The following is a 143,028-nucleotide window of genomic DNA, read 5'->3' on the forward strand; positions in this document are numbered from 1 at the left end:
ACATAAAAGCTTCAGACATATAAACTTTTATATTTTAACAGATTAACAACATCTATCAAAACAGATTAAAAGAAAATTAAGAAAAATCAAGAAAAATAAAAAATCTATCTATCTATCTATCTATCTATCTATCTATCTATCTATCTATCTATCTATCTATCTATCTATCTATCTATCTAGCTATCTATCATTCTATACTATTTATATGTATATGCATTGATGTCAGTGGGTCAGTATGTGATAATACAAAAAAGCAAAGCCTTCTGCAGCCTACTGTACCGTATGTGCTTTGGGGATTTAGTTAAGATTTTGATGCCACCTGGTTGCTCATGTTTAATCAGTCAAGCTGGGTTAGGCTGGATTGACACACATTTAAAAATGCCCAACCCGATTCTTTTGTTTTGTTTTTCTAAATTGACGACCTGTACATAATATATTTAATTTATTAGTATTGATTCTTAATTTAAAATATTTGAAAATGTTGCAAAAATATCTGCAAGCTTTTACACCTGCTGTTGCGACAGCAAAGCCCAATCTATTTAAGGTTTATTCTGTTGTTTTCAGATGAAATTCAATGGACAGTGTGTTTTGCATGCTTTTAGGTCTCTGCACAGTCTCACCTCACCCAGGGGATCACAATTTTGCTGATTTGACATTTTGACCCACGAACTCGGTTGACTGGTAGTTCGTAAAATAAACATATTGTAGCCCTGAAGGACCCAAAAACCCTCTTACAAAAAGAGACCTATAAAAAATCAAAAACACATTGCTGTGGCTTCAGAGTAGGTGGGGTGAGGAGGGTTAGAAAGAAAGATAACTCTGACTTTTAAGTTAAAAGCCATTTTCCAGTTATATTACCAATACATCTAATTAATTATTAGATTTCATATTTAAACATGACAAACAAAACAAAAAATATAGTGACCTGGATCAATTGGGTTTTCAAGCCACAGTTAGCTCTCACAACTCCAGCAGAGACCTGCAAAGCTTTAGAGAAGGTACTGACATGTAAACATTTCCATGCAGTAATTGGTATTGCAATTTAACACCTGAACATGTTGGTGTAACAGAAGTTACTCTTTACAAATCTCCTGTAGCCACTAAATATATTCTCTAAACCAGTGGCGGCTGGTGACTTTTTTCATTGGTAAGGCACTTGGAACAGAGTGAGCATGCGTACAAAATGCGCGGGCATGAGTGCGCATTTTTGTGCATTTGTTATGCAAGCAAATATGTTTAGATGGAGAGAGCATTTTTCATTCAAAATTCACACTCATATTTCATTCAAAATATGAGGATATGAAAAAACATCTGTATCAGCAGATTATCCTTCCAAATGACAGCACGCAATGATATTTCTTGATAGATTTTGTTTATTTGGCGGGCTCTGCCTAATTCTCAGTCACAAACAGACTAGTGTAGACATAGCCTAAGGCTATAACGGCTCAAACAAACTGAAGAAATAACTTAGTAATAACTAGTAATAATAACTGCTAGACAGCTGGCAGCAGCCCTGATTAACTCTGTTTAACTAGCTAAGCCAGCTAGTCACCTAACAAAATGAACTGAAGACTGCACACATAATAGTGAATTAGTTAAAATGTATTAGCTACTCAATGAACAAAATACAAACAACAAAACACATGCACAAACAGAACACTTCCGACCTCTGCTCTGCTCGTTCCTAAACTAGCCAGCTTCTTCGTAAGGCACCTCTCTGTCTGTGCCTTACCAAGCCAAGAGTTGTCATGGAAACCGTCCCATTGGAGCCCATTATAGCTGCTTGCGTGGGTAAGGCCGCCCTCTCCCAGTGAATATTAATTCAGAGCAGTTTCATCGTATTTGTTTAGGAAAAAAAAAATAACTGGACAAATTAATGTTAAGGCCGTGCCTAACCTGCCTATAGTGACAAGCCACCATTGCTCTAAGCATCTAGAGCCACTGTATTTACATTGTGTAGGTTATACAATGTCAGATAATGAATTCTTCCAAGGGGGGCAGGGTCTGGTAGAACCCTAGTGTTTGCTCTTCTGCTTGCCTCTGCAATACCTTTTAGATTGTAATTGCAAGCAGGAGATCTTCTTCACAATGCTGTCTGAAAGTAAACGACACACCCGGGACAGCTCCACAGTACAGTATAATGGTTTTTTCCAGATAGCATCCAGCCAATAGTGCAGGAATGTTAAGGCTACTGTGATAAGCGTGGATATTGCACATTTGACCACATAGTCGAAAAATAAATTGACCCTGTCATATCAAGATTCATATGTAGATTGACGGTTATACATTAGGAATTAGTTAAAATCATTATTTTATGCCTGTTGCATTACAATGAAATTCGACCTTTAATCATTACTTCATTCAAAAAATAAAACATACCCATGTTCATATTTGCCCAACACTGCAGGCTGAGCCCTAATGTGTGAACAGATACGTATAAGAGGAGCCATCTCCCTTTGCTCCTCTGCTGGATCACTGTTCCATGCAGATGGCTTGATCCTGGGATTGACTGAATCACTGGTTTCAGATACTGTGAAGGGAACACACATTCTTTTCAAGCCATTTTCATCTTCTTCTAAAACGGATCCTCCTCATCTCACATTCACCACTTAAGCCCTCAGTAAGTGAAAGCAATGTAATCAAATATGACCTGATAACATGCTGGAGAAATAAAGTAATCTGCTTGGTTGTGTGGTACAGTAACTTTATATTGAATGCAAATGACTATTATTGTAAATAATAATAATAATAATAATAATAATAATAATAATAATAATAATAATAATAATAATAATAATAATAATAATGTTTTAAAAATGTAAAATTATACATTGCCTGAAAACAAGTATTTGGCAATATACAGTAGAGTTAATGTTTTGGTTTGCCTTATATAAAGAAAATGCCTAATCGCTCCCTTTGTAATAGCCAGTCAGTCCTTCTCACTTACTAAAGTGTACAGCAGGTCAAGTAAAAAGCCTTTATGAGATTGTTCTCTTTCATTTATATACCGTGTAAAGAGAGAAAGAGAAATATTTAGCATTTATAAAGAAAATAATTTTAAAAAAAATCCAACGAAATTCCTCCAGGTATGCAGAAATAAAAAGAGCCAAGCTTGCTGTGTATGCAGCCAGTCCCATTCTGCCATTGTACTGGGTTTCCATTGTGTGGGTAAGTTAGCTTGGACACAGCCAGCATTCCATTCTCTGTCACTGGTCATGGTCCACTGCTGGTGTTGACAGAGCAGAGCTGTGCTTGTGTTCACATGGCGCCTCATCGGCTGGAGCATCAAATAACAACAGCTCTTTACTTCATTGCACCTAATGTACCTCTGAATGGATTCTCAAAGGCTTGATTCAATGCTGTGGTTGCACATGACAAACAAGCCTGCACTATATAATAAAGAGTCTATAAACTATATAACAAATGTGAGCACACACACACACACACACACACACACACACACACACACACACACACACACACACACACACACACACACACACACACACACACACACTCTCAGACAAAAGACACAAAACACAAGTTTGTTATTACTCGCTCAATAGTGTGGGGACTATAGCATTGTGTAACATACAGTAGAGCAGTGTACTTTGCTTTCAATTGCACGAATCAAGTCTGTGGTTTCACAATGAGAGCTGCATTAGCCTTTTCCCGGCAACAAATATTGATTGAAACTTCTATTATTCTCTAAACGTCAATACGTCTACCCTACATAATCTAACAGCCGACTACAAATGAACCAAGTACTGTGCTGTGTATTTAGACAAAGCATGGGAAAAAAATTAGTGCTGATATGTGAAAATATGCATATTCCTAATTGATCTGCTGGATCCTGTGCCAATGTGCAAGTGTTCTCACAGGGATAAATATTGATTTACATTTCAGTCATTGTCTCAACATCATAAAGCCTATAGTACAGGACAGTGGGAATGATTTGGCTGGTTTACCATCAACCTGCTACTGATATCAAATAATGAAACAGCAGTCTAAATGGATCGATTGACTTTTGTTGATTCAACAAACTCTACAGCCACAAACTAACCTTAATTGAATATCTGTGACACTGTACAACGAGGGCATGCTTGTGGGATTGTGGTTGTCTATATCAATAGGCTAAACCAGTGTTCCCTGAAATAGAAAGTATACCAAGTTGTTGTTCTGCACTGGGAATTCCACATGGAGCGTTGCAATGGCAGTGACGTCCCCACGAGTTAGGTAACAAAAGCATCCAGAACTGTTTCTCCACACCACGCCACAGTGGACCATACTGGCCAGCCGCCCAGTGAGCTCATGCAGATACTTGTAGGGCTGGCTTTTGTCCTCGAGAGAACAGTAGCCACTGCAGAGCTACTGGGTGTAAAGAGGCAATTCACTCGAAGGTCCCCCAAGGACCTTCATTTGTCTTGAGTCATTATGGAAAGTTTCAGCGGTGAAGGAATATAATTGTACATTCTTAAACTGGATAGAGAAACAGTAGTAAAATAATTTGCATTGGGGTCCCAAAAGAGATGCAGGTTAGAGAGGCAGTGTAGGATTTAATAAAAGTTTTAGGAAAAGTACAGCTGTAACCCTTAATGTTAGACAGCCTGCCATTTATGGCAATTATGATTTTTTAAAAAACATTACAAAGTCATTTTGTATTTGTCCATTAACTACAGTTATTCCTGGGAAACAGGAAATTACAAATTGCCTCATTAATGGCCATATAATTCCAGCTAAGTGTTTGCAGGTTCATATAAAGCATGACAAAAACCAACCTTAGAGTCAAACCCAAGTCTCCAAAACAGTTTTAGATTGACGCAGTCTGCGAGTGTGAATACAGTTTTAGATTGACGCAGTCAGCGGTGTGAATACAGTTTTAGATTGACGCAGTCAGTGGTGTGAATACAGTTTTAGATTGGCGCAGTCAACGAGTGTGAATACAGTTTTAGATTGACGCAGTCTGCGAGTGTGAATACAGTTTTAGATTGACGCAGTCAGCGAGTGTGAATACAGTTTTAGATTGACGCTGTCAGCGGTGTGAATACAGTTTTAGATTGGCGCAGTCAACGAGTGTGAATACAGTTTTAGATTGACGCAGTCAGCGGTGTGAATACAGTTTTAGATTGACGCAGTCAGCGGTGTGAATACAGTTTTAGATTGGCGCTGTCAGCGGTGTGAATACAGTTTTAGATTGACGCAGTCTGCGAGTGTGAATACAGTTTTAGATTGACGCAGTCAGCGAGTGTGAATACAGTTTTAGATTGACGCTGTCAGCGGTGTGAATACAGTTTTAGATTGACGCAGTCAGCGAGTGTGAATACAGGTTTAGATTGACTCAGTCAGCGAGTGTGACTACTACTTCAAGTTAGTACACCATGCAGAGAAATGCAACAGCACATTCTTCATTGATCCACTGAATGTTGTGGTTGCTTATGAAAATCAGGCTAATGCTATCAAAGCTATCAACTAAAACAACAATTATGTTTGGCATGTTGTGTACACAGTGCATCTCACCAAGCCCAGAGCTGTTTTTTATCCATTCAAAAACTATGACTCTATGAGTGCTGTGAACAATAATAGAACATTTGGTAATGCTTTATATTGCACAGCATAAATGAATATTAAATTAATGTTAAATTAATATTTAATAGATATGCAATTGATATTAAATTAGACAACAAATTATGAGCTATAGAGTTTGAATAGTTCAGTTCCTGATTTTGTGGTTGAATACCGTTTTACCAAGCCCATACCAAATATGACGTTTTCGAATTCAACACATATGACTCACGAGTTTTTAGAGTCATAACAGCTGGATGTGTGGGAAAATACACGACGTGATTGACGGCGCAGGTCGTCATGCGAGTTTGGTGCAATACAGGGTTTCCTTTCGATTAACGCTAGTGAGCGAGTGTTGATCAGGCTATCTGTTTTGGTTGAAATTCCGATCCATTAATACTATTTCAAGCATTTATTTATTATTTTTAATTATCTGGGTTACAAATTGCATGGTTTAAATCAGAATGAGTTATTAATGTTAAATTAATATTTAATAGATATGCAATTGATATTAAACTTACAAGCAATTATTCCTTCTTACTTTCCATTAACATTTAAGTCAGATTAACTGTATTTTCAAATAAAAACATGTAAACAATGGGAAATTATTATATATTTTCAAGGGTAAAAAAACATAATACAAATGAACATGATATGCACATTTTTCAATTGACATTTGGTTAACATTTAGCAAGAAACCAGCTATTGCATATCTATTTAATATTAATTTATGCCACACAATATAAAACGTTGCCGAAAATTCTATTGTTGTCATGCCATCGGCATGTAAACATTCATTAAACTAATAGATTATGTCAATTTTGTCTTCGTGCTTGACAGAAAGGTCCATAGATTGCAAGAGACAGTTTCTATGACTGTTTTATTTTTTTAACAAGCTGTAAAAGAGCTGTGGTCCAGTAAACGTTTGTTGATACTACCCTCTACTTGCCTAATTAACAAGTTCACAATCACTTTCACTGTGTGGAAAAAGTTATACTGTACCTACCTCTCTCACAAATATTTTAAATGATACCAATTGAAGAATTCATTCTGTTGGTGATCTGTAATTCTAAACAGCGTGGAGGAATTTTCACAGTCTGAAAGTGGAATACTGTAGAGTGGGTAAAACACCCCTTCCTTTCTCACTAGAGACCCAGGAGGTAGCTGAATTCTAACCTGGCAGCTTATTTCACTTTCAATAGACAAACAGTTGGCATGCAAACACAGGGGCTAAACCACACTTTAATGGCATATTGTTTTAAAAACCACTGCAGGCTCTGCACTTTAAAATCATCCACGCCAGTGCACACAATCTCAGATTAAAAAAAAAAAAAGGAAGGAAATCTGGTTTGTTGTTGTTGTTGTTGTTGTTTTTTTATTTTGTTTAAGAAAACAAAGTAGCATTCACATGCTTAACGATTTCAGAGAATATCAATAATTTTCCCATTTTAATGCCTCGTGCATCCTATGAGCCCTTTAGGAGAAAGTCACAGACAGACTCAATAGGAATCTGTGCTTATTTTATTAAACAATCGCAAGAGCGTGCTTTAAAGGGACACTAACTGTGTGATTTAGAGTTACCATGAGAACTGCTCCTGATTCCAACCGCACCTGCTGTCAGGGATTGCAAAACTAAAGAAGTGATACAGGCACCAAACAGCTTTACCAATCTACCAGACGGGCACACACAGGTGTTGCAGAATCGAAATGAATTACTCTGTAACAAGGGCATTCCAAGAGGATTGGATGCTGATTGTGTTTTGAGTTCAGGTGGCACCAGAACCTGTTAACAGCTATAGAAGTGGACTGTGTCCCCCATCGTTAGGCTTGTGTTAAGAGCACTGGAATAATGCTTTTCAAAATACACATTAGATGAGATCGTTCTTCAATTATAAATTGCATGCTGGAGAGAACTGGGTGGCATTTATCAAATTATTACTTTAATGCAGGATTTTTCAAAAGAATTTTGGTCAGAAAGCTCTTCACTTTGAATTCTAAGTGGGGAGAATCGTGGCTGTGCAAATCCTTTTAGTAAAAATATATTAATGCTAAAGTTTAAGATACTTTACCATTAATATTTCAAGAAAGATTTGAAATGAGTTGACAGAACTCTATGGCTATGTTGAGTGCAAATGTTACTATTTAATGAGTCACTCTGCTGTCCTGCCATGTAAAGCAATATGCTGTCATGAAATCTGCATAATCACAGAGAGCACGAACAAAGCAAATAAAGCTAGTTCAAGTCTGACTAAATGCCAATACAATTTGTCATTATATTGTTCTACACTATTATACATGTGAGGATTGGCATAATCTATTAACAGAGGGTTACAACATGGTAATGCAAAAGCTAGTTCAGTAAAGCTAGAAATACTCTTATGTTGTTAAAGATATATTCTATACAGAGGCTGGGAAGAAGTAAAATGGTAGGGAATCTAATAACCATGATAAACAGGGGGATCATGAAGGCAGTTTCATGCCACAGCGCTATGGAGATAAATACTGATATGTATGAGCTAGGACTGGAGCACCTAGATCCCATGGTTCAATAACCACGGTTCATTATTATAAATGGCTCCATTGTGTTTCATGTGGGATGTTACAGTTCCAGCAGAGCTGGTTCTAATTGCATGTGCTGCCAACATATTTCCTGGCAGAAACACTCTGCCACCAAGCACATTAAAAAGACTTGCAATGAGGCTACCACCCTCATGTTAAATCTAATTTACCTACATATACGTCAATATAAACTGCCAAGTTAGCGTTCTTAGAACCAAACAACGGTTGTGGACCCAAAAGATGCTTATTCCCTGAGGTTTCAGTAATTTTGGTTTGCTCAAAGTCTGTTCAACAGTTATTAATTTAAGGTGCTGGGACTTCTTATTCTGGCCTAGGGAGATGTTGATGGAGCTAACTCATCTGCTCCTCTCCCACTGCCACTGTTTTGTTCTCATGACAAATAGAAAACAATTGGTTTGTGACAGATATGAAAGGCTTCCCTCCCTCTGCGTTGTCAAATGTGCCCATGCTTGGTGAAAGGAGATGGACTATGAATGTTCTTTCAGGTCCTCGGTTCCTGGAGCTGATGATAACTAATGCAGAAACTGGACATGATTCTGTAATGTGATTACAGCGTGTTTGTCTGGTAGCCTTTCAACACATACGCGCTGAAGCTTTTAGGTTCATATTTTATTGGTGTGGTGAATCTATGGCAGATCTCTGGTTGTTAAGATTGATAGGGTAGCTTGTTTTTTTTTCATAGCATTTTCTAAAAGTCAATATTGGCATTTTCTAACACTTATAATATTAATTGGAATTATTCATCACTTTTACTTTGAACATATATCTTGCCCACTGCCAGTTAGATTTTTTTGCTTGACAAGAAGCAGATTTTCAGTGTGTATATTGTATTGTGGCATGGTGAGGTTCCCCTCTCAGTTGCTGTTTAGTTTGGCAGGGATAGGGTTAAAATTGATCCCTGGATCCCTCCAGTCCAGCCCTGTGAGAATGTGACCGGAATGGAGGAAAGTGTGGCGTCTGATTGGAAATACAATTAATCAATTAAAGTGAAGTTGTATCAATCCATCTGTAAAAGGCTGGTGATTATAAGAGCTGTAACCAGCTTAGCAGTTTGTTCAGGGAGTGAGAGCATAATATAGATGCTAGTATGATCTAAGACTTTGTTATTAAAGATGATGGTATTTGTAGTATGAAAAGGAATATGAACTTGTTAGTAGGGCAGTTCACTGATAAGTGAATAACATGATATTTTTATTCTGACCAGTAATACTCCACAGATGTAAATTATACCAGCAGTGCCATTGTTCCTTCAGTCCCTCATGCTCTGAAGTATGAAGGCATTGTGCATCCTTATTCTATAATTCACTAAGGACAATGAAGTCAAGGTCATTACACAAGACTACAATAAATAAATACAACTACTATGCAACGATAGTTACCGTGCAACAGTAATGTAAATAGCTTGTAATAAAAGACAATTTTTGTTGTTTTATGCATCCTTATAATAATAAAAAAAGTAATGAATGGCAAGCTATTTTCAGTTCATTGCACCTCATTGCCAGCTCCTCTGTTTCATCACACAGCTTCGGTTTTCATGGATGCCTTCAGTGAACGCTCCGTCCGAAGTATTATCATTTGGCACTGACAGAAGACAAGAAATTTGAGGACCGTGCATATATGTAGACCGTGCAGCTATTTATTAAAACAGGTACACCAGAGTCAGGGATTCTGCAAGCTAGTTTAATCATGGCCCCATCTGTGCCAAGCTAAGCTGCCTGAAAGCGTAGGTTTGAGAAGTGGCATTCTGCCCACATGGAGCTGACACTGGAAATCCTGGGCTTCTATCTTCACATGTCACTGGCCAAGCATGACAGGCCTGGGAACACTTAACTATTTTTTTATTTTGATTTGGTTAGTAGCGTTAAATCTTTACTGATAGAAGCTGCCTTCTAGCCACGGAAGGTTATCTTTCCCCTAAAACAACAAACCAAATGGAATTTCCTTCAGAGATTTCCTTACAAATTTCCACAGAGGAAAACTAAAAGAAAAATTGCACAGCAACTACAGTGGCCACGTTATTTCCCTGTATTATTAATCAAACTTTCCTGAAGCTTCTCAAATCTTCACATAAGGTGTTGATGTGTTTGTTGACATTTTTTAGGGGAGTTTTGATTGAATAGCACACAGAGACATAATGTAGGTCTTAAAAGGGATGTTGCTCGTTTTGATTGACATGAAAAGACAGCTGTACCGTATGTAATCTGTGAAGTTTAGTTTATATTTAGCCTCCCTCTATTACATTTTATAAAGAACCTTAACATAACAAACACTGATGCCCATTTTACTTAAAGGATTACTGTACGGTATCTGGACCCCAAAGCCCTCCTCTGTCAACTCAGCTACATGAATGCACGCACTACTGTGACTCTACATAGCTGAACCATCCCAAAGAATGGAGGTGAAAGGTGCACTGACATTGCCATAGGCTATGTTACTGGACTCAGGGAATGTCATTGAATGCAATATGCACCTAATTACTGTATGCACAATTCCTCATGCCAAGTGATCAGAGAAAGCCATTGGAAAATGACATGTGTATACTTAAAAAAACAAATGTCCAATATGTCTTTAATTTGTTTAACACCATACTGTTCTCACTGTGCCAGATTCCAAGGACTTGCAATGGCAGATGATAATGTTTATTTAGTTTCTTACATTTTTTGTCATCAGCTTCTTTTTCTTTTTTTCTTTTTTCTTTACATTGACATTTTATTCAGTATGGTCATCACAGTCAGTAGTAGTGTGTGAAGAGCAAAGTGACTATCACACATGAAGAGTCTACATGACTTGGAACTGTTAATCCAATCATACTATACTGAGCATATACGTTTTAGGAAAACTGTGCTCATGTGGCTTTTGGCATTGCTGTAACTTGTGTGTGCAGCTCTGCAGAAATGCAGAACATTATAGTTTGTTTATCAAATAAGGCGGATGAGAGTTTCATTGCATCTGGAATGACATAATAAATAAAAGCAGTATACACTGTACATCTGGAAGCACTTCTGTGTGAGAGGAGAAACAAGTTCAAATGTGAATCTGCTGTATCTAGTACATTTCCCTGTGTAGATATAAAGCAATCTGTGTTAGTGGGATCAGTACAGCATATAAATACTGGGGTTTCATTGTGTAATGCACTTTCAGATCCCTTTTATTGCTTCACAGTTGGTTTATGCTTCCAATATAATTTTATTGGGTGATTAAGCATCATTGCATGCAATATGGTATTTTAGCTCAAAGTATGGGGTTATGAGGTTGCATTGCAAGCAGCTGTTACTCCTGTAGAGGATATCTTTCCCGTTTAAGCTGAAGAAGCACCCGGAGAGGAAAGGGTGACCCATAGCTCCTCACAACGAGGCACTGAATCACTCGACTGGGATGCAGTACAGAGAAACACTTGTGTGGTTGTCTGTATTTCTTTTGTTCTCTGACACATTAATATGTGCAGGCAATGTGCCCATTGGAGAATGATGAAACACATGAATAAAATGCAAAACCTCTTTGCAAACAGTAGAGAACTCTTATCAATGTTTTCTGCTGTATGCATACATATATGGAGTTGACCCTTATAAATATTTAACACAGTATTTTTGCATGGTAGTTTTGATCTATGTTTGACCTATGTTTGAAAACTTGATTGCTGTCTTAGCAAGCAAAGTGAAAGCCAAGACTAGAATGGCAAATTGCAAATGAGTACGGCAAAGCATGGTACATGTACAAGTAAAATCACGGAGAAAGCAGTTTATCCATGTTCTTGATTCAATTCAGACAACTGACAACAGAATCAGTTCTGAAAGGTAGCAGTTGCTGAACATGTGTACAGTATGTGATTTATAAAAATATATAATTACAGGATTTACAGCAAAATCCCCACAGGCCAATTTCACACCTGAATCATCAATATCCCTCAACAATACATCAGGAAGATAAGACTTAGTGTGCTTGACTGAGCACCCCAAATGGTTTTCAGGGCGTTTCCGCTCCACAAGACCAGCTAGTGAATCAATTGGTGAAATTATTTGCAAGCTTTGCTTTGCTTTGTATGTGTTGCTGGTGGCATTGCCTGGCAGGTATTCAGAGGAAAGAACCTTTTTTTGTTTTAAGTTCATGTCAGTTGTGCAAGGCTATTCTCCCTGAGCAGTAGCTTTGCTATTTAAAAATAGTTTTTCATCTTTTACATACTGTGTTCTTTTTCGTGTTCTTTTTTTAACACTTTATATCTTTCGTGTTTATAGCTAATGTAACACTTACTCATTTTTTAAATGTTTATAAACTATAAACCAAAGGACATTTTTGTGTGTAAGTATTGTATTCTATTTTAAATTCCACGATAGTAAAGCTATTTATTTGTATATGTTTGGTATTATTTGGAACTGTGTTACTTGCCTTTAGTTAGCAAACTAAACATGTACATACACCGTTCCCGCATTATTTCACAAATTTGTTTAATTCACATTTAGGCCATGTTGACTATAAATAATACCCATACTATAAATTACAGTCGGGGGCCTGTCACTAATTAAAGTCTAAGTCAAATAAGTCAGATTTACATAGAATAGCGCTTTCTCATGCTCTAAAGTGTCTCAGATGTGTTTTAATGTGTGCAGCTTCTGTGTTGTGGGTTATTACAGCTCAAAGCAGTGTAATTATTATAAGGAGTTACAGAAATAAGAATTTTAAATGGTCTCACAACAGAGTCGACTAGCATAATAGTGTCAGGTTCCCTTGATTTGTCCTATTAGTTGTGTAGATCCTAAGAAGAAAAGCCACAGCACAGTGGGGTTTACTGCAAGAATGCAGGCACAGCAGTACATCTCCGCCACCTTGGCCTGACTTCCATTACACCAGTGTTATTGAGAAACAGATCCTTTCTGTTCCTCAGCCACTCTCCTCAAACCGGGCTAACATACTCTGACATGTGTCTTGCACTTCATTACTTCATATTTAGTGAAATAGCATATCAAATATATATTATATATAGATATATATATATATAATATATATATATATATATATATATATATATATATATATATATATAGAGAGAGAGAGAGAGAGAGAGAGAGAGAGAGAGAGAGAGAGAGAGAGAGAGAGAGAAAGAGAGAGCGATACTATGTATTGTATATAAAAGGTACGTCTTCATATCGCAACACTTATTCATATTCGTATTTTGTAGCCTCTCCTATTCTTTTCTTAAAGGTAATGTTTAAAGAATATTTTAGTTATCTAACTCCTGTCTACAGTACATGTCAGCATGTTTCACTAAGGCTTGTGTGCACGCTGCCAATAATGGCATTCACTGAAGAGAATATACCCGAGTTACTGTCAGTAAGTTAAAGCTGTGGGGTTTGATTGTCACAGATGTTGTGAAGCAGCACTAAGGTAATTACTACACAGTGGTTGATCTTGGTATTCTTGTCCTGCTACTTCAAAACTTCAATTATAACCCAGACTCAGCCATTTACCACTGTCACTCAATGCATTGTTGATAGTGCACCATTCATTCTCTGTGTCCCCTTTTTAATTTTGTCAGCAGCTCAATTAAAATGTGACACCTATATTATATTAAATTATTTTCATCCAAACTGAAGACAGCCAGGGCATTTTTTTTTCTAAATGGCAAGTTAATTAGCAAAGTCGATTGGTGGAGTTGTTGTATATTGATTTGATTGAGGATGAGCACTGGGCTAGCTTTAATAATGGCTAGGGAATGGCGAGATTTCCTCTCAACTATATCCATTCATAGTGTTTTCGACAAATAATCAGGCAGGGCTGTGAAGGTCAGATTATGAGCACGACTGAGGGTTCAGGGCGTCTGGAGACACAGGGCTGTTGTTTTTCCAGTGATAATAACTCAAGTCTGACCTTTTCTAATTCACATCTTGGTGAATAAGCAGATGTGAGCATCCCTGTGTGACAGCGAGAGTTGTCAGCTTTGGGCTGAACTTCAACCACAGTGTTAATCCATTTGCATTATGGAACATACCTGGTACTGTTCACTGCACTAGCCAATTATTTACATTTACATACACACATACACACTGCAATTACCCATGAGGCCTGATTTTCCAATGTTAGTAAAGGTGTTTACTCATAAGTAAAGGGTTGTTTTGAGTAAATGTACAATTTTTTACAATGTTCCAAGGTAAGTAAAGTTATAGTAAAAGTTTTTGAGTAAATTCATGTTTTACTAAATTTACAAAATGATTGTCAAGCTTGTTAAGGCCAATTGTCACATAATTTCAATGTGTACATTTATTCAATTGAAGTTAATGATGTAAATGTATGCGTATTATATAAACCCTGCTGAAACTTGGATTTCTGATCCGAGAAAGGCAAGAGGGCTTCGTTGCTTTTGTTGCAGAGGAGAAGAGACAACAGAGGACCAGAGTATACCCTGCTCAAGGAATTTTTTGTTCCAGGGTCAGCTTTATGGATGCCACCAATGAACAAGTTTTGAGGCATTTTTGGTTTGATAGGAAACCCTTTATGATCTTTTTTAATTACTAAGGCATATTTGGAAGCTTCCACCAAGAGAACACTCCCAATTCCAGTTTTGACCAAAGTTACTTTGACCCTCCATTGTTATGTCAATGAAAGAGCACTGATGTCTAATGCTGTAAGAGTAGGAGTACCCTAGTCTTCAGTGTGTAAGATCAGTAATGAAGCACTTGCACAATAAAACACACCCAAACAGCCCAGATCTCATTTATTGGTCATTTTCTATAAATTACAATACATCCAGGTTTTGCCAATGAACCAGCATTGGTGTCTTAGAAAAAAAAAACATTTCTCAAATGAATTCAATTGAAATTCCCAAAAATTTATTTTCTAGTTATGTAGGTTTTTCAGCTGGTTATGATGGGTCAAAAAAAAGATATGGTCCATTGTAATGTAAAGCTCTTCTATAGCTAATTGATAATGTCTGTCTGCGGGGAAATGTACTGTCAAATGAATCCAGTAGTGTTTATTCCAAACAATAAACGAGAGAAAAAAAAATATGTTCCAATTCCTAGCTATTACTGGTCACCAGGTGCTAGCATTTCCAGCAGGGATTCAATTTAACATAGGTCTTTAATCATTCTCTTTCTTAGATATTGCTCCAACAGACCTCCATTCCAAACACACAAATAACAGCTGTTTAGAGCAAAAAATAAATTGTCTGGATTCCGGATGATGTGTAACAGGCTTTCAAAGTCATCTGATTGTAGGCTTCTTTGAAGCTTGTCAGATCTCATCAGTTTGGTAACCACTGGATAAGCAACATCCAAAGGTGCAAAACAGACAAAAGAGGTTTCTAAGGATTGAGTTTCTATTGAAGCCAAAATGATTTGTCCTGTGTTTTGTGTCCAAGGATCTTAAGGCAGTTGTACTGTGTTATATATGAAGAATAGTAATTTCAGTTTGACAAATTGACAATTTGAGTAGATTTACATAACAAATCATAAAGAGCAGCCCTGTTATTTATAAAAGTGATTGGCCTTTCTTGGGTTGTTTTTAACTGTCTTAAAACGATGCCCTCTGCAGTATTATTATTTTTTTTTTTTTTTAGATGAAAGACAGCCAGAGGAGACCAAGAGCACAATATTCCAGAGACAGTAATGAGAATCTCTGTTCCTGGCCGTTGTCTAAGTTGTGGTATTTTGTTTAGCAAGCAGTACCTATGAAATGCTTTCATCTGCTCCACTCTGGAGCGTTTTCTGCAGTTCAACACATGCTTTAAAGTTATTTTAATCTTTTAGTTAGTCTGAGCTTTCAGATGGTTGTGACCCACTGTAGCCACATCACACTGAACCTGTCTTGCTGAACTAATAAAGCAAAAATATAGAATCGTGTTACAGGCTATTTAAACTTTCGGAACTGGCACTGAATGGAATTCATGCACAGAGAGACTTTTACACTGAAGCTTGCCTAACATATTAGTTAAGAATGTGACGCTTAATACTTACTGTAAATGATATAATTAGTGGTGATATTTGGGGGGGGGGGGGGGGGGGGGGGGGGGGTTATGAAGGTTTGTTACATTACTTGTTTAATATACAGTTTGTCTTGTTGGACATTCAATGAGCATTTGAAATACTGTGGTTGGCATTTCAGTCACTTTATTAATTATAACATGCCAGACAATTTAGCTGTAGTGAATTTCTGTGCATGTAAGCTGATGAAGAGATGGTCTTTAATGAGGAGCCAAGAAAATTGTGAGCATTCTTTCAAGCATCCAAGCACATGAAGATGATAAGAATGTTACAAGCACAGTCATTTCCATACCATGTATGTCGTTCCTTTTAAACAGCCAAACTATAAAGAACTGGCAGGAGCAACAGCGTGTCTAAATGCAGCATGATTAAGGAAGCTACAAACTGTGACTCACGGATACAAACAGCCTGGAAGGCCTGTCTTCAAATGTACGATATTATTTGCCTGTGCAAGGTTGGAAATGTGTGGACAGATGAAGGGGTTCATTCTATTCTATTCTATACTTTATCCTTACAATATCTGACAGCTTTTGAGAAATCATCACTCCAGTCACACATTGTGTTAAAAAAAAAAAAATAGAACAGAAACAGGCAATAGAAACAAAAAACAAAAACCTGAAGGTTAATCCTAGTGTTGAAAAGATCTTCATTTATAAAAGAAATTAAATTAAAAAAAAAAAAAAAAGCACTTTGAAAACAAAACACTGTGAAATGTCGGTCCAGCTATTGAAAACGCGAAATGTGTTTATTCAGGCTGTCAGTGCGGCCCATATGCCTCTCTTCAGGACACATCCTGTTTGGATTCTGTTCATACCTCGCTGTGCGCTCTACATGGGAGCGAGACTCGGCCCCACAAAGTGGAGGCTACAAGGCCTATGGGCCCCAGCTGGCTCTGGCAGCAGAAGGACCGGCGGTTTTGGTGGGAGGATGACCCTTTCAATAGAGCTACATGATCAACCTGTGTTTGTTTGAACAGCTTGGCTTGTTAAGGGCTTGCATCTTGGCCAAGTCCGGGTCTAAATTACATCCTGTCAGTTCAGACCTGTCGACGGTAACCATGGTGATCGTCCTTGCCAAGGTAAAGGCCTTAACAGATGATCAAGCAATGCATGAGCTCCAGTTAGTCAGTTAGTGGAGCATAAGAAATGTTCGGGAATTGAACCCAGTTAAGATTTACTGATCTGGTGTGTGGTTTCTATCCTAAACAATACTTTCAAAAACTGTTTTTTGCTGCTCTTCCTGCTACCTCAGCTTAAATAGTTATTTTATTATTGTAGATCTACATTTAATTTGTGCAATTCATATTGTGTCATACAGGCACCATTAAAGTGAAAATGATTGTTATCTCTCTTTTTTTGTGTGTGTGGCATCAAGTGTGTCATTTTTTATTTATTGATTTTAATTTTTTTTAAAGCTTATACAAATGGTTAAAAAATTCCTAAGGGAATTCCAATGCAACATCATCGGTATTCCAGAAATTCTAACAGAATGCAGATAATTTGGGTCAATTATTATAAAGTGTTTATGTAAACTTTAACGAGAGCAGGGGCGATGCTATTTATTGCTGGGGATGTCTAGGCAGGCAGAATTAAAGTTTACTATGGAGCAACCACCTGTCCAAAAGGCAGGTTAATCCTTCATGGTTAAAAAAAAATCTCCACTGGGGCTAACGTTAGCTGCTACAGAGTTTAACGCAACTACACTGCCAGAGGTTTATCTGTATTTGTTCCGAGGCATGTACTGTACAGCACAGCTTCCGAACTTGCAGAGTGCAACAAGATCTTACAAAGGATGGTTTATCATTATTAGCGAGAAAAATGTATGGCAGACAGATACATCTGGATTGGCACCAAAAAATAAACACAGTTTTGCACATCAATGGTAACTCTGTGAAAAAATGTAAAGTGACCCTTTACAGGGAGCATCTCTGACATCACAGTAATTACACTGTACTAACACAGGTGTTACACATATAGTTGCATAGTTACTATGTAACAGCATCTTACAAAATGTAAAGGAAACAGACAGTTCTGGAATTACACAGTATTTACACATACGGTATATATAGTATATACATATATATATATATATATATATTACTATAGTATTACATGTGTGTATATATAATATATGTGTGTGTGTGTGTGTGTGTGTTGTGTGTGTGTGTGGGTGTGTGTGTGTGTGTGTGTGTGTGTGTGCGTATGTGTGTGTGTATGTGTGTGTGTGTGTGTGTGTATATGTGTGTGTGTGTGTGTGTGTGTGTGTGTGTGTGTGTGTGTGTGTGTGTGTGTGTGTGTGTGTGTGTGTGTGTGTGTGTGTGTGTGTGTGTGTGTGTGTGTGTGTGTGTGTATATATATATATATATATATATATATATATATATATATACACACGATGGAATTACCATGTAATCAACCACTTAATGTGCAGTGTCAGCGTTGATTTTATTCTGTGTGTAAATCCTTCTCATTCTTCAGATCAAGGACATTCTCTGGAACAAACCTGAAACAGGACTGACAGGCAGGTTGATCTTCCATTGCTCTTAATGACAACCACATCCTCTCCTTCATCAAACTATCATTCCAGGGGCTCAGGCCATCCTTCAAAGAAATTTAAACTGCCCTGACAGCCGTGCCACCATACAAATTGCCCTGGTTTCACTGAGCTTCGTTATACTACCGACGCGACATCTCGCCTCCCTAATCTGAGTGTTCATAATGAATCATTTGCATTGAATCCACTGCATACTTAATGGTCATTATTCCAGCATGCCTCTGGCTGCCGATTGTAATTGAAAACCTGAACTTCCATCTAGTTACTAGTAAATTCTAAAAGCTCATCTTTCTTCAGAATACAGAAAGGCAGCATCAGCCCTGAATGTTTCTAATTTGGTGTCAGGTCCAGTATATATATACATCAGTTTGAAGCATGCTGTTAATGCTGTATTTCTTCAATGAGTCTGGATTTCTAATGCAACCATGTGCTATGTATATTAAAACATAAACACAAAGAGTTCTGTTTGAAAATGCTGTTGTTGTCCACTGTGCCACAGCAAAAAGTTGTCAATGTCAGTGTTGTATTTTAAGTGCTGGCAGCACATTGAGGGATGAGTAATTGATTGGTTATTATTGCTACCCATTGGCGTCATTAGGTGCTAATATAAAGAAGAAATATTACCTATAGTTTAATGATTTCCCTAACCCCTAGTGTTTTCTGAGAGCTGATTTGATCTGAGAAAGCGATGCCACTCCACGGTGGAGAGATTACCTCATTATCTGCTCCTTAGTTTTTATCACAGGAATGTGATAAAACTTGTTTTCTGTCTTCTGCAAGTTAAGAATAAAAAGTTCCTTCCTTGCTTTGTTTTTGCTTCACATAGAATGTTACAAAACACTTTGGTGGTGCAACTAAATGGTTTGGGAAGCTTTTAAATGTGCTAGTATCATGCAGCAACGCTAATCTCCTCTGATTTTCAAATAGGCACTGAGGATTCAAGGTGAGAAGATGCATGTGAGATTGTCCTGGGTTTTTTTAAGGGAGGTGTCAAGTTTTTTTCAGTGAGGACCATTACACACTAGGTGGTCTACCAAACCCCCGACCTACTCTCAACTATTCAAACCTCTATATAACATTTGAATAGGGTCTGGAGCCGTTCTACAAGCATACTGTCTCGTTAAGGATAAAATACTGTACAGTGCTTGGGTACTGTAATCTGTGGTCTTTAAATAGCTATCAGCATTGGTTTGGAAAAGCTCCTACTGTAGCTTTGTCCCATTTTGACACAAAACTTGCTATACATGCTGTTCATTTGCTGAATTTATGTTTGTGCAACACCACAACGCTAACAAAACCCATTCTTCAATGACAATGTATAGTACAATTTCTGAAGCATAACCAGATTTATTTCCATTTCCACAACATGATGCGCTGTGATTTGTGATTCATAATTCAGCAGATGTCTACAGTGGCCAGCATTTAATAATGTTTAACATTTGGTAAAAATCATCACATGTCATGTTTTATACAGTACTGACAACAGGTAACAGTACTTCTGCCAACAGACATGATGCATGCACACACATAAGCTCATCTCAAGTTTTTCAAGTTTCATGATAGCACTCCCAAATAAAAATAAAATGCACATTGGTAGACATGCCATTGTCCTAATTAGTAACAGCACAGTGCACTACCTAACTAACTGTTACTAACATTCATTAAGCTCACTTTAACGCACAGCCTGTGACCAGAGGATTGTGCTGAAGGCTAGTTAAGTGGACATGTCCGTATACATCAGATGTGATTAGGAAGGGATGCTGTTTCTGATGCACTGTTGCTCACACTTGAACTGCAGTGTGTGCCACATTTCACACTTTCTTTTTTCCCTTATTGCCTGTGTTGGAGGACCGGGGGGGGTGTTAACAGGAGAAGGTGCAGACAGCCTGGCACGAGAGGGGAAGGCTGACTGCAGGACCTGTCTCCACATCATCGTTGACGGGCACTCTCCACCACCCTGTCCCTTCCTGTATAAATTCAAACTTCCTTTAACAAATACATCGCAGAACTAAACATCCTTTTTATAGGCCTAAACGACGGCACATACACTGCCCCACAAAGATTAAAGAAAAAGAAAAAAAAAAGCAAATGATTTTGTTTGATACATGTTCCTGAGTTATTATTATTTTCCATATTGGTGTGTGGCTTTGGAGCAACAGGGAAAAATGTACAGAGAACCTCAACATCTTTCATTCTAATCGAGCAATATTATCTGCCACTGTGACAGGATAAGTATCTTTGTTATGCTGTGATTTTTTTTTTTTTGCAGAGCAGAAAAATGTTTTCAAACTAAACTGCAAGTCACATGAAGTTTATGTAACAGTAAGTAATTTTAAGATTTTAAGATTACAAAAGAAAACTAAAAAAAAAAGCACACTTACATTCTGTATCGCTTCAATGTCTAGTATTGTTTGAGCTCATCAAAAGAATATATCTCCCTTCTATCGTATATGCTTTCTGTAAGCCTAATGAAAGGGGAGCCTAACGAAACATATTCAGTTTTGACTTTTCTATTACCTCATTTCATCTCTTGCAGTGCAATAATGCGTGCAAGCAAGAGCCCACAGCACTCTCAACTGAATTGCAGTATTTTGTTTTTTGTGTTTGAAATTTTAATGTTAACCTACTTCATGTGACCAGCTCAACGAACTCTTCATTTCGCAGCGATATCTTATTGAAGTTGTTACTTTGTACAGACTCCATATAGGGCTAATGGGTGCACAGTATATGCACTATGCGTGACAGGGAAGCACGAACCCTGTTTTAATCAAGATTTCAGTAAATTATGTATCATGTGAAAAAAGCTTTAAGAGGAGATTGGAATCCAACTCTGCTGAGAGAAAAAAAGGCAGCCTCTTTAAATAGAAAAGAAAAAAATAATGTGTTCATGCTACCCAAGAAAGTTTTAAAGCAAAACTGCCTTTTAATGTCTAAAATAATAAGAAAAGAAAAAAAAAATAGGCTATATTTCTGTTCGTTTCCAAACATGATTTTTTATATATACCTTTTTAATTGACCTTTTGTAAATCAGTCCCTATTGACCAAAGGAAAAATCCTTAACACAGTGCTTAAAGTTTTGTGAATAGGGCCCATTCCTACCGAGAATAAAGCCCCCACCCCCACTGCTTTTGATAGACTGCAACGATCTCTATTGAAAGAGCCTGAGCTAATAAAAGCCCTTTGTGAGGTAGGGAAACCAGACTGTGATAGTCAAAGGTGGATTTTGACAGAGGAAACAGCAATAGAAACTACGAAGGCATCAATTGGGAGTAGGAAGAAAAGAAAAAGAAGGGTTACGCTATCTTGAATCTGGAGATGAGAGGTACCTGTCAAAGACAGGCAGCGCTGCTTTGGAGGTGCTGTACTATTAACAAGTTTCACATGGGATTCACGTTATTATGCACTAAAAGTATTGCCATGGAACTGTATACCTTTATACTGTCAGCGGCTCCAATCATTCCATAGAAAGAGGAGGATGTGTATGAAACGTGTACTAAAGTCTGTTTACCTGATGCACTGTTTACCTGGTTATATGCACTGTTTTTATTATTATTATTATTGCATTTACAGAGAGCAGAGGGCAGCTAGTCCTAATTTAATGCAATTGTGGTGGGAGTTTGTGCTCAATGGTGAGTCCCATTCCAAGTGCTGGAGAGAAACGCCCTAACCAAACATTACAGAGCTGACAACGAAGGAGGCTATGGACTCAGGAACAGCCATTATATCACCTGCTCTGCCCAGCCCATCATTATTTAAAGCTTAGAGCAGAAACTCTGGGTTTCCAGGCTCCCAAACCCCCACACTTTCTTACAATAATCAGTTTTGTCTACCTTTACTGTATTTTAGCAGTGAAAACTGAAGATAATCATACAGATTTGTCTTTTAACTGTCAGATTTAACTAGATACTCCCACTGGTCTTGCTGAAATATCCTCAACGAGTCATTGCATTGAAAGCGTAGTGTCTCATCAACACTGTTTGAGCCGGGTTACAAAACATATTTAAAATGTATTTTAATTAGTAAAAACTATATGGTAATGGCCATTGGCCAGGTCTAGAAAACAAAAGCCAGATAACCCACTGGTTCCTTTTACAGTTTCATTATATTAACTAGAAATCTGCTTTGGCGTTTAATATCCAATCTTCCTATCCAAAGGTCAGATGCAAATGGCAGTATCTCCTCTCAAAAAAGCTACATTTTTCATTAGATACAGCTCTTGACTGGCCCCATACCATTGACAGGCACTTGGTTCAGGAAAATGGTGGGGATCGATACAGAATATAGATATGTACAAGAAGATATGGGGCCAACAGTGTCACAGTCTTTGAATGCCTGAGTTGTTTATTTCTGGTTTTCTTTACAGGGCGTGTTATTATTATTACCATTGTATCCTTTTGCAAAAGATCTTGGAATCTCATGTCACTGTATCCTCCCGTGCCCCCGTCCCATCCGTCCCGTCCCGTCTCCTAGCAGCTGCAGTATCACTCATGTTCACAACTGCCTTTCTCCAGTTCCAAGGTTGTACATTTTTAGTGCCCGACATCTGCAGTTGGATTAAGAGATAATACAGGTGATAATTACTGCAGCTCTTATGGACGGCTCCACTCATTGAATTGTACATTACTATTGAAAGCAGATTTTTAATAGGTTATGCAGACAATGCTCCAATCCTTCAATGCCTTTGATGACCTGTACCTGTAAATCAAAAGCAGGTCGTTTTTTACCACTCGCAAACTCGCATTGACTCCACTGTAAGTAAAAGGGTTTTGTCATACCAAAACCTGATGAGTCAGGGAAACCTGGTTACTTCAAGACAGGCACATGTCCCCTACACTTTCCACCTAAGTAATTATGTATATTCTAATAAGTGAATGTTTTTAAATCTTACCTAAACAAGCCTCAAAGGAAAGGCAAATATAATAAAATATATTTATTAATTTTAAAAAATGGGTAGATGTCAATAGCGCAAACTGAAATATTACCACTCCACTGCAGTGACACAATTCATAGTTTACATGCTCTGATCCCACAGGACGGCCTGAAAGTCACATGTAAGTTACACTTCCATTACACGTAATTATCCTGAGGTCGAGGTCACAGTTTCTGTGTCAAGCAACATCTACACAAGGACATTATATCACACAGAGAAACATGCCACCGCCAGGTAAATCAGGTCACAGTTCACTGGCCTCACTGAATGAGTGCTGTGTTTTTAAAAATGACAGTGCTTTTATTCAAAGGAATCATGTGTGTTCAATTATCTGCTACCCAGGCTGGTACTCCAGTTGGAACACAATGTAGAGAGGAAGCGTCATTGATCGTGAGTGCCTGAGTGAGTCAAAAGGTCACGGTGACCATTTGGATCCCAGACCAGATAATAATCTAAACTCTTCATTGAGTCAAGGTGTGTGCACTTCATTGAGCACTGCATACTTACCCTACAGCTGGAAAACCATTTGTCCCAACATTTTGAATTCCTCCCAGAAAGCTGGATATGATATAGAAAACAGAAACAGGGGCACCTACAGTAAAGCAGTAGGTTCTTGTCTATCTACATAATGTGCTCTGACAACTGTATATCACTGGATAGGTGCTTAATAAGGGCACCCTGCAGTTCAAGTTATTTTAACGTTTTGCAATGTGCTTTGCTTTGCAGTTGATATTGTACAATACAAAAACAGCAGTAGTATAAAAGGTCAGTCTATTGTCTGTTTGGTATATTTGTATTCACTTGTAGATATTTTTACAGGGTGAATCCACTGAGAGGCAACCTATATTTTTCCAGCATGTCCTATTCCACATGGAATACACGTAAGGGAATTGAAAGACCTTTGAAATAAATGAGCCAGGACAGGGGGGCAGAGGAACGTGTCCTGGACTCAGAGGTCAACACTGCAGCTCTTCCTTCAAACAGTGCCATGGAATCTAAGCAGACAGCACCTCAGACTGTGTTAGCATAAAAGTAAGCTTTCACACAATAACACATTCTGTTACTGTGGAAACACTGGGCTGGTCAAACTAACCTCAATAATATGCCTTAGAGGGTGTCAGTTGACCAAGGGACATTCACAAATCCCCTAAAAAAAAAAATTAAAAAAAAGATTTACAACCGTCTCTTCATCAACATTAAAATCTTTTGAAAATTTCTAAATTGATATTATATCGGAAGTGACTGTAATTGGTGCCTTTAGGAAAGCGCTATGACATCATGCCGCTGCTGTCATACCAGTTCAGACAAACAATTCAGAACACATGTGAGACTCAGCGCTTGTGGGAAAAGCTAGACGACCCCCACATTCCTGGAGCCGAAGGGGGATTCCTCCAATTCCAAACTGGTGCTCCCGGGTGCGTGGGAGAGAACACAGAACACCTGCCCCCAACTGAGAGATCGGGAGAGTCACTCGGGAGGCCACCAGAACAAGCACTGGAGAGGCAGCTTCCCTTCCTCCACGGAGCCTCCCTTTGACCAGAAGGAAAGACCCCTTCACTTTATTACAGTACTCATTTGAACTTCACAGAAAAAGAAAGAAAAACTACTGCACTGGGCATTCGTTCTCTTTTAATTTAATTAGAAAACAGGATGTGGACATAGGACAGTGTTCACTTTATATGCAGAAATCTAACACCGCAATATAATTAAATGATTCTAATATAAGTTACTGCATTTTAAGTGGTCATGATACATTTTAACTGTAACAAGAGACCACTTTAATACATTGATGCAACAATTTGAATGTATCATAAGTGACATAAAAATTTGAAATCCATTTCAAGAGAGACACTGAGTAGCCTAAAAATAAAAAAAATAATAAAACATCAAACAGAAACATCAGAAGAGTGTCTGACCCAACTCAGCCCAAAGCTTCAAGCAGCCACACAGATCCCTTCTTCCAACAGTCCTGTCTAAACCCCTCTCCAGGAGGTACCTGTTTCTATCACGAGAGCTGCAGACTCAGGTACCATGCAGATAAATCCTATGTGCTTCCCAAAAGGGTCCCGGCAAACAAACCTCTCACAAGCTTTATGACTCCTTCCTGTTGCAGAACATCACTAAACAATTAAACAAGGCATGGACACTGCAATCCATTCCTGACCCATGGTTTATGAGGCACATCACTGGGCATATCCCATTACATTCTCCTCTGTAGAGCCATAAACTCAGTCACAGTTCAGGGAACTCAAGAATAAACAGCAAAACGGACCCAATAAAAGGTTTCTGTTCCCTTTGCGAGAATAGGATGACAGCCAGGAAGGAAAGGAGAAGGTGTGGCATTTCACTGTAAGTAACAACAAGGTGTTTAGGTAAACAGGTCTTTATTATCACTGGCCCCCTAATTACCTTCCTCTGTCGGAAATGTCAGCTCAACCTCCAGAGAGAGCTGTTTCAAAACTCAATGTAGATTTCAGTGAGTTGTGATCCACAGCATTGCCTTTTCACTGAATCTCCAAGCAACAGAAACTGGTACATCAACACGGGGAAGTCACCCTGTATTGAGTGCCAAAGCACAAAAAAACAAAATACTTTTTTAAGGACCATTTTGTTAAAGACTCTTTTGAGCCAATTTGAATAAAACTAAGTTTGCCGTTCATGTAGCTTTTTTCAAATGTTATTAGCTTAATCTCATTTCTCAAAGCATTGTTTAACCTTAAAGAATATTATAGACATTATTAAATTCTAAATACATTAAACAATTTAAACAGTCCTTAAAGATAAGAAACATAATCTAAGAAAAGGTTTGGTAGTAATATTACTTAAACATCATGATACCTATTCATAAACCTTGTAAGGTAAACATGTGAATGGGGTGGGGAGAGCAGTTAAGAAAGCTATAATACTATACCTGCAATGACTACTCAGATCTATAGCATCAGACAATGCTTATGTAAACACTATCAGTGGACCCACCCAAGGTTTATTATTTTTGTTTTAATTAGGTGGCATTTTGGTCAAACTGTTGTGTACCGTTGCACTGTGGTATGTGGCTGTGAGGGTGTGAGTGATCCAAAACCCCCTCCTTTCTCTAAACCTTTTACCCAACTCACCCAGGCATTAATGAGCAGCACCTGGCTAAAAAAAGGCTCACTTAGCTGTCATTGCCACTGGTATACAGCACTGTACCCTTTACCTTGCTTTTTCCAAATGAAAGAAGCAGGTTTTCAGCTCAGACAATTTGGCAACAGTGAGATGGACAGATGGCAGACTGTAGAAACTGAGGTGTTCCAAACTGGATAGAGAGTCCTGTGTTCAGCTGTGACCAGCTTGATCTGTGAGGGGGAGAGGAGGGGGATACAGCAGGAGTGATGACAAATAAACTAACGGAGCTATGAAGAATGTTATTGCAGTGGCACACTCAGTCTGCAGAGTTGAATTAGTATCTAAACACTGCATGACATGTGAAAGCTAGCAACTAATAATGCATAGAGGCATACTGGAAAGCATATAAGCATGCTTTACTCACTGCAAACTTTTCAATGGATATATAAATGTAATTATTTAGTCACAAAAATAATTGAAGAAAACACCAGCTATACCCTTAAGCATATGAAAATAAACCCTGACAGATAAGCTTTCCCCATTTCTTCTTGGGCAGTCCATCCTCACTGGACTACCAAATGCACATCCATGCCCAAAGTAAACGTTTGACATCCTAGCATTATTGAAAATGCATTTGTGAACAATTACAGTCTTGAGTATACTTAATATTGTGCAGCAGGTCTCATCGCTTTGAATCCAGCTGTTTCTGGACAGGACACCAGCAAAGCCAAGCCAAGAGTTAGAAGAACAAAGCCAAAATCCCTCTGTTCACTGTACTGCCTCTGTCCCTGCACAGCTTTAAAGACAAGGAGGTAAACATGTGTTATAAAGAAATGATTGTATTAACTCTGACATACTGTGGGAATCCTTTTAATTTGCCAGTTTTCCCAGAACAAGACCAAGTGCACTTACTATAAACTATTCATACACCGAACGAAGCACCTCATCAGTTAACGTAACACTAAACCTGAAAAAACCTGCGATGAGAATCAAAGGTATGACAGTGTTTATATTCATGATTCTCCACCTGTACAGCTTAGGTTAATGACATAACACAAGCACAGTGTATTAGGAACCTTGTCAACTTCTATGACTGAGACCAGCAGTGTCACATACACAGCTGTAATCAAGCACATATCTGTGTATATTTCATTTCAGTATTCGCTGTGCTAGCATTTCTGCCAGACTGAGACCTCCATAACCCAATTCCCTTTCACTTGTCTGGATCAGAAAAAGCTCTTGCGTCACCTCTGATCGTTATCTCATGTCCAAGGTGTAAAATAATGTACTGTGTTGTGCGCTAAACCCGTTCTAGGAAGAGATAAGACCTCAGAGTCAAGGACTATCAATCTGTCAAAACTGAGCTGACAGATCGGTTTCTCTCACCAGGTTGACCCCAGTTTATTTATTTATTTATTTATTTATTTATTTATTTTTGTGCTAGCTCGTTTTATATCAAGTCACTCCCAGTAGCTTTAGAATGAGTCATTTGGGATTCATTGAACCTGAATTTAGGGCCACTCAGCTTGGATTGATTAAAGGGTAGTGTTTTTTTATTGTAATTTTTTTTCTTTTCCATTACCTTTTCATGTAAATAGTTTACATGTTTCTCTGATATCCCATTTTAAAGAAGTCCCTAGTATTAGTATGAATCAGGTTGAGACAGGACAGTAGACAGTTTCCATGGTTTAGTTAAAGACACGCAACCAAGTCGGATTCATTAGGCTCAGGTAATGCCAGTTGAATCCGAAGACATAGAAAAACTGCTTAAATGTAATACTAAGCAATGTAACTGATTTTAAACATCTCATAACCCTTTAAACTTTATTGCGGTATTTTTGCAGTTTTACCATGCTTTTCCCATGGTTATACTATGCATTTACTGTAGTTTACTCTGGTTTGCTATATTTTTTAATAAGCTTTACCACACCTCTCCGGACTTTACAATGCTTTACCATGCTTTCACTGCACTTTATTACACTTTGCTACGGTTTTACTAAAGGGAACTTTTATAAGGAAAAGTAAGGGAAAAGTAAATTCTGGCAATGTGAGCAGACACATTGTGAGACATTTTACACTATATAAACATAAACGAATGGTAAACCCCTATAATACAGTAACCGCACTCTGCTCAGACAAAGAAATACAGACCCTAAGGGCTAGTCCCTGATCAAATTCCTCCTTTCACTGTCTCTTTTAGTTCCTGAAGTTTAGAATCAATGTTGGTGGCATTAGTCTTAGTACCTACAGACACGAAGTAGATCTGTCTGCGGCCTAATTCCTTTTAGTTCTACCTGATCTCTTCTACAACGCCCAGCCTTTTAATCTGGTCCACCCTACAATCTCAGAGCCCTTGTTTGTAGCAGCCGCTGTAAGCACAATTATTTTAATGGCCGGGCCATTACAGAACAATACAACAACTGATGAATTGTATAATGTACTTAATCTTAACCCCATCCCCACTGCACATAACATATAACCACATGCCCAAAACCATGTTGTGAAGTTCTTATACTGGAAAGCTAAAAACAGGCATGCCAAGAAATGACTTCTGACCCTTGAGAGTAAGCGGATTTAGGAAAGCTATGGAACGCACAACCAGTGATTTCATTGTGGGCAAGCCTGACATCCAAGCTGGATTGCCAATTGATCTTTCCTAGTACATTGCGTGTGTTCCAACATGACCTCAGTTCATCCTGGGTGAAAAATGTAATTGCTTGTTTCTCTATCCAATCTACCAGGAGGTACCCCTAGTAGACAAAGTTATTGCACTCCTGCACCCAGGGGCCCCTTCCCCACCAAAACAAAATATGTGAGCCCTTTCCCTATGCATGATTCCAGTTTCAGGCAAGTCGCCACTGGAGAACCCTCACCTCATTTATAGAGAGACGTACAATTAAACTTCCACATTCTCTGCCTTTGGTGCCTCTGGGGCTGACCTGCTGAAATAATTGCTTCACCAGACCACTACAGGACCATTTAATAATACCTCCAAGGCATGACTGTGGACTAAGCGGTTTCTTAGTAAAAAAAGGAGTAGTACATCAGCTAAACTGGGACATGTTTTCAGCTGTGTATCTTCTGGCAGGATTCTCTGGCAGGAGTGTGGCTGATCTGTTCAGGAAATGTACAACTATTTCAATATGTTTTCATCTATTCACTATTCTTGTAACTGTTAATGCTGTGGTAATTTTTGTATTTTATCCAGAACTATAAAAGCATGCAGTAGTGAAATACTTTGACACTGAGAAGGGCTTTTGTCTTGATTTTTTGCAAAATGTATTTTAGTACTTCTATATCTTTGTAACTGGCGTTTGTTTGCTTGCAGTCCTGTAATAAGCAGGAATCAAAGCTGGTTGGGAGGTCTAACAAAATTCACTCCAGCCTCTCCTCTTGGAAACGTTTTTGCAGCACCTACAGGGTTTTGGAAGCATAGAGCAATATTCACAAAGCTTTAGGAGCTGTTTTATGGAAATGTTTGTTGAGGAATGTTTTTTGTTTCTTTCATTTAGAATAATTAAATTGAGCTTGCAGTTCATGAAACCCCTTTAAAGTATTTCAATGTTGATTTATTAGCTTAATCTCATTTAACAAGGCATTGTTTAACCTACAATAATGCTTAAAAACGCTTTAAAAAGTTTCTAGTTTCTATCTATCTATCTAGTTTCCCCTATTATGAATTTAAAGATAATCTGGAGAATGCACACACACACACACACACACACACACACACACACACACATATATATATATATATATATATATATATATATATATATATATATATATATATATATATATATATAAAAGAAATGAAAAAAAAAAAACATTTTTGTAATCATGGATATACACAAAGGTTTTAAATTAATAAGAGACTCCTCAACATTGCCTAAGATGGAGTTTTTGATTATGTTATTTTTTTTTTCTGTTGGCAGTCACATACAGTATATGTAACACATATATTTGAATATATTTATATATAAACAGTTTGCTTTCAGCTATGATTCATGCACTATCAGGGTTATCAGCCGCACACAGCTACCGTTTAAAGTAATTCTCTCACCAGCTGAAATATGTCTCCCCTCATCTTCTTGTTTCTTCTCTTAGTTGTTTTCATCATACCTGTATAAGTATTTGTTTGCATATATAATTTCTGTAGCACTAAAATAATGTCTATTACATGAAAGCACTTTAACTTAATCAGGCCTCCATCTACAACATATTCTGCTTATTGTATTGTAGTTTTCAGAGACCAGATGATTGGCAAAGCAACTAAACAATATATTTGCCAAATAGACAGCCAAAGAGCCTGGTTATTAAACACAAATCTGTTGCTACAGCAGTCTTACAATCCCATAAAATATGAAAAGGAGGACTCCTGAAGTCACTGGCATATACAGTAAAATGCCGAAGTAGCAGTTACTTAGGGCATGCTGTCTGCTTCTGATGTACATATTATATGCATAATGATGTCTTACTGAAGGGAATGCTGCACACATTCACTACGAGCCAACACAACAAACCAACAGCAAAGCATGTCTATAGTTGTATTCAAGTTAACAGCTGGGTGATGGGTACCTGGCAAGGTCAATGATCATTGTTAAGGGCGAGCAGGGTCTAGTATATGGTTACAATAACATTGCTAATTGGACCTTCGTTGTTTGGTCTGTAGAATCATAACCACTCCCATCTTTTTCACACTTGTGTCCTGGGTTCATTAAAGGGCAAACAATGGAATGTCTCTTTGCTTGTTTGCAGTGTTGACAGATAGGTATGTGTCACTAAAATGGCAATACAAGGGCAATAGAAACTGCAATGTTATGAGTCATTGGTGGAACTGCATCACAGTTATGACATGCCAGAGGTTTCATTATTGTGTCAATCAATACTCACTGGTAATCTATTCCAGAAAGTACCCTTGTGTTATATATAGTATAGGATTTATACCCTAGCCATTACTATGGTTATGGATAGGGTTTCGGTAGGGTAATGTGCTGTTATTATAATGGTATCCCAATGTTATTCTATTTGGGATAACCAAAAAGACTGGATTTCTGAAACTGTAAAAACATGAAGAAAAAAATAACAATAAAGCACCACCCTCATTCCTTGTAAAAATCACAATCAGTGTTTAAAAAAATAGAGATGTACATTCTTAATCCTAAACTAGCCCAACCCTTCAGCCATTCACACACACACACACACACACACACACACACACACACACACACACACACACACACACACACACACACACGCACACACACACACACACACGCACACACACACACACACACACACACACACACACACACACACACACACACACACACACACACACACCACACACACACACACACACACACACACGCACACACACACACACACACACACACACACACACACACACACACACACACACACACACACACACACACACACACACACACACACACACACACAGTCGCAGTAATGAATTTCAATTTCTAATGCCTTGGTCTCTAAAAGCTAATTCTCTTCTCTTTGATCAGGCATTTAAAATCAAGTGTACAGAGCAAGAGGAGATATCTTACTTAGTGCAAGTAAGACTCGAGAAATGATAATAGACTGGAAAAATAAAGTGCCAACTGACGTGCAGTGCACACACCAAAAATCACAGTGAACACCTGCAGTTTTTAATGATCGCTTTCCCTTGGGGTCTCATTAGAAGCTTACCAAACAGGGTGTTGATTTTGCTCTTATGACACGGCTAAAGAGGTCTAGGTTTCACTAGAAAAATCACCACCGGAGCACTAGATCTATAGAGTTCAAAACAAATTTCATTATAGCAGACCTCAAGTGAAGCAACTGAGAAAACCTTGGCTTTAATAATTTCCACAGACTTGTATTATTTTAACAAATACAGTGCTTTATGTTCTTATCTAATATCAAAAGGCTAAATACAAGAGTTGTTTTACATTGAAAGCTAAGTTTTGGAATTTGCAAGCATAACATTTGAAAGTGTTTAAAAGGATCAAAAGTGTTAATTTTGGCACCATGAAGACACCTTCCTAAAGTCTCGCTGCTCCTGGCTGTTATGAGATGCAGCTATGGAAATTCCAGACAAATCAATCAATCTTTCTCAAGGTCTGTGATACAGCCCAGGCCTGACACTGCTGCGTTTCAAAGGATTTAGCAAAACATTCTGATAATGCATCTGACAAACTAAATTTACGAAAGGGCAGCGAGCAGCTACTACAGTTCAACTGCAATTTCACTCTCCAGTCACAATGATGCAGCACACGTAGACGTGTCAAGCTGCAAATGAAAACACTGTTTTGTATACTGATTGAAAAATGGTCTGTTTCGAATTTTGAAGAACTATGTATGTTGGACAAAGCATGCTGCATGACTCATTGTGTGTGACTATTGTCATCTTACTCAACTGGGTGTGGTCTTCCAATCAAATCAAACAGCTCATTGGCTTACTGATGGTTTTTGCAACTCTTCTGGACCAAAGTTTGTATGGTTTTGGGGCTCTGATCCTCATGGTTTAAGAAAAGTGCAATTAGTCTCAAAAAAGTATTTAAAACAGGGATTTTAAGATTGTACTTAAATGACCACGGCAGCTATAGAGCACACATCTTATTTTATTAGCCACTGGAATGTACTGAAACAACATATATTACAGATGCATTCCTGCCATTATATATGATAGGAAAGGCTTTGCCGGGCTTTAAGCTAGCCATAATTACACCCCATTTACATTCTCTAAACCTGGTTCTCAAAACATTGTGGATTTTACTCTGCAGTTTGAACAATGGCACATTGAAAATAATTGTAAACCTAAAGGACACGTTTTAGACTAAAAACGAAGTCAAAGTCTACGAGAAGTTACTGTTCTTGTTTCTGTGGCATTTTAAAACAATGTAGAATCATTATGGACCATTATTATTCTATGACCATTCATTAGAAATATATCAAATATCATCATATAGAAGGTATTGTTAGAAGGGTTCTCTCTAGCACCAGATTGAAAGTGAAAACTTTAAGAACACATTTTTCACGTACTGTCCTGCTTGAAGAGGTCAAGGAGGCCGCGTGGATGGAGTAATAGTTCAGTATATCAGGCCAACAGTGACCAAGAACACTGTGCTAATTTTTCTGAAGGAATTAAGTTTTCATAAGTTTTTCTGCCACTCACTTAGGCCACCATAGAGCATTTCCATCAGCAGGATCAGCTTAATCATAAATCCTGCATAAGTGGTTACTGTAGAGCCGTAGTGACATTTTAAGAGATAACCGTGCTTTATGAGATGTGAGGTATTAAAATTCCTGTTCGCAATGGAGTCGGCTCCTCTCCCAATGCAATGACAATATGTCATAATCCATCCCTTGTCGACTACTTTTTTGGGGGGGTGTCAAAAGTTGCAGTTGAGGATTCTGGGCTGCTACTTTGTCAAAAGTAAACAAATGCTTAAGCAGAATGCCTTATCATATCGAGACATTTCTCTAGACATTTAACAGAAAAGGAGTCAACAACACCTCTTCAGGCAACATCACTGAAACTCAACACTTCCCTTCTGGACAATATAGCACTGTGCCTTTAATGCAGTTTAACTTGCACTTATCTGCTCCCTATTTTACTGTATTTAATCCTGCACTGAACCCAATCTGTAGTATCTTGTATTTCATTTGCACTCGTGTCTAACCCTGGTGTAACTATCAACACTGTTACCTGCTCTTGAACTGCCCCGATATCAAATAGTACTGTGTTTTGTATTTGCTCTTATGAGGACTGAAGTCATTGTATTTTGTCTCTTGCTCTTAATTGTACTGCCTATTTCTAATATGTGTTTATTTTGTATACAACTGTAAGTTGCCCTGGGTGAGGGTGTCTGCTAAGAAATAAACAACAACAACAACAACAACAACAACTACAACAACAAATTGCACTTCTATAACGTTTACAAAGCCTGTCATCTCATAAAACTATCAGGTCTCAAGAAGAGTTGTGGCATTGTGTTAATGTCTTTGGGTGGGCATGGGAAATTGAAAGGAAGTGAATTAGTAGTATGAAAGTATACCAGCAGATATGCTCCATACCGTGTTCTCCAATCTTTTTGAACCAGCCTTTTAAATTGACTCAGCGCAGTCTGTGCAGAGCAAACCATCTTCATTTGATGTGGCCATTAAAGGCAAATCTTGAATTGGGTATATTTTACATATTGCACATGTCCTCTGCGGTTCCTTTCAGACAGGACAGTAGTAAACAGATGGGTCTAATGTGGGGTGGAAGTGGTCTAGTACTATATTACTGTTAGCAATTTGAACCTTTCCCTTTAAATCCAGCTCTTTGCCATCCAGTTGGGGATGCTGCAGTCGCTGTGGCTTGATCTGTGGTTCCTGTCATTCCTTGCTGTTCTTGGCAGAGTCTGCACCCACCAGGACTGTTTATGACTCCTACAGGACCCTCTGAATGAAGCCTGGTATTACCAGCCCCAGCCCACCCACCCCCCCAGTTGCATGCTGGTTTCTAAACACCACACCATAAAGCTGTTTGCTTTTGTAACATAGGACTACCACCAAACGCACAGAGTTGCTTGGTTGCAAGCCATGTTTGCACAACACAATTGGCTCTGTTGAAGGTTTTACCAAGTTTACCAACTTTCTTGGAAGGCTACTTGAATACTCGCTACAGCTGTATACAAATGGAAATAGATATAGACTGTGAAAACAGAACATATGGGGATGTTTAGAGACTGGTGTTCTCAGGCCCCACCTAAAACCACTTGTCTTGTTGTGGTCTTTGAAAACTATGTTCCACAAGGCTTGGATATAAAAACAAAAACACTGGTATCTTTGTAGAACTTGGGCCCAGTCCGGGAAGATGCAGTACGCTGAGACCTGCAATTACTGGTAATTTTAGTGCTGCCAGCCTCTTCTTAAAACAGTCTGGCCTCTGGGATGAGATTTTAAATCAGCTGCCATGTCGGGTGGTGCAGTAAAGACTTGACCGCTGTGGTGTTGGAGTGAGATTATACTCTTCTGTCATTCTGTTTTGCTAATAAGGAGTTGCTCACAGAGTACAATGTAATGTTGCTAAAGCAAACGAAAAGAAAAAGATTATAATTGCTTCTTCATCTGCTTACTGCATGATATTCCATCTGGCACGTCTGTAAAGAGTGGAGCATGTAAGGAAATTCACAAATGCTTCAAATTCCAAGAATCAGCAGAGAGGGGGAGTGTGTTATAGGTGTGGATAGCGCATGATAAGCCTGAAAGCAACAGATAAGCATCTCATTGCTGTTTGCTTACTCTTGGGTAACCATTAACTACAGTTATTCAGTTCAGGAGGGCATAGATGTGAAGAGCCGGTTGTAGTCTGGCAACACTTAATCTTAACCATAATAATTTCAATTTCTTTCAATGGCTCTGTGTTTATTTAAGTAACTCTTTCCACTCAACTAAAGCACTGTACTCAAGAGAAGAGTGGGTCCAGGTTTTGCAGTTTCCTTTGTATTGTGTATTGGCTTTGTTTGTGCCAAATCTTTTGCACATTAGAACTACCTTAGACAACTTGAACTAATTTAAAAAGTACAGTATTTTTATCTTACATCAGTACTGTTATTCCACTGCGTGCTAATCTTTAATGTAACTGTTGTTCTTTTATTAAATGAAGCAGGAAGACCGCATTGTTTTTAGGTCAGAAAAATGATTTCCCCAGCAGTGATACATTCTTCATGTGTCCGCATGTTTGTTTGTTTTTTCTTTTCTCTTAGTTAATACCCGTTTTGGTGGTTAGTATGCAAGCAAAACTGCTGTAAACAAAATCAACCCTAAGGGGAGCATGAAAAAAATATTACCAAGAAGAAAAAAAAAAAAAAACACGCAAGCACGTAAAGACCATCTGCCTCCAGTACCGCATCCCAGAAAGGACACCTATTCCAGTTTTTAAGGAAACTGAATCCTAAATTCAAGATGTATTTGTTCACGGTATATGGAGTTTGAGGTATCCTCAGATGCAATCTGATCTTTACCAAGATGGCCATGTACTACACATGTATGGATGTATGGGGAACTTTGAAACGCATAGCTGACGCTACTTCACTTTAAGAAGTTTGATAGAACTGTATAAGATTGCCTATGTAATATTGAAATTAATATCTAGATGGAAACTTATTTTTTCAAAACTTTACACGAAACCCATTTTCATTGTGTGCACTTGGACTACCCAGCAGGGTATGAATCCGTGTTTAGTGAGTAAAATGGCAGGAGACAGACAGGCTTATATATTGCCAACCAGATGTCTGCATTTACCTTTAAAGGCTAAAGCATGGCGTTATAAGGGCATGTTCAAAACAGCAGGTGACCTTTGATATATGCATTTCCATTAAAATACTGATAAAAGAAATACAAGGTTCTGTTTCAAGTGAATGTCAAAGAATATTTAATGGAGTTCAGATGGTAATATGGCAATATTTATTAACAACAGTTCTTATATTCTTTGGTATTTTCATACTATTGTGTTAACCAAAAACACATGGTGCACCAAAGAATTTATAAGAACATAAGAACATAAGAAAGTTTAAAGGAGAGGAGGCCATTCAGTCCATCTTGCTTGTTTGGTTGTTAGTAGCTTATTGATCCCAGAATCTCATCAAGCAGCTTCTTAAAGGATCCCAAGGTGTCAGCTTCAACATTACTGGGGAGTTGATTCCAGACCCTCATGATTCTCTGTGTAAAAAAGTGCCTCCTATTTTCTTTTCTGAATGCCCCTTTGTCTAATCTCCATTTGTGACCCCTGGTTCTTGTTTCTTTTTTCAGGTCGAAAAAGTCCCTTGGGTCGACATTGTCAATACCTTTTAGAATTTTGAATGCCTGAATTAGGTCGTCGAGTAGTCTTCTTTGTTCAACACTGAACAGATTCAATTATTTTAGCCTGTCTGCATATGACATGCCTTTTAAACCCGGAATAATTTTAGTCGCTCTTCTTTGCACTATTTCTAGAGCAAGGTGACTAGAACTGAACACAATATTCAAGATGAGGTCTTACTAATGCATTGTAAAGTTTTAACATTACTTCCCTTGATTTAAATTCAACCCTTTTCACAATGTATCCGAGCATCTTGTTGGCCTTTTTTATAGCTTCCCCACATTGTCTAGAAGAAGACATTTCTGAGTCAACAAAAATTCCTTTTTCATCCATTCCTTCACCAATTTCACGATCTCCCATATGATAATTATAATGCACATTTTTATTTCCTGTGTGCAATACCTTACACTTTTCTCTATTAAATGTCATTTGTCATGTGTCTGCCCAGTTCTGAATCTTGTCTAGATCATTTTGAATGACCTTTGCTGCTGCAACAGTGTTTGCCACTCTTCCTATTTTTGTGTTTAACAAGTTTGCTTACTATACCAGAATCTAAATCATTAATGTAGATTAGGACTAACAGAGGACCTAATACTGATCCCTGTGGTACTCCACTGGTTACCACACTCCATTCTGAGGTTTCTCCTCTAATCAGTACTTTCTGTTTTCAACATGTTAACCACTCCCTAATCCATGTACATGTGTTTCCTTGAATCCCAACTGCGTTCAGTTTGAGAATTAATCTTTTATGCGAGACTTTGTCAAAAGCTTTCTGGAAATCTAGATAAACCATGTCATATGCTTTTCAATTATCCATTATTGATGTTGCAACCTCATAAAAATCAAGCAGGTTAGTTAGACACGATCTCCCTTTCCTGTAAAGTTTTATATGAAGGGCATCAGCTTCACGGAGGGCAGGGATTATTCTTATTATTCTGGTTTAGCAGTCAGGGACAAAAAAAGGGTCTCTTTTTTATTTTCTTCTTTTAACTTTTCTGTCCAACCCTAAACATGGATTTATACATTCTTAAGTGCTGAATTCAATTATGTCGCCTAGTGCCAGTAGAAAATCCTCAGCAGCAGTACTTATAATTGTTACCACTATCAATAGAGATTTGACAGTGTGCTATTTCAAAAACTTTAAAACCACTTTTTGGCGTATTATTATAACAGCTGTTAAATTCAAAGACTTTCAGAAGGTATCAAGAAATGACATCACACAGCTTGCCATCATTCCTCAGGACGACTGTACTCTTTTTCAAGCAAGGCAAAAATTCAACCCAAAAGAAATAAAGAGGTCTGCGTGATTGGAAACTCCACCATGAATTAAGATATTTTTGGGTCTGATTTTCTAGTTATATTCAGCCCTGGTCACTTGAGCTGTATTACAACTTAGGGCTCTGACAGTGGAAAGCTGTATAGGCATTTTTAGCCTGTTGTACCACCTACAGCAGCCTCAGGTAATGGCAGTGTGTGTGTGTTTCCAAATTAAGATGATTAAAACCAGAAAGCCATTCTTTCTCTAACGTTGTCTACTAATAATGTATATGTATAGGATATCTATTTTCACAGTGAGACTGTTTTAGTTGTATATCAAAAAGAGCAAATAAAAATGCTTAATTACCTTGTAAAATAAAATCTGGCAATGATGGCAATAAAAGTGTGTGTGTGTGTGTGTGTGTGTGTGTGTGTGTGTGTGTGTGTGTGTGTGTGTGTGTGTGTGTGTGTGAACTACTTGCTGAACCTTTTGGGTTGAAAGCTTTTGCCCTGAAAATAACAAATGTTACTCTGTTTACACAAGAGCACCTGATCTGTCACTCGCCGAAGGCCAGGGAATAATAAAGACTAATTATGCTGTGTCAATTTATGAGTAAATGCGGTCCAGGTTTGTCTAATTAATGCTCCGTAAACCTACACCCTTGACACAGGATTAATTCCTTATTGACACAGGCCTGGCGCTGGGCAGTATATTGCTAACATGAGTGCCGTCTTACTGGCTATGAAGACAGCAGCTGCTTTGTTGCGGTACACATCAGCTAGTGATTTAGGGTCTGATATTTGTAGGTGAAATTAGGCTATAAATGGCTACCATTAGTGAAATTAGTATTATTTATGAGGGTGCCAGAATATAACAATAACAACAATTAAAAGCTCAGAGCGTGCGTATACCCACTGTGACATTTTTAGTGCTGCTAAAAATGTGTTATTTTTTTTGTTTTGTTTTGCTTTACCATTTCAAGATTTATGACCTCCAAAAAATACTGTTTCCGATTGGCAAATTACAACTGGATCAAGGAGTAGGTAATATACCTGTCTCTGTATAGGCAGGACTGGCATTCACTGTATGTATAAGAGTTATGCACCAGGATTTACAAGGACGCTAATGTAATAGAACTAAAAGAGTGGACGTTTAGAAGCAAAGAGTAATTTAGATAAGGTAGCTTACTATCCAGCAGTACTGTTTGTTTTTTTCCCCAGAATCACTCAGCAACAATTTTGTCCCATTTGTCTTTCATTAATTAGATTTGAACCATGTTATATAGTCATAATGCTTTCAAGATTACAGGCAGGGATTCAGCCGGTAATATCAAAAGTAGATTTAGCTGGATTGTGGTCCAACGAACAAAACTTTCACTTCATTTCCAATTGGCTTGAATGACTGCCGCCCAGACTCTATACTTCACATTGAGTAGCCCATCACAAACGGAGGTATGAAAATGTGTGTTTTATATATATATATATATATATATATATATATATATATATATATATATATATATATGGCAGAGAGGGAGCAGCGCTAGATGTGAAATGATGAATTGAGATCACTGCAATAACATGCCAGGGGACATATTGTAGCTGTGAACCAGCGATGATCACTCAAAGTCCCTCTGGTAACTCGTTGTGACTGTTAATAAAAAAAAGACCCATCCAGCCACCATGATGAATCATAATGCCCTACAGCTCTGTAAGAAACTGCAAATTGTACAAGGCTGCTGTGACACGAAGGGCTGCGAGAGTAACCCATTTTTGAATGATTCCTAATTCACAGCACCGATCGAACGCTCACCGAAGGCTCCCTCATCCCCTGTCTCACAGCTCACTGATGGCTGTATTTCACTGTATTGTTATTTGCACCTGTCTGCCTGCTTCTTCACAAGCGCTGTGACAGGCATTTCTGTTATTTGTCCTGAGCTGAGGCTATTTGGCTTCTGTCAAGTGTAAGAGTAATGAAAACTGACATCCCAGAACCTCTGTCTGCTGTACTCCCTTGCAGACAGCCGAATGCATACAGAAAGGATGCCTCATGACTTCCAGTGATTCTACAGAAAGGAAGAGAAACACCCGCCCACTACAAAACACAGGCAATGCATTGCAGCCATAATTCAAAAGCTGTAGTACTTAATTTCCTAGCAGATTGGTATACACAGTAAAGACCTACTGATAAGACATTCTTTACTAATTCATATTCAACTAAATCAAAATGAATGAATCATTAATCATAAACAGAAACATATCCTAGTATGGGTAGAGAAATAGAGCTTTTAAAACTATTTCAAAATAAAAATACAAAGGAAAACAACTTCAAAAATGTGTTTCATAGGCATTACATCATATCTGCAGAGCTTACAGATTGTATACAAGGTCCAAGTGTCTTTCCCAAACAGCCTGGTGTTTACCAGGCCTGATATAGTTATAAAATGTTGCTATTTTCTGTCTACTAAAGTTACTTTAATTGGAGGCTTACAGGAGAAATGAGGAGAGGAATGAGGATTTACTGTCCCATATAGTGATTGCTGGTGCTGGCTCTCGAACACACACATTAATTGCTGCCCCCATTCCTGCTGAAATGAAGAGACATGCTGTGGCTCTTACTTTTCTGTCTGGTTTTGTGACTGTCAGGCAGCCCAATCACAGAAATCACAGGATACCCATCATCACCCAAAATAAAATCAGATACTGAATGCTGCATTTCAGATTCCTGAATATGTGTGCAGCTATTAATGTTTACATACAATATAATTACTCAATATGTGTGCAGGTATTAGTGTCTATATACTATAGAATTCTCAATTTCTTCAAATGCCATTACCAGGATTAGCATACATTAAAAAAAAAAAAAAAAAAAAAAAGATATAAAAAATCTATACCTCTTTTTGACAACCAAAGCCCTTCTTGTACCTTTTGTGTTTTCTTGCAGGTAGAATGGTGTATAATCTAGTCTCTACATAGACCTGCACCAGTTGCCATGGTGACCTACTTAACCTTTCATTATGACAGCTTTACTTGAGCCAGCTCAGCAGATCCCCAAGGGCAGCAGTTAGATCAAGTCAGGTTGAGTGGGCTGGAAGCCAGGATCCAGAGTCGTGCCCCCATGCAGCATGCTGTTCAAAAAGAAACTCTTCATTCTCATTCTACTTCACAGCCTTTGAGGCCCAAAGCTGCTTACTGTCTGCAGCAGCAATCAGACAAGCCTTTACTCATTAATACCGGCACCGAGAAGCTCCCAGTGCTCCATGAAGGGTCAGATAAGTATAGATTAATCACATATAGGGCCGTTCTTTTAGGAAGTGAAGCCAAGCACAACAACAAAATCATGAACAGAAAGTTTCAAGGCTGGCTGTTTCTTTTGTATAGCTACAGTTCGAAAAGGTACCTCTTTACATGAAGTGTCTCTAATTACTGTGTATTTACACAGTAGTTACTCAGTAATGTAATGTACTATTAATGTAAACAAATCTTTTGGCACCATAGAACCCTAATCCTTTTCTGATACAACTGTGTACTTACATGTGTGGTTCGAAAAGATTTACAAATTAAGTACATTGTAATTATGCATAATACCATTGTAATGATGTGGAAGTACCAATGTACAGTGTTCCCTTGCTATAATGGGGGTCTTGGGGGATCATAATATGACCATTATAACCAAAGAGCCTTATTAACAGGGTAGGGGTGGGGGGCACCACGGGACACATAACAACACACATCTGACAAAATTACCAAATAAAATAACTCCCTCTCTATAATGCACATGTAGTGAAGCAAAAATATAACTTTCGGTGAGTTAACCATGCATAAAGCACCACGTATTCAATGCTAGATTAAAAAAAAAAAAAAAAAAGGTAACATTCTATCATTTTAATTAGCAGTTTTTAAACGATAAATAACCTGGCTAAACAGCGGTTGGGAGTTCAGTTTGCAGCGACAGACAAGCAAACCAAGTGCGAGAAGGACAGTGGGTCGGGAGAGGGGAAAAGAGAACGGGCTGGCCGGAGCGGGGCTGAAGTGAAGCTGAAGCGTCTCATCTCCCGAAGAAAGTTGCAGTCCTCTTGCAGCAAAAAAAGTAAATACATCAGAAAAGATAACCACATAATAGGTCTAATATTTACTTAGTTATAAAACAAATGCTGAATAAGATGTCTATGTTATCAAGAGCCATCGCAGCTTTTAATCAGTTCAGATACTGTATCAAAAGGGAGGGACAGAAACGGAAGTTAGACTGAGGTGTAGTTTACAGTTTGAACAACACCGGTACTGTGTTTACTGTAGAAACATTGCATGAATCACGTCTGTTATTACACAGCAGTTACCATGTACTAATATTCACTACAGGCGCACAGAATTCTGTGTTTGTGAGGATGAATCTTTACACATCTGATCGTATGACTTTGTTGCACTCACATTAAATAATGTAACAGAAGTGTAACTGCAGAGTAGCTACATTGTAGTCAATGAACCAATATTTTGGGGTGCACACACATTCCTTGGATTTAAACAAACAGGACCTCTGAACTCCAGCCAATTTGGCACAGTTGTCTGTCCATAAGCATAAAAAGCAACAATCACATTTCGTTAGTCTGTGAGTCCTCTTGATTCTATCACAGCATGCAGCAGTTGACGAGCATTAGTTTCGGTGGTTTAAGGAGCCCAGTATGTGCATCAGGAACAGACGGAGCCTGGAACCAGGGAACAGGGTGGTTTTCAAAGCAGATGTGTGTCATGACAGAGGCTAAAAAAAAGCATTGAAGGTATATTTTATACCATGTTTGGAATATTTAATATCAGTTACATTGCTGTAGTTAATGTTATCCGCTGTTCTCTATTGTTGGTTATGCTTTGAACGTTATTTACCACGTTCACAGGATGTTCCTGAAAAAGAAAACATCACCTTTTTCAACCTTTTGTATTTCTGAGGTGAGTGAGGAAGCAGTTTTAGAAACTAAAAGTGGCAACTGCCAGGAGGCAAATGGAAAATCTTCCTAGGAAATTATTTTCCTGGAATAGTTCAATAATTATCTAAGCAGAAACCAAACAACAGAGAATAATGGAAAGCACACATCATGGGATAATAAACATGTACTGAATGTAATATTAGGAAAATGTATATCAGGCAAACCATCCCTTAAATTTATCAAGGACCACACATCATAGTCTGTCAAAAAGATAACACTTTAAAAATAATTCCAATGGATATCCGTTAACGTCTATTGCTGTGGTGGTCCAGTTATTTTAAATGATCTTAAGGGCTAGGGAAATCATTACAGAATAACAATAAAACACTTGTTATTCCGATGATACACCAATGCAATCCTATGAATGATTATTTTAAAAAGTAGGGACTACACAATACATCCCGCATCAATTTTATTTAATGTGTTTACAGTGCTTGCCATTGATTTAGAGGGAACATTTTACTTGTCATGGTTAATAGTTTTTAAGCACTGCCTCACTCAGTCATGACAAATGTGCACAGGCACAGTGACCACACAACTGACAATGTTCAATTAGTAAAGCAGCAGTAACAAAATCTGGGGCACACTCCACATAAATATATTATGAATGGTAGCTCTTTGCATCTGCATGTGGGAAGGAATTTCATAAAGGTGGAAAAAAAACACAAAAAAAAAAACGGTTTTCGTCTCATCGAGGATGTGATTCCTCAACAAAGACACACAAAAGATTAATTAACTAAAATTAATAATTAATGAATTCATTAAAAATTAACTGCAACTCATTAAAGAAGCACACAGCCACATACCTCAGACCCCGGCTACAAACACAGTCTGTGTGTCAAAACGAAAATGCAATGTATAGTATAAAACATATACAAACTACTCACTGTGTGTCTCCAGAATATCTCTTATCTTGTAAAGCACTTTGTGATGGTGGTCCACTATGAAAGGCGCTATATAAAAATAAAGATTATTATTTATTATTATATCACTTGTGTTTAAATTGAAAGGATAATGTATACATCATATATAATGTATCAGTAAAACGTTTAGGCAGAAAACAAACTTGTTGCCATCACCTCTGCACTGGAATTGCTAGCTCATAATAACTGTGCTTCTGAGTGCCCTTTATCAATGAAGATGTGAACGGGTTGTGTTAGGAGAATTCCTGTCTGCTGTGTGATTATGTAGCATGGCATGCAGACAACTGGTTTACCCAAGTTACACATGCCAGGTAACCCAGCATACCTTTCTGTGCTCATCATAAACAGACAATAAAAAAAAAAAAAGCCAATCCGTAGCTGGTAAAAATGAGTGTCCAGCATGAGTTGGAACCATGTGATTGCCATTCACAGTCACATTTTCAACACTTGATGGTAGACCATTATTTATGTGGTGGCATCTTGTCCTCCAGTTTTGCTACGCTCATCCTCCATGTTAATTACAAACAGGCTGAGTGGTTCTCTTAAATTGCATAATGCTTTTAATTGCATTTCATGGAATTGATTTAGGCTAGAGAGGACATTGGGTCCCAACACATGTGGAAAACGCACTTGTTTCTCTAACCTGGGGTATACCACACTCTCCTTTGTTTATCCAGGGCCGCAAGTGATGGCTGACACCGGAGCATGGATTTAAACCTGAGAATATAGAGAACTAATAAACCAGAGGCCTCAACATGAAAGATTTACTTTTCAAAGTGATGGTTGGGCAGGAATGCCAACTCTATTTCTGTGAGAATTAAAATCCAACCCAGCAGCCCTTTGGAGTCCAAATGACTTACATTACACATGACACTCACAGCAGAATATGACTATTCTCAAGATTTTTTTTTTTTCTCCAGACATGTCGGATTGATCTTGTTTCTGGACATGCTGACTGCTGAATCTATCCGTCTTTAGACGCCTTGTTTCATTTGGATGAATCACATTGGAGAGTCTTTTACAATCCCCAAATGAAACCGTCTGTTTCCATCACCATCACTTGGACACATGCAAAGTATGGCCCCGAAATTTGCTCTTCTGAATAGCTGCACATTGTGCCATTGGTGGATGCAATTAATCTGGGTCACTGTGCTGAGTTCAAGCTGTAATCAGAGCAATACATGCATTGACTGGTCTGCAGTACAAGGTGAGAGAAAGGCATCTGTAGGTTCAAGTATGGCAATACACTAGTGCAGGGATGTGTTGACTGTTGCACTCCATTACATTTCAAGACTTTGCTTCAGACAGGGTCTTAATTATTGGATTAATCTTTAGCAGGACCAATATTATAATGAAAGCTATTGAAACAAAGCCCTGCAATGGAATTCATTGGAAGAGCTATGGTAGCCAACTCCTGAAGTAGTGGCTAGTGCAGTGAGCTTCTCACTAGACCAAACCTTCAGATTACTGTTTGATGTGTCCCATGCAGTGTGCATGGAATCATTACCTGTACCAGTCTGAAATGATATTAGAGCTGAAAATGTAAAGACTCCTGGCCACCATACCACTGAAACAATGTGATTTGAATTAGCACCGCAGTTTCATGTTAGAATAATTGGATGACTCGACAGGATTTTTTTTTTTTTTTTTACAACAGCGTATTAGAGAGGCAGTGAAGCCAACTTGAATGTGACACACTTGCAAGTTCATCCCAGGATCCCACATCAAATGAATACACTACTTAGACTAGACGCTGGTACCGCTGCGTATTAAAATGATTATGCATGAATCACGAAATAATTGCAACAGCATAGTTTACTTATCTTTTTGTGTGTGGATTACTAAAAATATATCTTGAACTTTTATACATTTATGCTAATGTTACAAATATGCAAATCCTGAGTTAAGAGCAACTGACTGAAAGAGAACTCAATGAAATTTCAACCTCTGTTACTTTAGACATGATTTAGACATGGCTAAATGGGAAAGATATCAATGTGTTAGCTTGAGCTGGCTCCTACCACTGACAGCACAGTATTAATGTAACCCTTAAAGAGACATGCTTCCTGCAAATATGCTCCACTATTTTAAACCTACTTGGTATGGTACATGAGTTTTGATATATAATTGATGCTGTATGGTCTGATCTGTGATTAGAATTTCACTGGGTCATATTCTAATGCCATGTTTATGAAAAATGAATAGTTCTTATTTTAACTGCAATTAAGTGTGATGTTATGAAACCAGGTATAGTACTTGTCTAAATGCATTGCAATGCTGCACTTGTCAGGGATGCTATTTGCAGCACAATTAATCAGTCCTGTGAAAGTCATTCATGCAGAAGTACATTTTGCACAACCAAGTTGTCAAAGGCCTACAAGATCTAAGGCCCCTGTATAAAAACAAAAAAAAAACAATGCTGGCCATCTGCCTAAAAGACAAGACAAGTCTGTTTTGCAGATAACTTTAAATTCTAAATTCTAATTCACAAGTCACAAAAGAGCTCATCTTGTTTCACCTTGTCTGTTGGTTGATTCCCAGTATGATCTGTCATTACTGACGTGCTGCAGTCAAGTTTTCGTCAGTTTCATAAATTTCAAAGCTTTACAACTTACGCTTTACACTCGTTCTTCTAATCAAGACCTGATGGGCTCAGTTGACACCTGTTAAATGCATATAGTTAAAAATATTTTAGGTACAGTGTGCAGTTTCAATAAAACAGCTGATATAATAACATTCCAAAACACCTGGGTAAGAAGAAATATATTACCAGTATGTTTTAAACTTTTAATGGTTACATATTATCAGTTTCCCATACTTAAAAACAAATATATAGAAATGTACAGGTTTGCCAAGTTATGCAATGATAACCACAGCTTGCAATGGTCTGCTTTGAATCAATGCTGGTTTACGATGTGATATCATGTTCTGGTGATAGTGATTTTTTCATACTGAGGACCCTTGATGCTCTTAGAGATGGCTTGAGGGTCCATCGATATGTAACTGTGATTTTCAATACAGCAGGAAGGCAGAGCATCAGAGGATTTTAGTGAGGACCAGCATGGCAGAGAGGCGTACTTAATAGACATAAATCTTCAACTGCTCATCAATAATAGGGGCTGTGAAAGGGGCACTGAAGATAGCTACTAAAGATTAAGACTACAGATTTCAAGACCTTTACTGCTTTTTTAGATGTTTGTAAAGTTCCACACAGCATCATCCATGAAATGTCCATGCTCCCCTAACCTGAATGGGAGCATTGGTTACAGGTCACGACTGACTCCCTGAAGATGAAAGGAAAGCTCTTGTATTGTTTAAGTAGACACTTTCAACACCATCACTTTGACTGCTCAGATATTGCGGTCTGGTGTTAATGGTGCTGACAAGTGTAGATAGGCGAGGTTTACACTATAATTCTGCATTTTAGCACGGTTTTGAGAGCAACCACAACTTGGTTTTAATTAGCCACTTAATTTAAACAAAGCAACAATTATAGTAAAAGAGTAAGCATTTTGGACATCATTATAAAATATCATAGACTATTAACTTATGAAGCAACAGAAACCTAGACATCTGGCCCAGATCCAATTTGCCCACATCTTGGAAAGTTATTTTACCATGTGCCAAGGACTCATTGGAGCTAGGGGTATAAAGTTGATGATGTCTGAACCTTCAGGATAAGTTCAGGATATTAAAATCATTAAGCAAAAACAAACAAAAAAATAATATAATTCTCTGTCTGGAGCTTTAGCTTGGGGCAATGGAGAAAGTCCTATACAGAATTCTTAAGCAAGCAAACCAGTCTGGAAAAACTGATCTTTGTCAGTCTAGGCTATTGTGCTTTCCAGCCTGCTTCAAAGATCGACACAACCCACATTGATAGCTGTAGGAAAAACTTTGATTGAGGCAGAGGTCCATTTATATTATTAGAGCACTTCATATTGAATCAACAGCCTCTTTCCTTATAAACGTTTGCACTTGTTGTTCTTGCAAATTCACCAGAAGGCACAGTTCTGGCCCTTACGAGATAATGCATTGTTTCTTTAGTTCTGACAACAAATTGATGGTTCCAGGTATTCACATTCATTTAATTAAGTGAGCAAGAAGATATTTTTAGATTTCAAGCCACACATCCTGGGGCATGCTTATTAAGTTGAAACAAAGTTTGCACCAGTAATTGCTCTTATTGATGGCAAAATAAAGCCAACCGCCCAATATTAAAGCCGCCCCCCCCCCCCCCCCCCGAAGAGTCTTGTTAAATCAGTTTCTGTAAAAGTCTTCAGCACTGGTAGTCTGGCAATGTTACTGCAACAAAATAAAACTATATTGAGACAGGCTCACTGAGTCAAAAAAGAACATCATTCCAATATGTTTTCTATAACCTGAGGTCAAAAGCAGTATTGCTTAGACAAAGACATCATTTACTAGGTTGGCTGCCAACTGTGGCCCAACAATTAAAAAAAAAAAAAAAATTCAACGTGCACATCCAGAGGGGGCAGTGAGCATTCGAAATGGAAACATCTGGGCAAGGGATTCATTGAGAGACAAACAAATGATGACCAATGGACAGATGGCTACATACAAAGACAGACAGGTGGAACAGTAGATTCTAAATCAATTTAATTACATATTTAAAAAAAAAGATATGCCCTATTACTGGCAAATACATACAAACACAAACACACACTGTATTGCTCGTCCCTAGATTTCATATCTTATTATCAGTCCACTGATTAAGAGCCAGGTAGGCCGACATACGCATGGGTTATACAATATAGACAAGCTATAGACAGGCTTTTCAGGTGTCTCAACATCTCAGATAAAATGTATAACCTGTTAGTAGATGTATTTCTGTGTGAAGTTTGTTATAAATGAGTAACTGCTATCGTCTTCCCTGAACAACCTTGGATATTTGCTATTAGCAGATATCTGCTATTAGCTGCTGCTACTGTTTCATGTATTGTGTTACTATCATGTATTATGCACTTTCCGCTGTATTTAATGTACTATTTCATGTATTATGCAGTTTCCACTGTATTTAATGTATTATTTCATGTATTATGCTGCTATCATGTATTCTGCACTTTCCACTGTATTTAATGCACTATTTCATGTATTATGCTGCTATCATGTATTCTGCACTTTCCACTGTATTTAATGCACTATGCACTGTTTTTTACTGTACATCATGTATGACGCATTTCTCTGTATTTGAAGTATTATGGATTTTCTTGTTTTTACTGCATCTTGTAAAGTGCTTTATGATGGTGGTTCACTATGAAAGGTACTATAAAATAAAGATTGATTGATTGATTGACAGAGACTACTCTAAAGTGACCTTCCTTATAACAGTCGAGCTAAAAGTAGAAAACCTGTCTCGCTGTTGTTACTGCTTCAGTCTAGTATACAGCTAGAAGATGGCAAGGAGAATAAATCTGCTTCTCTCACTGTCTGGCTGTCCCAAGTTATTTATTTATCATTTAGATCGAATCTCAACAATTCATGATGACATCTCTATTCTGGAGCGATCATCAAACTGTAAAGTGTAATAACCCTAATTTCATTTTGAATTGGTTACCCTTTTGAATGCTAAGAAGGATCCGAGGACACTCGTCCTGCAGCCAGTCGACCCTGGGCCAGGATGACAGAGACCTAACCAGAGCAAGCACAGATACAATGATAGAGAGACAGACCTAACCAGAGCAGCACAGATACAATGATAGAGACAGACCTAACCAGAGCAGCACAGATACAATGATAGAGACAGACCTAACCAGAGCAAGCACAGATACAATGATAGACAGACCTAACCAGAGCAAGCACAGATACAATGATAGACAGACCTAACCAGAGCAAGCACAGATACAATGATAGAGAGACAGACCTAACCAAAGCAGCACAGATACAATGATAGAGAGATAGACCTAACGAGAGCAGCACAGATAAAATGCAGCCGATCACTTGTATGAATTATTTTATTTAGAGAGGATGGTCATTCTACTGCACACCACATTTAGGCAATTGTAGATAGGGGGGTTAATAAGGTGGTTTCAAATTCAATTTGTGTTATTTCTTAATAGTCACTAGATGTCAGATCTTGCAAGTATGGGGGGCAAGGAAGCACTGAAGCCTATGTGGGTCCCTGAATCCAAGCCCAAAGCAGTCAGTAAAGGCTGACGAGTTTGTGTTTTTGTTTTGTTTTGTTTTGTTTTGTCTGTCCACCATGTTTTCAGAAACCCCGAGAGTGCCTGCTAGTGGAAAACACATTGACACCACTATAAGAGAACTGTCCTTCAATTAGTACTGTACTGGAAACCAACTTACTCAAGACTCGTCTCCCACATGCAACAGGCTGTTGTGTACAGCAGTGGTATAATAAGTGGCAAGCAAAGAAGTGTGTTTAAACATACTTCCAGCACTCAATGGTGATACAGTACTACAGTCTAAGCTTCACATACAATTGCAGAAGGACAGGCCCCAACTAAGTCTTAAAAATCTGATTCCAATTTGATACCCGGAAAGATCTATTGATCATTAGTTGCACGTAATGTAATAAATCACATTAACAGACTTTTGTTGGAGGCTGTACTTTCAAACTCCTAAAAGAAACAATGCATACCTAGACCGCTAAAATGTGGAACACATGTCTAAAACATGGAGCTCTCAGCCTTTACTGAAAGCAGCTTCGTTGTGGTTTCTATAGATTCTCTCCATATGGAATAGTCTTAAGTATTTGTTTTATTATATACAACATACAGTATGTGCACAGCAGCTCTGTGTGACATAGGGGAAAATATTTAAACTTACTATTCCAATGTGAGAATCTGCAACTTAAAAACATAAAAAATAAATAAACAAACAAACAAACTCACTAGTTTACCTATGTTGTTTCTTACTGTTTTTGTAATATTAAATGCAGGTTATTGATCATTTCTACATGTACCATGAAAAAAATGTAACTGACCTCTACAGGTGGTATATAAACTTCTTTGCACAAAATGCTTTCTCTGTTTAAAAATTTCAAAGCTGCAGAGTCTGTGCCAAAAAAAAAGAGCTTTGCAGTTGAAAGAACAGCTGCAGACTGCCTGTTTCAGCACTGTGTGTGAACAATGCAATTACATAGACCCTGGCCTTTACTTTCACCACTGATGCAGGTTAGCCAATTGCCTCTCATGTTAAAGCCTACAGTTAAGAGTTCCCATGCCCTAATTTAGCTCAAATACAATTAACCCTTTCATGCACAAAATATTGAAAACAGCAAAAAAATATATTTTTCATAGACATTTTTAAGCTTTTTCCCCATTGCTTTATATTGGGAATAATAGCATTGTCATATGAAGTCATCATGCATTTGTGTCTTCATTATGTCCCCATATAAAGACTAGAAGTTTTTTTTTTTTTTTTTTTTTTTTTTTTAATCCGTGGCCATGCATGAAAGGTTTAATGATAATGCCTTTATTGTTACAGCCCGCTACTTGTTTGACAACAGCAGTTTTAAAGAAAAATAAATAAATAAAAAGATCCAGACGCAGATTTCCACAGGAAAAAATTTATTTATCAATATGCAATATCAGGTTTTCAAACTTGGTTCATGGAACGCAGATTCCATTGTTACTGGTTATGTTGTACTGGGTAAAAGCTGCATTGTGAAATGCAAAAAATGATCAGACATTTATGGAGCAAATACAAAGAAACACAAATCCACTGGGTCTGTACACATGTACATTGAACATAATAATACTGTGTATTCAGTACGAACAGAAATCAAATACCATAATATGGAGCGTGGCTTAGCCCAGGAGAAGTGAACAACCAGCCCAGCCCAGTATGAGAGTTGATTGCATTACTCTGTGTATCAAAGAAACCATGTTTTTAAAAAAAAGTGTTTGCTTTGCAGTCATGAAGATACAGCCGGCGACAGGAATACAGTGCTTGGAATTTCTATGGTGGAGTACAAAGTGCGTTCCTCTACCCTAACCATCTTAACAAGGAGTGCCTGCCATTGTTCCAAACCGTCTCCATTCGATATCTATTCCATTTGCCACCACAGGTCACGGGGATAGGGGCAGAGCTAAATGCTCCGTGACTTTGAGGTCAGAGTCACTCATCCATTGAAGGGAACTTGTAATAACATTGTGGTAATCCAAAGGGTCAGGAGACCAGCTGAAACACGCCATTACAGGCATTGTAGGGTGGGTGTATACACTACAAGACAGAGCTCAGTGATTTCATAAATAAAGAAGGGTCTTTCTCATGTCTTTAAGAGTCCTTCTGATAGCAGTGGCCTAACAACCCAATTCTCTGGTCCATTTACATAGCTCAGTGGACAGTGAAATAACCCTTTCCCTGCTGCAACAAATACTTTAGGGCTACAGCTCAGTGAAGAGACAAGTTACTGTCTGTCAAAGGCATGTTATTGAATGGTTCTAAAGCAGTGCTATACCTGTTGTTCTGCATGGTGACATGTGACACCGCAAGGCGGTGTACACCTATGGGTGAATCTGAATCTCGGAATGGTTAGGTCACTTTCATGGTATGAATTCAGTTCTTTATCCCTAACAGTCAGCTTGCGACACAAGGCCACTGGGATTCTGTGCTGGTCGGTCACTTCACACGTAAAGATTCACTACATTCTCTTCTCAGTGAGGTCAAGATGATTTACAGGACGCATTTCTTTTTCATAAAATACAAGATGTTGAAAAACATGGAATACGATTATCTGAATTGATTTGTTTTCCCCCCGCTATAAAACGCTACTGTGCTGAATGTGTCCTGGAACTGAAATGTCAAACCGTTCTCTTGTAGTGAACACCACTGTCAGTTTTTTTTTTTTTTTTTTTTTTCACTTACATTACTGTATCTGGCACTTCAGATGGATATAGTTGAACACCCGTTCTAAGAGGTCTTTTTCGTAGGTTTTTTTTCTAACAAAAAGCAAACAAGAAAATAATTCAAAAGTTTATACAAAATGTCTTTTCAAAAAGACAAATATTTACAAAGAAAATCTGCAATGAAAAACAAAAGGAACAAACATCTATTTTTTTTATATTTTCATAAATGGGATGCTAATAAATTTAACTTTTAAATTTCTTTTTTTTCACATATGTACATTGATTATTTTTTTTTGACTGTTTGTAAATCAAGTCATTTACAATATAGGCCAAAAAAAACAAAAAAAAAAACAATACAAATTATTAAAGAAAAAAATTTAAAAAAAAGAAAATTAAAACACAAAATGTAATTTACTTAATAATATACTTTATTTTTTCATTTAATTTGTTCCTATTTGAATTTGTCTATGGAACCATGATTTTTACGATGTCATGTTTTGATTTTGCAATATCTGCCTCGTTTGTTCGGTTAGTTGATTTATTTCCGGTCTCCACAATTAAAGTACACTCCCCCAGGCTTGGCTAGTGCTTACGCCAGTCCCATGGCACTCCCTAAATACATCTTTATTGTAGAATTACATGAAGTTTGTCAGGTTTAATAAAGTTCAGACTTCATAAAAGAGGCACTGCTTCCTTTGAATGTGGCTCTCCTATGTTTGCCTATCCTATATGGCTTTGTAATTCTTAGCCATTTCAAAGGGTTCCACTGATGTGTTTAGGGTTTAATCATTACTGTAGGTTTAGCATTGAAGTCAGCCCCTCTGCAGCCTTATTAGCCCATAAACAAACACGTTTATATAGTAAAGTCAAACACTGCTTAACCAGAAAAAAAGTATGCACTGCTGTCCTAGTCTTTATCTCTGTAAGAAATATGTGCTTCCCCTGACTACAGCCTATGTCTGTTACCGGAACAACAGGCATTTAGGTATACTCCGCCTCTATTATCTCCGGACACTGATCCTATGATCCATCACCAAAATATTGTTAATCAAAATACATCTTTTAAAAACACTGCTGCTTGTTTGCAGCTAGGTTAAAAACAAACTGACAGAGATTCTGGAGGTGGGAGGCCATTTTTCTTTCAGATGTTCCCAGCTGATCCTAGTAAGAGCAAAATAAAAAATAGCAGGTGTCTACACAAAGCAGTTCATTACAGCGCCACATTTTAAGAGCAGATTGTGTTGTAAAACACAACCTGATAGTACGGAATTTCTTGCCAGAGCATTAAATTTGCATTTTAGACCTGCCTTAACTCAAGGTAAAAAAATATACACTTTCATGTCAAAAATGAGGTTGTCATGTCATGGCTGATCAAATGCATGTTTCCACTTTACTTTACTTTTTTTTTTAATGGTTTAATAACCTGTTTACAGTCAAGGAATTATAGGTGTTAATGCTTGAACAACCATCAGTTTATTCATGGAGGCAACCGAGTACAAAACAGCTTCCATATCTGGCTACCTATGTGATAAAACGGAGTAATTAACATACAGAACTGCTCAACATATAACTCACGTGAGATACACAATACAGTTCCCCTGCTGTCTTATTCTCATTTCATTGTAACTTTTTATTTTGCCTTAAATAGTACAACATAGCTCAAAAGCACTGTGTGTTTTGTCCACCTTTGCTAGAAACTTAGCTTTATTCTTTCATAAACTACATGGCCACAAAGCTTCCATTTCAAAAAAGAACCACCAAAAAAACATTGCAGATTTTTCTTTTTTTGAAAATCGTGATATTGTCTGAGATTCTCCTAACACATGTTTCAGAATTCCCGTGACATTTCACAGCTGTCTACATACAGGATAAGGCCAGGCCTTTGGAAATAAGGCCAGATCCACAGTCACTATATGTCCTATATTGCAGCTGGCTGACTGGTGTTTTTTTTTCTGTGAAAAAATAACTTTATATATTTTATACCAGAGCTGAAACAAAACTAAAAAGAAAGCCTGATCAGCTTTAAATGAGAATCAGGTGGCAAAAAAATAATAATGATGATTATAAACAAGGTAAACATCATGATGTGAAACAAAAATGTTATGTGTTGTACTGTTTGTCATCCAGTCACCTGAGCGCTCTGAGAAGGCTTCAAGTCAGCTATGAAGTTCTTGCACGACAGACAAACCATCGTTTTAAGTTTTTCAGGTATCTTGTTCTCTCTCATATCTTTAGGAGCAAGAATAAAGGCATCTCAGTATCAGGGCCTAGCCTCAGTATCCAGCCTTTTTCATTTCCGAGGGTAAAACAGCTGAATAAAGAGGAAATGTGGCTCTATACTGTATATCCAAAGGGACAGTGAGAAACAAGAGGAAGAGAAGATGAGAAAAGGCCCACATAACCTGCCTTTGGCCTAGAGAGGAAATTATCTTGTCTACAGTCTCCATTAAGACCTTCTCCGTCATCCCTCGTTCTTTTGTTCTTGTTTTGTTTCCTTGTGTCACTGTTTTAAACACAATATTAAAAAAAGTCTCTATACCGACAACAGAAGGTCTAGGTAGTAAAATGTAGGCACGAATTCTCTAAAGCAAAATGTCCTAAATCCTTTTTCTTCGGTTCTTTCGTCTTACTGTTTCCCAGGTCTTCACACTTTGTAGTAGATGTTGGCGGGGCTCTGCGGTGGCATCTCCTGGACTATATAGACCGGGTGGCCATAGTCTCCGCTGACCTTCTCATAATGCGGGCAGTAGTTATTTTCTGTAGTCCGTAAGGGGATGATAATGTCACTGGGCTCAGAGCCAGCGTTGCCTGTGATCTTGGGGCTGGCCAGTGTGCTGAGGGACAGAGCTGCTGACCGCTGCTGGGTGTGCTTCCTGTGCCGTTTCTTGATCTTTATCAGGAGGATGACCAGGAAGATGATGATCAGGAGGAAGATGACACAGCCCGCTCCGATGGCAGTGAAAAGAGCTGGCCTGGAGCCAAAGATCCCATCCCCAGGAGGGGTCTTGTTTTCCCCATACTGGTTGTTTGTACCTGTGAAGAGGAAATGGATCAGCAGTTAGCACAGTACTGAGCCAGCTTTGACATGCCAGTGATTGTTGCATTATATATCTAATGCAAATCTTGCAAGAATGGATTTGGACAGAATACTACGATAATTATATCACCTGTATGGATTAGATTCTAAAAGCTGTTCAATCACTCATTAACATCAGGAATGCATTTATTTTTTTTCCAAAAGGAAAAATGCACGTAACAAAGTTACCAAATCTAAACAAATCCGTCATTTAACTGTGGGACTTGCAAACAGAAGTTGTTTTTGTTAGTTTGTCCCTGTGTGTTGAAACTTTCCTCAATACTCTTATGAGCATGGAATACACGGTATATACATGTCCTTATGTATATGTATATGATGCAGAGCTATGTATAGATCATGGAATGAAACTGGCTTTAAATTATATTGTTTGCTGTAAAAAGCTACTCTCTCATTAGATGTACAGGCTGAAGACTGATTCCAATTAGGTTGAGAGGCCCACTTCCTTCGTGGTTCACTTTCAATTCCAGCTTTCCTTACTATTTCTATTTCACTTTATCACCTCTCACTGTGAATGTAATGACACTGCTTCCTGACCAATGCAATCCTGAAATAAGGGCTGCAAGGTCTCTGATTAATGACAAAACGATGAGCTATAAAGCACTCCTCTGGGGGAGCAAACAGAGGAAATCAACACTGGAATTAAACAGAGAACGTCTGTATAAGTTCAAAGAATAGAGAAGTAAATATATATCGTTATATATTTGTTTCTCAACAGATTTTTTTTTTTATTGATCTCTGTAGTGTAAATTGTAATTCTTGTTGAATGCACTGAAGCCTGCCAACTCTCTGTAGAAATCTTTATTTATTTTTTACTTGTAGGAACAAGCAAGCCAATTTAAAAAATGCTTTTGGAATTGCTTTGGGAAAGTGTGTTCAGGCTTAACCACACCATTGCTGGGGTGCTTTTTAATCTCCCTGTTCCTGCTGCCTTTGAAGTGCAGGGTTTGCTTTTTGGTGACTTTTACGTTAAGCTCTGAAGATGTGTCACGTGATGAGTTTTAAATAAACTCTGGAGCTGTGACATACAGTAGTGGTTTTGCTTGCAAAGAAAAGGTTACATTGCACATGGAGGTGAGTTCCATGATGACATGACTTAGCAACCTGCTACTGGACCTTACAGGTGCTTAAAGCACAGCACTGCAAAGGGATAAAGCATAAAGCAGTTTTTCTTTTTCTATTTTTAAGGAAAAGACACCATGGGAGTCTTGGCATGGCCTCGGCCGAGGACAGAATTCACTTCTTGCACATCTGATTTTATTTTCTTCCTCAGCAGGCGACGGACTCGGAGGGAAAAAAAAAAGACTTTTAAAATCTTTATAAACTCTGACACTTTTCTGTTTTGCTTGACAAAAAAAAAAAAAGTTCTCTGGTGGCTGAAACCCGAGCAAAATAAATACAAATGAATACACCCAGTATGGTAATGCCTGAAATCCCTCTCTTCCTTGCAGCCCCACTGAGTGGTTTTAATAGGCTCTGACAAATGTATTCACTGCGCTATCACTGTATCTCAGTTACGATTTACATTTTTCATTACCACACTTGAGCACCACATCTATCTGCATTAGCATTCCGAATAATTAAAACCTTGACTGACACTTAGTACTTTTACCGCAACAAGTCTATATATATATATATATATATATATATATATATATATAGATATATATATAGATATATCTTTATCACAACTCAATTCTGGTCATGTACAATTCTGCAATGTAACAATAAACATTCCATCGGTGTAAGAATGCTTTATTTAATTCAATTTCAAAATTCAATTGAAAAATGAAACTGTACAGCTGCTTCCAGTCTACAGAGCGACGCCCAAATGAATGAGCCAAGAACAACAAGTGCTTCAGATACTCTTTGGCCTGTGTCCTGATAGGTTTCTTACCTTCACTGCCTTGATCTTCATCCGGCCTGTTTTTCCTGGCTGGGCTTGTGGTGATAGCCTTTATCGAGTTGTCCATCTCTTTAATTGGTTTTACTGTTACTGGCGGTTCTGGTACCACTGTGTTTGGATCTGGAAAGTTAAAACAAAACAAAAAATGTTAATTATCATCAGAAAATGTTAAACGAAATGTCAGTTTCAAGGAGTCACATCGCCTTGTAGGTCTAGCAACCACGGTTCTAGAGCAAAACCTGATGGCAACACTTGCCTTTTAATAGTGATTTAAGGTTTTAAAGGGATCAACCGAATCTCAAGAAGAATGTGTGAAATGGGTGTTTAAATACTATAATCTTGTGTGATGAGTTTTAACCACATGCTATATTGTACATTAAGTCACTTCATTCATACATAACCCTCTGGAGGTACACTTTACTTAATACAGTTGATATAAGAACAGCTTTAGCAAGTATAGGCATATTACAAGTTCAATAGATGTTTGCATTGCGATCTTAAATGCTTTGTTCACACAATGGCATAAAAAAATGTAATACAATACAGACAATAATACATGCAAGGTGGAGAATTGCCCTTCACCTCGCTTTGTTCCTACCTGTCACATTATTCAAATTTTTTATGATAAGGCACACTGAGGTTTTGTAGTCAGGTTATGAAGGAGCCATTTAATAAATGCAATAAAATCATGCATAGTTAACGTAGGCATATTTTACTGTTATATTTCTCTGGAGGACCTTCTAAGCCAATGTTCAGGGCTTTATTGGGTTTGTGTGCCATAAAAAGGAAGCACATACTCCAGAATATTCTTTAATTGAATCTCTTGATGTCTAACTAACATCAACAATTTTGCCACACCAAGTGACTTTCAATTCAAAGAACTACAGTAGCAATGCATTCAAACACATGAAGGACTGTGTGCTAGGGACACCAACAAATACTGCACCTATGCGCTCCAATATGGCTGGTTTCTCTTTACTGATTTCTGGACCCTGTAATAATTTATATTATTGCTTTGGTCAAGAAGCATCTCGTGTGGAAAAACGTGCCTGAAATAAAGTTTGCTCCTGAAAAAACAACGTAATTTTTCTTTTTGATTTTTAATGTCAAAAACGCTACATATTGAGTTGGAAACATTAAAAGCATTTATATAAGTGCTGTGCCGTAACTTGACAAGTAACAATATCACTGGAATATTTAGTATTTAACTTGGCTGAACGAGTGGTGCCACAAACATATCTTCTCCTGCACAAATCCACAAAGCAAAGTGCTCCTTGTGCAAGGCACAGCATGTACTGTCTGCAATGGGAATAGGCCTGAACGTCTAAAGAAACTTAAGTGTAAAACTATACAAACTGATAAGCTTTTCACAGAGCAATAATTACAGCCAAGTCTCAACCAGGTGCTGATAATGGTGTGTAATTACAGAAAATACAACAGCTATATATATCGCAATGGGAGAACACACGGCATATTGCAATACAATATACACATTTTCCATGCAGGTTTGTCTTCTAAGAGAAAGGTTATTTTAAAAGTCCAATACGAAGAGGCTAACACAGCAATGATCAGTTTTGTATTTCCAATGTTAGTTTACACACGAGACCTCACAGGCTGGCTGTCAGTTGATTGAAAGACACAATTCTTTAGTCCAGTGTCCCTGAACATCTGCAGGGCTACAGGTCTCAATGTTATTTTGAAAGCTTTGGAACAAAAAACTTCTAAAAGCTAACCAAGCAACTGTTTGTTAGTAAATGTGGTGCTTTTGTTAATAAAACAGTTGTGTTGCTTGACATACTGAAGTAATCAGCCTTTTGCAATGTTTTTATTTATTTTTTAAATGACCTAATTGTACTACTGGTTCAATCTGCTTGTTTTAATTTTGAGGGTAATTTTTTTTTGCGGGATGGTTGCTAAACAAGAAATGCGACTGATGTGGTAACCAATATGAAAACAAAACTTTTCTGTTGGTTTAATAAAGATCAATCTGCAGCCCGTGCCACCAAGTGCAGCATCCGGAACATAACATATGAAGGTTTTCCATATCTACAGATTTGCTGTTTGTCATTCATCTACTTCCATAAAACTGGCAACCCCACTTGGCCTTTAAAGGATTGAGGTCACCATTGTTTTTGACCTGGTTGGAGATCAAAAGGAGGTATGGAACCTTTATCAGTTTGCCAGGACACTGCTTGCATGTTACATCATACTCCCAGCACAAAATACAAAGAAATACTTATTTTTAAAACAAACATTTGTCACTCACTTGTATTTACACTTGTTGGAGTGGGACAGACAACCCGAGATAATAATTACCCGGCTCTCATATCTGAATAAATGAAGAGGTCCGGGGTTATCAGCCCCTTTCAGATAACCGATACTGTTATCTGCTATTCTGCTCTACAGTCAGACTAGGTGTGCGATTTAAAGCTTTGTGGTTTCTATTTCAGCCATCTTTGAGAATGAGTGTGCACAGCTAGATTGTGAAGGCAGGATTCTAGCATGACCCTGATCTACTGACTCCTCTCCAGGGTCAGGGAGGGGCATCTGTTGGGATGATTCCCAGCACTTCTGGTGAGTGAGCCCAGGCTGTCGAGGGAATCATTATAATCGCACACACAGTGCGATATCGCACCCCTTCAATATCTCATCCACGCAACATACAAAAATGTCTGGCTCTGTTCTGAACATTTCTGAATAGATAGACGTTTCACAACTGAAGCTTTTGCTTCTTTGCGATCAGAGACAGCACATTATATCAGCCTCTGGAGGGCCGTTTCCGTATCATTTATTTCCTGCCCGGTGACAAGGACGAGGGATATTAGACAAGGATTAGCACACAAACACCCCCTCCTCTGTCTGCCCTGCACATTTCTATTGACCTCAATAGCTGCTCTCGGTAATGTCCTCTGCTTCCAAGCACCACTACAGCATTGCTTGGCAGTCAGAGATGAGAGAATGCTGAATGAGGGGTTGTGTAGTTTAAAGTGAAGCCTGGGCCTGCTCTGCAACACTCCAGCATGAAGAGAGTGTGTGTGTGTGTGTGTGTGTGTGTGTGTGTGTGTGTGTGAGAGCGTGTGTGAGTGTGTCCGTGTCCGTGTCCGTGTATGTGTGTGTCCGTGTCCGTGTATGTGTGTGTCCGTGTGTGTGTGTGTGTGTGTGTGTGTGTGTGTGTGTGAGGTAATGGCACTGGGGGGGTCTGCTCTGTTAACAGAAGTGCTGTCTATTTCTGTTTCATTTTTTTTTGTAATATGAAATAGATGGGTCCCACAAGTCTGGTGAATCATAAAAAAAACAAAAAACAAAACAGAAACTTAAAAAAAAATGTTGGATCCCTACCTTTACCTTGAAAGACACTTCCCTACTCATGAATATAATAATAAAAAAAAAAAAGTCCAAAGCTTTTACTGTGGGCGCTTATAAATAGAATACAAAGTAATGTCTGAAATATTTTATGAGCTATGATGTCACCCGGTGGGCCATTTTCCATATCCTACTATTAGCTGCCGAATATCCACTATAAATCCCATGGCCAGGAGCGTTTCAGATTATGAGCAATAGGTTCAAGTGAAGCCATGGCTGTCCCATTATCTGCAACGCTTCCAGCCCAGTCAGCAGCTTTTAAATATCGCAAGCCCTGCAGTAACAGAAAGCTTTTACCATGTAGCTGTATATGTCTGTTCACAGGTACTACTTTATGAGAAAGATATAAGGCTACCATAAAATAGGAATTTTGAAATGTTTTTACTATATAAGCAACACAAACAATCCAACCCAAGAGGTTTGTCTATTATTACTATCGTAATAGAGTGGCTTACCTTGCCCAACTTTCATGATAATCTTCATGGAGCGAGTGTTGCAGACTCCGCCTTCTCTGTTCTCCAGTCCTTCTGCTGTCCCATTGGATGTAGCTGTAATGAAACAGTGTTCCCGTGTTAGTAAACTGTTCCCAGGAAATATCAAGAGCACAGATCGATACTGTGAGTTATGGCTTGCATTACAGAAAAAAAAAAAACATTGCATTACATTAAGGTCTCTAAAAGAGTTTCTTGTGCTCCAACGCTCATTAAAAACGGGTTCAAATCCACCAGATGCTTCATGAAGCATGTATTTATTATGCTGAACATGCTCTTTTCATCAAAAGGTACACATATTCAGGATCTTATTCACTCACAAATTCCTTGAAAGCACTCTATTTGGCCCTATTATTACCCACTTACTATCAGGATGGCGCTCGGTGGAAAAGCACACAGCTGCTCAGATTAAGTGGCACTCCCATTCCCCCATTATTAATAATCACCTGCTCCTATCAGGGCATCGTCCATTCTCTTTTCCCTCATGGATAACCAGGGGAATACACATTGATAATGTTTTTTTAATGAGGATGGCCTTCGCACGTTCCAGGACCTGCAATCACAGCATGATTTACCAGGCTCCTCTTTTTTTTCTTTTACCTCGGACTCCGCTCCGCAATGTGGGCTCATGGGGTGCCATGAGGGACAAGCCTGCCAGGGCACGCTCCACACGATGTGCCACGATGTGCTTGACAATGACTGGAGGACTGTGTATGACTTGTCTTTGATGACTTAATAGTTTAAATGAAAGAATGTTCACAATAAAAATGTACATATATTATGTTTGCCGTCAAACACTAACAATTGAAAGTGGGATATTTCAAATTGTATAACGAACAGCAATGTAGAAAGACAGGCACACCCATATATACACGAACGATGCAAACACAAGAGGCCTCTCGATTTACAAAGAAATTGCTTCAGATTGTAATCTTATCCTGAGAGAATGCATCAGCTTTCATGCAATGAGAAACTAGGCTTTTTGGACCGAGATCCATGAGCTGTGTGACTCCTACTTTTCTGTTTGGTCATTGCTGTTTTGTATTTTCACTCAGCACTTAGACTAGAGGTTTTGTTTGTAGAATATGTCTTCTCCTTGCACAAACTATGTCGGCAGTGCATTCGGCAAGTCAAGTTAGGAGCGTAACCATTACAGCATGTTACACATGTCCTGAGATGGTCACACAGGGACAGTGTGGCACAGTGGTCTAAAACCTTCTCTGGGGGACTGGTCTCAAATCATATACAGGAAGTAAACAAGGCTTTCGTCGCCCCCCCCCCCCCCCTCCCCTCAACCCCCACTGCTTTCCCAGTCTGTATCGCTACCATGCACACTGTCTTACTACCTTATCCAGCCCCTTCCCCCCATTAAGATGTTGCAGCTGAGTTCTCATTTAGGAAAGTGGTCACCTAATTAGATCGTACTCCATGAGAATCAAAGCTCTCTCTTTAAACCGAGCCACTGCACAAAGGCTGGGAGCCATGAGAAGAAAACTCTCCGCACACATCCAGGGATAATGCAAGTGCCTTGAGTAGAATTGTTTGCTTGCTAACCCAACTTTACTGTTTCTATGCAACCACCGCCCCCAAGTATAAATTTGACTTGTTCATTTATCGCCATTTTCAAGGGCATTATCACTGAAACTGGTCTTTGAAGAAAACAAGCATGTCATACAAAAAACAAGAAGAGACATGGGAATTTCAATCCACACGCAATTATTCTTGAACAAAGCAAAACAAAAAAAAAACACTTCAAGCATATCCCTGAAACTCTTGCCTTTTTCCTTGACATGTCTAATTATGGAACACTGCACTGTGGCATGCTATTTCATCAAACAACAATGTTCTGTATCCTGTTTATAGCACTCCAGGAAGATCAGAGCCAGCATAACACCGACACTTAATGCTATTCACTATCTGCAAACCATGGCTACCCCAGATAGGCATCCTTATCCACCCTCCCATCACAAAGAGCAGAAAGTTTAACAAAGCTCCACCTGAAGATGATTAAGTGAAGCAGATCTGTACTGTATACGGATGAAAATTTGTCAAACAGCAGACACTATGTCTGCTACATGCACTGCTAACCAAAACATTTTTTCTGGTGTGGTTTATATTCAAATGAATTACTCTGGATTCGGATCAAACCGTAGTTTCCCCGCTCGCTCGCACTGCATCGTGAAAGATGTCTGCTGTGTTTTGGAAACAGGAAGCTCCTGGAACACTTCCTCTGCTTACATCAGGGAGTAAAATAAACATCAGGGATGAGGAGGAATGTTGGTATGCTCCTTGGAAAAGCATGTTGTTAGTCACCCAACACAGTATGATAATGAAAATGTCCGACTGTAATACCAAGAACCCAGCAGCCAGAGCTGAGAAAGGTGTACCAGGTGCAAAACAGATGGTGTAGGGTGCAACACATCAGCACTAAACAAACACCTTGCAAACAGCTCATCCTTCATAGCAGCACTGACCTGGAAGGACAGGTTCTGTGGGTTTCCCCATTCACATGCTTAATGGACCTGTAAAGTGGCATGCATGGTTAAGAATGGAGCCATTGTAATCCACACATTTCACCATGCAATCACCACAAGTCACTTGTTGGACTATTTTAGGATTACCATTCCTTGCACAGAACAAGGTGGTTGCTTTTTGTCCCCAAGTTATTTAATTCCGAGAAACAACAATGCAGAGTGAAAGTAAAAGAAACAAATTTGCCTTCATTTATATATATATATAGCATTTATTTTTTATTTCTTTATAATTTTAAACCCTGTGTACTGTATTATTGCCAATTCTTCTTCTTGCAAATCTACCTGGTGGAAGAAACATGAATAAAAGCAAATCGTTTTTAATCTCTATGGCGGCAGCTGCAGAAGGAAAAAGTAAAAATCAATAGCCAAGAGCAACTACCCGATGAACAAATCATGTTTTAGTTTGTCGAATGGACCCTTAACGGTCTATTAGCAGGGAGGCTGGTGTTGAGTGGGTGTGGGTCTGCTGTCCGAGTGATGTCACCACTATTAAGATGCATCGTTCTGGGAAATGTGCCAATCTTCGGCCAAGCTGCCATGCAAACAGTGAATGTGGCACGGGACTAGAAAGCAGCAGGATAGTTCAAGATGACTCTATTGAATCAGACCTCTGTGGGCACGAAGGAGACTGAGGAGCCTTGTGCTGCATTGCTTTCATTTATTATACATCATTGACTCTGCCAATGCAGTCAGTTAATAAGAAATACAAAATACATTCACAAATCTATCACGTCGTGCCTCCCAGAATAGCCACGTTACAAATCGGCCTCGTTTCACATCTCTCATTTGGAAGTGTGCTTTTCAGGCCTTTGGGATCCCACTTGATAATAAAAACAGTAATGGCGGCTTGCCAACCCCCCCCCCCCCCCCCCCCCCCCCCCCAGCCCCATTCTACCTTTTCAGTTTGTTATTGGTATTGGACATACTTCAAACGGCAATCCTTTCTTTATTTTTAAAAAGTCAACCTGTCAAATTGGTCATCATCTGCACAGTTCTGTCAAGTGGAGAATTCTTGTCCCATCCACCACCCTCACCATGCCCCTAAAGGCTAAGACATTCCTGTGAAGACCCACAAAGGCCAGCTTTGAACCAGCTGCCATCTTTGACACAGGATGTGAAAAAAGTCCAAGGGAGAAGTCAGCAGCGTCCCATCTCTCCACACCTGCCGTGCACAAAATATAAAGAAGATCCTGTGTCAAAAACAACAAGGGCAGAGGCTCCGAGATACCCGGTGTGCGGTTAGCCTGAGCAACACTGAGCTCCTTCTTTCACCTGGAAAAACAGCAGGACTCCGGGATCCCTCGTCACAAGGGCAGGCTGCTAAGGGTCATGATGCTGCTCTTGTGACAAGGGGGTCTCCACTGCTAGTGCATATGAATACCAACTGCCTAAATACAAAAATCATTTATTTCTGAACTCGTTAATTTAATTTAACACCTTGCAAGTATTCTTAACATCGTACGACAATTCTTTGTCTTCCAATTGCACATATCTGTATGTTATAAAATGCACATACGACTTGAGCAGAGTGTGATTCCAGCAGCTTTTCGCTTATCCCCTGGGGTGCGTAAAACATCTTCTTTGTTGTTTGATAAAGAATACTTCCAAGGGGATTGTTTTATGTCCTAGCATTTCATCCCCATCTGCTGTTGGTTGGCCTGTTAATTCTACCCTTTGACCCAAACCACTGCACCGTGGCCCCAGGGCCCAGAACACTGTGGAAGGGCTGTTTCTACAACTCAGGCGGCATTATCAGGTGTCAAAAAATCAAACACGCTTTTAACTCTTTTCTGTTAATGACAGCTTTTGGCACGGCTAAGTACAGTAGCATCACTTAAGGCAAACTACCCCTTTGTCACTCTCTCTAACTACCTATAACACAGCCCACAATGGAAGGCATCTGGAAGGTTAGTATTCTTGTTTCCATTTCGATCTGGTGGACCCTCAAGCTCTTTTCCACCGTGGCCCGCTTCACTCCACCACTTTAAACCCTCTCACGTTACCCCTGGCACGCTGCTGCATTCTGCAATGAAGGAAATGTGCAGCTCTTGTAAATGTTCAGACACTCACTTAACAGCTTGTTAGGCCTCAAACTACTGAAAACGACGCCCTGCAAAAGCCTTTGCCAAGCTCAGCAAGCAAGTATAGCTACCCAATATAATGCAGAGCTCAGTCTGTAAATGCACATACACTAGCACGTTTCAACCCTTGCGCTCTTATAAATGCATGCATATCCAGGCAGCTTGTTGTTATTACCATGTCTTGAATTACAAATTGTCCCCTTTCGCATAATGCATGAATTTTTTTAATATATGAAAGTTAAGTCAAACTATTCATTTCCCCCAAATGCTTTAAATATGAGAATTTGTAGAGCAGTTAATTGCTCCCCTCTCTGAATCTGCAATGAAGTACAAAACAGATTGACTCCAGGCCGTGGGTTTGTTTTCCACTCAATGGAACCACCCTGTTTGATCATCAAGCTCCAGATAAAACATGCAAGCTTATTAGCTGAAACTGCAGCCTGCATTCTTAGTCCAGAGCACACACTTAGGTAATGACACCAGGATATTGTCTTCTTGGCTATTGAAAAACAAATTAAAATAAACATAAAACTATCTGCTGACATAATTTCCTGCGGTTTCTTCTAATTTGCACGCTTAATTGAAATGTGAATCTCTCAAATACCCAAATTAATGTATTAATTTCACATCTAGCAAGCAGAGAAAAATAAAAGGCATCTCTGTGAATATGATATGAATTATGGACAGGGTTTTTTTTTTTTCTACTCTACGTAAGACACACAGTTTTTATCTTTGAAACAGAAGTGTCTCAAGATAGGTATGTATTTTTTTATTGCAGTTTTTTTCTGTGACATTTAGAGACAAATCCTTAAAATGTCAAAGTCAACATTGAAAGGAAAGAGTTTCCTGCAAGGTGAATTCTGTTCTCTCGCTCTCTTAAAATGATTAATATCTGGATTACTGTAACGCTCTGCACTTCAAACCTAGGACATCGCTAACCCTCCTCAGGTGATCAGCAGTGAATTCTATACTATGACTGCTGGGGAACACACGGAAAGCAGGTGAAAAATGCAAAGAACTGTAGCTTTCATCACTTGCACTGCTGAATATGAGCTTCACGTTGAGCATCCGCAGATATTAATTTAAATTCCACACTCAAAGCAGTAATCGACAGACACGATTACATTGCTTTTCACAGCTTTGCTGATTATGTTTATTTTTCCCCTATCACCGTAACTCCTGTTTTCATCGATTTGGCCTGCAAAAGTCAATAATGCAGTTTTAAAGTTTATTACCCTATTAACAACCCAATAAAACAAACGTGAGAGTAATGGGAAGATGCTGAAATTACATTGAGTGTGTGAGAAACAAGAAACAGTGTCTAGTGTACTTTAAGAATTCAGTTGATACCTGTTAAGCCTTTCGTGTACGTATCTCAATCACAACTGAGAAACGTGCCAATAATAAACTTGATTTCATTTACATGATTTTTCTATGAAACAACAAAATAGGCTTTTAAATCGTAACTCACTTTTTCATTTAATTTCTTTATTACGCAGAACGATTGTCATAAAGTATGTCCTATAAAAACAATATTTTGTTTTTCATTATAGCCTTAATAAAGATAAGTCGCTCATTAACATATTGCGATCTCATTTTTACGTTCTGCCTGTAAATCAAAAATTAACTAAGGCGTGGCCAATTTAAAAGCTAATTTAGTCGTTTCACAGAAAAAGAAAAAAAAGCAAGTGTAAATTAAATCAATTTTACTATTAGCATGTTTCTCAGTTGTGATTGAGATACACAAATGGATTAACAGGTATCAGTTGAATTATTAAAGGACAATAGAAAAGTCAAGGTAAAACACTGAAAATCAGAAGCCCCACTTATACAGTGTATCGTATCCATGTGGATTTTTGCATGTAGCTTTCTGTTCTACAGGAGGTATCAAAATAGTTTGAAATATTAAAAAGATTCTTGGTTGAAATGTAGTCTAACATAAAGAGTAGCTCCACTGCTCTAAGAAACACAGCATAATAGGGGGATTCTGACAGTCTGAAAACTATTCCAAACTGTTTGCCTCATCCTGTGTGTTACATGCAAAGGCTGAAATACTCACCTGCTTTGCATCTCCCTATTTAATTCAGTTGCATCCATTGTTGACCATCCATTTATGTTACATAAAGATCATTAGTATCAAGGGCTTGGCCAACTCCTGTGAACAAGTTGCATAGGCACACAACAGCGAGCTAGCTATCAAATCCTTTTAAAATATCAATTTATCTGATAATAAACACAGTCTCAAAGACAACGTGCACTTTTACAGAATTCCTGACTTTAAAGTTTTGCATTTATCCTCAGCCACTGAAGTCGGACATCAAAAAAATGTAACCCAATGTCTAAGCTAACGCTTCTCAAACCCAACACTGATGTGTTTTTGATAGTACGCCTTTGAATTTCCAGAATACACCCCCCTCCCCCCCCAAGAGGGCTTTGATCTGAAGAAAAAAAAAAAAAAAAGTAATCCATAGAGCGCTGCAGTACGGCTGGGCCACCTCTGTCAAAGAACATTCGTTGTCAAACTGTCTGAACATAAACATAGCATTCCAGTTTAGTAGCAACAAGTCCTTTTGTGACCTACCCCCCTGAACAACCAGGCAAAAAGTTTTGACAGCTACAAAGCAAACACCATTAAACAAAACGCTGTGCGAAGTACCTGAGGTGCTGAGAGACAAGGCTATGCTGACTGAGTGGGAGTTCTATCCTCTGGGCTAAACTTTCAGACAAGCCCCGAGAGCAGGTGCAGGCCAAACGCTGCTGGCTTTTTCTTTATTTTTTTATTTTTTCAACAATTACACAATTGCACTGCGTATTTTCAAATTGTTTGCATTCATTAATCTGTATTCATGTAACAATGATCGTTATTCTACTAATTTGTTGTTCGTATTTGTGTCTCTCTGAATCGCGTGTTCTCCATTCAATCCTGATGTTGTTTCTGTGCCACTTGCAAAAACCAGACAATTTAACTAAATATAGCGACTAACACCCACTAGGGTCACTGTGTGTGAAAAGTGCATAAAGCACCCATAAAAAGGTACCGTGTTGGTCCAAACAAAGCCTTTGAACCCATTCTTTATGTCTAGACGGGACTCAAGCTGTAAACCCATCCCACAGGAATACTTGCAACTTGCAACAACAAAAAAGAAGATCACTTGCTGAAATCAAAATGAAAATAAATACATAAATAAATAAATGAAATGAAAAAAAGATGTGGAATGCAAAGACACAGAGGATCAAATTAACAAGCTTTTCAGCTGCATATATAAAAGTCCTGCCAAATGCTTTTTTTTTTTTTCCCCTGGACACATTAAAACCTTGGCAATCAAAATACTCCATAAACACTCGGATGAAAATCATTACAGTAGGGGAATAATCTAATGTATAATGTACCGTACAGAGCAGCTTATGATGATAGATTCTATTTTTATTTTTTTTGATCAGTGCCCATGAGCAGCAGTTATAACTGATCTGTCACAATAAAGACCTACAGCACACACAGAGCTCTCCAAACCCTATCCATCTGCAAACACTGTTTCCCTGCCTTGCTTGCAGGAAGAATATGTTACTCTGACTGAGCCGTGGCTTGCAGATGTGAGGTTAGGGAGGGGATTTTCCATTCCGTGGCTGCCCCATCAGATCAGAAACAGTTGTCCAATCTGCTGCCACATTAAGCTGAGGGGTTAGTGCAGGGACTTCAGAGCTGCAGGAGATTAGGGTCGACTTCAGTTCCAACAATGATATTAAGGGCGACCTTTAAATCCTGAGAGCCAGCTGCACCATGGGAGCTGAGAGACTTAAACCGATGGGAGGGCGTATTAAAGTCCAATTCCATCCCCAATACGAAAGCAGAAAAAAGCCTTTATACAGTTATTACAGTGCCCTTTGACAAAGGTGTTATCAGTATACTGTAGAAACTAGATACAGTAACAGGCATATGGTAAAAAGAAGTATTGAAATAGATTTTAGTTCTTTAAAAAAAAAAAAAAATCCAATATTAAATAAAACCTTTTGTTATTAACCATTCTGTTGGAACAAAACTCTGTCCCAGAAAGAGCCTTAGAGGGGTGCCGGTGTCCACTCCCAGGCACTAAAGAGAACTGACACCAAATTCCATTCCAGCCAGGAGTGACAGTGGAGACACCGCTCCTTCCAAATGAACCTCCGCTGGCATCTCCATGACAACAGGGAGTATTTGATTTCCTTTTGCGGCACAGCGAGAGTGTAAAGAAAGAACCCAGTGGGGCTGCTGGGACTGTTGACAGACTGCATTCTGGGAACAGATATTTGTTACAGCCCCATTCTTGTTCTTAATCATTTGTTTCCCAAGGTCACAGGTTCCAGTTTTGATAAGTAAAGCCAGAGGCGTTGGCAAAAAAGCTCAAACTTCTAAAGCTAAAAGTATTTTTTATATTACCAAACTTTTTTTAAAGCTTTTCCTGGTCCAGTGTCCACTACACCAGAGGGAACGATCATTCAAGATAAATGCCTGTTATTGAGTTTGTGATAAATCATTTAAATAACACACACACACCTGTTTCTGGCACCAGCTATATTAGTCTGTCTACTTAGTGTGTCGGACAGATGCTTGCACATGTATGTAATTGTTAAAGTAGTTTGCTGATCCAATTCAATAACTAAAGTAAAATCATTACTAGAGAGATAATCAATCACAGAAATGTACACCTAGATCAAATCCAGTAAGAGTTAATACAGCTCAACCATTAAAACGTGTTGTTTTGAAGTCTACCAGGGAAACCCATATGTGATTTTAGAACAGATAACCTTTCCAGAATCCAGCAAGATAACCTTGTACATTTAAGTACACATAAACAACAAACCAAAACAAACAGAAAACACCAGAATCATCAATCATCACAACAAAAAACAGTGCAACAGTCACACACAGATCCTAAATACTGTATTTCCTTGGCTCCTGTCAAAGAAATGGCTTTCTAAAGTATTGCTGGTAAAAAGATTACCATACAAAAGATTAACAATCTTAACCCCTGGGACAGTACATCTGGCAATGTGTAAAATATGACATTAAATTGAGGCCTTTCAGGATATGGTGGTTCCAATGAGGTTTACATTGCTTTTCTGTCTCTTAGCAGAATAATGTTTTTTGGATTTTTTTCCTCAAACGGTATGAACAGCATTATTATGTTTTGCAAAAAGATTGCACACAAAAGGTCTGTTTTACACAAAACACATTATTCACTTTGGAGTGTACATGACATTCCCTTTAGTCAAGAGTAATTTGGTTTCTCATTCCCCAACTAAAAATCCTGTTTTCAAAATCTTAAAGCATGCCTCCCATTAAACCTTAGATAAAACAAAGATTTAAAAGTAACACTGGTTTACATATGTGATGCCATCCTTTGTATAATATGTTGCCCGGAATGCTTATAAGTTGCTAAGGTTACCTATGAACAGGGGTAGTAAATCATTAGTTATGACATTTGCTTATCTAAACAATGCCTCCAAGAGTTTGCTTGTGCACATATTGTATACTGCCTAATCAGCTTTTACACTTTAAACGTTCATGAATGTATTTGAAATTGCTGAAATTAACTTGCGGTTCCAGAAGGTTAATGGCGTTTGCACCCCTGCGAGCAAATCTAAATTCACTTTCTTTTTTTTTTTTTTTGGCTCTGTTTGTACTTTGCAATTTCTTTCCCCTGCATTCTCAACAGCATGCTGCTCACAACAAAGGAGACAGACGGGTGGTCAGGCAAACACGCACACACACACACACACACGCGCGCACGCACACAAACACGCACGCACACACACACGAGAAAACAAACACACACACAAACACAAACACACGCACACGCACGCACACACACACACACACACACACACACACACACACACAGACGCTCACTTGCTCCACCTGGAAAAGCTGCCATTGCCCCATTATTGATCTCCTGCTTTCCTGCTCCAGTTTAAACTTCCTTTAGATTAAATTAAAAGCTGCAGAATTCCATAACCACAGTCATTTCATCCACCTTGAGTAACTCTGAGGCACCTTATATCGAAACACAAACACGTACCTGTTTTACTCTATACGCAGGTGACTTTCTATACCGTTTGAAAGATTTCTCTGTGTGATTAAACACTGTTATGCTGTTCTTGTTGATACTTGGTAGGCATGACTGTTTTCATGTCCACAGCTTATATGTTTGGCTTCTATAGAGCAAGAGCTCTTCTGGGACTCTTCTGAGAATCCCAGGTTTGCTCAGCATCCATTACATTTTATAAACGTCTTGCTGAATATCTTTGTGTTTGTTTCTGTGCATGCTTTCCAATGTATCAATGCACCAGTTTTTTTTTTCCCCAACAGAGCAAATGAGATGTTGTGCTCAGCTGTTGTTTCAAGTGTTGCACGAAGACATCCGTTTGCATAAAACAGGATCATGGAATTCAGCAAGCCGCATCACCGCGATGCTCAAAAAGACAAAATGACAACTTGCCGTGTGCAATCGGTGCTAAAGTCGAGATAATCAATCCCCCAGTCCACATCACTCTGATTCTCTGAACCCTTACAGCAAGTACATACAAAAGTTACCAGGACAAGAGTCAGTGCCAGATAGGAGACATTTCATCAACAAATGCTATTGCTGTCCATGACTGCATGTGAACCATTAAAAAGCACATTAGTATATCTTAGGTGAACCTGTTTCCTGCTTAGTTATTGAATTATGGACTATGTTTGTTAAAAGTGTATTTTAAGTGCCTTTTTTATTATGTCACTAAAAGTGAATGCAAGCCCTTTTGACTCCTTTTCACATAAGCAATGTTTATATTACATTTTAAACCATACAAAACATACACATCGTTGCCTGTTTAAGATCTCTGGTACTGTGCTAACGATGTGGGATTTGACATTTAAATTGGGATAAAGTGGTTTTGATGGCTAACACAATTAATGCCTTGATCCCAGAGGGGAGCTCATTGAATAAATGAACTTTGTTAATTTCCAAAGGCAAATCGCAGGCACTTGACTATAACACTTATATTTTATTTATGAAAAAGTGATGGATGCCAAACTGTGAATAACTGTTTTAACTCGCGCTGTGTTAAAGTGACACCATCAATGTTGCATGAGAGTGACAGCAAACTGGGCCAAACAAAAGAAATCCAATAGATGCCACTGGAATTTACAGATGGGCTCTGGCAGCTGAATTCTACAAAACAGCTACTGTCACCTGCTGATGGCATCTCCTCTGAGAATAAAGAAAGAAAGAAAGAAAGAAAGAAAGAAAGAAAGAAAGAAAGAAAGAAAGAAAAAGAAAACAAACAAATCATGAGTCAGTTTGATAAACGCATAGCATTATAGCACAATCTGAGATTTGTTTCCACGTCTAAAAGAGATTACCGTACAGCATATAACACAATATTAGATGTGTCCTCATTTCACATTTTCAGTTAAATTCACGCTCTGTATAACACTGTTAAAACTGATGCAGTCTATGTAAATTTTAAGTAAACTGTGCCATGAACCGGATGAGACAGATAGCTCAGGTACTCAGAAGCTTCAAGATCACACGATTTAACAGACTATAATCCTTACTGGCAGGTAAACTAGAGAGTCAGCAACCCCAAGCATTAGAACGTTACATTTAGGTTAACGTTGTTTATTTTCTATTTTTAAAAACGCCTCTATTTATTTATTTATTTTTTAAGATGGGTTGTCATGTAACATGATTAAAAGTATTACATGATTATGCCTTGCATGGCCAAAAGATTTCTTATTCATGCAAACTATAATCAGTCCAAGTAATTAATCATACCTGTTACACTCAAATAACCTTTTTTATAAAAAAAAAAAAAAAAAAAAAAAACTTAATTCCCCCCATTTTCTGCCATCTGTAACAGGAGCCGACATGTTTAGCTCATATTTTGGTAAAAACAACCAGGGTGTGGAATTTTATGGACTTTTATAATGCTAAACAATAAATCCACCAAGAATTTGACAGGCATTTATTCAGAATGCCCCCCTTAAAGCAGATACACGAGCCAAGAAACAGATACAAAAACCCAATGTTTTTATAAAATAGCTGAGTTATCAGATGGTTGCAGTTTGCAGCCTGCCTAAAGGAACCCACTGAAACTGTTTATTGCATTCAGTACATTTGTAGAGGATTGTAAGCACAGCACTCACTGGCCTAAGTAAGGCTGGAGTCCCGCTGCTGTTTGATCAAACACTTAGTATGCTGTTTCGTGACCCCCTCAGAGTACCTTCTGAAAATGCATACGTACATAAATGACACCTTTTGAATAACTCTTGATAAACGTCAGCTTTCCCATTGAGGGAAGTGTTACTGCACACCAGTGCGATTCAGAAGCTGGAATAGCGAATACGATCCCCAATAAACCTCGCTAACTTAGCCTCCTAAGACCTGTGAAGTCCCATTCTACATAAAGCGTGTGACAGCTCGGCAGTAATTTAAACCATTCCCTGTCATTTTAATGTAAGATATAACCTGAAAGGTCGGTCTTTGCATGAAAGCTCAGTAGAAGAAGTAGCGTAATAAAGCTTAAATGAATCATGATCTCCCACTTATTCCCGTCCTTGCGATTTTGACATTTATTTAAACACTCTTCCTCTGCAAGTGTGGTTTCCAGCTCTAGAGGGAAATGACATCATGCTCCAGGTTACCATACAGGAAGTCCTCATGTTGGACCAGAGTAACGCAGCATGTGGACTAATTAACGCTCTGGTTTCTTCTCGTGCTGCTTGAGCAGACACCGATGCAGTGCCATCCCCTTCGTCACTGAGAGCTCCAGCACTGTGTTTTACTGCAGACCCTTCAGTATTAAAAACCCATCAAGGCTTTTTTTTTTTTTTTTTTAATTCCATTACCACCTCTGGTTTCAAATATTGAAATGATTTTATCGCCTAAAAGCCCTGTTAATCCCATTAATACAGCAAACTCCAGGGTGAAATAAAATAGTGAAAAGCGCTCCAGGCCAGAGCGTGTGCGCAGAAGGTCCAAGACTCTTTCCATCCCATCCTATACCTAAAATGCTTCAGTTTTTATTTTCCCCACAAGTAAGGCAACACTGTACAGACAGGGGTCTGCTGAAACACTCAAAATTCCACTGGGAAAACTGCTGTTTGCAAGAAGACAAGATGTGATTGGGGTTTTAAAATAATTATTACGACACAAAGCGCTTCCCCATCAACACCCTATAGGGTGGAGAACTGCTAGCATCCGCAGTGACCTTTTGATGCAAGCCTCCTGTTTTTAGCTCTGTTGATTCAAGTAGGTTTTAAGTTAACAAGCCTAGTCTGCTGGTGAGTTATGAAAGCTGCTGCCATTAAATACGTTTTCATCACAAAAGCCTCTTTGTGCTGAAAGACGTGCACAAAAAGAATCATTTTAAATGTGGTGCTGCTAGTTCTCGGTGTGATTGTACCTGCCTAGTGATTTGTTAAGCAGTGTTTATAGCAGTGTAAAGCTCTCTGGAGCACAGCTGTGTGAAACGCCATTGTAGTGTATTGGATCCCACTTTAGTGCTTACTGATTCATTTGTTTTCTTCCCTAAACTGCAAGCATCCGGTTGAACTAATGTACTTGGTCATTTTAAATGCTTCAGTCACCCAGATACAGTACTGTGCCACTGTGCCAAATCACAGCTTGGTCTTGAATGTCCTCTGGGGATAGAATGTGTTCGCAGGACCGGAGGCAGTCTGCTATAATTGGGACTCAATTAGACCCGTTTGTACCAGCACTCTGGAAAGAGACTAGATCAAAGACCAGGCTCATTACTCTGAATCTAAGAAAATGATCATTACATTTGAACACGCTTCACAGGACGTGCTGCAGCCCTTTTCCCAGGGGAGAGGGACATTCTCAGTAGGATTTCAAAGAGGAGGTGTCCCCTTTTAAATTACGGCTCTGTACTAATATAGTTATAATAAGTACAGTCTTTTTTAGGGTTTTTTTTTTTCTCTCTCATTTTTTAGCATTCATTTAAAAGTAACACAAAAACATATATTAACCCCTACCCACCCACCCCTTTTCCATCAGGAGATCATCTGCTTCCAACTGCATCAACAAGAAAAATGCAAAATGAAGACGATGATGAAGAAGATCTACTAATGTGTTGCATTCCCGACAAAAATGCTAGAGTTTAAATCAGGGCCAGCTCTGAGGACAGTGACGAACCAAGGTTTAGTGCCGTGGAGTATTAAGCTGCCACAGTCATGCTTGCACTCTCGCTGCATGAAGACCATCCTTGGGGAGATGCCTTCAAACTCGTATACATGCTCGAGGTACAGAAGAGGCTGACTGATACTCTTACGGGAGCCCTGTCGAGACACAGCAGTAAACAAAAACTCAAAGGTGCCATATGGGAAAGCCTCAGAGGATTACAGAAGAGAGTTACAAACTGAGGGTTCAGTCATCGTAAGCCTTTATAATAAAAAAAAAAAAAACAAGTCAACAAACTATAAAAAAGTGACAGTCGTATTTGTTTTCTTTGGCGTCACAAAGGATTAAATCTTTAGAAGCAAAATAACTGAAACGTAGTTATCAAGGAAAGCCGTCTCAATAGCAGGGTAATTCAACTGCTGCATGAAAGCTGAATGGATTAGCAGACCTGGCCTGGCTGCCGCTGTCACATTTTACACAGCTTACACAAATGAACCCGGGTGAGCTCTGCGTTACTCTCTTATCTTCTGAAGGAACGTCCACACTTTAATAAATGGAGAAAGCAGGTTTTGCAGGATTTCTACCCTTCATTCAATTCCACCGTGCCCCCGCTGTGCTCCCTGCGATCTGAATGGATGAACGTTGAGGGTTTTTCTCCCTGCTGGAGGGAAGGGGACAGGAGAGGGAGGCAAAGTCTCAACTTCTCCTTATCCTGTCTTTTATCTCCCTTAAGAGCTGCATTGCAAGCGTGAAATGCCAAAACATTTTTGCTGACTGGGCCCTTGCTAAGACCCCTCAGCTATGAAAGAGGTCAGTGTTAGACACAGATAAAAGGATCTGAGGCAGGGTGAACAATGGCAGTGGAAAACCTTTTTTTTTCTTGCAAATATCTCTGGCACAAATGGTTTATGAAATGGATGTATACAATTAAAAGTAAAAATCAAAAGTGTATGTTAAGATTGTGCTCATCAGTCTCAATATGCCCAAATTAAAACTGCTGTTTCAAAAACATACAGTAAAAAATGCTTCTTAATATACCCAAAACAGAGCCGTTCCAGAATAAAGTATACTGCATTGGGAGAGAAGAATGAAAGAGGAAATACTTTGAACTTGTGGCTACAAGTGCATCTTGAAGCCCCCAGATTTCCTAATTGTTACACTTCACTTTATAAACATCCATCTCTCATCAAGCTGCCTCCTGTAACTAGTTGAATCACTACTAACGGGAATATAGACTGACCTCAGAGTGTTGCACTGGAACAATTTTTAAAGTGGGGGTGCTGACAGACATTGAATATAACTAATTATATGATAGAAGCCATGCATAGCCAAGGGGGTGCTACCGCACCCCCAGCACCCCTAGTTCCAGCGCCCTTGGTTGCTGGTGAACCATGAAATACTATAGTTCATATTCATAAACACAGATTTACTAATATTTCACTGTGTCTGGGTTTGCAGACACTCTAACAGCACCGGACAGAACCATAACTTGTGGCGCAACCACAGTCTGCCATCTGGTATGAACGCTAATAAAACTGGCTTTGAAATGTGCTGAAATGTGTGTGGGAAATGTGCTGAAATGTATGTGGGAAATGTGCTGAAATGCTTTTACAAATGCACCAGCCTATCCCACAGCAATGCAACTAGAATCAAAGCCTACTGTCCTGGTCTGCATTATAAAACAGCAAACCCTGTGACCCTTCCCTCCCTTTGACTGTTTCAGCAGTCTTTCCTGACATTGTTTGTCCCTAATGTGTTGTTTTTTGTTTTTTTGTATTTTTTTCCCGTGGAAGACCACAGTGAATCTTTTGCTTCTGAACAAGTGACACTGAAGGCAATAAAAAGTATAGGTTGATGTATATATTCAATTACACTGTAAAAATGTAGGAATTTCTCTGCCTCAAGGAATATGTGTCTAGACTTCCCAGTACTGTATCATATCTTAAGAACTATATTCACATTTCTATGCAAGTTTTTCAGCAGAACCCACAAATTAGCATGCATCATCACATTCCCACCCCCGCCTGTTTGTTTAACTGCGTTAAGCATGCAAGAGGAATATTAATTCAGCTTCTGAAAAGTCAAATTGCCTGTTTTACAGAATCACAAAAATAAAACTTGTGCGGATGCAAAGACATGTGCAGAAACACATAGGAGCACAATGTCACCATGCATACTTCACTGCACATTGTAACAATCTTATACAAGCTGTGGCAGCTACTGCACTTAGTTTTTTTTGGCTTAGCAACGTAGTGCTATACTGGAAGTCTCATTTTATTATGTGGTCAAATCCATATAATCTGCCACAAAAACAGTATGGGTAGGTTGTTTTTTTTATCAAACTGGGATGGGATGATACCAAGGTTTTTTTGGTTTTTTTTTTTTTCCTTAGCTGTCATTTAGGGTAGCAATGTGGGCGGCACTATCTAACATGCCAAGCCTCAAGATACACTCCCAATGAAATCATGTATTCATTTCAATGGATTTTAAACCCTTGCATCTGGGCTCTCTGCTGAATCACTGCCACATCATTATTCTTATGTGAAAGCTGTCTCCAAGTGTCTCCATGTGGCTGAACTCAATTACTTCCAGTACATTCTATACTTTATGTAGGGGTGCATTCGAATCTCTTTATAGTAGAAGTGCCTATGCGATACTTAGGTACGCATGACGCACTATAGTCCTCTTCCCTTTCTTCTATTTTCATTTATTTTTTGCTACAAAAGCTATACTGTCCCTTTAACTTGGCCGCTGTTTTTAATTTACTGTAAACATGCATATTCCCATAAATACGGCACAGCCTTTTTCACGACACAACATCCTCTTCTGAGAAAATCTGGCAACTACAAGCTCCTTTAACAGTGACTCCATTCATGAAACTGTCACTTCGGGATCAGCATTTACAAGACAGACGAGACGAACGCTGTAATCTTCTAGGCCCATTGCAAACAGCAGTGTCGCATCAACTTTTCATTTCTGATCAGTAATCAATTCTTAAACGGGCAGAATGACAATATGCCTTTATCCATGGGGCACACTTACATATGTTGCAGTGATTATACATATACACAAGTGCTACTGCAGAACTACACTTCATCATTACAGAATATCTGCAATCGGAGGAGCATCCCAGTTAACAGCAGCACCCCCTTCCCATTCTCACGAATCACAGGGAGAAAATGGATCAATTTACCATTTCAAGTGGCTGCATTTGGGTCAACGTCTCCATCCATTCATTTTATAGGGATTCAGAGCAATATAACATGTTGTGCTTGCCAGACAAAATGGTAAACATATTGCTAGCTAGCTGCATGCAACCTTTTGGAAAATATTTTATTAAGGATACAAAAAATGAAAGTAGGTCAGATATGTTCATGGAGATTGCTGTTATTGGTCTAGTTGAAAGTACATAGACCATTAAAAACTCAAGCTGATGCCACGGAATCTGATTCCACAGTCAACAGAAGAATATCTAGACTCGTATTTGTGTGTGGAAAAACCACAATTGTTTCCATCTTTGGCTCATGATTCATGAAGCCTCATTTTTAATTTATTGATTTGTTGTTTTTTTTATTATCGTTTTGGCAAGCTTTCTCGCTCGCTGCAGTCGGGAGTTTCAAGCTAAAAACTTAAGTGTCCTCAAAAAGCATCAACAATCCCAGCAGACATGACAGTGCTCTTGCTGCTGGCCGGGGATGGGGTGGGGGGTGGGGTGGCAGAGGACACACCATGCTCTCCAACCTGATGACCAAAGATGAAAAAAATAACCCGACAGTTCTCATTCCTCCTTCGCGATGGCAGCGTATGAGAAACAGGTCTGAATGTTGCGGCTTGAGCTGCTGTGCTTCAAAGCCTGGGTTACATGGTCTAGATTGAAATCAGATGTTTTTGTTACATTCTGACTGGATCTTCAACTCCCACGTGCCTCATAAGCCGCTGTGGAGGGGACGGAGGGAGGCCCAGCCCTGCACTCCCTCTCTCCAGACAGAGCAGTCCAGTGACTGCACTTCCCACACACCTCAGATGGCTGTCACAGGAAATTATATGATACAAGAGCAATCACGTTGTTTTCAATCTTACCATATTGAGACAATAATTAAACGCAGCAGCAGCAAGAATAATTGTCTCGAGTTCAAGACAAGCACTGTTTCTCCTTGGTGGTGCGGAAATCCCTGGTTCCATACTTATCAGTGCTCCACTAGACTGTTTATCATGGAATTCCCAGTGTACAGTTAGCCAGCCTTTCCACTACATACCGTACAGACAGTAGAATCTGTTGTCAATGATGAATGACAGAATTCTGTGGTTGCATTATGCCTAAGATTAGAGTCAGCTGTTTGAAGATCTCCACACTACACAGTATCTCCACTTAGGTTTGCATTCCTGAGACTGTTTTGTATACCGGCCAACTAAAGTGATATGGCTTTCAAAGACGTGACAGAGCCAGACATCTCACTTGACCCAAAAAACAATGGTCGACTGCAACCAGGGTGTGCAATGAGCTGTTGAATACGTTCCACAAACCTATGTTTGTGGATAAACATATTGCATGCCTTTTTAAACTTCCTACTGCTATTAATTATTTATGATCTTAAAAGGGCTGCTAAGCTGTTAACCGGAATCTGAAGCAATTGATTGAGGTAAAAGGTTTGGGTTTAAAGGAGTTTAAAGGGAGGAGGCACTTTAAGGTACAAACTACTTAGGGCTTTGACCTGTGTGCTCACAGTGATAAAAAGCATCTGCAAATATGTCCTGTTATAGAGGGGGGCCGGACTGACGACAAAAGCAAGAGGAGTGCTGGGTGTCGCCGCGGCCCAGCAACCCAGCCTCAGCATCTGGCTTGCTGACATTGTTCAGGGCTTACAGCTGTCCTCTCCGGGTCACAGTTGCACCTCCGATGCTGAATGCCGCTCAGCCAATGAAACATTACAGCCCATTGTAAGTCAAATGCAGTGAGGTAGGAAAGAATAGCATGTGTGGTCCGAAGGAACTATTACTATTATCTTAGCTATTCTTAGCTATTCTTTTTAGTTATTATAGTTATTACAATATGTTGCTGGAATGATTTACTGAACAAACTCACTGAATGAGAGTCTGTTATAATAATGCGTGTGGGTCCCTGGGTACGTGTTTCTTACGAAAGATTGAACAAGCAGCAGTAAAATTAGATTTTATTTCAGCACAGCAGCTATTTAAAACAGTGCTTGTACGTGGAATACTTAATGCTAAGTGATGTCACGTGTGTGGTTCACTCAGAGAAATATACATTAGGAGTAAGTAATATCTGTGCTGAACAATGCACAATCTGATAAGCATTTTGTTGTAATGGACCTCAATTCCCTGGACTGGATTAAGATTGAATTAACCTTTACTGATATAATGTTATGTGACATTGTATTTATACAGTAGGAGGAACAAAGCCAGTTGGTTAGATTAACAATTTAAATTCATTCTTTGGCATTGTATGCATCTTTTAAAAATATGTTTCTATTATTTTTCAGTAATTACTGGAGGCAAGCTTTCAAAAAAACATATGCAAAGCAGCCAAGAAAAAACAGAAAATTTTACTATGCAAATCCCTGTAATTTGAGCTTGGCTGTCGGTCAGTGTAATCTTCTTAACACCTACGCTAACAAAACACTAAAACTTCTTAAAACAATCTTTACACTGCTGTTGGTACATTTTAATTTTCAGTGCTAGCTTGCACAATGCATGCACATTTAAAATGAAAACTTTTTTGTGTTGCTTCTATTCCATTATGGTGCGTTGGCGAGCTATCAATTCAAGGTCTATTGATGTATCAACCTTATTAGTTCTTGAGCTGTGAGCCCTTTATTTTATTTTGTCTGTTATGCTGACAGTCTTCCAGATCATAATTAGATTGCTGGAACAGAAAGATAGATGGGCAAATGTTTTTTTGGGAATAATGTCAGGACAAATGCCACAGCATGACCAGGCAGATTTATAGAGATGGATTACTAAGATTAGAATATAATAACAATAGCAGCATCTAATTAGTCCTTCATTCATGAGCTTTAACAGCAATCTCTTGTTAGCGTGATTCTGTAAGCATATTCAATGATGATCTCTGAACTGGAAACCATGCAACTCCCGCATCCCACTCCCAAACCTCCCAGCTCAATAAACAGTTGCCTCGGAATGAAAGAAATCAACTGGATTCCATCACCATGACTGGCAGCTGTCACCAGGCACCATCATTATCACTGGCACCTTACAAGAAATCAACAGGCAAAACTCCAAAAGCAGATACGTGACTCACAGAGCTGTCCGAGACAGCCGTAAGTAAAAAGAGGTTTGCATCGGACACGCCAATGCGCTAAACTAACTAACAAAACAGCCACTGCTTTAAAATACAGGGCAGCAGAACCAGTACAAAGTGATGCACTCCAGTAAGACAAACTTCCTGAACATGCAATGCAGCTTCTGGTTTGTATTTGCTTTCTCGTGGTGGTCTCGCAATAAACAGTGCAGTGGCTAGTATTTAGACTGGAAGGTGATCAGTTCAGTCTCCAGTCGAGGTTCACTGATCCTTGGAGCCAGTCTGAGATGAGCACACAGTGGGAGAGGGGCAGGTATTTTCGGTGCAGGTATATGCTTTTTTTAATGGAGTACCACAACAGTTTGCCACAGAATTCTGTGGAGCAACTTTGTAGAGCGGCACAATATCAGAGTGTTTTTGTAATGCTAAGAGCAGCGCTGACAGTTAATGCACTCCTCAGTGGGACGCCTATAAGTTTTTATCACGTTTTGTAGACCTACTTGCGGCTGCATTCAGAGTGCTACTGGTGGGAATTTGAAGAAACATATGCAATCCTTATTTCATTTGAACTTAATCAAAACAGTGCCTTAAGACAAGAAAACAATACCCTGTGCAAACACCACAGCCTAAACCTGACCCCCCCAACATTAGCTTTCAACAATATCAAGTGACGGCACATTTATCATCATATTTTTACAATGCCCAAAATGAAACAATGCATGCTGATTTATGCAAACCCAAATGCTTAAAATCCAAATTGATATGAAAAAATGTGATCAACTTATTAATGATTTAGACTGTACTAAACACTGACATTTGAAGGAAAAAAAAAAAACACCTCTAGCCAACAGCCCCAGAAAACAATAGACAAAAGCGGCTTTATTTAATTATTCTTTGCATGAAAGCCATACTACAGCAGATGCAAAGCAGTGGAGCCCTCACGCTTAAGTCCTCAAAGAATTCAGTGCCCTGAAAAGCCCTTTTAAAACCAGATAGGTCTTTAGGTCTGCTGTGACAAAGCAGTGGGCTAATGTTCTAAATGAACGAGCCTGGCTTTGATTTCCAGAATACCTGAATTAGCAGAGTGATTTGCAACTCAAATGGAGGCACACAGCTAATCAGTCCCGAGGGATCTGAGACTCTCGTTCGTTCTCATTAATTTGGTGGCACATTAGCAGACCTTTTCCCCGAAAAATTCAATGGGCATATCATACCTTCTGCGATTAATCTGCACATGCTGCAATTACGGGACCTCTGTTTTGGAAAAGACTAGGCTGATCGCTTATGAAAGCAGCATCCTGAGAATAAGCGCTTGCTGTTCCGGACAACTGCTGCAGAAGCGTCTGCATTTTGGACGGTTCAAGTAGTGCGGAAAACGATCCCATCAATAGAGATAAATATTTCAGTGTCCCATAAGAAAAAGGCAAAGGCCGCGCTCCAGACAGTGTAACAAAAAAGCTCTGGAGACATGAAAATCATATTATGCTGTACCAAAGCTGGTGGACGTGGTTAAAAGGGTAGACATTACCTCTGGCCCCCAGCTTGAAAACAATTGGCTGTATGCAGGTGACACAGCCAATGGAGAGGATTCAGTGATGTGCAACATAACAAATGAAGCCTGCTTGACTTGTGCTGACCTCTCTGCTGGTACGTTAAGGTATAATTGCAGCTGACCGACCCTGACAGAAACGATTTCTCAAAGAAAGAAGCAGCAGTCTTTAAAGCAATGACTCCCTTTCTGGGAGCGGAGTATTGGGGTTAGGGTTAGGAGCAGTACACATTCAGGACACGTGCTGTAAGCTATACACACCTGCTCTCATTTAAAGCAAGATGCCCAAAGCATAAGGTATTCTGCACAACAGATTCCATTAATTCAACACTTCATCCATGAAATAACGGAGCGTGGCAGCCACTGTATCCACTGCCGTTTCAATGCCAAACCTCTAGCTCACATTCAGTCTGTCCTAATTTATAATTATCAGCTGACACATTTCAGAGTGAATACACTTGAACATATCCTTATATTTAAATATATCCTATGCATGATTTCCTCTGGCTAGCCAATAGGGGGTACTCTGCACACCACAGCCTGTAGGGGAACTATGATAATGCAATTGTATTACATTAAAATTGAATGCATTTTAGTTGTATTATGAAATTCTTATAAAGGCTTAGCAGAAACTGGAACAGGTGTTGTCATTAGTTTAGCAGCAGGTGAGCCTGCCTCAGGCACCAACACTAGCCTCCAGAGTGAATAAAGAAACAAACAACTTACAGGTGATGTAATAGTTTCTATTCCTCTGGAACTCCAGGCCCATATAGTTGGGGCTGAACTCCTGGAACTTGATGGTGAATTTGATGTCTTGCTCGGGTTTGTTGCACGTAACCAGCACATTGGGGTCCATGACTGTGCTGCAGGACTCTGCCTGCTCCTTCTTCACCAGGTACAGCTTGTAAAACTCATACGGCCGTCCCGCATCAGCCTTCGGGCAGATAATGTCTAGCTTGTCCCCGATCTCAGGGTAAATTACCAGGCCTTTTCCAGGATGGAACCTGCAAGATACAAAGAGGGGTGTAGGTTTAGCTTGACGCTTGCTACAGGAACAGGAACAGTATTTTATATAAAAACAAAATAACAAATACAAAATATCCTTCTGTCTATTGGACTAGTCACATGCAACCTGTTGTTTTTTACTCATCACTCCTGTACACTATCAGACATCTTCTCTTACCCTGAAAACCAGTCTATCACTCATGATGCTGTAATGTAGCTGGGGTTCTGCGTAAAACAAAAATTTTGAAGCATGTTCAGCATTTTGAACCTCATATATTAAAGTATGAACAAAGAATATCTAAAAAATGTATTGTGGTATTGTGCCTAGTTACTAGGCCTCCCGCTGCCTAGGAAATTGCACATTTCAGAAGACTGTCCGATACCAGCAAGGCACTATTACGATTCCCTCCATATAACTTGCTGAGTATGCATAACTTACTAAACCCTTAATTGCTTCAAATTTAACTAAATGCACAGCCTTCTCTTTGGAGTATCTGGTTCCAAGACGTAACGCGATACACGCCTGCCAGCATAAACCGACACAGGATACTGGTGTTTTGATAGTCAAACTTTGATTGATGAACGAAATTAAGAAAGACAGTTTACCCAATGACTTAAACTAGGGATTAATTTGCGGTTTACCAAGAATGGGGCCCTTGAAGTTCACTTCAAGAGAAAGAATCTTCCATTATGAAATGAACATAGAAGTGGGCAATGGCATTAGGGCAGCAATAAAAAGTCTTGCCGCCAATATAGACTCTTTAGCTCTTTGCAAAGGTACCTCATTTTTCTTACCGGTGACATTTGCAAACAAATGTGCCAATTAATGCATTTTTTTTGTAAATGAAACTAAATGAATGTTATTTTTCCTCCTCGAGTTTACGGCAGACTCTTTTCTTTTACAAATGGTTTTTCTTCTGGCATTTCCAGGTTAGGAGAGCTCAGACTCCTTGGATAAACAGTTATGTTACCAGCCTGATTGATTTTTTTATCACATCGACGACCATTCAATATACAGCATGAATAACATTTTAGTTTGACATGAAAAACAAAAAGTCTTGTTACATCTCTATTAGATGAAAAAAATAACACCCAGCCAGATGTTGTTGGGGAATCAGATCCATTTCATGCGAACCCTGCTTTCTTCCTTATTACCCTTAATTGCTGTGTTTTCAGGAGATACAGATGATAAAGAGACTACCCTACAAGGCAGATGGGAACCCCTGCTTCATCTTTAAAATAATTTTGGTGCATTTCTCTCAAATTCACGATAGCATGTTCTAGTGTGTTTTAATATAGTTAGGATTTAATATAGTTGTTTACCACTTGTACTTTATAAGTCTAGTTTTTGCAGGATAATACTTTTGGCATTGTCTGAGTTCAGGTGATTCAAACTGTTACTCAATAATAACAATGTTTCTCAAGACTATCAGAACCGTATGGCAGTGCCCTATGTAAAGTCAGCAGTTCATATTGTTATCCAGATCTACATACAGTATCTTACATGACAAATGTACTACAGCTAAATGAATTCAAATGATTAAAAAACAAAGCAGTCTGTCTCATAACATCCTCTTCATAAACAATCATCTAGTAAACAGGAGCATCTCTAATCATGGTGCGTTAGCAAGCTTACATGACCTGTGCCTCCAGGGATGTGGCTATTCTATACAAGACCCCGAAATGACTTCCATGTAAAAGGCTTCCTCTTAAATGCCATTAATCACATGTGACTCCTGGTTACTGCTGCCAGGTCCGTCAAAGCAAGGCTTCATTTAAACTAAATCCTTCAATGTAAAAAAAAAGAATAATACATTTAAAAGGAGGATTTCAAATCTGTTTCCTATTTTCAGAAGTGTCAGCCATAAAATTTACGAGGCCCCAGTGAGGTATTTATTTGATGCTCCAACCTTGTGTTGTTCTGTCTGCTGCAGAATCAAGGAAACCACCTGACTGTAACTTTCCTCAGTGATTGTGATTCTCACGATCCTGTCCAGTGAGTTTAACATTACCAGTTGACATCTTCACCTCCGTTTAAATAATCCAGACTCTACACTAATATTGTGGTAACACCATCGGCACCAAAGTCGACAACATGCCACAACTTTGCCAAAATTGCTAGCGCGTGTATCACTAATGAAAAAGAACTTTCTTAGCCCTAAAACTATTGCTGACAGGCACACACATCTAAAACAAAACGGGACCGCCACTGGATAGCAATAAATACCTTTTAATGCTTTCAGTATTGCCAAATGGATTTTTTACAATCTGGCTCCCGCTGACTACGGGGGCGTACTGGCCTCAGAAAAAAAAGCCACATCAGTGAGTGCCTGCAACAACTCCTGTGCTGCAGACTGGACCACAAAATCTTTGGAGCCACACTTCAAGCTAAAGAAATTGATCCAGCGTTTGCCCTTATCCGTGATTACATCTTTGTAGGCTTGAGACCAAAGTTTTTCATTCGATCTCCTGCTAGGCGGACTAACTTCACTAGAAACCTTGATGTTTAATAAACAGCTTTCACTTAAAAGGTTAGCAATGAAAGCCTGCTGCGATCCCCGATTGTATATTTTATCCTGCACAGCGGAAACCAAACGAGTGTAAAGATGCGTAAATAAAAATGGGATCTAAACAGCAAGGTATACAATAAACATGCATGCATTAAAAAGAAATGGTGCTAAATGTTGTATTCTGTACTGTGCATCAAATTAGTTCATTCGTTAATGCAATCTCCTCAGTGCAATCTGAAAAACTTGGTCAAAAGATTTCTTCATAATCCCTCTTCCCACAAGACCTGCCACTGCTGCACATTCAATTGGATCTCCCTAAAGCAGAGTTTTCCTGCAAAACAGCACCAACAACCAAAACTCAGAACTTGCTGTCGTCTGCATTTCTGACTGTCAAGTGAGTATTTTATTCTGGCAGGTGGCTGAGCTACAAAACTATTTCAAACTGTCGACAATCAAAGACAGTTGTTTAAAAAAGGGGATTATTGTAAATAACATGCCATTTAACTAGACTGAGATTATAATCCATACATTAAAATATCCTGACATAGTCAAGCAAATCATTTTTGATCCTAACATTTCCAAACTGTGCAGACTGGTGTGCCTGTCTGACATGAACCTTTAAACAGCTTATCAAACACTCCATCAGAGAAGCTAAGAGGGCTTAACCAGTTCACCCAGTGTAAAGATGGACTCCTCTGTGTATATCTGGATAAAGTCTGGAGGCTTTGTTTTCATCCTCTAAGGTGACAGCTTCTTACATTCAGAAATATAAAAAAATAAGAAAATACGAACGTCAAAGGGCTTTGAGTCAACATGCACCAGTTCAGTGTTGGTTTTGTGCAGAATTTTAAAGTTAATAAATGTACGCATGTTACCAGACTTTTTTGTCAAACGTCCCAACCAGTTCCTAACTATTTTTGTTTTAGAAACTTTAGCTGCCCCAGGGAGCCAATCGCAATGACAGTTTTTGAGTATTTAGGAGAAACCCGACATTTAGAATGTCTGACGCCACCACATAGCTGCCCAGAAAGATTCTATCTGACAGATTTTTGTTGGTACAACTCATTATTATATATGACCTCTCTTTCTGCGGCAGCAGTTTGAACAGGGTACTGAGGATTAAAAAATACCACATTTCAATTTTATTTACTAAAGCTGGTTGAGTGCGTGGCTAATGCTAAGACATAAGCCGTTAAATATTTAGAACTTCGTCAGGGCAGCATTATGTGTAAAAGAGTTTTTGCAGGCATAGATTGATGTTTTTAGGTTTTTTTTACTAAATGATTGATGTTTTTAGTTTTTTTACTAAATGAACCACCGTTACTGAAATAAATTGAATTCTTAATCATATAATCTTCAAAGTAAGGTCTACAGTTGGTGCCATACCCACACTGCTCTCTCCGATAATAATGGAAGTTGTTGTTAAAGTGTCAACTGTTTTTTTTTGTTTTGTTTTTTTTCCTTGCTCTGGTTTCTCCTGATTGTAACAGAGTGCTCCAGGAATGAAAGGTATTTTAGGTCTCACTGCACAGGATTTGAACAGGACAAGGGGTAAGTTAAGAGCAAAAGACTAGGATTACATGGGACAAATTTAATTGAAAACAACAACCAGCATTACCTGCCAGAGAGATAACTGCACTGCTTTTGGTAAATCACCCAGAAGACTTCAGGATAAGGATATATTTGTATCTCTTTAAAATTCCTCTCTTTCTGTTCCCTTTCATGAAAAAATGCTAAATGTTCCGTAAAGCAGACAAAGGCTGTGATTAAAATCAAAACAATGGAAAAAGTTTTGAAGAGTGAAAGCTTGAGAAATGGGGAGGTTCATAGAGGGTATGCTGATAATGTATCACCCTGAAAAAAAAAAACTAAACATCTTAAGAACATAAGAACATAAGAAAGTTTACAAACGAGAGGAGGCCATTCGGCCCATCTTGCTCGTTTGGTTGTTAGTAGCTTATTGATCCCAAAATCTCATCAAGCAGCTTCTTGAAGGATCCCAGGGTGTCAGCTTCAACAACATTACTGGGGAGTTGATTCCAGACCCTCACAATTCTCTGTGTAAAAAAGTGTCTCCTATTTTCTGTTCTGAATGCCCCTTTTTCTAAACTCCATTTGTGACCCCTGGTCCTTGTTTCTTTTTTCAGGCTGAAAAAGTCCCTTGGGTCGACACTGTCAATACCTTTTAGAATTTTGAATGCTTGAATTAGGTCGCCACGTAGTCTTCTTTGTTCAAGACTGAACAGATTCAATTCTTTTAGCCTGTCTGCATATGACATGCCTTTTAAGCCCGGAATAATTCTGGTCGCTCTTCTTTGCACTCTTTCTAGAGCAGCAATATCTTTTTTATAGCGAGGTGACCAGAACTGCACACAATATTCAAGATGAGGTCTTACAAGTGCATTGTACAGTTTTAACATTACTTCCCTTGATTTAAATTCAACACTTTTCACAATGTATCCGAGCATCTTGTTAGCCATACTTTACTTAATAATGGCTTTCTGTGATAATCTTTCGAATGCAGGTATACTCACTCTCTCTCGAATGAGGGGGGCGACAGACACGCAGCGCTGGTGAAACGAAAACTCCAGGCCCAGGATTAATCTCTTCCCTGGCCTGCCGTGGAGAACACAGAGCCCCCTGTCTGTCTCCCCAAACCTGTTTGCACTGCAAAGCCCTGATCCTAGGGTTTCTTAGCAGGGATATCAGGTGACAGCATTGAGTTTGCTTCTTGTTTCGTGAGGTGTTTCTGATGGGAAAGGTGAGGAGGGGAGAGCCAGTCCTGAAAACCAATTCCTCAAAGTTGTGCAAATACTATGGCTGTGTTGTCAAACACTCTGGAACCACAAGTTTACCACTTACCATAACACTGCCATAGGTTTATATTGTTAAACTGCGGCACTACTGCATTTCAGGCTTGCAATTAAAAAAAAAACACACACACAAAAAAAACGACATGATTAAATTTTAGATTTCTGCTTTCCTACAATACAAACTAATTCTATTCATAAAACATAATGCATCTCCTTGCAAGCAGTTGCGACTCAAAAGGTAAACTGAACGTGCCAGCTTCCTTTAGCATCAGCAGTGCCTGCTAGTCATTTTTGCATGCATTATGAAACAGAAAACAGCCCAAAACTGTTTGAAAGGTTTAACGTCTTGCTGAATGCTGACTCTACAATCCCTTCCCAACCACTGTAGACAGTTTACATCCGGTTCGGGGCCCCTGATAACCTTCCAAAAGGAGTTTTAAACAAACACTGTGATATGAAATGAAGCTGGAGCTGAAGACTGCTCACACCTCCCATTGCTCAGTCTGTGTGCTGGATAGCACAGTCAGTGCATCCTTGTTTATGCTCACTGGCTCCCTCTAGTGTAATCATGCGATGCTCATACTTCATGTTGTAATGTGTGTGGTTTTGGGAGTTAGAGGGGTGCTTCACACGGTAGCCAATATTTTATTGTACGTATATATATTTTTTTTTTATAAAAGAAAACCGGCTGAAACGACAGGGTATCATGTGAGTTTAGGAAGGTAATTCATATTAATGAGGCTAATTAACATATTCATCTGCAATGTTCTTCTGTAGAGCTCTAATTCACAGTCATCTAACACAAACTTTCATGTCTTTCATTGGCACTTTTTAGTCAGCGGATGAACGCGATTATTGCAGCTCTGTGTGCTTCCAGTAGAGTTTTAATTGATGTTATCCTCATCCATGTACTTTCCCTATAAACCTGCTGTTTACTTAGAACCGACTCATTTGAATACCACTGGAAGGCATGTAAATTAAAAAAACAAAACAATTTGTTATCACTGTGGAAAGCGCCTGAAGAAGAAAAAAATTAAACAAAAACAAGCAAACTTCTTGAAATAACACATGGAACAGCATGCTATGTTGTTTCCTCCAAGATCTCAGAGGTAAACTGCTGGATCACTTTCCACTGATTTTAAAAAGCATTTTCATTATAAATTCACAAAATCACCATAAAATCTAATAAGGAGGAGAGGTGGCATAGAGAAGAGTTTCTGCAAAAGATATTCTAGTGCTGGTCTCAAAGTAAATTCATCATAAATATATGTTAGAGTTATAGGAAGACAAATGGATCACAACTACTCAATATCTGGGGAAAACTGGGGAAACAAAATAAAATGCAGCTTAGAAACTGTGCTTGGAAAACCGCCAGCTACAAGGATGGGTGAATATCGGCTCTTAAGAGAAATGCATGTATATTTCAGAGCCCTTCCTTTAAGAAAATTAATTCATGACTCAATCGCACAGCCTTAGTCTTGAACTATAAACAAGACCACCCTCCAAAACTGCTGATATCCCCCATGCAGTTTAGATTATGATGGGGGGGGGGGGGGGGGGGGTCCCACACTTCCCTCTACAATCAGAATATAGCCGTTTAAGCCACTGGGGAGCCCGCGGGCAAGGATGCAGAACTGTTCTGTTAGGGATCACCAGCACAGATGAAGCAGGTTACAATAAGGGCACAGTCTCTTCTCTAAAGTCATAATTCATTTACAAGGGTTTAGAATGATGTATAAAGAATAACACCGTGTTACAGGACATTCAGGCAAGCAAGACACTTACTGCTCATTAACATTCTTCTTGCTATAAAAAATACCACCTGTTTATATATAAAAGTAAAAAATGTAACTATTTGATTTAGTTTCAAACAACGCATTCATAACTTTACAGGGTGCCTGTATATTTTCATACTGCCAGTGGAATAAGCTCCAAGATAGCACTGCCCAACCACATATTTTGTATAATAAAAGCACTGCACCATATCTGCACCATGCATACAAGTGAATAACCTCAGTGGTCTGGGCAGATACTTCAACCTGGGTGGCATATGGTGATTGTAACCTTCAACCTGAGCCTCGTCTCCTTAAATGTTCAATAATCTGCAATCATTACAAGCAAGAGGAATCACAACACTTTGGGTTAATGATTTTCACATTAGGCCAACTGGAACAAAAACAGGGCTTGTTCTTTAAACTGATGAGGTGATCACTAAGCTTTAATAAATGCAAGATAATAACGTATTACTGCCCACCAAGCTGACAACGGGACACTGAAATAAATACAAATAAATAAAACATATAGCCTAATACATTATAATATGATACATAACGGTGACAATAATGTGTCAGAAATGTTACGTTATAAAAGGATTACTTTGTTTAGTTAAGCATTAAATAACATTTAAAATGGTGTGAAATAAGTGTTGTTGATGTTTTTTTTTTTAACATATTCCAAATTGTTTAATTCTAAATTGTAGACATTTTGACACATTCATTTTTCTTGTCATCAATGATCACTGAAGCATGCAGCATTAGTAAGCAGTGTGCATAATTAGTTGAAGATTTTTCTTTTTTTACTTTTGTTCTGAATGCTGAACCCCTGCTGAACTAAAACTGTGTTAGTACAAGTGTGAAGATATAATCTAATAAAATGCAAATGCAAAAAACTTTCCCACTGTGAGGAAAAGGTCTTTAATTAAATTATGTAAAATTTGCCAGGTGCTGGAACCAGGCTGAAGCAATATGGGTAAAGGCCTCATCCTTCTGAGCAAGCCCATCTCAATTGTCTGGGTTTAAGGGGCCCCATTAATAAACTCGGAGAGATAAGAAGAAACTCGGGGTCTTTTGTTTCCCCCTCTTCACTTATTTAGGCCTCCAACACACTTTAAGCCTGTTTTTTCACTTTCAGGCCCATTCAGGCCTCAGAGAAGACAAGGCTTCATTCGCTCTCCAATTGGATTTACAAGATGCACCAGGGAGGCATAAACAGGTTGCCATGGAAACACTAGGTTTATTTGCCTGTGTTTTTTTTTTGTTTTTTTTTGCCTGAGACAACAAAACAGACTTGAATGTAGTGTGTTTAATTTTACCTCTCTAAAGGCTTCAATTTAACCTAGGCCTACGCACCTGGAATATCTGGCCTTTTGGAAATAAATGGGAAAAAAAAATACATTTAATAAAGACTTTTAAAACTGCAGTGTAAACAAATTAATAAATGTTGAACAATATTATAAAATAAACATAAATCATTTTTAAAAAGACATAACATGTAAATATTAAGCAAACTTCAAGCACAGAAGTGAGCTTGTCAAAAACATAACAACAAGGGGCAAATATATATTTTTACTCATTTGTGTATTTTTTAGACGCACATAGTGAATTTATTAGTCTGGTTTCCCAAGCCTTTTGTAAAGTGTTTTGCGATAATGAGTTTTTGGCTCCAAGCACTATGACAGATGTGAGCCGTACCAACACAAAGCAATAGGGAAGCAATTAGTGTTCATCCCCTTATAAATTAAAAAATAAAAAAATCTACCAGGCAGGCAACTGTATCTCTGTGACACAATCCAAAATGTGATACCCAAGCTGAACTTTCCTACTGGGAGAGTGCCACTGTGTTCCCAGTTGTCTCTGTGCTGTGCCACTGTGTTCCCAGTTGTCTCTGTGCTGTGCTAACAGCTGCAGTTAATTGTACAGTGGATCATGCTCTCAGTGTTTCAGTCCTGTAAGCTGATTCACCCCCAGTGTTCCCTGGTACACTGACATACTGCAGACTGCGGCTGACGAGGGAATTCTGGTTTGAAGTGTTACTGTCGTATTAGTTTGACTCAATACCGCGTGTGCATGCAGTAGCAGGGCTCCTCCTTTCATTTCATTCTTTGAATTAATTAAACACGTTTCTTTAGTTTTATCTGTTGCACTGTTCTGCATATGTGTTGAATGATTCAAATCCATGACTGACAAAGAGAAAAAAAAAACCTTGAAGCTGCATCAAGCTATTTCCCCCCCCCTCCCTCATTATTCCCTCTTAACAAACCAAGAAAAAAAAAAAACTGTTTAAACAAAACAGTCAACAATTAAGTTTGCAGGTGTACCAGTGAGTCATGTTAAAAAGCTACTGGCACCGTCTTGAAGACCAGGAATGTCTGATCAGTGAATCTAACTGTCTTTAGCCTCAGTTGGCGCCAGAGATGTTGATTTGAAAAGCCAATGCCTCGAGGAAGCAGCGAAGAACATGTTCAAAACCGTCAGGGTGTGTGAGCTGCAGTTCCGATTCAGTATCGGGTTGCTTTGACAAATAAGGAGAGCAGAGGAGCAGGCTGTCCTACTGTTTACTCAAGCTAAGATTAAAAGCATGTGACTGCCACACTACCAAGACCTGTGACTAGAAGAACACAACCATGTCTTTATCATAACGTTTACTTTGTAGCCTGTTTCAACACCAGAGCTGATAAACTCTACTGTGCATCCCTCAGTTCAACACTATCACACTGTAAAACAGGAGACTGGGTTACTAATCTACACCCCCTCTTTTCCATTCTTCCTGGATTTGGAGAAACCGGAATACAGGCAATTACAGACAGCATTTAATCATTATTCAGCCCAGTGCAAACGCAGCTCATTCATTTATTTCTAACAATACGCTTGTAGTTTTTTTTTTTTTTGAGGAATAAAAAAGAAATGCTCACGAAAGGCGTCCCCTCCTCTACACCATTCCTAGAAACAATATAAGCATGTGATTTGGCATTGCCCCTGTACTAGGAGAATAAGACAACAGAACTGCAGGGTGTACTGGTAGGCTCAGCCAGCTTAGACCCCTCAACTGTCACCATTCATACCTCTCTCAATGAGCCCCATACTGGTGATGAGGTAAGGAAATACTCAAATCTGTTTTGTAAGCCGCTCGACTTCCCCTGACAAGCGCACTGCTACTACTGAATAAAAAAATAAAAAATAAAACATATGGGGCGAGTTGTAATAAATGTATTTTTGCATTGAGAAAACAGCGTGAACAGGTCCTAACTCAATTATAATGAAGAACGTCTTTCCCACAGACAAGCTAATTTAGCCCCACTGGATTAATGTCTGTGGGCTGTGCCGGTTGGTGAGTGTTGGAATTTCTTTTCATTTTTGGTAATAATGAACTGGAAAAAAATATACTGTTTGAGAGTCCATGTTACGTGAATCCAAACTTTAATGAGTTAGTCAGTCAATACCCAAAAACAAAAGCGGGAAAAAAGCAAAGTGCGTATGTTTGGCAGCATTGCAAGAATTACAAACCAATAACCAAAAACAGGTCAGCTGACACTGTTCTTGCAATTCTAATTTATATAAACAAGTTAGCAGAAGTCAGTCATTATGTTTAGTTTTCAACTGGATAACACCATTAAAAAAATGTATACAACAATTTTTAGTTTTTTTTTCCAGACAAACATTTAAAGCAAAAATGTTTCCTTTTGCTTTTCTTTTATACACATTTTTTTAAATGTACAGCACATGCACTCTGAGTCGCTACGTTTTTAAACTAATCTCTGTGCTGCTGTTTAGAAGCATAGAGAAAGCGTATAGAAGCCTCTAAATAACTTTCGACCCTGTGATATGCTGAACTACTAATCAAAGGAAGAGTATCATGTAATGTAATAGTTTCCGGTACTAAGCCATCTGCCAAAGAAGATTACAACAAAGCACAAATGAACATGTCAGTGAAATGCATCCTGCATTGTGTGGTACCCCTTATACTCACCGATTCGTGCGTGTGTGTATGTGTGTGTGTGTGTGTGTGTGTGTGTGTGTGTGTGTGTGTGTGTGTGTGTGTGTGTGTGTGTGTGTGTGTGTGTGTGCGCGCGCGTGGGTGCGTGGGTGCGTGCGTGTGTGCTTGTGCTTGTGGGTGTGCGTGCTCGTGCGTGTGCGTGTGCATGCGTGTGTGCATGTGCATGTGTGTGTGTGTGTGTGTGTGTGTGTGCGTGTGCGTGTGAGTGCGTAACACAGAATACATTGTACTTACAGCACAAAGCAGCCAGTCAAACAAAACGATCTGCTCCGGTTATTGATAGGTAATTTATCCTAATGTTACACATTGGTGAATTACCACAAATCAAATAAACTATGGTTTGTATACCAGGAAAATAAAAGTATTATTTATTTATTTTACTATCATTGTTTTTTTTTTTTTGTTTGTTTTTTTGGGCGGGTGGGGGTAATTAGTTTTTCACAATGAAAAGATGGGTCTTCCGAGAACAGACTGCATCACATGTCCTCTAGCCAGTTTCTAAAGCGAAGGTGTGATCCGTTCAGGACAAGAAATCCAGGCTAGTAAACCTGCCATCAAGCACAATAGCAAGCAGGCAGAGCACTGTAAGTTCCAGGCTTCAGCAGCTGAACCCTGTTTCCTCAGCAGTGCCTTGACTGCCACCCCACTCTCCAGTGCAGTGAGACAGGTTATTAGGATACTGTAGTTGTAACAGGGCTCTGACTCTTCAGATCAAGGACCTTGTCTTAAGTACCAGCTCTGGCAGTCGAGACTGGAGCCAAGGACTGACTTTGTGAATTACCTAATGATCCCAATTGTCTTTGCAAATTCTGGAGATTCTTGAGAAGGCTGGGAGCTAGGACAAGTGCCTGGAATTTTGTCTGTGCTCCTCGGTGACCAGCTTCCTGGCTTGCCAGCTCAGGAATTCTCAGCAAATTCCCAACAGCTAATTGAGAAAGAACTACAATGCAATGCTCAGTGGAAAAGACATAATGGAAATCTAGGGAAGGAGGCCAAAACAGAAATTATGTGTTCTGTATCCTGTGAATTAAGATTGCAAAACAAAATGGTCCACACATAAGTTTAAGCATGCTATCATTAAGATGAAAAATCCCTTTGGCTTTTGCAATTCTTCACATTCTTCTCGAGCCAGTTCCCTCTGATTACTGTTTGCTCTTTTCAGGCTGTGTTTGGCACCAGGCGTGTCATCGTTATAAGCCATGTCTTAAGACAAGGGATCCCATTACATGCCCAAACTTCTAACAGTGTACAAGTGGGACTTACACACGCAAGCATACATAGTATAGGTACATAACATTCCTTCATACTCAGTACCTACATGCAAGCACACACTCACCGGCTGGGCAATGAAAAGGCAGAAAGCCAGACAGGCGAACAGACACAGTTAAACAGACAACCCACACTGCTTCATTACCATTTTCTTACAGGAACAAAAAAAAAAGAATACAACTATACACCTGACCACAATTTTCACCACATTAATCTGAGGTTTTGGGTTTTAATGGGACAGTGATCACTGTAGCATAAAGCAGAGATGCAGTTAGAAGCGCAGCTGGCTCCCTAGGCTGAAGGACACTGGAGTCCACTCTTCTCAAGTACCAACCGCTGCAAACCAACCTGTTTCCCTTCACATACTCAAACAAACAGAAACACAGAAGGGCTCTTCTTGGCCTGCTGAAAATCCAGACCCTGCACATTCCCCTGATGGCTGCTTGGCTAAAAATGCTATAGTCCAGCCTGGCAGCCGGTGCTGAAAAGCTGCTGGATGCCAGCATACCCGACACTGGGTTGCTGTGGCTGCCGACAACAATATATACTCCTATGAGGATATTTTAGTGCAATCGGCAAGAGATAATGGTGTGATGAAAAAATGCTACATTTTAACTCTGGAAGGAAGGGCCTTTGCATTAGCTGTAGTTAAAAGTGAATGGGCTGTCGATCGGGTGAAATATATATATATATATAGACACTTGAATATATATATATATTATATATATATATATATATATATATAATATATATATAAATATATATATATATATATATATATATATATATATATATATATATATATATATATATATATATATAAAGTCCAGGCGGTAGCAGTCTAGGCACAGTTAGCCTTCGATCCATGTCGGAATGAGAAATATAATAATTGGTTACCTTGAAAAAGATAATGAGAGCCAAGCTGCACTAATATCTAGGTTGTATGTGGCTGATGGATTTGTCCCTGGGGTCAGTCATGGATAGTGAGCACTTAAAATTCTTTGTTCCTTCAAGGAGGGAGTTTGCAGTCTCTGTGTCCGCTGCCTCTACACACATGATCAGGGTTTGACTTTGCAGGTGCATTCTAAGTCATCTTTAATCCCGGGGAATGTTTCTGAAAACAAGATTTCCCGTTTCTCAGACAAACTTAACTAAGAAGAATGTGTAACTCAGTATTAAGACCTATTTCATGTAAAGAGTCATCTACCTTTTCCTTTAATCAATATGTAGTGTTTCAGTTCAAAAAGAGAAGGGATTAAGTCAAAATTGAGTTCAGACTAGACTTTTAAAGTCTGGTTAAGGCTGCTGTGGCAAATGTAAGTATGTGTTTTGAATTTGGGAAGGGATTGCATAGAAGCCCTTTACCCGATTATTTAAGGACCACTAACCTGCACATAAGGAGCGCCTTTTTATATTAATCCTTAACAGACAATCATTCATTACAACACAGCATATGCCGAAGACAAAAATGAAACGTGACATATTCAATGTTCAAAATCAGTATTTCATATTCTGACAGTTCAAATTGAATCTGCTGGTGTACAAGTGGAAAGGATAGCAGGCCCCCACGTTCTAAACACTTTCATTATTAATGTGTCACAAAGTGAGAGGAGAAAGCTGGGAGGAATGTACAGTCCAATATTTATCTTGTATCACTTCGCAGCTGCCACCCTGGTTCCTAGCTACACTTATTCTTCTCATTGTCTCGGGCTGCCTATGATTGATGGTGCTAGGTGCTCACAGTACTACCCTGCCTTGGAGGAAACTTGGTAGGCATACCCGTCCCATCACCCCACCCTTAAACAGAATGAGCCAGTTTTATGTTGTCTCCACGTATTCACTTTTGTTACACTAGTAACTTCCTACTTTCCCTTGGAGAAAATGTTTAAGGACAGCAACTAGACACCATTCTTAAAACATATGCTGTATGCTTTTGGGACTGGCTCCAACATTCTGTAAGCTGAAATATTATTGCTCCCGCTACAACTTTGGACATGACTGGGTTCAGCCCTTGTTGACAGCTACTGCCATCGCTAGGTAGCGACCCACAATGACAGCTATTAACAACAGATCAATCAACCCACAACCACAAGATCTGGCTATGCTGCAAAGCAAACCGCGAAGCAAGCTTCCGAGGGCTTCATGCCTTTCACAAACACACAAACAGCTGTCCCTTTCTGAGGGTGCTTGGCAAGAGGGGCTTTGTGTTTGCGAACACCGGTTTACAGTAGTAGTAACCACTGGCGTGTAATGAAAAGTGCTTGTTCGGCTCCCTGTTGCATCTCATTAACACTGAGTGATGGGCGGGCTGTGCTAGCTCTCTGCAATTAATCAACGCTGCTGCTACAGCAGACTGATGAGTCTATCATCTAAACAAATGTAGTTTTGCGTACGGGGGGAGGGCAGGCTTATCTTTTTATCCCATCAATTGTGTTTCCAGTGGGAGGAGGGGCTGATTGCTGTGCCATCCTTGCATCTCTGGCCCCCCCTCCAGCCTCAAATGGATTTAAAACATCTCTGAATTAAACTGTGTGGCACCCAAAAAAAATTATGCTAAACGGAAGTAATTGGATTTATCTTCTTTGCATGTTAATTAATCTTGTTGTCATGCAGAATGCTAATGTAGAATTGGGTAATAGAAGGCAAGCATGAAATCTGCAAAGCACAGAGAAGGGATGCTTGCATACAGTGCATATGGTTATCAGTACAAATAAGAACCAGAAGGGATTGCTTTAGCCTGTCGTTTTCTGTTTCTCATTCAGACGGACGGGACTTTAGTCACTGTGCGCTGAGCGTGCTGAAGCTGCCACCTAACCAGCATGCCAAGGGACACTGCAAGCATGGAGTAAGACACCACATGTGCCCTCAGCACATGAGAGAAAAGTGTTTGACTCTATTTAGCTTTCTGCATGGCTACATATAGCTAAGTCTGGTAAACAAAATAACAAATGAAGTGCTGGCTCCAGCTGAGTACACCAAGGCGCTCACGATGTTAGCTGTGCAAAAATGATTTTACCCTCTCCAGCAACACAATTTTAGCATCTGCTCAAAATGCTTGGACGCACACTGGTTTAATTCAAAATTAATACGCAAGCAAAAATAAGCCTAGCTTTTATAATGCGACTGAATGCATTTCTGTCCACTGCCTCGGAAACGTAATACAAATCTCCATGACTACCACTTCCTGATATTTTTTTTTCACAAAACAACCCATCATCATCGCTCACCGGTTACTCCTCTTCTATCTCTCTGTTCTGCTGCTTAGTTCGGTGCAGTAATCAGATGGTTCAAACCCTAGAAGGCACAACCATTTGTCTTTCTCATGCCTGGCAAACCATGAGAACGCCTTAGCTGGTAATAACTGTCAAAAACACACAGGATCTTAGGACGATTCCCAATAGAAAACGGCAAGGCATCGTAGCTGCGAAGAAAAACAGTCCGGATCATAAATCTTGACATTTTCTTGAACAAATGAAAGGGGAAAAAAATAACAAGTGTGGTGTTCAATATTTACCTTGGTTTGGTATTATATGTGCTCACATTGTTCGTTTCTGTGCTGCTACATTCAACAATAGCATTCCTCTATCACTGTCCCAAGTTACACAACCTTTCTGCCCGCCTGTGTGGAGGACAGCACAGGAAAAAGTCAACACTAAAACAGAAAGAGAAACAAATTCCACAATCAACCTTTAAAAAGGGGCAAACAGCTGCTAACCTGCTATAAAGAACATTCCAATGAAATAAAACCAGGAGGGAATCCGGACCTCGAGGACCCAAACTGTGCACCCCTGCAGGGCTTGTTTGCATTAAGAAATACACATTTGGAAACTCGAACAACAACCGTAATTTCTATGGGGGATTCGCTTTTTACCGCTGCCTGTAATTCATCCAAGTGGCACTGGTTATTATAACTGTTTGGACTACAGTCACATGAGATGAATTACTGGGATGCTAAACGCTATTGCAATTAGCTTCAACAACTGCATCGGAGATAAAATTAATCCGCTTTAGAGCATAAACTAAGCAGCACATCTAAGCTGGTATAATAAAATAAAGATCCCTTTAATGAGCTGTAAATGGGCAGCAGATGGGCAGCAGCAGCTCAAATTGGGTTACATTGAAACAAGTTTTAAAAAGTAGAAAGTTGGTTGCATTTGGTGCTGCTCCTGACGGGGTATAAATCGATTTGAAATGGTGCTTGGTATTCATGCACAGATTGTTCAAGTTGCCCAGCAACATTCACTCAAACCTTCATTAATGAATGAATATGCAAGATGCCATGTTGCTGCTGCATTGGAAAACAGCATTCAGTGCATTGTCCCAATCTTCCTCTACAGCACCTTTTCAAGAATTTGAATAAACAGAAAGGGGGAAGGACCAATTCTATAATGCCTAAGTAAAATATTAATCATTGCTATTCTTCCCTGTATAAAAAGCCTGTTGATTTTATTCAACTGGACTGCAACCCTATACTACTCTAAATTCGAACAGTGTTTCATTACCAATGGGCAGTGGAATCTAGTACTTAGCACCCAGGGAGAGAGGCTGGCGGAGGGTAGAGCTCTGCTGGGATGGCTCACAACCTGCCTCAGCATTTTAACTGTGGTGCAGTTAAGCTCCGTTTGATGAAGAATACTACCTGTCCTAACACGACACCGCAATCCCTCGGAGACTGGAAACGCACAAGTCTGGGATATGATTTCACTGATGAGGGTGGAAAAACAAAAGCTAATGAAGGAGTTGCCATGGGTACCCAGTGGAGAGTGAGAAAGGGCTATTATTTAATAATCATGAAAGATACGTTTAATTAGCCCCCAAGATACTTTCTGGAGCCTTGTGTTCGTTCCTGCTTCAATGACACAGCTCTTGTTCTGTGATGTGAGTAAGTGAGAGCATGGTGTCGACACAGGCTGATGAAACACCTGGCTGAAGAAGGTGTCAGCAACATGGGTTCTGTACCAGGAGCTCTTCCAAAACCCCTTAGGCTGATCACATGTAAGCAAACTAAACTCACCAAGTCTTCAGAAAGACAGTGAGCACCTCTAAAGGCCAAAAGATGAGTGCTGAACTAAACAAAAGGGCTTTTTATTTTAAACACCTTAAAACACTTACTTTCCTCAGAACACAATATTCTTGGTTTACATGATACGGCCCATTGGAGAAGGATTTAAGGATATATGAGCCCAAACTGTGCTTGAATGTTGGTAAATGCCAGTGCAATAAAAAAAGGTTATTGAGTGCTCAGGGTGATTGCTGATATTTAACTTGCTTAGGACACAGGCTCTAGGAGCAGATAGCTCATATTGAAAAAGGTCTGACCTTCTAATGTTGTTTCCATAGGTTAGCTCTTTTTTTTAATTTAATGCAACAAGTTCAGTCCAGTTCTGTCAAAATCAGCACCTTGTCGTCAGGTCCCTTACACTGAGTTGTAAGTAGATTTTTTTTGGTTTTGTTTTGTTTTTATATTTCAAACGTAATAAAGCATGAATAGCTGCCAAAATGGCAACAGAAAGATATGTACTCAACTCCTTGAAAGCCTGTCAGTATGAAAGACAACTCAGCATCCTCAACAGTTCATGCAACGTAACACAATAAAAGAAGATTACGCAGCTAAAGAATTCAAGCTGGGCACAGACTGTGGCTTGGGCCAAAGTTTTTAATAACTTGATGTTCATGAAGGGGGTGGGAGAGGGTTGAGGAAGGATGTTCATTATCTTTTCAAAAACTGTGCTCTCTTCAAGTGCTGAGACCTGACCACAGAAATAATCCCTTTGCCCTTTATTCTGGTTGACAAGAGGTTTGGGCACAGCCCCCTCTATCTAAATGCTAATACAGTCTCCACCCTCTACAGAAACAGTCCATTTGGCCAGGAAGTGCCAGGCAATAAAAACTAACAGCACACTTTGACCTTCTTAACATTTTTTCTTGTTCCTGGGTCTGCTTTTAGAATAGGGGCTTCAAGTCGAACTAAAGCTTCAAAACAGAGAGAATAGAAGAGGTGGTATTTGGGTGTCTCCATTCAGTTTTTGTACTGGATATCCCCTCGGATTCAAAATAGGTCCAGACAAAGCAAGCTACCCTTTTTTTTAATTGGGACGGCTTTAGCCGTATTAATAAAGATGGTCCCTGGAGTAATCACATTTTTTAAATGATAATTAGCATCCATGTAACGAGTTAATACTAGCAGAGTCTCCCTCAAATACAGAAGACCAGTCACTCACCATTAAAAACTCCAGGCAGCAATACAGGACTGAAACGTAATAGCTTTAAAGTATACAAACAACTCCATGTGTCATTAATATTTATGTCTTCCAGCCTCTGTGTGTACGTCTTGCTTTAACTGCTAGAAAGGCTTTTCATTTAAATATTTACTATTGAAAAATGCATTTGCTAAATACCAGATCTGAGATTAAATTGAAACTCAATCAAAAAGAAGCTACATAATTACATTGCTCCTGCTGTTTAAAGTAAGCATAACGACTAAACTAAACATAGTGCAGCAACTACAGCAACACTTCAGCTGACACACACAGTAACCTTAACACAAAAAATACTATACAACTTTCTACAACAGATGGTGAAACGCTTTGGAACCCAGGCACAGCAATGCCTTTAGTAAATCTACATTTGCACTATTAACACCAACTGTAAGTGATCTTTCCCCTTCATCTACAGGGACCTTCTCCGTGCTGACACCTGAGCTCCTGCACACAGCCAGCGCTGCCCTTTGTGGTAACAGCTGCACTCCTACTCTGAAATGTGACTTGGGACACCGATCACTCCTGAGTGCTTGACCATAACACAAGAGGCCTAATACCTCGGACACAGCCGCTACATTGTTTTGAAGTTCAGAAGCTGCCGCAAACGCACATATACAGCCCCGATCTTAAAGGCTAAGGCGTTCTGGGCTTTGTATTAACAGAAGACGCTGCAGTACTGGGCTCTAAAGTAAAGTCAAATCCAATTATTTTCCCCACCTTTTGTCAGGAAGCAGTACTGTTTGTAACAGACATCTTTCAGGGGTTCTTAATCTCGGGGTCTGTGTAGCACTTTGAAGAGCAAGCCATTTCACACTTCCACCAATCTCCTCTTAATGGAATATCAAAGGGAAGCCAATACCCAGCCCAGAGCTGCAGGGGTGCTCTTGAATTTTAAAAAGGAGCACTGCCTTTTACTGGTGGCTTTGGAGCCCCAACAAAAAGTCACATTAACATCGGAATACCTTTCCAGCCATGGTCATTTCTAATCTGCACAAAGGGCTTTGCTGTGGGAAGCCTTATTGGACAAGGCATTCCATCTTCAGAGACCTAAAGGTAGCAGTTAGACAGCCAGGGCTGCACATACAAAGACAATGTATCACTTTCGTTCTTAAATCAGCGTTTCACCACTTTGCACGGACAGAAGAAATATATTAAACCCTAGCTGTCTTCTATAACTATACACCCGGCAAATAAAATAAATAACATTTATTCATATATTAAAAAATAAATAAAACACAAAACAATACTGCTTCCGGCTTTGCTGGCACTTAGCTTTGTGGAAATGCATTGTTAGCAGAATGTTAATAAAATGGTTAAACCCAAGCCCTGCTTACAGAGTTACAGAGTGAAAAAAAAAAACATATCAGTGTGTTCTGGAATATCTTAATGCGTTCTTCACTCGACTGTGTCACTTGCACATCATACAAATTGACTGCAGCCAGTCTGCCAATCACATGACACTGTATACGCGGCTAGGTCTGCAGTGCTTGAAACTTTGCACACAAGCACATGATTCTCCTCGCCCCCTTGTTTTAGTATTCACAGCAGATCTGACCAGGGATCCCCATCATCATTGGATGAGACTGTAAAGCTCATCCCACCTGTGACCCCCTGCTCGATATGAAAGTATGAAAGAGGTAAACCATACAGTGCAGCTGTTGTTGTTATTTTCATTTTTAATGGCTTTTTTTTTTCTAGGTACTGCAACTGCATGTACAGCACATACACTACCCACCATCAAATGTCGATGTGCGATTACATGTATGTATGTATGTATAGTGCACATTTGTAACATATTGAGTAAACTTAAAAGAGCATTGCACCTTTAATATTGTGTTCTCTCAATTCCTTTTCCTTTCAAGATGAATTTCAGACTCTGCTCAATTTGCAGTGGTGACATTTTGAAATAACTACCAGGGTACAAGCCAGACACAAAGCATGGGGCTGATTTTCCAAACAGAACTTTGTAATGGAAAAATGTCAACGTATAATAAGACAGCTGTGGGGCAGCTGGCAACCCTAACTCTGATATACAGCATTGAATGATTTCTGATTTTAAATGGCTCTATCTCCACATAAACCATTCATTTATGAGCACTAATAGATGACCAATGAATTGAACCAATTTTTCAAGACTGAAGAAATGCTGAACAGTGTCCTCCAGCTTTTCAGGGGTAACTCATGCACACTGACAAACCTTTCCAAGGAGCGACAGGGTTGCTGCTGTATGGTTTGATGCTAATTACAGTACTATCTCAATGATATTAGGCTACAAAGGTAAAGCAAACAAATAAGTAAAACTACAAAATGCTTCAATTGATGTTTTTAATTTTTATTTTCCGTATCCTGAAACAACTGGGTGGTGATTTGCAATGTAGGTCACCGCTTCTGCCTCTTGCTCCTGCTTTTTTCTGCAAGCAGTAATTTGTTAGTTCAATGCACTTTGTGTTCTCTGTTGGGCAACAGTCACGTACAGTAATGCTATCAGATGCTTCAGACTGGCCGCTAACTAATCCATTAAAGACACAATATTAAGCATTGTAACCCCAGAGTTTACATATCGACCCTCAAGTCTACAGTGAAACCATATTATTTCAAAACTATGAAAAGAAAAGAAACTGAAGATCTGCTATCAGTATGATATTGTTTCGGACTGCCGTTGTAAAGTAAGAAAATGTGATCTTACATTTAACTGGCCAGAAGTCTCTGTTGCTTTTTCTCAATATGATGAAAACCAAATTCCTCTGCAAAGATCCTTCCAGGAAGAAATGGTCTAAAAAATTATTAGGACTCTTTGTAATTATTTAAATATCTTTAGAATGCTGTCTGTGAAAATCAGGACTCAACAAACATTGCCATGGATATGTATGGGGTCTAGGCCCATATCACTCAGCCTTGTACCACCTGTGAAAACTCAGCCCATTGAAGCATTCAAGGCCATGGGTAAGGTCTCACTGTGAGTCCCAGGTCAGGGAGGTGAGCGAAGGCCTTGTCCTGTAGGTCTGATTTCATGGCAGTCAAGTCATAAACAACATCTGAATTGTGAGATAATGAGGACAGGCAGAAAGACTTGTCCCCTAAGGGAGGTGGTCTCTCCTTTCTGTGGTCTGATTGATGTTTCAAATTTAAATGGAATCTAGCTAAACAACAAGAATTCATCAACTATATCACATGTTCTACTGTGGAATGATGTACTAAAAACAGTGCTATTGTGACTTGCCCCTTAGATTTTTGAAACTCGTATCTGGTTTTAGGACAGAGCGGTTGATTTTTAAGGTACAGTAAATAAAAAATAAAAAAAACTGTTGCCGTAATTAATCGACAGGGCAGTGCATGTTTTATTACAGTAGCTTAGTGTAGCGCAGTTCTTTGTAAATAATTGTAATGTGATCTGAATAGTCAGCTAAAAGTCTGTTTGCTTCACTGCACTGCAGTCAAGACCTTAAGAACAATTATTTCTTTGAATTTAGTTTTTTTTTTTTTTAAATACATCCAAGTTCTTTACTAAGGGCTATAGCAAGCCAGTGCAATTTCTAATCCCTGCCAAATTGTGTGGTCTCCTTGTACACAATTAGCCACATCCCACAGCAGCCCAGGATTCTATCTTTGTATCCCACAGAAGCAGCATCTTCCGTGGTTTTATAGCAGAAACTTAAACAACATACAGCTGCACTTCAAGTTCCTGCATGCCTATCGTTTCCATGGGACTTCAAACTCTATTTTCAGTCTGACCAGGTTTAAATTCACACATTACTCGATGGGACTGGGAGATTTGCAGTCCAACTGAACTGTGTCACAGTAATTGCAATTATAAGCACACATTTCTGGGAAACCGAGTGTAAAATGTGCACCTCTGGAATGCAAGAGTTTTAAAACTCTGGGTTGGGAAACCCCCAAGGTCGGCAGCAAAATAAAGGATTCCAGTCTAGTTTACTGGCCTAGAGATCCTCTTTTCAAGGCTGATTTAATGCAATGGGGGATGAGTGCAGCGTAACTTTTTTGTAATTACAATTTTGTGAACTGTTAGGAAATTTCTGCCTTATCGTTTTATCGGTACAGATGCAACAAAATTAAAAAAAAGTAAACTAGTTAATGAATAATACTGTTAGTGTTTTGGAGTTTTTTTTCTAGTGCCTAGCATGACAAACCAATGCACTTTCAAGTTCAGGAAATAATACTACCCTACAATCAGTCCGATACTTCAACAGAACATTTTTGACACTTCTGCTGTGACCTTTGTACGTCAGAGCCTGGGCTGCTAATCTACAGGTCCCCATGGGGATAATGTTTCTTCAAGGTATGTCACTTCAACTAAAACAGAATAGACTGAAAGGAAATTCAACATGGCTTTGGCAGTACCCGACTGTAAACTGTTTCCTGAAACTTTAACCCAGTTGCTCGCAGCTTTTTCAAAACAAATCCCTTTGTTTCCAGACCTAATCTATGATTACTTTTACAGCCCTTTTGTCTTTCGATTGTCTAAAAACGCCTGGATCGGAGCAAAGAATAACAGAGAGACCAAAAAGGAGAAATCTGTGAACATTTGACTCCATCACTCACCCAGGCTATCAAAATAATCCAATTACAGGACACCCAAACCCCTGGCTTTCATTCAGAGCACATCTGCCTTGTGACTAACTCAATTGAGAGACAAACTGAAGTAAACCAAGGATAACAATAACATTAACGACTGCAATTTCCTCTCAATGCACTCCAGTTAAATTGCACTTAGAGTATAGGACTGGAGAGGGAATAAAATATCTGGATCGGCACAACAATTATAAAGGGTGCGGCTAATATATGCAATACCCTCATATATCCATCAGAATTGCATTGTTCACTTCATTGACCTGTTTCATGGGAAATACTGTAGAAGAGAAAGTTGTTTAAAAAGTTGTTTCTTAACTAATGCAGTTTTTCTTTATTATTATTATTATTATTATTATTATTATTATTATTATTATTATTATTATTATTATTATTATTATACTATACCACTACTAATAATAATAATAATAACAATAAAAATAAATAATAATAATAATAATAATAATAATAATAATAATAATAACAATAATAATAATAAATAATAATAATAATAATAATAATAATAATAATAAAGTCTTTATTAATCAACAGTTATACGTACTGCTTTCAGTTTTCCTCGCGCTGTGCATTGTGTTTTCTTCATTGAATTCAGTTAAAGAAAGCGTGCGGCTCAGTTTCGGCACTCCTGGTGTGCCACCATTGAGCTCTCCTTCACAGCTGCCACTACTGTCAGGGGTTTGAGCTGAGAGATCTTCAGGAGTCGGGCTACAGCGCTAACAGCGTGACTTTTAATCCAGGCTTCTCGTCACCCATCGCTACGGGTTTTAGTCCATTTCTATATGTATTTGCATAGCAACGGCTAAACGCACCCCTCAAACCTGCTGGAGGGGGCTAAGAGAGCAAAAGAAACTCAGAGCCTTCAAGAATTGGAGCAAACTGTCTTTTGTTATTTCTAGTATACAGACTTTATAATGGAGCCAACGTAAGTTATAGGAAACGGGAAACAATATTCTTGCAGACCACGCCAAACTATTAACTCCCACCAGCTACATCCAGTAGATGATTTAATAAAAATCAGAGCAATAGTGAATATATTAAGGAGAACTGAGTAACCCTTTTTACAAAGGACAGTGTTTGGCTATACAAGCCTGGTTGTTATACACTGAGACAGTAGTTCATACAGCACCTGTAAGATTGTGATGCTAAAAAATCTTTTTTTTAATCAATAATAGCGATTGATACGGACAGCCCATCTGTCGCTGAGACACACTTACAGCAAAGTCCACCCAGCGGGAAAGTGCATCACCAATTCATTTCAAATTTTCATAGAAATGGGTTCTAATGGGTTTTAGAATGGCTGTCAGCTTCATCCGTTCCAGAGAACATCTTACGATCAGCTTTTGTCTCCTTCATTTAGATCCCCAAAATGCATCTTTTTGTTTTTTTTCTCCGTAACACACGGAAATATTGTACAGCTTCTAATCCCAGCCAGGGTGATGTAATGCACAACAAAGCAGAGCCTACTTCTGTCCTGGTCTCTCCCCTGCTCCCTTCATTGTCTCAGGCTTTCAAACTAGATTTTCCGCTACGCTCAACATCGCTGGTTATGCTGCAATATAAGAGACCCGAACAGAAAAGCTACTAAAACTGCAGTAGTACAAAAAAATAAAATAAAATAAAGAGTAAAAGTTCTGGAAACACTGTCTCTGGGAGTTCCATTGCTGCAGGTTAGTCCTAAAACTGTCAGGCCCCATTAAAATGATCTGTGATCTATTTCTTTGGGCATCGCTTTTTAAACTGAAACGGCATGCCGACACATTTATTTATCAAACAACTACCACTTGCTTAGAACTGTCAAAAATATGAACGTCTTAAAATACCTGTCTGTCTGGTAAGCTGAATAGATGTGGATAAATCCTGCAGTCTATTTTAGAAAAAAAAAAAACACGCGTCGCTCAAAAATGTGCGGCCGTGCTGACGGCTGAAAAACAGAGTCTTGGAATCTGAACTTTTGTTCGAAAATCCACTATAAGAGCATCTGCCATTTCTTGCAATCACAAGCATTTGTAATCTGTGATCCCTCACCAAGGCTGGCTTAAAAGAAGGGTGAAAGTCACAGCCGTGGGAGAATGATTGACACAATTTACTGTGTGACTGAAAAGGCTGTAATACTGTGAGTTGATTTCTAAAACAAACCGGATGAGTTGTTACGCAAGGGCACAGGTCTTAACAACTGTCAGTCCATTACTATTATCCTGGCTATTCTGTTAAAACACTGCTGGACCCAGCCGGAACACTACTGGTTTAGGAACATTAGGGGAATTGCCAGTACTGAATAATGTTCCTAAAGGGCTAATATAAAATGAAAACAGAACTGTACTTTATAACAAACCCCTAATTCAAACAGACCGCAGTGTTCTAAATTTGCAAATCTTGCAGAAGAAAGCACGTTTTAGCCCCATTTGACGTCATTCAAAGTCATTTTAAACCAACCGCATTGCACACGTCTCACTAAACCTTTGCAGCTGATAACAAAAAGACATCTTACTTTAAAAAAAAAAAAAAACATAAGACGAAATGTTCTATTGTTCCCAAATGAGAGCAAAATGTGATCTACAAGCATTACAACCATTGTGTGTTGTTTAACTGCCACTCGTCTGAATTGGCTCTCTACCTGTGGCTCTCACGAGTAGCAAATCAATGTTCATTTTAATCAATCTGTAATAATAATTTGAGCATCTTCTGGTTTACTATAAATTCCTGGGTTTAGCTGCCATTAGTTAAAGGCCCCTGGTGTGAAATAATTACAGATTTTAGCTCTGCACACGGTAAATCTGATGCTGTGTTTATCCTTATAAAACCTTTTTTTTTTTCATTATAGCGAGAACAGGCACTTTCTTGGAATGGCAGTAAAAAATAAAATGTCTGTTAGAAGGAGGTATAATGAATTACAGGAAGGTCTCCACCTGTCCTATAACAGGGTTAGTGAAATGTTCTCTCACCATGTTCTGTTCACCCAGGCTTCAATAAATCCCAATCGATGAACTTTACAGCCATCAATGATGACTTTCCTGCCTCGTTTGGAACGACTTTTAAAATCGCTTGTGGGGAAAATGTTGGATTTAACCTTCTACTCAGCTCCCTTACTATTAAATACCATCTACCTATCCATTATAAACACCATGATGTCACTTTCTGGATCAACATTCTTTATTCTATGACAATGCTTCAGGTTCCTAGAAATGTGAAAGGAGGAATGGAACTCCGAGTGGTCTTAATGGGGAATGCTGGGAGGTGCAAGGCTGAAAAGCAAAGTGTGTGAGAGTAGGTGGCTGTTCCCTGTTGCACTTTGACCATACATAGCCAGGTTTGTTTGCTCACAGCTGGTGGAAGGTAATCAATGTTATAATCGGGAAAGGAGTCAGACCAGTAATGGCTTTATATCTAGAAGTAGCTTTTCCTAATTTCTGCTCAACAAGTTTGCGGCTGTAGCCATTTAATTCTTCTCTCCAGTCTATGAATGCTCTCTCTCAGACAAGCACAGCACCTAACCTTTCCAGCACAGTTTTTTTTTTTTTTATCTGCTGCTGTTGCAGCGATACAGTACATGACTGCACTGTAAACAAGTTTTTATCCATCTTATCATCCAGTCTCTGTCAATTTATTTAAAAAAAAACTAAACTAAACTATAAACCGTAGGTATAAGCACAGCTTGGCAGTCAAAAGCAAACAAAAACTTTGAGAGAATAAAGGACTTTGTCTTTGCAACAGATCCAAATGATCCTGATTAAAAATCTGTTTCTGATTTTTTTTTTCTCATTTCTTTTTAAACTGGGATTGTGATTCCTCTCAGTCTACTAAAGCAGAGACAGACATTTGCAAACATGTTCCTGAAACATGTTCCTTTTTTTGCATCTTTCAATTTTTATTATGTTTGTGATTATCCTTAACTTTAACAAATACTGATACATACTGTATTTAGAGAAAAGAAAAGCAAAGAGCAAAATACTGAGCATACATTCAGAAGCTTTGGTTCTAAGCCCTGGTGGACAGATGTCCACACCACATACACTAGCTCAGAATGCTTGAAACAGCCCTTGACCAGACAAGCATTCATGCAGATAAACCAGTTGCTCCCCAGTGGTGAGATAGCAGCGAGTTTAAGCCAAGAGGCCTGCTTCTTTCTGTTCTATCGGTTCCTGGAAAAGACAGTCAGATGTGCTTTTAAGCTCCGGTGTGCGTGATAAAATGTGTGAAACGTGATCAGAACCTGTATAAAGAAAGTGGGCAGGAGGGCGACTGCAAGACAAAAGCACCATTCTGCCTCTTCTTGAGGGAGCCCCTTGTGGAGAGTAAACCGCAACAACCCTTGTGCTCCGAGAAGAGTTATTAAAGAGCTGAAGGCTGACATTATCTGTTTAAACTGTGACAAAGTCAATCCCAGAACTGTCAGTTTTAATCACAGAACACTGATCTGGAAGGCATTGCCAGAGTCTCTCTCCCCTGTCTCCCTCTCTTTCTCTCCAGCTTCCTTTATTACAATAAACTGCAATGTATTATACATGATGTGAGATTTGAACTGGGCCAGGAGAGTCCATTTAATAAGAACGCCGAGGAGCTATGAATCCCATAGTGCTGTTACAGACCATTCAAAACAAACCCAATGCTCTAAACTACCCTCCCTTGGTTTCCCTTATTGCTGAGACAGAGTATACAATAGCAGTCGCACGCTCCGAAACTGAGACCCTCTTATTATTAATATATTGATTAACAGTAATTATTAATCAGTTCAGTTTGTACAGCTGAAGCCTCTATCACCTTATTTTCACCATGAGAGAAATTCCACTGGCCATTTTATTTTGGATTTATTTTTGGGCGATAAAAACAAATGTTCCCAGTTGTTGCTATGGCTGCTAATGGGGGAAAATATATACAATTTAACTTGAACAATTATCCCAAACAGAGAATTATCACCATTAGCGTTGCCATTTGCTGCTTAAAATTGGGGCACAGGTAATCAGTCTCATGTAATCTACCTAACCATATGCATTACCTACTCAGCATAATTACTGCACTCGCTAATCAACTCTAGAAATGTCATCCACTGGGATATATCTATATTATATATAGATATATATATATATAATCTATAGATAGTATATATTAGATATAGACTAGATAGATCTATCTATCTAGATTCTATTTATTTTTTGTTCTATTTTTTTCTAAAGAAAACTACATGGCCCAGCACTGATAAAAATTCCACGGTAACATTTATTTTCTTCTTTGTCTTTTTTTTTTTCTTAATTGAAATGAAACCCTGCTTCTCTTTTCATTCCATTATATCTCCTGCTCCTTTTCATATTTAAAATCAGGCCTCCAGCATATGAAGAGCTTAATTTCAAAGCAATAGTTTCAAATCAATCAAGTGTTTTTTTTTTTTTTCCTTCTTTCTTTCTTTGTTCCGGATGATAAAATGCATTTTTCATATTTCGTACTTCATTAAACCTTAATGTTTTGTTTAATGGGCGAACAGAAAATATGATAAATGTCTGAAAAGGAACACTTGGAGCCTTGAGGCGCACAACATCGTCTCGCCACCTCGCACAGAGTCACAGAGTTTGAACAGTTTGGTAAGGATTGGATTGGTTATTGGCTTTTGTTCCCATGAGGGAGACATGGCAGTAAAAATTATAAAAAAATAAAAAATAAAAAAAACACCATCCAGTATATCTCCATGACAGACTAGATACATTTTGGCTTAGGGTCTGGTACCAACCGGGTCAAGTCATTTGAACATTAAAACTGCATGAACAATGAGTGCTGAACACTGTGTAGCTCAGCTTGCCTAAGACCCACATGAAATTAATGTATCTGGTCTGATATAAATTGACCCTCTTGGGAGACAGCATAGTAACAGATGACTGCCAATTCCATCAAAAGTTATACACAAAAATGTAAAAAAGGTAGAGAGAGTTGTCATAAGCAAATTTCCCACCCCTTCTATCTGTTTAATTATAAAAAGTGTCTATTTACTTATCACAGACCACTGTACAGTTAAAAAAAAAAAAAAAAAAAAAAAAAAAAAAACTAAAACAACCCAAGGCATTTGTAAATGTATTGCAACAGGAACACTACATTTGCAACAACACTTGGCCTCGTTCTATTACACCCTGTAATTTTGTGGATGTGCAGAATGGCAGGCGGATTTGTATTGGGTGTTCTCGCTGCTAAATTTCCATATTCAACTCCTTTACCCAAGTTTGCCATGCCCAAAGACATGCTGTGCAGAATTTTTGTTTGTTTTAGATAGAAATTCCTTTCCACGGCCCAACCCAAGCCTTGGGCTCACTAGTCTGGAGGCGTGAAGTTTCACTAGCACCGCTTTGAGAACCTGATCAGGGTTGACACTGTATAACCTTGACAAGAAATAAAACTGCGCACATTGAGCAACAGGTTACAGAGCTGGATACTCTACACGTCCACAAAAGGACGTTGGGCTCAGTGACTTGCAAGCACATAAAGAGCAGCCAAGCAGAATCGCACAGGTTGTATAATATAAATAAACGCATGTACCTGCTCACTCAGATCAGTGCTGTTACAACTACAGCTGCTAAATGGCCAAAATATCTTTGCCTATTGAAAGTGCGGGTTTATCACTGGCCTGCTACACATCTGACACGCATAACATTTTCAAACCCGCGGCTGAAGAGTTCAACAGTAAAGAAAAACGTTTGGGCTCTTAAACCTTGAACCCGCACAGCAAGGCATCAAGCTAGTGAGAAAATCACAGGCTAAATCTGCCACAGAAATAAATCTACGTTTTCCAGCCACCCGGGGAAAGCGCTTTTTATATGTAGCCAAATAAAAACCCCATAAACTTCCCGGCCAGAGCCAGACAGGCTGATCTGCAAGGCATTAGGCTGAAAGCCTCTTTAGAGAGTGATTCACCAGCCCAGGACCTGGGCTAGTGTTTTTCCATGTCTGTTTAGAGACAGATCCACACAGTGGCGGCTGCAGCGTCAACCCCCACACCTCCAAAAGCCCATTAGTATATGTGAAACCCACCATTATCTTTGCTTAGCTTCCCCAAGAACAACTTCAATCCTTTTCACACCCTGATTTCAGGTACTCTGCTTCAGAGCTATGAAGTGGGCTGCCTCTGCACTGCCTTTGACACCTACATAAATACACTGCGGCTTCAGAGTTTAAACAAGCTCCACAGAACATCTCTGCTGCACAACTGCAAACAGGCCAAATCAAAGCTTACAACAATTCTGCTTGAATGACCAAAGTTTGTTTTTCTCTTGTGATGCTTAGGAGGAAAAAGAAGAAGGCAGGAAAATTTATTTTGAAAATATAGGAACAGAAGTACTAGATACACTCAGTGTTGGGTGTGTTTATATATAGACAGACAGACAGACAGATAGTACACCAAGCTTCTGAATTTAGTTAGTTGAAGATATTAACAGGAGCGCAATGGCCGATCTCCGAGCTGTACACAAGCTTCTGATCAAACTGATTGATTCTAAATCAGGTTGGAGAGGACACTGTGCGAAAGTCAGAGATCTGTAATCTGCTTCACAGTAATTAAGGACCTCTCCGGAGGCCTGCAATCTATTAGAGATCATTTGGGAGTGGAGACGTGGTAGAGCACAGCACTGGGAGGGATAAATACACAGAATGCTGGGCTACTTGAAACAGCAAACAGCAACTGCAGTATAACAGCAGCCGCTTTACACCTGTAACTGCAGATTATTCTACAGGGAGTCGCCATCAAGCTCGTCAAGGCTTGTGACTCACACTCTTTTCAAGATGTGTTGGATATACACAGACTTCACTGGCATAAACACATATCGTCCCTTCAGCAAGCCTATAGTCTTACAAAAAGGGGTTTTATTTATTTTACAAAATATTCCTTGCTGTTTTTAAGAAATACAAGTATGTTAAAAGTCAATTTAAATATTACATGTGTTTATGTATTAATTAATTTATTTATAAATGTGTATTTAATGTGTGTGGGTGTGTGTCTGCAAGCATATATGTCATAAGGTATGTATTTAACAGCTAGCCCTATAAAAATGTGTAACAACTAATGTGAAATGCATTTCATTTAATGAGGTTTGTTTACATTCCCCAATGTCTTTCTTTCTTTCTTTCTTTCTTTCTTTCTTTCTTTCTTTCTTTCTTTCTTTCTGTATATTTATATTACTACTGTAATGTTTTCAGAGATGTCTGAATAGCAAGACAATTTTATTGAAAAGAACGCTCTTTCAAGATAGCACAACAGGAATAATAACTATTTTGCTGAGACACTAGGATTACACTGTTATTAAACTGCTCATAACACACGAAAAACAATACGATGAGCAAAAGCTATAATGAGAGAAAAACAGCAGTCACCTGAGAAATGTGAGAATAATTATTGAGGAGTGATGTATACATTACCAAATAAACTACATTTACTGGGGATGGGCTTTTTCTTTTTTGGTCAACATTATTTGGAACGAATTCTTTAGTAATAATAATAAAAACATGCAATAATAATAAACAGTGCGATATATAATAATATGCAATTATAATTGCGCTATATATATATATATCTATATATATATATATATATATATTATATTATAGGAATCTATATATATGTGTGTGTGTGTGTGTGTGTGTGTGTGTGCGCTATGTGTGTGTTTGTGTATGTGTAAGAATATATGTCATATTACTTTATAGCTAGCCCTATAAAAAAAATCGAATGATTTTTTTAGCTTACTAAAAAAACATAAAACAAAACCTTTTTTTTAGTTTAACAACAAATTTCTTTCTTTCTTTCACTGCTATATTATGATAATATATATATATATCTATATATATATATATATATATTAATTATATGATATATATATAATATATATATATATTTATAATTACTGGATACTATGATTATAGACACACGAATATTATTTTATTTTGCAAATCCGCAACTCGCTGACTTTCCTGTTCGCATCTACAGTAGGTGAATATCGGTATATGAAAAATGACAGGCCTATGGGAAATGGATAACGATTATTTTAAAATCTTCTAAAAGACTTACCAACTAAACGGCATCTCAAGCGCATTATTCGCTCAGTTCTTAAGAGGCTCCTTTGCGCTTTGAGACACTATACTCCGACTCGCTCTCATCAAGTTCGATTTCAGTCTGTATAATATATATATATATATATAAGATTGAAATTTATTAAATATATATATTATATATATATATATATATATATATATATATATATATATATATATATATATATATACACACACACACACACACACACACACACACACACACACACACACACACACACACTAGTATTTCATATTATAGTGAACGCAGAAATATGATTAATTTACACATGTTCAAAGTCAAATTAATAATTGATATGTGTGCGTGTGTGCGTGTGTGTGTGTGTGTGTGTGTTCAGGGCCAAGTCAAGATTTGCCAGTGAAGAGGATCCAATTTGACAAGTGCACTAATGGAAAGCAGAACTCATGTATTTGTGTATTTAATCGCGTATGTATTTAATCATTCTCCAGTTACTCTGTTGATTTTAAGTTTTAAACAACAAACACACTACAGCTTTCTCTATACCTCGGCATGATATGGTAAGTTTGTTCACCATCACTAAGGCAGCAGGCTGCATTTTTGGTTTGTCTGCATTAGTGTCATATTATCGTGCTAGTAAATATACGCAATGGAACCCGTAGCGGCTGGTTTAACGCTGTTGCTCAACCGTAATGCACTGGTCCGGTGCGTTAAAGCGCTGGCGTGAGCTTTCAAAATGGATAGGTCCTGCTGGTACACCTGGCAGATATGCATTAGCGCGGACTGCGCTATTACCTGCAACGAATGTTTTTTTTTAACTTGCCGTGACACAACAGCTCGTATGGAGTGCGCTAATTTAACAACGCACGTCTGTCACAGCTGACAGCTTTTAGAGTTTCTAAAACTTCAACAATTAACACAAGCGCCGATACAACGGCAATATCACGACAATACAACATTTCTCTTTCGTGTATTTCAAATATGAATCCACCACGCTTAAGGTGAACTTCGCTGCCACACATTTGAACATATGATCCCTAGAGGTATACTATATAACTGGAAAATAATCGCTGGGGTACTGAAAGGGTTACAAAAACAAAGTATTATGCGTGGGCTGTAAAGACTGGCTCGATTTTTGTCAAACAATGAGTGCTACTTACTTATGGTTTTGGGAGCTCCAGGAGACGGAATCCAAGGTTTTTCCTAAAGGCGTGGACACCCGGCACAGTGCAATGAAAACCCCCAGACAATACCTCCAGAAACACTTCGTATCGGCCATTCTCACTGCGGTGTGTTTCCAAACGGACTGCGATTCGACCAATGCTGGATACGCAAAGTTATATCGCGTTAATCCCGTTGTTAGATTCTGTTAAACCGCCACCTGGGTCGAAGCCGAAATCACAAATGGTTGTCGATCTCTTCGAATAATGCTCATAAATCTCCAAGCGTCCTTGTGTTTTGCATGGGTGTATTTTCCCTTACAGCTAATCGCTCTTTTCAGTGTTCAAACTACGGGGCACAGCTAATGCCACCAGACTTGGTAGGTATGGAAAGCAGAAGCGATGTTTCACCACCATGCAATTACACACAGGACCTCCAAACACCTTTATTTTCTCTTCGATCTGTCATTGAAAAAAACTAAAAGTGTCCGGCTGACTAATGTATTAACACAAGTCAGTGTATACCTGATGATGCGTTCTTTGTAAGTCCCTTTGCTGCGGTCGAGCGCCCAGGTGATGTATTCTATCTAGGCGCTTGGTGCTGTTGATTTTAGTTGTAGTGTTTTCGACCACAAAACCACTTTCTAGCTATTGTTATTTTTTTATGTCTTTATAAACGCGTGTTCATTTAGTGCGCGCTAGCAGTAGCAGTATTGGTTCCTTTTAAATCGGTGCACAACCAGTGCAATGTGGGACACAAAAAATGCACAACACAGGAAAAGTCCATGTACTCTGTTTCTTAAAAGTCCAAAGTCCTTCAACGAGGTATTCTCCTGAATTATTCTGCTTATCCACAACAGCCCCTGTGCTTTTTAGCAGAACGTATTCCTTGCAGATCCCCGTGTTATGAAACTCCTATGGTTGGATTTTGTCTCAAAACTACCTCCGTCTTGTTTTGCGCATTACCCGTGTGTGAAATCTTGTAAATTCAACATCCCAAGTGACAGTGTTGTAGTTCCGTTTTCTTTTTCTCCCACTTTAAGAAGGTTGACGGAGACTTGTTGTATGTTGTATCAGTCTGATGTGCAATACAGTCGGGTTACAGACTCGTTTCGGTGAGTGTCCGCTCTCCTGTGCCTTGAATATGATACACTCACCGCATACTTCCCAGCATCTCTCATACTGCGCCCGTCCTCGCCTAAGCAGCTAGTGTAATGTGAATCTCAGGCAGGCAAAAGACACCCTCAGCATCCCGACCAATCAAGAAACAGCGCTCTGGGTCCTGATCCTAAAGCCGGTATTACAAATCTGAATCTGCGCTGTATAGTGCATCCTATCCGGGTAGAGGGGTGCTAATTATTATTATAGGGGTATTTCTTTTTAATCAGGTCATATAAATGTGTTTCTATACCACTAATGAGCAGCACACAAGTCTAATTTTAAGATTGGCACTTTCTGCCAGATTTGCAGGAGTCAGGTAGCATTGTAAACGGGTAGCCCTCCACCGGTATCACACGCAAATAATTTAAGTTTAAACAGTGTATTTTTTCTCAGTTGTCATCATAATGTGATTGATATTTTTTTTACTGACTGCCCTTAAAAACGGACGTGTTGTGTTTTTCCCATTTCCAGTTATAAGACTACTGTTTTACTCAAAACTCACTTCGTCTAAAGAAAGTTCCCAGTTATACTGCAATCACATACAAATCAAATTGACCTTATATACCAAACCAATGCATAGCCTAATGCAGTATTTGTCTTTTATATTAATAATAATAATAATAATAATAATAATAATAATAATAATAATAATAATAATAATAGTGACAGATTTAAGACCAAGCCCGTTATATAAGTGTCAAAAGTTTTGTGAACAAAATGATGCAAAGAAATCGATTGTGCAGAGATCAGAATATAATGTATTGATTTAAATGTTATTTGATGCTATTTTATTTACACTAACAGGCGTGTGCGTGTTTTACTTTACGTAAATACATTTTCTACAGAGAAAAACATTTTAACAAGGCTTGTCAAGGAACGCTTTCATAACTCCGAAACCCGTCTTTTATAGTTTGCGTTTTATGCCGTAATTAAATAATAACGTGTTAGAAAAATATAGATCTGAATCTTCATGCAGTACACGTGACTACTACATTAATAAACAACTGGGTGTTTTGCAGACACCTTATTTATTGAATTGTTTGTGTTTGGTGAAATGCATAACGCGCAAGTATGGTATAGTGATAATGGCAATGTGTCAATTCAGTTAAGATGGGATGGGTTTGAGAATGGAATGTATTTTAGTGAAATCGTTTTGATTTGGAACTGAAATGTAACACCTGTTTTCCCAAGGAAAACAAACTCCTTTTGTTTTCAGCGACTCAGCCCGGTTAAACCTGTTAAATTAGCCTTCAAATGCGTTAAGAAGCACGTTATTTTTTACGATGCCATCATAGCCGCATCATGAGAATGAACAGACTACGATGCGTCTCAACACTGGGAACATCAGTCCAGGAATCCGTTTAAACGAATGTAGTATTTTGATAATCCTTTTTTTTCTTTTTTTTTTTTTTTCTTTTTGTGACACTTTGTTGTAATCCTGTGGCAGATAAGAGCATTGGTGTTGAACTATTTCATAACCAACCACACTGTGTACATTTCAACACACCTTGTTATATACTAATGTCCACCAACAGCATTACTGACACGTGTATCGTCCTACACAGTAATCAAAGAGAGCGACCACAGACCTGTTTACTGTATATACAGTACCCAAAATAAACAATATGGTTATATGTATTTTGTTTTACCCATAATATTCTTATATTCTTCCATAAGCACCATTAAAACTGTAAATGTATCTAAGCTATACATTTAAAAGTATAGCTCATGTTTTTCTCTTGTCCCTCACTGTCAAGCGCACTTGGAGAAGTAATCTCCGAATGTGTTGTTGTTTTTAGAGTGAATCAATATCGCCCTCTACTGGTAGTCTCAAGGATAAAACTGTTTTATTTTGGAATATTGGAAATACAATATATATTTTCTGTTTGTTTGTTTGTTAATCTGTAGCATTCGTTTTTAAAATAAAAAGGGTAACAAAGAGACAAAAAAGTAAAGAAAAACATTTAGTTAAATCAAAACATGTACTGATGGTCTAAACAAAACACAAATGTACATTGACGGCTATATAGCCAGCATATCAAGCGTATATTCTCCAATATGGAAGATTACATACATATTTTGGTTGAGCCTTTTATTATAAACATTATAAAACCTCATGCATTTATAAAGCACGTAATTAGCTTACTGGAACCATATCAAATTCAAACTATGCCATTAACATCCAGTTCATGGGGATGTGTCCCAACTCGAGAGCATGGTATTCCCATGGTTTCGTCTTTCGTCCGAGTGGTTTTGTGGATAAATCATCTCAGCGTCTCTCTTGACTCTGTTTCATCTCGGCCACAGTAAAGTGCATGCAGAACAACTTATAATAATCACAATGTCCTTACTTGCCCCGGTTTAGTTAACAGTTAGCAGACTGTCGCCGTTGGTACTGTAGGCACTCATCACTGTGGGAAACTAATGCAATTATTTTGTTATCGCAAGAGCGCCAAATTATACAAAATCCCGTCTTTATAAAGCCTGGCAGATTCGTTACGCAAACTAAACCACCAATACAGAAGACTGCTAACATTGCTTCCATAACCAGTAAACACACGACATCGGTACAACGTTTTCGGGATGTCTGGCGTATTGTTATTTATAGCAGCAATACTGCACATATTGAAAGGCTAGGAACCCCGTGGTAATCTAGTATTCTTTTATATTCTATTGGGTGCTCGTTCTCTTTGCAATAGACAGACGTGCAATAGCTGCGCTCTCATTTTTAATTAAAATAACTGCGCTGTTCAACCCCATCCTGTTCTTACAAACTTTCTAATTAAAAGCTAATGCACGGCTAAATACGGTCACTGATTAATTACATTGTGTTCAGAGGATAAGAACTGCAAAGCTTCTGTTCAAGTGGAACGTTTACACTATAGCATAATTGTTTTTAAACCAAACATATATTAATTCAAGTTTTGTTTTTTGGTTTGTTTTTTTGCGAATGATTTATTTATTTATTTTATTTTTATTGTTTTGAAAAAGTTTATAAAATGTCCCAAGTGAAACGGAATTAATGCATTTGTATTTATTAATTTTAATAAATACAATATTATAGTTGGTTTAGTAGTATTCACTATTATTATTATTATTATTATTGTTGTTGTTTATTTCTATTTTATTCTGAGCTATATATTGCAAATTATTGTATGATTTGTATGTTTTCCCGGCTTTAATCATTGTTTTCCGCTTTATAATATGTTGTGGATCCCCTCTGTTTATTTTACATTTCCTGCTGAATGTGTTCGCTAAAATCTGTTTTTAATGGTTCAGTACATCTAGATTTGTCGGTACAAGAATTTATTTAATAATATGGAACTGTTAAACAGTATTCATGTTGCCTAAGGCTATTAATAAAACGAGGACAAACATGAAACTATAGGCCCCCCCCCCCCCCCCCAAAACCTTCACTTCTCTACACCCATTCACATATATATATATATATATATATATATATATATATATATATATATATATATATATATATATATATATATATATATATATATATATATATATATATATATATTTATACTGTTTTAGCTATAATGCAATTACAGCTAAAACAGTAATTACAGAACAGCTTCAGTTTTATCACATCAGTAATACAACTGTATAAAGAGAGAGTTAACTAAACTACAATGTGCGTGTCAGAACAGACATTATCTAAGATATCTTAGGAAAACAGACAATCAGAAACCTATAGAAGTAAACGAGAAATCTGTCTGCAGTGAAACTTTCTGTCCCGGGTTTGTTTCCAGAGAAGCAGCTGATTCGCTTTTTTTATCTTGACTTGATTACTGCAACAATTTTACAGGAGGAAGAAAAACATTGAATAAAGGGACCATTTACTTAGAATAAACCAATTCACACACTAGCCTGTTATTTAACCCTTTCATGCATGCAATATTAAAAATGGATGAGAAGCAATTGAAGTCATTTTGGACACATAATAAAATGATATAAACATATGAGGCTACCATGCCTTTGTGTCTTCCATGTGTCCCCATATGACTTCACCATGCATGTAAGGGTTTTAAAAAAAACTTCAAAAATAGACATTCTGTCCTGGAAAAAGTGAATGGTTAATAAAAATACAATAACCTTCGACAGGATCATGCAGCAGCTTCTTGTTAGATATCATATCTTTTTTGTTTATGAAAGCTTTACACTGACAAAACACTTCCTCTATCTCCGCATGTGTGCGTCTTATGATAACAGACATCATCTCCTTTGCCAGATAGTTCCATGTACAAGAGAGGCATGCATACTGACTTCACTGCAGTAATACTCAGACACCTTAATTCAAATCCTAAACACTTTGTAAATTTATTGGTATCTGTTAATCTCTGAACCACAGCTTCTAATATCTGATACTAATCCACTTGTTTTAGATGCCAGGCTCTACCCTAATGAATTGTCTGGGGTTTGAGAAGATGAAAGCTTAAAATGGTTTAGAGAATACTAAATAAAAAAAAGACCAGTATCGTTACAACCGTAGCAATTACAAGAATCCAGGAAGAATAATACCAAGAGAGGGGCATTTACAAAAACAGAGTCTGAATTATTCATTTTAGTCTGTAAATATACAAAGTTAAGTTTAGCCATGATTATAAAACCCACAAATACCTTTACATGGATTAAACTCAAATAAATCTTATTGTAATCTCTAGTATTGATTATTTGTCTTGATCATTCCATATGGGGATATAAAGTCTGTGTACAGAGATGATAATGAATTATGAATTAGTCATTTAGCAGATATTTTTATCGAAAGCGACTTGCAGAGTCTGTGTGGTGAACTATACATCACAACTACTGCTGCTGAGTCACGTACAATAGGACCTCGGTTTTATGTCTCATCCAAAGACGATAAGAGTCAAGCAATTTGCTATCTCAATTGATTTCTTTAGGTGTCCATGAACCTTGTACTTTATGTTTGAAATAGACAGGGATTAGTTTGTGCAATTGTATTAATAGCTTGTGTGTAATTAGCTTCAACGCCCACAGTTGTAATTGACTGTAACCTAAGGCAATTCATGATTACTCGAATTACAAATGACTGAATGATATACAGTCGCTCGTTTGACCTTGGTATATGTGACATGGTCATAGTGAGGCCCTTTGGGACCAATTGGAATTGTAGGTTTCACGCTGAAGCAAACAGCCAACACTCGAGGAATGACTCAGAACCTATTTAAGTGCAAGTATCTCCATCTTCTGATGTAAACTTTCCCATGCAGTTGGCACATTTAAGGGACAGGCATATTAGTAGCAGGGCATGAATATCCTTGTAATAACATAGTAACAACTGGGTTATTACCAGCTGGTTCCTGCTTTTGCCTGACATTGTCTTGTGAGCAACATGTTACCTGATGTCATTATCTGGTGTCACCATGACACAAGCCAGTTCCATGTAACTACAGACGCGTTGTAGTTACTGAAGTGATTACCATGTTATTACACATCCCTAACCAGTCAAAGCATTTCCACGAACTAACAAAAAAGTGACATCTTTCCTATAATTTCCTACCACAGAAGCATATGTTTAACTATTTGTAGTCCCTCGTAATCATGACCATACAGCAGGTAAATTGAATGCAAACACTCTGAAATGTTGCCATAATGAGCCACGCCCACCATTAAGGCTGTGTAAGGGTCCGAGTCCACAGTCAGCCAATCAGGTGCTTTCATTAACTTCACAGTGGGAGTGAGCTTAGTGACCAGGACAAAGGGAACCATTTCATTTTGACTCCCCCCACTTTGTGCTTGGGTAATCGTTGTTTCCATCTTCCTCGGGTTGAGTCCCAGCAGGCGAGCTGCACGGACACCTAATGCTGTGGAGAGGGGGGGGGGGGGGGGGGGGATCACACTTCCTGATTAATTTCACAGCTGTGATCATACTTGTTGACAAACAGGCTGTGGGGTGAATGGGCCAAAGGCAGCTTAGATTTCCGATAAGCATTGCGAGATCGTATCTATGTGCTTCCATATGCAGGCTATAGAGAGCTTTTACAGCCGTGGTTATTTTTGTCCCGTCTTGTCCTGCAGCAGCAGTCCATTCTTTAAGCCACTGTTTGTTTAAAGTAGAGAGATTGATTTAATTCAATGACAAAATCAAAATCTGCATTCATTTTAGGAATACTGGGTATCCTACTGGGCTCATTTAAACCAACATGCAGTGTATGAAGTTTAGGCTTATTTACAAAGAATGTTTTATTTTCTATAAATATATAAAACACCAGTTAGTTATTTACTACAAGAGAAACAGACTGTTAGGGTTAAGAATACAGTTAGAGTAGGGGTTAGGGTTAGGGTTAGGGTTGGGGTAAGAGTAAGGGTTATGTTTAGGGTTAGAGCTGTTTTAAGGGTAAGAGTTAGGATTAGGGTTTGGGTAAGTTAGGGTTAGGGTTATGTTTTGGGTACAGTATTTTCAAGGGTGCACAACTTCCAGGCCAGAGTTCATGACAGAATAAAAATGTTGCATGTTGCTGAAGTTTCTTTAAATTAGTTTTAGGAAGATTTTTTCCTCAGTGCATACAGAGCATAGAGAGGTGACAGCAAAGCTTTAGCTGTAAAAGAAATTCAGCATCATAATTGAATTAGGTAGGAGAACTAGTTATTGAATCACATGTGCTTTTTCTCAGCTTTGTGTGGTGCAGGTGTGTATTGTGGGGAATACTGACAAACAGCCATACTGTGTTGATTGAGTGAGCCATGCAGTTCTCCTGCAAGCACCCAGGTCTCATCAACATCTTTGAAAGGAACATCTGTTCGGTTATCAGGCAAGGTGGTGTGTTGAGCTTTCCAGCTGAATTTACACAGAATGCCTTATGATAAGACTACACTGGTAAGATTAATTTCATTTGGATTTGTTTCTCAAAAAAATGCAAATAATTTACTGCCCAATTATTTTGAGGGGTGGGTATTTTCCAGTGACTTCTTTTTAACAGAAAATCACTTTCCCCACTAGACTGAAAAGGGATTGCTATGTGTTCTTGTTAGATGTGCACACTCCCAATCAATGCTGATTACAAGCAAGCACACTTGCTGTTTGTGGTAATGGCAGTTCTGGGATGTGTGCAGATCTACAAAGTGACTTCCTCTGTGCTAACGCAGTCCAGGTTTGACATCAAAAGCACAGCAGTGCTCCCCCACTGTATTACCATGCAACCTTCACCTAACCTGGAATTCCTCTGTAGAATTAGGGGGCAGAGTTGAGGCTGGTTCATCCTTGTGCTGAATTGGGGTTTGTTCCTGTGATTTAAGAAGCTCTCTCTGGACTGATCCATGACCACTAGTTACTGCTCTTGTCATTTAACCAGGGCAGTTGTTTTCCATGTCTCTCCCATCAGCAATGGTCACCTGTAGAATGAATCTGTTAACTTGTGGAGTGGTAACAGACAGCAGTGGTATGTAAGCCCTACTGATGTGCTAACACAGAACAGTATATTATGTTTGTATTCAGTTTTTTATTTGTCTGTTGAGCCATAACAGCATGTCTGTTCATGTTTACTTTAAAACTGTTGAACTTCTGGGTTTACAAGCATCACAATAAATGCTGAGGGCTGTTTTTTCATTGCCAGAAAAATAATAATACCCTTTGCATACTGATACCACAGAATAGACAACAATGCACATTTAAATTAACGTTAGCTAAGAAGCTTACTGGAGACGTTTAACAACAACAGAAAAACCAGTGCATTCCCATAGTTTAAACAGGAACAAACCACAAGGTGTGACACACTCACTGCTGTTTAGACTCCCCGATCGAATGCACAGCACAAAAAAAGCTTAATCACGTAGCTTTAGATTTTCCAGATTGTTTCATACCGTTGTCATGCAATCTGCATGTCTGATCTAAAAGTAATCAGCAGTTTTTAAGCCTCTTGTGATATTGGGCTTTGATGACTGTATGACCGCTTGTGTGTTCTATTGCAACACGTTGAGGATCCACGCTAGATAGAAACAAGCAGTCTGCTAACAAAACCATTGGAGTCCTTTCTGCGATTGCTGGTAATGTGATTCTGCACCATTAAAGCCGTTAAAGCCACCGCGGTGAAGCTCAACAGGATTGCTTTAACAAAGCTGCTCTCTAAAGGTTAGTAAAAATAACTTATTTTTAAAAACACACAGTAAAAAATGACATGCTTTGTTGTTTATTTCCATTTAGCACTCTCTGATTTCTCTCCTTGTAACTTTAATGCTACCAGTGGTTTGCTGTTCAACCTTTTTGCTCTGGTGATTGTGTTCAGTACCTTTCTAGGCTCAAAGCATCTGTTGGTTTTAGCCACAGGATGTTGTTGGTGGTCTTCATGGTTTGGATACCAGATTGTGATGCTCATCATAAAACTAACATTGAACTCAGGGTTAGACATAACAGAAATGAAACTGTTTTCTTAAATCAATTTTGCATGATTTAACACATGTTGATGCATCATTAAGTCGACAGAAAGATTGGGGCAGTTTTGGTAGTCGAAGGGGGAGGGGGTGTTTGTATCAATATGAAATTCTGTAACACTTAGCATTAAAAGGTCTCTAATTGCAGTAGAATTACATTGATTGCATGTGTGGTTGCATATGAAAAAACTGTAAAAAACATGTAAATACAGTGTAAAAATAAGACGCTGTCAACTCTCAACTTTTTTCATTTGGTTAATAACATGTGTAATTATTTAATTGTTACATGTGTAATTATAATGTAGTGAGAACATCTTCATGTAATGTATCAACTAAAATTCCATAACAGATAACGTAAATAGTAATTTTTAGAACTTTTTTTATTTAGAAGTGTTTCACTGACACAAACTGTGTATCTATTTCCGTGCCTTCTTCAAATACACTGGAGTATTGCTTCCTTTCATTTGGATGTAAACTTTCCCTGAGGTCAGAGAGCATTGAAACCCAAGAATAAAACGAAACCACCTCAGAAACAACAAGGGACGGTTTCATGAAGGCCAACCCTGATTTATGTCAACAAATCTGTGTTTAAAACACAAACAGGCTTTTCAGTTGTTTTGTAAACAGGCCCTGAATTCAGCATTGTTCCCCTTCCTGGATTAGTAATCACGTGCAGCAAATGAAAGACAATACACCAAGGTAGAGGGTGAGGGTGAGGATGAGGAAGTTACATATGACATGCCAAGACTTCAGACAAAACCATTACAAGGGTGCTGTTCACACATATGTCTGATGCCTGTTTTTTTTTTTTTTTTTTTTGGTTTAATTTTGGATTCTGTATTCATTTGTTCTAGTTTAGAAGCACTTCTAAAAAAGGATAGCTGCCTTTATCACAAACTCTAGCCTGTGGCTATGAAACTGCAGGGCATAATTCCCAAAAGGTTGTTGTTATCATTGTTAATCTGCCTAAATGCATTAATGGATTTCATGAAGAGTTTTTCAGAAGAAAAAAATATATATATTAATGTAGAAAACTTTACTGGAGCAATGTAATGGTATAAGATGATAGTTAACGTGACTAAGTTCATTTAATATATAATTTCAATTTTATTTCAATTTATATAGTGCCTTTCATACCACAGTATCTCAAAGCGCTTTACATGTCAGTTGAAACAAAAAGAAGCATGAAGTGTCAAGAACAAACATAAAAGTGAATAAGTTAATAATGCATACATGAATCATCACTTTGTGTTACACCTCTTCAGAGAGAATGGTCTATTTAAACCTAATACATTTCTCCACAAGAGAAAAATACATAGCTTGCTCTAGCAACCCTACATGTCTTAAAATAATCAATAGCTGACACACATTAACAGGCCAAATTGCACCAAACTATTTCATTAGCACTGTTGTAAGTCAACACTAAAATACATTATCTAGGGTAGTTTACTAAGAAAGTTGATGTTTAACTAAATGGCATGCATTATCTCATGCCAGGGCTTCGTCAAATCAATAATTTAATAAATGTAACATTTTAAAAATAACATACTATGAGCCCTTACTCTCAGAACCATTAAAAAGCAATACACACACTTTTACTGTACATCTTTTTACAGTCCTTGCTAGGCTTTAGGAAGCACACCCCAAATGCATGTACATGGCGTCAGAAACCCTACTCTTCGTTCTCGCTGTATTATTGTTCCACTGTGCCTCTATAGGGATGGGTTTCACGTTACCCAGACAGGTTAGGACTGGAATCCCACTCCACTGTGAGAAGTGTGAGAGTCTCCTGCGTACTTCCTTTGCAGATCTGTAAACCCTGCTCAGGGGTAGCCCCTGAGCTCCTCAGCATTACAATGGTTTGGCCTAATTCTTGTATGACATACTGGTGTAGGGAAAGGTATTGGAAAAGGAAGCAAAAAATACTGCCTATTGAATTGTATCCAGAATAAAGTGTGAGGGATTTATATGACTTTGCTTTGGGCAATCAAACACATTGCAAGTGGAAAGACTTGTTTCTTGGGATATGGAGAATATTTTTTATTTATTTTTTGTGCACAGCAATATGAAAATGTGAATGATGTATCCTGGTAGTTTAGTAGAATAATGTTGCACTTTTGCAAGGCTTTCATTCTGCATCATTACAAGGCTTTTATCACATGCAGCTATACTTTCACCATGCTTATACTGTGATATACTTGACTACGCTATGCTAGGCTTCACACCTAGGAGACACAGTAGAAATATCCCAGGCGACTCGATCCATGTGTTATCCATTTCATCAGAGGGGAAGTGTCTAGGGTGCTGAACCTAGCACTTGGGTCCAAATGCTATACTGTTACTGTATATTGATCATCACATTTTATCAGCACTTGATAGTTGATATTTTCATGATGGACCTATATGTTTACAGGTGTGCACAAACTGTGTGGTACCCTGCAACCTGCCTAATCGCAACGCCATACGGAGAGCTAAAGGACTGCATGGTACCCTGCAACCTGCCTAATCGCAATGCCATGCGGAGAGCTAAAGGACTGCATGGTACCCTGCAACCTGCCTAATCGCAATGCCATGCGGAGAGCTAAAGGACTGCATGGTACCCTGCAAACTGCCTAATTGCAATGCCATGCGGAGAGCTAAAGGACTGCATGGTACCCTGCAACCTGCCTAATCGCAATGCCATGTGGAGAGCTAAAGGACTGGCAACTGCAGTTTCCCTCACTGTCATGGTCTGTCAGGACCTAGTCCCGGGTCAGCAGTATCTGACAGTGTCAGCAGCGGGTCAGCGACTTCAGCGGGACACTAGGAAACCTATATCCATTTAAGAGTCAGTATACACTCTATGTAATCTACTGCCTAAGACATGATCATCCACAGTCATTTTAAAACCTGACTAACAGGGTCTACCTTTCCACCACATTCGTAGTGTTAGCTGTTGATACGAAATTGATGGAGAATTTCACATTCACTGTTAAAGTTGCATAAAAGTTGAACTCTTTAGATGTATACCATTATATGTATACATATCAACACACACACACACACACACACACACACACACACACACACACACACACATATATATATATATATATATATATATATATATATATATATATATATATATATATATATATATACACATACACACATACACACTCACTTGATAGGATGGCAGCGTTTGGGTCACTGCACTAACTCTACAGAACCTGTAATCAATATTTAATAAAAGCCTATGTTGCCATGTCAACATTGCACAATTATAGATACCCCAGCCCCATTATTTTAAAGCATGGAAAAAGTTCAAACAGTAGCGTTCCAAAAATATTGCTCTGTTATAAATGTAAGTGCCCAGATAAACTGCCATAATTATTTTTAATTGAAAGGATTCAGACCGTGACTTCTATCAACAGAAATCATCTGATATTTATTATTAAAACCGAACCCGGATAAGATCACACATTAGAAAAATGAAATTGTAGTGACGCACATGACCTTAAACATACAGATCGTAGACTGAAAATATTTTGTGAACAGACAGGAGAGATATTTTTTGGTCTGGTTTTTATTTTTTTCTTAAACACCGAATTTGAAACCAAACCAAATAACTAATTGATATTTTTCCTTGGTTACTGTAGTTAATTATAAGGAATTTAAGCACTCTCATGTTGTTAATGGGAATCTTATCCCTTAGAGTGAATTAAACGCATTGAAAATATAGCTTGTGTGTTATATGATCTCCTTAATTGAATGAGTATGCGTAGGATTCTTGCATCCGGCTCTTTCAAACTATAAATGCAAGCACACAAAAGCAGTTTATGTGAAGTTTGCATTTTTACCAGGAAAATAAATCTGTTTATGGCACAAAACTGGTTTAAAAAACATCCATGTTTAAAACATATTTTGGATTATTCATTTCTACGTTAGAATATTACAGTAATAAACATTATTGAAACTTTTTAGAGGACGGCTTATTGGGAAAAATGAATACAAAGCATTCAATAAAAGCTGGTGCATTCCTGAAAAACTGCAGAGATAGATGCAATAAACCAGGCAGATTATTCATCCTCACATGATTGGGAGAAACTGACCTTGATTGAAATGAGCTTCGTGTACAATTTTTCAGCAGAACTTAAAATGCTGGGCTTACAAACAAGAAAAGAGATTTCCCCTGAGAAATGCAAGTTTCATTGCAGGGTGATTGTGTAACCGGTTGAGGGGGTTGTTTTGTGTCATTAAGTACTAGCAGGTCATCTCATTTAGATTATAACAGCACAACTGTCATGGCGTTTGTGCAGTACCTGTCAGCTGTGGTATGAATTCCATCTCACCTAGACAGTTTCTGTCATGGGGTGAACATGAAAGTATACAAACTTCACAACTTTACAATGAATAGGACAAGGGACTTGCAATATATATATATATATATATATATATATATATATATATATATATATATATATATATATATATATATAGATCTGATATTTTCAACAACACTGGCATAGTAACTTTCTTAAAATATAAAATTTATTTTAAAAGCTTTTGTAAACATGTTTTATCATTCTATCATAAAGCCTTCCTGTTTGAATAACCTCCACCAATTTAAAATGACAAGCTTGCAGGAACATATGCCAATCAAGCTATTGCACACATATATTGATCTTTCACCAAATAACTATAATTTTTAGATATGCTGCAACGACAGCTAAATGAACCTTCCTTATTACAGTACTTGCCTTTATGCCTGGTGTTTATATAATTAAAGGGCAGAATATATTTTGTAAGTCCTTTCATAAGAAATTGCAAAGGAAGGACGGAGTCATTAATTTAGCTGCAATGTGCAGCATGAAAGGAAGCCATTGTAGGCATCTAGTGTCAGCCCACTCGAAAAGATAAAACAACAGCAGGACAGCAGCATAATAGAATCCATTTTATGATATATTTTTTTTAATGGAATTTGATGCAACCACGTGCAGGATTCCCAAAGCCTTTGTGTGTATCAGAGACAATGCTGCACGAGCGCCTGTCCTGTTTCGAGGGAGGATTATATCACTTATTACCAAATACCCAGAAGGAGCAAGATAGGATTTCATTTGGTATAATGAAGCAAAATAATGCTCTGAATGGGGAGCTATTGTAATACTGATAGAAGAAGTGAAGCCAATGTGTGTGTATCTATCTATCTATCTATCAAACATTTACAAAGTAAAATACACAGTACAAACAGAATAAAGACAAGAAGAACAAGAGGCACTGCATTGCAACAATATCAGTATAAAAGATAACCCATGCTGACAATTCAGCCGTTGCGCTATAAACGCTGTAGCTGTAAAGCTCAGAAGCAGATAGATCCTCACATTTGTCCACGTCTGCACCGGCACAGTTTTCCTTTGATTAAGTTTGGTTCCTGAGATTACAGTAATTATGGTTGTAAGGGGTACACCTCTCAATCTCGTTGACTATCAATCAAGTCAATTGCTCTCTTGACTTGCAGTAATGAGTGCTTTAGCTAGCCTCAGGTTTACAACCCTAGGATTAGTCCACTTAATATCTGAGGATGAGAGACAGAGTAATATCAAATTACAACAGCATGGGAAAAATGTACTGCCTTTTAAGAAGCTGGTGCAAGGAAAGTGTAAAGAAAATTAACTTAAAACACAACCAAAAAACTGAACACATAGTTCCCACAACCTGTGTTCTTGCAGGTTATTGATTTGTCTGATACTAAGAGATCCAGTAACATATACGCTCTGAATAACAATTGTGATAAAGAGAAGAACTTTTCAGTTGTTCCACAGGTGGACTTAATAACAATTCTGCATTGTGAGTCTGACTAGATAAGATTAAAATTAAGGTTTGGGGTAAAATCATCATTTAAAGATAGTTTGATGGTAGCATTGGGTTTCCTCTTCCCCATCCACATCCTGTGTCACAGGTAGCCTGCTCAACCCTCACTAATTCCTATTCACATTATACAATGTAAGTGTAAGGCTCAGGTAGGGCCCTAAAACCTCACAGAAACTAGATCTATGGTGGTATGGGTCTCACTATTTAAGACAGAGCTGTCCTATGTCTCCACCTGCTGTGTTTCACTGCTCTGCTGTGAAAGTACACTGCAGTACTTACAAAGCTGTAAGCATATTCTTGACCACAATGGATTTTCAGTCTCATTAATGTTCTTATTTGAACACTTTAATTAGCGGTTTTATGCTTTGATACTGCCCCAGTGAGCCACACCAAGGACTTCTCTTTTCCCTGGAAAAAAGTTAGTGAGCATGAAATCCTAACTGTAAGTGGCATTACAGTAAAAGGAAGTCCTTGATTGTTTATCTTAGTCTTCCAAGTCTCAGTAACCCTACCACACCCTCTGTCTTTCTATAATTGCTTTTAATTGTAATTCCCTACTCCGGCGTGCGTGCCACTAACAATGCGCTGTCCTCCAGCCTTTAGCTGACTGATACTAGTGGGTTTGGTTGGGTTCCAAGTTCATAAAGTTGTCCAACAATAGACCATCTGGAATAGCAACATGTGGGAAACTACAACAGGAACCAGGAAGACAACTTGAGTCATTTCTTTCTTTTAGTTTCTCATTTCAAAAATATGACTTGATTAGCAGTGTGCCTCACCGCCCCCTTGGGATCGTTCTATCCTTCCCTTTTATTGAGCACTTCTTTTAGAAGCGAGCAAAGCGACCATGTTTTTTGTCTGGAGTTTAAATCACAAGGGATATGCCTGGCTTCAGCTATAGCGATTGCATGTGCAGCACATATTTTTACATGAACAAGCCTAAACTAATATATATATATAAAAGCTTTTACTATAATGTATTACTTTTTGCTGTCATTTTATAATTGGATATGTTGACCATATCAATATCCCACTTTACATGCATAACATTTCTGTTCTAATAGTGACCTAACAAAGGATGCTTTGCTGCTGGTGTAGGGAGTATGCTCTGGTTTGTCCAAGAGACTCTCTTTGCTGAGATAGTACAGCTTAGTTACCAACACCCATTAGGACTTTATAAAAGGATCCGTATGCTGTGAATTACGGTGTATACAAAACACTAACGCAGCATATAAAGAGCCTCTGGTGTGATTTATTGCTCTCTTTCAATGCAAGGGCATCCCTTTGGCAAGTCTTCACAGGAGAATGCAGCCCTTTGCAGAATTGTTTCAGCCCCTGCTATGTGCTGCGGAGCAGTGGAGATGCAGAGCATCTTTCAGGTTGATGGTGTCACCTCCACCAGGGCTGCCGTGGCCGACTGTCTTACAGGAACTCAATCCGTGAATCAAAGTGCTTGCAAATTGATCGGATTTCCTAAAAGACCAATTTATCTCTGTCGCACCGAACGAGAAACCCTGAACTCCCAGAAAAGCTGAATTAGTTCTGCAAGATCATCAATCATGTCTATTAGCAGTCACACTTTTGCACAGTTTGTGTTTCATATCATTCCTCCCATGTGTTCTAGAAGGACTATCCCCTGCATACCATTGCTTCAGGCAGGGCTGTATGGCTTTGCCACATGAGGCTGGTGCAAATGAAGAGCAAATCAGTCCATTCTATGAAAATAGTTCTTGAGTCACTGGCATGAAGGCATGAAATTGCAGAGCTCTGTGACAGATCAATTATTCTCCATAGGGAATAATAATTGGTAACAGCAGAGATGGCATGAGATAGTCTAAAGTCCTTTTCTCATACGATAGAGCTCATATTGTAATACATAACTGCCTCCTAACTTCTTATCATAAAGCATTGATGAAAATCCTACAATGTATGATATTAAAAAATTGGGCCATATTCACAAAGAATTTAACACCAGGTCCTTCCTTTCTTTTTTTTCTAATAAGTAAAAAAAAAAAAAGCATTAATTTTATTTAAATAAAGAGGTTTCTTCTACACACAAAATTCTGTCTAGCTTGTTCTGCAAGACGTTGTAAGGATTGTAAAATATAAATATATATATATATATTATATAATATATATATAATATATATATATATATATATATATATATATATATATCTATATATATGACCGGAAGGTGTGCTTTATGGCTGTTTTGCATGGGAACAATATAATTATTTAATGGTCTAATTGATTAAGTGTTGATTGTTGTATTAATGACATTAGGCTCACCTTCTAGTAATCAAGGCACGTTTATTTAAGCATGTGTGTATGGCGTGTCAGGGTCTGAGTGAAGGCTAAGGGGAGAGACCTGTGTGGGGAACCATATGAAAGGACCTGTGTTTATACTTGAAGAGTATGTGTTTGGTCTTGGCAATCAGCCAGTTCTTAGTTAGAAACTTGGGAAAAGTTTAGTTAAGGGTTCCAAAGTAGAAGTAGGTTTAGTTGTGTTTGTTTTGTTTTGTGTAAAGATAAATAAATATTCAGACAATGTCCTGTTTGCAAACTATAAGCAAGCTGGCCTTAATATAAGATATTTCATTTTACAAAAGAACTGCAAAGCAAATGTTTACAAAGCTTAACATACCTAACAGTTCTCAAATCAGAATAGACACAATACACAAAGGGTTGTGCTGATTAATGTTTGCTGCACTTCATTTCAGCATTTGCTTTCCCTCAGAAATGATTCAGTGCTACAATTCAGACTGTTTTTTCCTTGGTATAGATTAGAGGCTGATGCAGTATTTAAAAGTACACACATTTGCTTTCTAATTTAGGAATGGATACAAAACGTACAAAAAGTCCCACTTCCCAAAAATAATAAGATTTCAATCTCCAATCGTCAGTCTTGCCACCAAGCATCCTGCAATACATACTGTACTATAATTGTGTGCTTTAAAAGAAAACTGTTTTACCTCTAATCAAGTATTTCACAAGCGTAATGTGATGAGTGAATATTCCTGTTTGTGTTTCTGTGTTTCCTCCCATATTAGCTATCCTTTTAGTACTGTAACTGCAAAAATAAATTGCTCATAATTGTATATTCACACACAAATTATTCTATAAAACAGTCATTAGTCTGTCTCTATGAGCAGAATGCTAGCAGCCTGGTTTGCATGCACAGGAGTGAAAGTTTGAGAAATACCTCATATGTTTGCTCACAGCTTTGGGATGGCGTGTCTCCAGGGCAATATGAAACCTTCATTTCCATTGCTATCCCATCACGCTTACCATGCGGGAATGATACCATTAGAGAAGCTCAGAGCAATAAAAAATATAAGTGTAACCTCCTGGACCAGACATGTTGGTGTAATGAAACTTTCAAAACTGCTGATCACCAATGGCTTCAATATGGCCTGGAATATTTCATTGAGAAGTTGAAGGAATGCTGCTCAACTGAAAGGTGTGTGGTTGATTGATGAAAGCGCCTCATTGAATTCAGTTAAAAATCTATATATGCTGGGTATTTCTTTTATGCTGTTAGAGATGCTGGATACGACCCATATAGATATTATACTATATATATTATATATAATATTATAGATATATATTATATATATATATATATATATATATATATATATATATATATATATATATAATATATTTTAATATATTCCGTGACCTTCCTTGTAAGACCAACACCAATGTAAGGGAAACCTGCCCCAGGAAATTCTTTACAAAAGGTCAATTGTGATTTGTCGAACAGCACGTCATGTCAAATACTGATTTTTATTCAGAGTGCAATTAATTTGCAGTTCAAATGGACATATTCACACAAGCCTACTCTTTGTAATCATTATGATTTGGTCCTATCTTGCAGCATTCTCATTTTATTTATTTATTCCTTTTTATTTTTATTTATGGCTGCTCATATAATTGTCTGATTACGTGTCATGCATCCGGACTCTGTGTATAATATTTCATTAGCATAAGGGCTCCAGTTCAACTCTTAATATAAATAGTGTGGGACGGATGGATGGAAACTGAAAAAACAATAATAAATGTATCATTGAATTACAAACCCTTGAGCTAAATTGTTCTGGATGTTACTCTGTTCATCACTGCTTACTCACTTATCAATAACAGTCATCCCTGCCCCTGATATTACCCTTTCCAGTACTGCTCTGGTATTAACAGATTTACAGTAAAGCCAAGCTGCATTTCAGATGTGTGCCGTATGAAATGCCTATCTGGTATGCAAGCATGTCAGAACTGCAGTGTATCAGGTTCAGAATTCCCCCCTATGAGTGTCAGGAGATCACTTGGCAGAGGCTTGCCTAACTTCAAGTTAACACGGAGGAGACACCGGCACAGGGCTGGTCTACCGCCTGTCTGGTTTGCACTGTGCAGTTGCTGTAATGCCCTGTTGCTCAGGGGCTCTTTATCTTATGGATTTCTCAGAATAAAAGAATCCATCTGTTTGTCCTGTGAGCAAGCTTGTAGATAGATAAGCGTCAAAGAATTCCTGCAAGTGTGAGACTGGAGGTGGTGGTTCATGTTTTACACCGTGGATGCAAAACATCACTTGACTATGCTTTAATGATCTTAACAGTGGTGGCCCACTGCCCTAAAGTTTCACTGGTGTTTTGTATTGTAGTATTGTTAAGTGGCTCAGTGAATCATTCCATTAGATCCATTTGGTTTGCATTCTGCAAAGTGGCATTTTTTTAAAACCATGCACTTTAAGACAGCAGAACTATTTTTAAATGTTTTATTTAAAGGTGCAGTATAATAAAAAAAAAAACAACACACACAAAATTTCCCTTTGACATAAGTTGAACTTAACCAGAATTTAACCATTAAACTGAGTATATAAAGTGTGCCAGCGATCTGCAGGGAAGGGAATTTTCTTGCTGCTGGACTGTGGCAACACTGTCCTGCTCGCTCACCACGGTATTGTGTTACAGAAACTTCCCAGTAATTGGGAACCACTTAGTTCCAGAAGGGAGATAAACAGGCTCTTAACAAACTAAAATCATGTGCACTTTACTAATCTAATTTTCTTGATCCATTAGGTACTGCAAGTAAACCAGTAGCTGTCTAGCATGGTTCCAGTCTGCCCGTGCGCTAGACATACTTATCTCATTTATATAACACTAGTGAAGGGGGCAAGACCTGACACCCAGGGTCCCGAGGCCAGTTTATTAACCAGGATTAAAATGAGCAAATTAATCTGGATTTACTTTAATCCTGGATTCGAAGCAGGAAGCCAATGGAAGACAGACTTTCCCAATTGTTCTGGTTAGCTGAGGTATCAGGTCTGTCCCTCAGTTTGAGGCAGAGCTAGAGTAGGTAATTAAAGGAAATTAAAGATTTAGCAGTCGTCAGCCATGCTAATGCTGTCTGCATTGAAGATACTGTGGAGGGATGTATTCCCTTCTGAAATTTTTATATGCAAATGCATTTTTGAGTTTATTTGCACTAGTTGGAGATTGAAGCTGTTTACAGACAGGACAGGTTCGGGATCACATAGCTTTGTATAAACACCTGCTTGCTGAAACCTGACCTGGGAAAGAGAGAGAGAGAGAGAGAGAGAGAGAGAGAGAGAGAGAGAGAGAGAGAGAGAGAGAGAGAGCTTCTACTTCTTGAGCCTGTGGTAATTTGGTCTCCATGACTTTGCAGTTTGTACTTCCCTCCTCAATAAAAGACACCGCCAAACTAAATAGTTTTGTGAATGACAAGGACACGAGATTCAATGACCCAATGTACATTTATTATGTGTGCATATATATATATATATATAATATATATATATATATATATATATATATATATATATATATATATATATACTATATGTGTGTGTGTGTGTGTGTGTGTGTGTATATATATATATATATATATATATATATATATATATATATATATATATATATATATATATATATACACTGTGCTACATGTCTGGTCGATATGATATGATGTTATGGGGGTCTGTTTTTGATGTAAATGCTGTCACAGGGTCCCTGTATTAAACGTATACTGACTGTATTTCCACGGTATTTATGCATTGCTTCAGGGCAGCAGAACTCAAATTGGCCACTGGTTATGTCATTAAAAAGAACCAAGTACGCGGGAATATACAGATAACTGATAAATGAAGAGCAGGCAGTTGTTTCTAAGATGGTACACTTCAATGCCACCCATGTCTGGAGACCAGTGCCAGAGGCCTGAACCTCTGTCCGTTATTGAGCACACACTGCTGTCTTCAGAACAAAATTACTGTTGGCTGAGACAGCAAGGGCAACATAGGAAGTGCATTCTGCTGTTCCCATAGGCAGAGGAGCATTGAATTTGTCAAAGTGAGGTGGCCTTAAATAAATTATCTACTATTTAGGGAATTACTTTTAAAGCTCCTTAAAACAACATCTTGGGCTAGTAAGGGGGGTGGGGAGAGGATGGGTATTGTCATTAACAAGGAGAAGCTTTGGAAATTCAGCACGTCAGCTGAACTCGCTATAGAGACGTAAACCTGTGCATCTAAATCATCTTCATGATGTTTAGCCTGATTGGGTATGCAAACAGGACAGATTAGCCCCCACACAGTGCCTCTGGTTACCCGTTTGAACAGCAGATGTGATACAGCCCCCCCCCCCCCCCCCCCCCCTCCCCCTCCCTTATTTAACACGGGGACCTTCACTACTACTTAGTAGGATCCTTACATGACTGTCTCCTTCTCCCGCTGCTGCCTGTGTCTCTGATTGCATGACATTTACTAGGACATGGTGACCCATGCCACTGATAAAGATGTGCCCTCGTTGTTCTTGTTTCTGTCAGTCTGTAGAAATTTCTATTGTGTGTTTTTCCACTTCACTCTGCTCCACTCCTCCTCATTACCACTGAATGGCTTCGTCCTGGGGCTGACAACAAGAATGGCAGCGATTCTCTGTATCAGAATACTTAGTAAGGTTCAATTTTCGGTAGACATTTTTCTTCCCCCTCGAGGGATATTTTATCTTCCTTGTTCAAGCCTGAAAACACAAGTAGTTGACAGAGAGTGGTTATTCTAGTGTTTGACACATTTACCAGATTATTTTTGTTTTGTGAAACACAATATGTATGTTCTAGAGACTATACATTCTGCATCAAATAGTAGCCTTCCTTCCATGCAAGTTCTCTAGCACAGCTTCTTGAGGTTTACTCTGACATAAACTACAAGAATCAAGTTGACAAACATATCAACTGGTGCCTTTATTAATGTTATAAACAAGGAGAGACCTAGGGGCATCCTTATAATAGAGAATAGGCCTCCCACATGCCCTGTTAATCCATTGTATTAAAGAACACCACTCTGAAACATATTTGTGGACGTGTCTATGAAATCCCGGAAGAGGTTCGAGAAACATGTTGGCAAGGATGAGAATTATTCATGAAGAATGGATCCTATCATCTTCCCTGCTTGACCTCCTTGACATTCCTTAAATACATGTGTCTGCAATCTTTTTTTTTTATATTCAAGAAAATAATAAAAAGAAAATATACATCTTATACAGTAGCTGCATATCTCAGATCGTACACAGTGCTTGGGTCACAGCTGTCAGTCGGAGTGGAGTACAGTACAAGAGGGGTATTTAATGAAGAACAGGACTCTGAAAAAATAAACCTGCTTTGCAAGTTTGTCTTCTGCCACCCTTTACACCAGCTCTCCAAACATATTAGCCCCTTCTTCAGACCAATTCAACCATTATTGAATTTGCAGCATTGATTTGTCTCAAAATAGATCTGATTTCAAATCCCTGATCATCTCAGGAGGTGCAACATCAAAGAGGGAGTAAAGTAAACTCCTATATAGGGCTCAGGCAAATCACTTCAATGCATCTAAATCAAATTGCTGTAGAATCACGCTTGTTGGCACCAGCAATACTGTACTATATGTCTCTCTCTATGTCAGACCGGCAGGCAGCACCATTTGATTTGCATTTAACCATTGCTAATCACCACGCAGGGTCCAAAGAGCACCAAGTGAGCACTTAGAGAATGACACACACACACATTTCATGTATTTTAATGGTCTATATCCTATTTTACACCCCTGCCCCCATTCTTTCCCCCCCCCCACACACACCTCTAGTCTTAAGATGAATACAGAGCTTGCTGCAGTAACA

At 38.6% G+C, this 143,028-nt stretch overlaps 1 protein-coding gene across 1 annotated transcript; it reads right to left on the bottom strand.

The window, feature by feature from the left end:
* Positions 1-53,975: 53,975 nt before the first annotated feature.
* Positions 53,976-120,633, bottom strand: LOC121318938 (ephrin-B1-like). The gene is made up of 5 exons (XM_041256154.1): positions 119,444-120,633; positions 85,736-86,013; positions 62,367-62,459; positions 58,540-58,668; positions 53,976-56,581 (listed from the first exon to the last, which is right to left on the bottom strand). Exons 1-5 carry the CDS (start codon positions 119,560-119,562, stop codon positions 56,193-56,195), a joined length of 1,008 nt encoding a protein of 335 aa, XP_041112088.1. The 5' UTR covers positions 119,563-120,633; the 3' UTR covers positions 53,976-56,192.
* Between the last annotated feature and the right edge of the window lie 22,395 nt (positions 120,634-143,028).

This window comes from Polyodon spathula, chromosome 7 (assembly GCF_017654505.1).
Source record: "Polyodon spathula isolate WHYD16114869_AA chromosome 7, ASM1765450v1, whole genome shotgun sequence".
NCBI classification, from domain to species: Eukaryota; Metazoa; Chordata; class Actinopteri; order Acipenseriformes; family Polyodontidae; genus Polyodon; species Polyodon spathula.

Coding starts and splice junctions, on each gene's coding strand:
- LOC121318938 (XM_041256154.1), bottom strand. CDS start 119,562: ATGGCCGATACGAAGTGTTTCTGGAGGTATTGTCTGGGGGTTTTCATT. Junction 86,014..119,443: donor TGGAGCTCCCAAAACCATAA/GTAAGTAGCACT, acceptor TGTATCTTGCAG/GTTCCATCCTGGAAAAGGCC. Junction 62,460..85,735: donor TAGAAACTATTACATCACCT/GTAAGTTGTTTG, acceptor GTTTCATTACAG/CTACATCCAATGGGACAGCA.